This window comes from Pan paniscus, chromosome 1 (genome assembly GCF_029289425.2).
Source record: "Pan paniscus chromosome 1, NHGRI_mPanPan1-v2.0_pri, whole genome shotgun sequence".
In the NCBI taxonomy this organism is placed as follows: Eukaryota; Metazoa; Chordata; class Mammalia; order Primates; family Hominidae; genus Pan; species Pan paniscus.
This window is the reverse complement of record NC_073249.2, coordinates 215,399,505-215,542,047: the sequence shown is the minus strand read 5'-3', so window position 1 is coordinate 215,542,047 and position 142,543 is coordinate 215,399,505. Positions and strand designations below refer to the sequence as shown.

At 44.1% G+C, this 142,543-nt stretch overlaps 5 protein-coding genes and 1 non-coding gene across 8 annotated transcripts; 5 read left to right on the top strand and 1 right to left on the bottom strand.

The window, feature by feature from the left end:
* Positions 1-24,115: 24,115 nt before the first annotated feature.
* On the top strand, positions 24,116-36,747 carry AADACL3 (arylacetamide deacetylase like 3). Its single transcript, XM_003822054.5, has 4 exons — positions 24,116-24,350; positions 27,472-27,688; positions 28,880-28,943; positions 33,209-36,747. Exons 1-4 carry the CDS (start codon positions 24,183-24,185, stop codon positions 33,981-33,983), a joined length of 1,224 nt encoding a protein of 407 aa, XP_003822102.1. The 5' UTR covers positions 24,116-24,182; the 3' UTR covers positions 33,984-36,747.
* A 10,967-nt stretch (positions 36,748-47,714) lies between these two features.
* Positions 47,715-47,818, top strand: LOC112438663 (small nucleolar RNA U13). Its single transcript, XR_003027047.1, has one exon. It is a non-coding gene; the product is annotated as a small nucleolar RNA U13 (small nucleolar RNA).
* A 6,260-nt stretch (positions 47,819-54,078) lies between these two features.
* Positions 54,079-70,207, top strand: CFAP107 (cilia and flagella associated protein 107). Of its 2 annotated transcripts, XM_003822053.4 has the most exons (4): positions 54,079-54,507; positions 63,662-63,775; positions 67,274-67,451; positions 68,734-70,207. In XM_003822053.4, exons 1-4 carry the CDS (start codon positions 54,397-54,399, stop codon positions 68,913-68,915), a joined length of 585 nt encoding a protein of 194 aa, XP_003822101.2. In that variant the 5' UTR covers positions 54,079-54,396; the 3' UTR covers positions 68,916-70,207. The 2 variants fall into 2 exon arrangements, with proteins under 2 accessions (XP_003822101.2, XP_008973818.2); XM_008975570.4 differs by lacking the exon at positions 63,662-63,775.
* An 11,276-nt stretch (positions 70,208-81,483) lies between these two features.
* PRAMEF12 (PRAME family member 12) lies at positions 81,484-85,654 on the top strand. The gene is made up of 3 exons (XM_034940738.4): positions 81,484-82,900; positions 83,289-83,864; positions 84,757-85,654. The coding sequence occupies exons 1-3, from the start codon at positions 82,584-82,586 to the stop codon at positions 85,316-85,318; spliced, it is 1,455 nt and encodes a 484-aa protein (XP_034796629.4). The 5' UTR covers positions 81,484-82,583; the 3' UTR covers positions 85,319-85,654.
* Positions 85,655-102,952: 17,298 nt separating this feature from the next.
* Positions 102,953-105,708, top strand: PRAMEF1 (PRAME family member 1). 2 transcript variants are annotated; one of them, XM_008975567.2, is made up of 3 exons: positions 102,953-103,239; positions 103,636-104,214; positions 105,150-105,708. In XM_008975567.2, the coding sequence occupies exons 1-3, from the start codon at positions 102,953-102,955 to the stop codon at positions 105,706-105,708; spliced, it is 1,425 nt and encodes a 474-aa protein (XP_008973815.1). The 2 variants fall into 2 exon arrangements, with proteins under 2 accessions (XP_008973815.1, XP_008973816.1); XM_008975568.2 differs by lacking the exons at positions 102,953-103,239; positions 103,636-104,214 and adding an exon at positions 104,548-104,676 and having other exon boundaries at positions 105,148-105,708.
* A 21,422-nt stretch (positions 105,709-127,130) lies between these two features.
* Positions 127,131-132,725, bottom strand: LOC117976322 (PRAME family member 5-like). Its single transcript, XM_063596320.1, has 2 exons — positions 130,167-132,725; positions 127,131-128,408 (listed from the first exon to the last, which is right to left on the bottom strand). The coding sequence occupies exons 1-2, from the start codon at positions 130,691-130,693 to the stop codon at positions 127,847-127,849; spliced, it is 1,089 nt and encodes a 362-aa protein (XP_063452390.1). The 5' UTR covers positions 130,694-132,725; the 3' UTR covers positions 127,131-127,846.
* Between the last annotated feature and the right edge of the window lie 9,818 nt (positions 132,726-142,543).

Genomic DNA, 142,543 nt, shown 5'->3' with positions numbered 1-142,543 from the left:
ACACAAGACATAATTTTGGCAAATGAGGCAGGGCATAGAGAAAGATTCATCACCAGAGGAAGGAGCAGACTTCGATGGAGAGAATCCAGGTAACTATGGGGGTGGCATACAAGTGTAACAAGGGAGGCAGATGGTCATAGGCCAGTTTCTAGTTCAGTTTTGCTTAAGATCAGCCATGTGTGCTGTGGGAAATTGCCCTGATGCAGTAGTACCCCCAAGTACAATCAGGCAAGCAATTCTAGAGGTCACTGAAGAGAAGTGTTCACGGACAAAATTAAGATGATCTAGTCCCAGGGTTTAAATCCATTTAGAACATACCAAGGAGAAAGAGATGAGGACGTTAATTCATGGAGGAGAAGGTACCAGGGGGTGGAAGGTTCACACATGTTCCATCTGTGGTGACCCAATGTTCATGGGCCCTCTCTCTCTACTGCATCTGCCTTCCTCTCTGTTGGTGTGGTTAAGAGGACAAGAGTAGAACTTGAATAACGTGGGGTGGGGGCAACAGAATGGAGGGTACCTGGAGCCAATACACACACTTACTCTCTTGGAGAGGCACAGAGAGACACAGGGGTGAGTCCACACCATGGCGGCTGCTCACTCACTAGCTTGTTGAGGAGCTGTGAATTTTATCTGCATTCGTTGGGAGAGGATGTGTAGGGCCAGAATAGGCCCATATTGGGTGCTTAGGATCCCCATAGCAGTCAACCCAGGCCTGGCATACTTCTGACTCATGACTTAATCTTTCTGTTCCTTTCCTTCTGTGAGTGGTACCCTTGTTTATTCCATCAAATATTCCATGTATCTACTGAATTATTTTTTTAGACAAGGTCTCACTCTGTCATCCAAGCTGGAATGCAGTGGCATGATCACAGCTCATTGCAGCCTCCACATCCTGGGCTCGAGTGATCCTCCTGCCTCAGCCTTGCTATCATCAAGTTCCCGCTGACCACCAAGTCTGCCATGAAGAAGACAGAAGACAACAACACACTTGTGTTCTCTGTGGATGTTAAAGCCAACAAGTATCAGATTGCAGGCATGAGCCACTGTGCCTGGCTGAATATTCTTAAATAATAAGACAAATATTCATTATACCAGGCTTTTCCTTTTCTACCTTTACAATGAGTAAGAACTTTTTGCCCAGTTGTTGCCCAGTCTGTGTCCCAGAGATGCCCTTTCCAGTCTTTTCAAGAATGGTAGGATAGGGCGTCATTAAAATGTGAGTGAGTCAAAGGAAGCGAAAGGAGAGGTGTTCGGGGGCTGCTGTAAGCTTTGTGATATGTGGACTGTGGTGGTTGAAAAGACATGGCCTTGGCCTTAGAGTCAGATTTGAATTGAATTGCATTTAAATCATGTTGGATTTGAATTGAATTGGGTTTGAATCTCAGCTCTGTTGGCTTCTTACCAGCTGGCTGAATGTGGACAGATTGCTTCATTATATGCTTCTGTTGCCTCATCCATGAAAACGGATCTAATAGTGGTCTGAGAACTCTCCCTTCCCAGCAGTCATGGGCTGATATGGTTTGGTTCTGTGTCCCCGCCAAACCTCATTTGAAATGGAATCTCTGATGCTGGACGTAGAACCTGATGGGAGGAGATTGTATCAAGGGGGTGGTTTCGAGTGTGTGGCACCTCCCTGCCTCTTTCTTCCTCCTGCTCCGGCCGTGTGAAGTGCTGGCTCCCCCTTTGCCTTTTCCATGACTGGCAGCTTTGTGAGGCCTCTCAGAGGCAGAAGCTGCTATGCTTCCTGTACAGCCTGCAGAACTGTGAGCCAATGAAACCTCTTTTCTTTATAAATTACCTGGTCTCAGGTATTTCTTTCTTCTTTTTTTTTTTTTTTTTTTTTTTTTTGAGACAGAGTCTTACTCTGTCGCTGAGGCTGGAGGGCAGTGGCGTGATCTTGGCTCACTGCAACCTCCACCTCCCGGGTTCAAGCGATTCTCCTGCCTCAGCCTCCCAAGTAGCTGGGTCCACAAGTGCGTGCCACCATGCCCGGCTAATTTTTTTGTATTTTTAGTAGAGACAGGGTTTCACCATGTTAGGCAGGATGATCTTGATCTCTTGACCTTGTGATCCACCTGCCTCGGCCTCCCAAAGTGCTGGGATTACAAGCGTGAGCCACTGCGCCTGGCTTCAGGTATTTCTTTATAGCAGTGCAAGAACGGACTAATACACGGGCCCTTTGGGTTCTGGGGTAACATAGAGGAGCCAGAGGCTGCAAAATCTGAGGAGACATGAGTTTAAACTGGTTTCAAAGAAATAAACTTCACACAAACTATGCGTGCTGTCTCCAGAGTTTTTGAGCTTCTACCTCTTCTCATTCTACCACCACTGCCTGTATCCTTCAATAAACATAATCAGAAGAGCAAGAGAATGAGGTTTCATGCTGCCCTTGCCCCCAGTCCATGTGGCATCATTTATCATCTGTTCAGAAGTGACTGATTGGGCACTTAGAGTATGTGCTAGACACTGGAATACCACAGTGAGTGAAATAGCTATTCTTGCCCTTGCTGGAATTGTAATTTCACTGGGGAAACAGAAAATCAGCGGAATCACAAATACATATTATCCAAATTCTACATTGAGCAGAAGATGAAGAGGAGAGAGCCATCATCAAGAATAATGAACAGCTGGCTGGGCGCAGTGGCTCACACCTGTAATCCTAGCACTTTGGGAAGCCTAGGTGGGCAGATCACCTGAGGTCAGGAGTTCGAGACCAGCCTGGCCAACATGGCGCAACCCCATCTCTACTAAAAATACAAAAATTAGCTGGGCATGGTGGCAAGCACCTGTAATCCCAGCTACTCGGGAGGCTGAGGCAGAAGAATCGCTTGAACCTGGGAGGCGGAGATTGAAGTGAGCCGAGATTGTACCATTGCACTCCAGCCTGGGTGACAAGAGCAAAACTCCATATAAAAAAAAAAGAAAAAGAAAAAGAATAATGAACAGGGATCAATATAGATGTGTTTGGAATACAGGATCTAAGGACCCAGGGATGGCTTGGGTGCAAGGTTGTGGGAACAGGAAGAGTAATGGATAACTCCAGCAGTTCTGGCAGAAGAGATGGAAGTGTGATTTGCTTAGGTGTGGAAGCCTGAGAGAGAAATAGGCAGAAAAGGTCATATCAAGAGGGCAGTTGCATTTTAAAAAGTTTAAAATTTTTGTGGGTACATAGTAGGTATATATATATTTATGGGACATGAGTTGTTTTGATACTGGCATGCAATGCGTAATAATTATATCATGGAGAATGGGGTAGTATCCAATCCCTCAAGTATTTATCCTTTGTGTTATAAACAATCCAATTATACTCATTTAGTTATTTTTAAATGTACAATTAAATTATTATTGACTATAGTCACTCCGTTGTGCTTTCAAATAGTAGACCTTATTCATTCTTTCTAACTATTTTTTTGTACTCACTAACCATCTCCACTTCCCCCTCACCCTTACCACTGCCCTTCCCAGCCTCTGATAACTATCTCTTTATCTTGATGAGTTCAATTGTTTTGATTTTTAGATCCCACAAATAGGTGAAAACATGCAATGCTTGTCTTTCTGTGCCTGGCTTATTTCACTTAGCACAGTGATCTCCAGTTCCATCCATGTTATTGCAAAGACAGGATCTCATTCTGTTTTATGGCTGAAGAGTTCTTGGCAGGTGCATTTTTGCATCTGAAACTCCGGAGAGAGCACAGAGCTGAAGATAGAAGGCTTTGTGGGCAGCACTTACAGCTATGGGGGTAAAGAGTGTTGAGGAAGAGAAGGAAGGGAGTTCTGATCCCAAAGCCCAACATTTGGAAGGAAGATGGAGGAGGAGGAGGTGGAGGAAAAATAGTCTGTCTTTGGACAGACTGTGGTTTACAAGACCAACACATAGGTCTTGGCTAGAATCTTCTTGCCCCAGGCCATATAGAAAAATTAATGTGTAGATTTTATACATCGTGTGAAAATAACTTGAGTTTCTCTCAAGAAACCCATAAAATGCAAGATACACACAAAGGTTAATTACAAACAAATCGTTTAGAACAAAGAGAAAGCTCAGATTTCTTTCATTTTGGCTGGAGAAAGGTAGCCCTGAGTTCTAACACAGGTGAGTGGGAGAAGAAAATGGATTCAGAAACGCCCCCAATCTCCCACGCTAGTGACCAGCCTGACGCATTTCAGTTTTAGGTGGTCGATAAGTCCTCTTTATGCTTTTTGTTTGATTTTGTTTTTAGATGGGGTCTCTGTTATCTAGGCTGGAGTGCAGAGGAGCAATCTCGGCTCACTGTAACCTCTGCCTCCCAGCTCAAGCCACCTTCCCATGTCAGCCTCTGGAGTAGCTGGGACCACAGGCATGCACCACCACGCCCGGCTAATTTTTTGTATTTTTGGTAGAGATGGGATTTCACCTTGTTGCCCAGGCTAATCTTGAACTCCTGAGTGCAAGCCATCCGACCGCCTTGGCCTCCCAAAATGCCGGGATTACAGGCGTGAGCCACCGCACCTGGCCTTCTCTATGTTTCTTAGCAAGAAGTGTCCACAATAGATGATGCTGTGATGATGGAAACAGATCACTTAAGTGCCTGCTTCTTTATTTGGCCCATAAATAGAGATGAGTAGGTGTGTTTTTCCTCTTTCAGTGCCAGATAAAAATGTTTCCAGGGGGTTGAGAGTTATCACATCGAGTCTCACAGTATTGCATTGACTGTCACAGTATCACAGCACTTGTGTTTAAGGAACCCTTATTTTACTTCATGATGGTCCCAAAGTGCTGGCAATTCAGACATGGCAAAGAGAAGCCATAAAGTGCTTCCTTTAAGCGAAAAGGTGAAACTTCTTGACTTAATAAGGAGAGAAAGAAATCATATGCTGAGGTTGCTAAAATCTACAGTAAGAATGAATCTTCTGAAATTGCGAAGTCATCTGTGGCGGAAAGTGGAAGGGCAAGACAGTAGGAGAGAGAGAGAGAGACAAAAGGGGGCTGAACTCAGCCTTTTAAAGGAACTCACTTCCGTGATAGCAAACCTACTCCCACAATAGTGGCTTTAATCCATTTATGATGGCAGAGCCCTCATGGCCTAACCACCTCTTAAAGGTGCCACTATATTGTTATTAATATAATGGCAATTAAATTTGAAAATGAGTTTGGGAAGGGACAGATATTCACACCATAGCCATATCCTAGAAACCTCCCTCATTCCTTCTTCTGGTCATTATGCCATAGATTTGATCTGTTTTGCCTGAATTTGAACTTAATACAATGGAATGTGCTGTTTCACATCTGGTCCCTTTTGCTGAAGGTTATATTGGTGAGATTCATCTATGTTTGGACTTCGCTGTAGTTTGTTTGTTCTCGTGGCTGTTTAGTATTCCACTGTGTGAATCAATGAGCATTTATTCATCCATTCTCCTCTTGATGGGCATCTGGATTCTGTTCAGTTGTGGGCTATCATGAAGAGAGCTGCTGTAAATATTTGGCTCTGTCTCCTTTAGTGCACACATTCATGAATTTCTGTTGGATACATCCTTGCTGGATCCTAGGGTTTGCATGCGTTCAGATTTAGTAGATACTTCCAAACAGTTTTCAAAGCGGTTGTGCTAATTCCCAGCAGTGTGTGAGAGTTTGGCATGCTCCACGTCATTTCCAATGCTTAGTTTTATAATATTTTTTCCTTTGCATCACACTGGTTTTACTTTGCATTCCCCAGATGACTAATGAAATTGAAATTGTCCTGTGTGTATTGGCCACATTTGACATATGTGTGTTGCATATTCTCTTTTGTAAAGGGCCTCTTCAAATATTTGCTCATTTTTCTATTACATTTTCAGTCTTTTTGCTTTGTAGGAGTTCTTTATATGTTTTGAATGTGTTTCACTTGTTGGAAATAGGTATTGTATTGCAAATATCTTCCCACTCTACAGGTTGTCTTTTTCCTCTCTTCATGGTATCTTCTTTTTTTAATTAACTTTTTTGTTGTTGTTTTTGTTCTTGAGACAGGGTCTCGTGCTGTTGCCCAGGCTGAAATGCAGTGATCATGACTCACTGCAGCCTTAACCGCCCAGGCTCAAGTGATCTTACTGCCTCAGCCTCCCATGTAGCTGGGACACAGGCCCGTGCCACCATGCCCAGCTAATTTTTAATTTTTTAAAAAATTATTTGTAGAGATGGCATCTCACTTTGTTGCCCAGGCTGGTCTCGAACTCCTGGGCCCCAGTGATCTTCTTGCCTCAACCTCCCAAAGCACTGAGATTATAAATGTGAGCCACGGTTCCCGGCCCTTCATGGTATCTTTTGATGAACAGAGAAGTTCTCAATCTTAATATGGTCCAGTTTATCCTTCTCTCCCCTGCTCTCTGGCATTTACGGTTAGTGCTTTTAGTTTTCCTTAAGAAATCTTTATCATTGTTTCATATGCTACATTTTCATCTGCAACCCATCTGAAATTTATTCTTTTGCATAGTGTAGTATTGAAAATGTCATGCTTCCTTGACAGCCCTGCACTGCGTACAATCTTTGTCATAAATCAGGTGGCCATGTATGTGTGAATTAGTTTCTGGATTCCTCTTCTGCTACACTGGTTTGCTACACTTGCACTGATAGCGTACTGTTTAATTATAGTAGCCTTCCAATAATTTTAATGTCTGATAGTGTAAATCTTGGTTCTTTGCATTTCCACATATATTTTAAGTAAACTTGTCAATTTCTGCAAAAAAAAAAAAAAGCAGCTAAAATTTTGATTGGGAATGAATTAAGTTAAAAGATCAAATTGGGGAGAATTTATATTTTTCATTATCAAGTCTTCCAGTCTATGAGAATAGTATTCTGCATGTCTTTTAGTGTTCTTTAATTTCCCTCAATAATGTTTCATAGTTTTCAATATAGAGATCTCAAACATTTTTCAATAGATTAATTCCTAGCTATTTGAGGTTTTGAAATGATATTATAAATATCTTTTTAATTATTTTAATTCACTTTTTACATTTACACACAGTAAAGTTTAAAATTTTGGTGTGCAACTGTATAAGTTTTGATAAAGTGCATATAGTTGTATAACCACCACTACGATCAAGGTATAGAATAACTCAATCATCTAAAAAAATTCCCTCATGTTGCCCTTCTGAGGTCAGCCACTTCCTCCATTCCCAGCACTTGTAAGTCACAGATCTCTGGTGTCTTTTGAAATTTTTCATTATCTATTTGTTCGAAATTGGAATATAAAAATACAATTGAATTTTGCATATTGATCTTATATTCAATAGCCTTCCTGTATTCATTTACTAACTCTACTAGTTTTTCTGTAGGTTCTTTTGGGTGTTCTATATATGCAATCATGTCCACACTGGATAATGACAGTTTTATTCCTTCATTTCCAGTTCTTAAGCTTTTTATTCCTTTTTCTTGTCTTATTGTACTGGCTAGGACTTCTAGTATAATGTTAAATAGATGTGGTGATAGTGGGCATCCCTGTCTTATTCCAGATTTCAGGAAAAAGCTTCCAATATTTTAACACTAACTATGATGCTTCCTGTAGGCACTATGTATCAGATTAAGGAAGATTCCTTCTATTCTCAGTTAAAATTTTTTTATCATAAAGGAATGTTGAATTTCAGATTATTTTTGAGGATAAAGTGAAATAATCTATGCAAAAAGCCTTATATATTGCAGATTCACATTAAATATTAGCTTATTTTTCCTTCTTCCCTATACACTCTGATTATCTTGTGCAGTTGACTCTGAATTTATAGTTCTTCTTGATCCAGTTCTATTTCAGAATATTGGGAGGAAGCCATTAAAGATATTTAATCTGTCCTGGATTTATATAGCTACTCTACAATGTGAAATAGCTAAAGAGAGCCCAGTAATTGTGTTTTCCAAGATGGTTTTATTTTATTGATTTTCGAATTCTGAATTGGTTACTAGAGCCTGAATGTGTCAAGCTACTAAACAGCTTGTGGATACAGGAGGAAGTGGACTTGTATTTCGTTTGGGGAGCTGAGGGTAGGTGTCATTTCTGTAGTGTCTAGTGGGAAAACTTGCATTTGCCAAGTACATGAAACTAATGTGATCTCTCATCTTTGAAAAACATGAAGAATTTATTTTGTAGTTCAGAGAATTTCAACAACACTATTATGTCTTCAAACCTGGGTTCAATGGATAACAGTTAAGGAGCACGTAAACTTGGGTGGGAAAAGAAATCACATTGTTATTTTCATCAACCTCTAATAGAAATTTAGTTTCTTTCTGGTATAAATGTAGGCCATGAGCCACAGTAATATTGCCTGTATGTGGACTTTATCACCAGTGGAAATCAAAGATATTTTCATATCACATTTCAGTTATGGCAGATATCACAAAGCACCTTTTATGCTCATCATTACTTCAAGATATGGCAGTTACTGAGCCACCACTAGTAACCACTTATTACTGAACACTTTTTTGAAAAAAGCACTTATATTACTGTTTCAGAAATGGAAAAAAATATTTCAACAACTCTATTTCTTTTCTTTTCTTTGACAGGTCTCGCTCTGTCACTCAGGCTGGAGTGCAGTGGCACCACCTTGGCTCACTGCAGCCTGGATTTCCTGGGCTCAGGTGATCCTCCTACCTCAGCCTCCCAAGTAGCTGGAACTACAGGTGTGCTCTACCACGCCCAGCTAATTTTTGTATTTTTTGTAGAGACGGGGATTTGCTACATTGCCCAGGCTGGTCTCAAACTCCTGAGCTGAAGATAACCTCCGCCTGGGGCAAAGATGTGGAACCAACATAGACGCCCTCTAGCAGTGAACTGGGTAAAGAAAATGTGGTACAAATACAGCATGGAATACTATGCAGCCATAAAAAGAATGAAATCATGTGTTTGTAGCAACATGAATGCAGCTGGAGGCCTTATACTAAGGAAATTAACACAGGAACAGAAAACCAAATACCACATATTTTCACTTATAAATGGGAGCTAAACACTGAGTACACATGGCCATGAAGAAGGGAACAATAGACTCTGGGGCCTACTTGAGGGTGAAGGGTGGGAAGAGAGGGTAAGGATTGAAAAACTACCTATAGGATATTATGTTGATTACCTTGGGTGACAAAACTATCTATACACCAAACCCCATGACACATAACTTACCTGCACATATACCTGTCGAACCTAAAAGTTGGAAAGCAAAAAAAGCATGTGCAATAAAATTGCACCCAAGTGGGCACATGATTGAAAGTTGGAAAACAGAATGAAAGAAGAGGAGAATATATGCCTCCTGGAAGGGTCAACTAAGCTGCCACACCAGAGGCAGGGAATTCTCATTAGAGAGGAGAGAGTGCTACTGAGTCTTCAGGTGGTGCCCTGAAAACTAAAGAGTTTCAGGTGAGAGTTACGTTGGTGACAGCAGCTGATGTAGTAAAAACTTATTGCAGACATCTTGATTGCAACTGCAAAAACAAATCTCACATGCATATTTCTCAAATCCAAAGGGGCTTGAAAGGGCTAGGCACGCCCCACCTCTGTAGGCTGAATAATGCTCCCCGCAAGGATGTTCCTGTCCAACTCCCCCCAACCTGTTAATATGTGACCTTACATGGCCAAAGGGACTTTGCAAACATGATTAAATGAAAGATTTTGGGAGGGGGAGATGACCCTGATGATGTGCGTGGGCTTGGTGTAGCCATAAAGGTCCTTCTAAGAGGGAGGCAGGAGAGCCGAGTGATTTGGGGAATGGATCACGAGTCAGGAAATGCTGGTGCCTTCTAGAGGCAAGAAAAGGGAAGGAAGCCAGGATGAGCCTCCAGAAAAGCCAGCCCTGCTGACACCATTTTTTCTTTTCTTTTTTTTTTGACAGAGTCTCACTCCATGGCCCAGGCTGGAGTGCAATGGTGCTATCTTGGCTCAAGGCAACCTCTGCTTCCTGGGCTCAAGCAATTCTCGTGCCTCAGCCTCCCGAGTAGCTGGGACCACAGGTGTGTGCCATGACGTCCAGCTAACTTTTGTATTTTTAGTAGAGACTGGGTCTTACCATGTTGGCCAGGCTGGTCTCAAACTCTGGACCTCAAGTGATCCACCCGCCTCAGCCTCCCAAAGCACTGGGATTACAGGCATAAGCCACCACACCCAGCCTCTGGCTGACATCTTAACTGTAGACTTCTGACCTCCAGAATGGGAGGAACATATATTTTAAGCCATTAAGATTGTGGTAATGTGTTACAGCAGCAAGAGGAAACTAATACAGACTGGGTGTGGTTGCTCATGCCTGTAATCCCAGCACATTGGGAGCTTGAGGCAGGAGGATAACTTAGACCAGGAGTTCGAGACAAGCCTGGCCAATGTGGCAAAACCCCATCTCTACTAAAAAAAAAAAAAAAAAAAAAAAAAATTAGCCAAGCATGGTAGCCTGTAGTCCCAGCTACATGGGAGGCTGAGGCACGAGGATCACTTGAATCTGGGAGGTGGAGGTTGCGGTGAGCAGATATCACACCACTGCACTCCAGCCTGGGTGATAGAGTGAGACTCTGTCTCAAAAAAGAAAAAAAAAAAAAAAAAAAAGGAAACGAATACAGCCTCCCACCTCCCTTCCTCTATGTACTTCTCAACATTAATCCAGAAATGGAATAGGAGACAAGGAGCTAGAGACCAATCTATCCCAGTGCTGGAGTGCTGGACATTGTCCGTCTGCCCCCTGGGGTCCCTTTGTCCCTCTGTCCTCCCTCTACCTGCTGTTTGCCCTGGGAAGCCGACCTGGATGGACCCCATTGGCAGCCTCCTTTATCCTTGCCTTTCCAAAGGGTTTGGGCAGTGGGTATGTCTGAATGAGAGCTTAGGTGTGAGCCACCGTGCCCGGCCTGAATGTATACTTAGAACATGAAAAGAAATCATAGCCAATTACACATTTTTAAAGGCTGAGCATACTATGAACATCATGAAAATTCCAAAAGTAGGATTTAAATGCCTGACACAGCTTTATACTACAGGTCAGGGACCCCAAAACTTCAGTTTTATTCACACAGAAAAAAAAAAAAAGGACAGTGATACATGAAACTGAACACGTAGTACTTGGGCAAGTAAAGAAAAAAGATTTTTAAAAATCAGGAAGTGTGAAGAGCTGATAGATGACTCTTTTCTTTGGTCATCAAGCAAAATCTTAGCCCTAACCCAGATTTGTGACCCAGGTGTCCACTGTGCAATGAGCTGGAGCTCCTGCTCAGGTTTGCCCCTGCTAAGTCAAGCTTTCCATAGGGGCTGGACGGCAAGTAGGTCAATAGTGTGCCCTTTGAGCGCTGAGAGTTTTCTTTGCCAATTGAAATGGTGGCACTGTGCAAAATAAGAGGCCCCAAGAAGTCCCTTCTTGGAGAAGAGGTCCCCTATGACTTCCACTTATGAGTTTTCTGACCTTGGGAAAACTACTTAACATCTGTGAGCTCAGTCTCCTTATCCATAAAATGGGCACAAGAATAGGATCTCCCTAAGGGTTGATGTGGAACGAAGTGTGTTAACACATGTGAAGAGATTGGCACAGCACTGCACGCGAAGCAGGGATCTCAGCTTCCTTGTACAGATGGAGAAACTGAAATCATTGAGAGAGAGGGTGAGTGAATTGCCAGCATCATAGTGCTTCTTTGGGGGCAGAAGTTGGAAAGGCGGCACAGGCATCTGTGTTCTTTTCACTGTATTGTCTCTCCTCTCAGTGGTGGGAACACACAGCTCAAGGATCTGAATGAGCAGCTTTACTGGGAGATGGTCTTCTGCCATGCACTCAGAAGATAAAAGCAAAAAGGAATAAGCCATCATTATGCAGAATTAAACTAAATTTAGACTCGTGTGTTGCAGAAGTCCCTCAAAGCCTTCCTGCTGTCATTGTAGTAATATTAATCAGGAGAGGCCCTCTGCCTAACCCACAGTTCTGCACCTCAGTAGCTTCACACAACAAACTTGCAGAGCTCGATCCTGCCACAGCTCACACAGATGATTCTGGCTGGGTCCTCTCCTGGACAGCTCACCTCCAAGAATTGTGCAGATGTTATATGTAAAGTTTTGGCACTGCAAAAGAAATGGCACTTGAATAGAAATTTTTCTTCTCAGCAAGGCAATTTGCTTCTATAGAAGGGTGCACCCTTACAGATGGAGCAATGGTGAGCACACACTTGGACAAGGGAGGGGAAGGGGTACTTATCCCTGATGCATGTGGCCCCTGCTGCTGTGTCATCCCCTTATTGGCTAGGGTTAGACCACACAGGCTAAACTAATTCTGATTGGCTAATTTAAAGAGAGTGATGGGGTGAGTGGTTTGGTGGTAAAAATGAATGAGTCAGGGTGGAGCAGGTAATCAGAATGAATGAGGTAACTGGAATCAGTCAGGGCAGAGCAGGTAATCGGAATGAGTCAGGGTGGAGCAGGTGATCTAAAAAGATTGCTTTATGAGGAAGTTAAGTTTAAAAATAGAAGGTAAAAAATTGAACATACTGACATATTGATTCATTGAAGAGAAATTTAGAACTCATATCTAATAATTCCCTCCTTTTGCATTTTCCTTACAGTTCTTTCTCTTCAAACTTTTTTAACATGTCTTGGCTTAGTTGTTCTGCTTGATTTTCCAAAAGAAGAAGCTTCTGAGGATAAGGTGGAGAATAGTTAAGGGAGGTTTTAGTAAGTGCCATATCTATGAGCCTCTGCACCAATCCACAGATGCATGGTATGACACAGCACTCAACAAGAATTAATACAACCATTATGGCTGTGAGGGAAGTAAGAATTGAGGCTATTATTCCTTTCCATTTACTGAGCCACTTTTCTAGCCATCATGTAAAGGGGTCTTTTACCCCTGAGTTGTTGGCTAACTCATTGGATAGAGCAGTCAGACCTTGGAATGCCTTTGTTATACTTCCATCAGGGGCCGTGTTGTTTGGGATGAAGGTACAACATTGAGTTTTAATCATGATGCAAACTCCTCCTCTTTCTGCTAATATCATGTCTAGGGCTATCCTATTTTCCCAAGCCATCTGGCTAGTGGCCCCTAATTGCTCAGCTATTCCTTTAACAGCATCTCTAGTGTAGTTAATAAATCACTGTTGGTTGTAGTAGGTGTAGTTTATCCAATCTACATTGTTATTAATTGCCACCCATCAAAATATTGACTCAAATCCTGCAGCTATTTGATTTTGGGCTTTAAATTGATCTGGTATTCCCCATGGGACTCCAATTGCATCTAAATAGATGTGAGAGTCAAAAGACTCATAAGCGGTTTCTCTTGCTTTACAGTGTCTTATTTTTCCTTCCTCTGGCTGGTGAAATGCCAGGGTGAAAGGGATAGCTGTAGGGAGACCCCCTGAAACTATTGCTATGGAATAAAAGATGAAATGCTCCTGATTATTTTAAATACAAAATTGCATTCAGGATTGTGTAAAGACAATGCCAGGTTGGACTGCCAGAATGAGCCAACAGCACGTGATGTGCTTCCCCCCTGAAGCGAGCCTATGAATGGACGTGCAGTCAGGGAGGTTTCACATTACCAAGATTCCTATCCCAGAAAAGCAGATGTTCATAGCTCTGGGAATGGAATGTGACCCTTGTGGAGAGCCTATAAATGGAGGCATGAGGGGTGCCTGTCCATATGGATAAGATAGGGCTATAAATGCCCTCATCTTGCCATGGCTCTTCTAGGCCTCTTTAGGGTTAAGGCATACTCCCTTCTGAGAATTTCTGGTCTAACCAGTAGTCTAGCTTCACGTCCTGTTTCTATGAATTGTTTGTAACCAGCTTTTGCTGCTACTGTTACTGCTGATTAATATCTTGCTAATCATAGGTTATGGAAAGACTGTTTCTGTTTTAAGGCTATGTTAGAAATTACTGATGCACACACTATATTGTAAATTCTTACCTTGTATACTGTACTTCTGCATACAGATGTTATGTTAAAGAATTACTTCATCCCCATGTGACTATCTCACCTCATAATCAAATGACCCTAAATGCCTCACTAACCTACCCGCACCCTCACTAAACTTGATAATAAATGCTGGTATATCCAGTGCATTGTTGGCACCGCAGGACCAGAAGGTGGTGACCCCTTGGACCCAGCTTTCGCTATGTTGTGTGTCTATTATTTCTTGAACTGCTGACCTGCCTGGGAACAAAGAAAGAGCCCCATTGCATTGCGGGCTGCTGGCCAGATCCCGCAATAGATAGCCAATTGGACTAAAGCACAAGTGCCACTCCAGTTACTCAGCACAGTGTCCAGTAAAGGTCCACCACAATACCACCACACATCCACTTGGGGATGAACAAGGGCTGACTGATTGCTAAGCTCTTGAAAATTCTTAAGCTCACTGCAACCCTTCAGGTCTCCAAGGAACGCTAAGTTTCCTCCCTGTCATGAGATACACGAAGTGAATTTAGTGTTGGGAGATGGAAGCTAGATTGCCCTTGGGGGCTGACCCACAGGGTGCTGAACTTCAGGATATAGCAGAGAGAGAGAGCTTGGCACAACTTGTTACCCCAGGTTGTAGTATCCTGGAAAAGAGCTACCATTCAGCCCAAGCCCAGTCGACTGGAGGACCATCCTAGTGGACAGGGGACAATCTGGGCCTCTGGCCTGCCATGCACACAAGGATAACAGTTGCTTTTGTTTAACGTGCAGATGGAATATTTGATCCCTTCCAACCAGGCATTTGCATCTTGGTCCTGTCTCAATTGCCAAAGTTTGTTTTAAGCCTTTAATTTCTATGATAGCTACCTTGGTTTTGTCGTGAGATGGAGGAGGAGCAGTTGTTCCATTGTGAGAGGTTTTGGAAGAAGGTTTAGAGGAAGGTGCAGGCAGCGGGGGATCAAAAAAATGCATTTCAAAGAATCCAGTAGCTCTGTCCCTGAAACCTCTGCCCCCATACCATAAAACCAGCTTAAAGAAGGGAACTGGCTTAGAAAAGGGGAAAAGCTTTGAGGGTTTGACATAACCTGTATGGGATTGCACTGGTTTAGCTGACAGTTAGGGGGGCCATCCCTTTAGTAAAATGAATGTATGGTTTTAGGAAATTACAAAAACCCATAGGGGCAGTCCATTCTTGCTCTTTAGTGGTCCACAGAACGTTGGACCAACTACAGCATAAAAGCTCCACATTGGGGGCAAGATTCCTTGTTGACATCGGGGTCTTTATCAAATTCTCCCAGGATTAAATGGTCCCAATTCACTAATGCCCAGTCTGAGGAGAGCCAGGAGGGACAGAGGTACTTTTCTGAAGTGGAAAGCTGTCTTTGACTTGGCAAGTCCCCACAGGGTATAACAAGGCAAGCATTGAATGCAATAGTTTGAGGCAAAGTTGACTTGGTTATGTTAATAACTAGATGGTCAGCAATAGAGAGAAGGAAGAAGAAAGAGTAATAGAATAGATGAAAGAGAGTTAAATTCTTCTAGCTTTAGTTTGGTAGGGTTTTCCCCTGGGACTATGGCCCACCACTCTGGAGGGGGTGGCACTTTCTTGACTTGGGTGTGATAAGTCCATCCTCTCTCTGCCGTGTGGACTGTGGTTTCAGTAGTTAGGAGCACTAAGTAGGGACCTTCCCAGGCTGGCTCGAGCTTCTCCTCTTTCCAGCTTTTGATGAAGATGTGATCCCCAGGCTGATGTTGATGCACTGGGAACTCCAAGGGTGGTGCCTGTGCTAATAGACCTTTAGTTTTAAGAGAAGAGAAAATAGAAGATAGACCAAGTATATAATTTTTGAGAAATTGATCTTTTGTTTCAAAGGTAGGAATATCAGCAGTAGAGTTCAAATAAGGCAATCCAGTAGAGCATCTCATAAGGAGAAAGACCAATATCTTTCAGTGGTGCAGTTTGAATTCTCAGCAGGGTGATAGGAAGACACTTGGTCCATGGCAATTGAGTCTCTAAGACTAATGTGGTTAAGTGGTCCTTTAAAGTCTGATTCATTCTTGGCCTGGTGCTGTGGCTTATGCCTGTAATCCCAGCACTTTGGGAGGCTGAGGTGGGTGGATCACGAGGTCAAGAGATCGAGACCACCCTGGCTAACACAGTGAAACCCGTCTCTACTAAAAATACAACAAATTAGCCAGGCATGGTGGTGGGCGCCTGTAGTCCCAGCTACTTGGGAGGCTGAGGCAGGAGAATGGCATGAACCCAGGAGGCAGAGCTTGGAGTGACCTGAGAATGTGCCACTACACTCCAGCCTGGGCTACAGAGCAACACTCCATCTCAAAAAAAAAAAAAAGTCTGATTCATTCTTTATACTCTCCCTGATGAGGGTGGGTGCCAGGGAGTATGGTATTCCCATCTAATGTCTAATGTTTGGGATAGCCTTTTAATAATGTGTGTGGTGAAATGAGTTCCAGTGTCGGAGTCAATATTTTATATTAGTGCAAACCTGGATACTATATTTTCAATTAGGGCCTTAACTACATTATTGGCTGTCACATTTGAAAAGGGGATAGCTTCGACTCAATGAGTGAGGTGGTCTATTATTGCTAGTAAATATTTTAGATGACCTATTGGAGGCATTTCTGTGTAATCAACTTGGATACTTTGGAATGGCCTTAGGCCTGGATTCCTTCCCTTGAGAGGTAATCTTTTTATAGTTTGTTTATTAGTTTTCTTACATACTAAGCAACTATCTGTAACCTGTTTGGCCAGGGTGTGAATTCCTATATAACCATAAACTCTGAGAACTTCATCACACATGGCCTGGGGCCCCCAGTGGGTCCCTTGATGTAGTTGGGATAAGATTTCCCTCATAAGGGATTTAGACAACGTTTCTCTCTGGTCTGGCAATACCCATTTTCCTACTGAATTCTCTTTAGTGCCTATTTTTATTAGTTTTTCTTTTTCAGTGGAAGAGAAAATGGGGATTATGGTAGGAGGAGGGAGGTAGGGAGTTAAGTGAAAAATACATGTTTCAGAAGACACAGTAGCATGTTTGGCTACCTCATCTGCTAGGTTATTTCCTTGACTTTCAAAAGAAAGGCTTTTCTGGTGTCTGGGAACATGGACAATAGCTATTTCTTCCAGCAACTGAAGATTGTTGAATACTTGGGTGTTAGCTCCTTGTGAACAAGGTCTTGACCTTTACTATTAATGAGACCTCATTCAGTCCAAATTTTCCCAAACATATGGGCCACTCCGAAGGCATACCTGGAATCTGTATAGATGGTTCCTTCCTGGTTCTGCAAGTACTCTAAGGCTCGGCTGAGTGCAAACAGCTCACATGTTTGAGCAGACCAACTGTTGGGCAATTTTCCTGACTATTTCTGCAAGAATTTCTCCATCAATCACTGAATACCCATTGTGTCTTTTTCTCTCAATCACCCAGGAGGAACCATTTATCAATAAGTGCTGTCCAGTCTGGAAGGGAGTTTCTCCTAAGTCTGGTTGAACCTTTGTGTGGTAATCAATTAAATCTAGACATGTGTATTCCCTCCTTAAATTTGGATTCTCTGTTAGGAAACCTGCTGGGATGAGTCAATTATCAGTGGTTAACATGAAATCATTCTTTTCTAACAGAATGGCCTCATACTGATTCTCGAGTCAGTAAGCCATCTCCCTGCTCTCTTGTTTAAGACAGTTCTAAGTTGGTGAGGCATGCTTACTGTCAGTTTTCCTCCAAAGGTTAACTTTCTACATTCCTCAACTAATATTGCTGTAGCCGTGATGGACTGGATGCACTGAGGCCATCCACAAGTGACTGGGTCTACAACCTTTGATAGGAAGGCCACGGGCTGCCGGTGGCCTCCATGTTCTTGAGTCAGCACTCCTAAAGCTACCCCACTGTCTACATTAACAAAAAGGTGGAATGGCTTTTCTAGGGAGGGTAAGGCTAAAACGGGCAGTTATGAGCTTTTCTTTCAGCTCCTCAACTTGATCAACTTCCTCAGAATTCCACAGGAGATGGTTAGCCTTCTCCTGGGCAAGTTTTTGATATAACAATTTACTGTGCAGTGCATATGAGTCAATCCATAAGTGGCAGTATCTGACTAATCCTAAAAATTTCCTGAGTTCTTGTTTAGTTTGAGGAAAGGGTAAGGACACGATTCCCTTGATTCATTCAGGCCCTATTCTTTGCTTGCCTGCACTTATTAAGTGGCCTAAATATTTAACTTCAGGCTCTACATACTGAAGCTTTCTTTTTGAGACTCATAGCCCCTCAAACTGCAGATGGTTGAGAATATGTGTAGAGAAGTCAGTCTTATATTTTCACCAGATATAAGAAGATCGTCCACGTACTGGAGAAGGCATATTTGTTCTGGGATGACAATTTTTTCTAATACTTGTTCTAAAATTTGGCTGAAAAGATTAGGGGAGTCTGTGAACCCTCTGGGTAAGACTGTCCATCAATATTCTTGTTTCCACCCTGAGTGGGGATCCTCCCACTCAAAAGCAAATATATCTTGGTTGTCTTCAGCCAGGGGACATGCCTAAAAAGCATCCTTCAAATCTATTACAGTAAACCATTGATGATTATATGGAATCTTGCTGAGAATAGTGTAAGGATTGGGGACAACGGGGTAGGTAGTCTGGACTATTTTGTTAATAGCTCTAAGGTCCTTTACTAGTTGGTATGACCTGTCTGATTTCTTGACTGGCAGTATTGGGGTGTTATAAGGGGACATACAGGGCTCAAGAAGCCCATCTTTAATAAGACCTTCAATTATAGGCTTCAACCCTATCCTACCTTCTAAGGGCATAGTGTATTGCTTCCTTCTTACTACTTCTCCAGGGCTTTAACTTGATGTGGATTGGAGGGACTCAGAGTTTCCCTTGGTTCCCGTCTTTGGACCACACATTAGGATTAATATATTTTTCATTTGCAGTGGTGAGTAGGTTTAATGAGGTGAGGAATCCTCTTGGACTGACTTGTAGACCTATGCTCAACTTTAACATTAAATCCCTTCCCAGTAAATTAGTTCCTGCTTCAGGGATTAACAAGAACTGAATATGAGCTGAGTGATCCTGGTATCTAACTTCTAAAATTTTTGCTCTAAATCCTTCCCTGTTTACCCCAGAGACTTAAAGTTCCTCTGAGGAGGAGACATTAGATGGGGGGAAACAAACAGAGGAGCGAATGGCCCCTGAATTGACTAAAAAGGTGATAAGCTCATGTTTGGGTCCCACCTCTAAATTTATCAAGGGCTCCTGGTGGGACTCAAGAAAAAAGAGACAGAGCCCCTAACTCCCCTATTCTTCCTCAAAAGTCATGAGTGGAAGGGCTTCTTTTTCCTTGCTTAATTCAGGACATCCTCTCTTGAAGGCCTGTTCTTCCACATCTATAGCACCTATCTTTCCCTTCCTCCCTCTTAGTTCTGGGATTCTTTAACCCTGCTCCCACAGACTCTTTAGGGGGCCTGGTAGATGAGGGCTTTGGTCCTCCAGATGGAGACTGGGGTCTTTTAAAGGAGGGTTTGGACCCTTTATAGTTTTTGGCTCCCTGGAAACTCTGTCTAGAAGTACCCGGATTTGGAGCCATCTGTTGGAAGGTGGATAACATAAGTTTTGTCTTTTGTTTCTGTTTTTCTTTGACCCTTCTCACATATAATTTCTGAGCTTCCCTAAGCTCACTTAGGGGACAGTCTTCCCAATTGTCTATCTTTTGTAGCTTTTTTTGAAATGTCTGGCCAACTTTTAGTGACAAATTTGAGTTTCAACATTCCTTGCCTAAGGGGATCATCCAAATTGAGGCATGCATATTGCCTCATTTGCTCTCTTAATCTGTCCAGGAATCTCAGAGGCCCTTCATCCTTTTCCTGTTGTATATCAAGTGTTTTAGAAAGATTTTGGCTTTGGGGTACTGATTCCTGAATTCCTTTTATTATTATCTCCCTTAGGTCCTGCATATTTTCCTGGTGATCTGCGTTGTTATTGTCCCACTGGGGGTCTCGGGTGGGGAATTTCTGGCCTGCAGTAGGAATGTTTTCACCAGGAGGGTGCTCACATTCCCAAACTACCATAGCAACCCTACGAATCATACTCCTTTCTTCCCCTGAAAAGAGGGTGCCCAAGATGAACATTAACTTGGCCCAAGTGTATAACTGAGGTCCTAAGAATTGGTCAATTTGGTCTGTCACTCTGTAAGGGTCATCTAGTAGTGGTTTAAGCTCCTTTTTAAAATTCTGGACTTCTGAACTGGTTAAGGGAACATTTTCAAAGCCAATGGCCCCCTACTCCTTGTGGTACCTCTTTCAAAGGGAAGAGAATTGGGACTGACCCCTTAGGTATGGAGGGAATTGGGAAATTCTGAATATCCTTTTTTTACATTGTTCTACCTCATGCTGGATTCCTTTTAGAGAGGGGTAAAAGTATTTAGGTTGGGAGGGAACAGGCTGGTGGGATAGTAATTCCCAAGAGTCAGTAAGGAGGAGGGGTAACGTGAGTAGAGGAAGGATTTGGAATGGGATATGAGGCAGCGGTAGCTGCCTGAGGGGAAGGATTGGGGATACTGAGCAGGGGAAATAGTCTAGGGGATTCCATGCACTGGAATTTTTAGGCATGAGAGCTGGCTCCTCTGACTTTTCATTTTGAGTGCCAGATTGGGTTTTTAAGGGAAAAAGGAGGGCAGGCCCTTCCCTCCAGCAAAGAGCATAGCCTAGTTCTTCTTGAGACACTGAATTTTATAATTAACATATTGGATTAGAAGCTGACACATTACATCCTCATTTGACCCAAACTTTGGCCAGAAGATTGAGAGTTTGAGGATGGGTCCCTGAGTCCAAATAAAACATCAATATTTTATCGTTTTTTTGCTTTTTCTTATGTTTAGTCCTTTCATTATCTTTCCAGTATTTTAGCATGAGACCTAGGGGGCTCTCTGGGGGGATATCTTTGCTACTATCTTTATCCTTCTTGCTCCCTATCTTGCTTGGGGTATTTCCCATATTGATGGTTTTGGGGTAAGGTTCAACTTCCCTTACTGGAAATTTCTTGTCTTTTGGGGTGAGGCTCAATTTCCCTTATTGGAAATTTCTTGCCTTTTCTACTACTGGAGGTTTTTGTGAAGTTCAATCCCCCCTAATGGAGATGTCTCATCTCTTTTTAACCTCTAAGCCACCCCAACAAAGGAGTACTTCACCGTCCCCCCCGCGACATTCTTACCTTGGTCCCAACCAACAAGGAAATACTTTACCAGCTCCTCCAGTGTCTTTTCCTCGGTCCATGTGCAGACTTTAGTGGCCATTATGGAGGATCCTTTACCCCAGGTTGCTGGCCAGTTTCTTTCCACATTGCTGAGAGCTCGGGTTATTTCTCCCACGGGGTGGGTCCTGATTTTTCACCCCTGAGGCCGTCACAAGGGGGCAGGGTGCGCCTCCTCCTGAGAGAGAAGCAGAGACCGCTCCTGGAGGGAAATGTAATCCTGGACGTATAAATTGAGAAGCTTAACAGAAGATACAAGGTCCGAATAAAAGAAGGAGAAAAATAAGTATTAAAGGACTAAGAATTGGGAGGACCCAGGACATCCAATTAGAGAGTGCCCAAGGGGGTTGAGCATAATTACTTGCTTGGTTGGTGAGTTTTTGGGAAAATACCATTAGTCCGTTTTACCTTTCCTGACCATATCCAGGCCATCACCAATCATTCTATATGACAAACGCTCCCTTTAACAACCCCACAATATTGCCCTTTACCACAAAATCTTCTGTCAGCTTAATCTCTCCCACTCTAAGTTCCCATGCTGCTCCTAATCCCCCTCGAAGCAGCCCTGAGAAACATCACCCATTATCTCTCCATAGTACCCCGAAAAATTTTCACCGCCCCAACACTTCAACACTATTTTGTTTTATTTTTCTTATTAATATAAGAAGACAGGAATGTCAGGCCTCTAAGCCCAAACCTGCACGTATACATCCAGATGGCCTGAAGCAAGTGAAGAATCACAAAAGAAGTGAAAATGGCTGCTTCCTGCCTTAACTGATGACATTCCACCACTGTGATTTGTTCCTGCCCCACCTTAACTGAGCCATTAACCTTATGAAACCTTCTCCTGGCTCAGAAGCTCCCCCACTGAGCACCTTGTGACCCCCGCCCCTGCCCGTAAGAGAAAAACCCCCTTTGACTGTAATTTTCCACTACCCACCCAAATCCTATAAAACAACTCCACCCCATCTCGCTTCGCTGACTCTCTTTTTGGACTCAGACTGCCTGCACCCAGGTGAAATAAACAGCCTTGTTGTTCACACAAAGTCTGTTTGGTGGTCTCTTCACACAGACACGCGTGACACCCAGCGCTTTGGGAGGCCAAAGCGGGTGGATCACCTGAGGTCAGGAGTTCGTGACCAGCTTGGCCAACATGGTGAAAACCCGTCTCTACTAAAATAACAAAATAAAAAATAACTAAAAATACAAAACAAATTAGCTGGCATGGTGTCACACACCTGTAGTCCTAGCTATTTGGGAGGCTGAGGCAGGAGAATTGCTTGAACCCGGGAGGCGGAGGTCGCAATGAGCTGAGATTGTGCCATTGCACTCCAGGTTGGGTGACAGAGAGAGACTCAGTCTCTCTCTCTCACACACACACACACAAATAAATCAATAAAAATAAAAATTAGATGGGCATGCATGGTGGTGCACACCTCTAGTCCCAGCTACTCCAGAGGCCGAGGTGGGAAGATTACTTGAGCCTGGGAGATGGAGGCTGCAGTGAGCCAAGATTGCACCACTGCACTCCAGCCTGGGTGACAGCATGAGACCCCATCTCAGAAAAGAAAGAAAGAAAGAAAGAAAGAATGCTTCAGGCTGGCTTCCTGACATCTAATTAAGTCTTCCCACGTGCCAGACTCATACTAGTGCTTGACACAGGCTGGTGTTCTTGAGGCAGCCAACAGTCCTATGGAGTGGGGAGTACTATTATTATCCCCATTTGACAAACTTGGAAACTGAGGCTGATTGCACATAACGTGCTCATGATCAGCATGCTGGCATTTGGCAGAGCCAGGATTCAAATTCAAGTGTTGCAAATGCAGGGTTTCTCAACCACCGTACTATCGGCTTGCTGGACTGCATAAGTCTTTGTGCATTGCAGGATGTTTGGCAATATCCCTGGCCTCTTGTCTATGACATTCTAGAACCAGCCCTCTGGCCCTTCCTGAGTGGGGACAACAAAAATGTTTCTGATATCCCCATATCTTCTGGGAGGTAAAATCTCACCTGTCTGAGAACCACTGCTCTCTCACTCAAGCTGGGAGGCGGGAGACACAGCAGATATTGCTATTATTACTGCAGATGTGGGACTTGGTTGTTAGGGAAGATTTCCAATGGTGACATCAACCTCTGACCTGACCTGGAAAGGCAAGCAAGCACAGTTTCCCAGATTTGCAAGAAAGAGGACAAAGCCTGTCTATTCATTCTCTCACTCCATAGGCATTTGCTGAGCACCTACAAAGTACCAAGCCCCAATCCGGCCTCTGGTGATAAAATGGCACAAAAAGAAAATTCCTGTCCTCCCAGACAATAAACAGACAAGTGAGGCAGGTGATGATAAAGGTCACAGGGAAAAACCAAGCAGTGGGGGGTGAGGAAGGTGGGGGATGGGGAAGATGGGGGATGGGGAAGGTGAAGGATGAGGAAGGTGGGGGATGTGGAAGGTGGGGGGTGGAAAGGGTGGGGGATGGGGAAGGTGGGGCTGGGGAAGGTGGGCGTAGGCATGCTGGCGGGAGTTAAATTTTAAATAAGATTGCCAGAGATGGCCTCATTGAGAAGGCGACATTTGAGCAGAGACCAGCAAGAGGGGAGGCATGGAGTCTAGCCGAGGTCTAGGGGAAGAATGGTGTACAGAGAATGGCTTGCCGTACAACAGCTCTGGGAGGTCCTCCACAGGCTGATGGATGGATGATAGGCTGGAGTTGAATCACAGAGTGGGGGGATGAGGTCCGAGGGCCGGTGGGAGGATTCGTGTTTATGATGTCCATTGTGACTTGGTGGCTTATCCAAGACTATTTCTAGTTAGCAGTGCCAGATTGTAAGCTGGGACTCTAGAACTTTCTTTTGTGGCTGGATCCGGCTGGATGGGCCACTTTCTTCTCTGCATGGGCCCTGTCCTAGAACCACATCCTCACCTGAGCCTGTGACTCACCTGGGCTGGGCCAGTGTTTGTGGGACCCAGGGAGGTGGGGGAGGACAGGTGTGACTTATAAGTGGAGGAGATCTGCTGGCTCTGAACCGTGTCCTGAATGGTTTACACTGCGCACAGCTTCCTCTCAGCCCGCTCTGAGCTGGAAGCAGCATGTGGGACCTGGCCCTGATCTTCCTCGCAGCAGCCTGCGTGTTCTCACTAGGGGTCACTCTGTGGGTCATTTGCAGCCATTTTTTCACTGTGCACATCCCTGCAGCGGTTGGCCACCCTGTGAAACTGAGAGTCCTCCATTGCATCTTCCAGCTGCTGTTGACATGGGTGAGTTTTGTGCTTTATGTGTCCCCTCCAGCTGACCATTAAGGAAGGCGGCAGGAAAAATCACACACCGGAAGCTTCTAGCTGAATGAACACCGGTATCATGGGGCCTGCAGTGACAGCTGATCAGACCTTCTGAAATGTGCATAATCCCTACTAGGTGGTTCTCAGCCTCTTTGGGTGTTTCTGAAGCTGGCCCTGGCTAATAGCCACAAAATTCAAAGAATGATCTGCTTTCTCAGTTAACAGAAGGAAAAAACCAGTCTGGTTCTATTCACCTGAGTGTCTCCCGCTGACTTTCTTTTTGTTGTTGTTGGTTTGTTTTATTTTTAAAATTGAGGTAAAATATGCATATAAAATTTACCATCTTTCCCATTTTTAAGTGTACCGTTCACGTGTCCATAAGTGTGTCCATATTATTCATAGCACTCACCACTCTCAGAAGCTGTGAAGATACGAATGAATTTTCCTGAGTCTCTGGGCCCCCATTGCTATCTACCTGTTAGCTACAGCCAGCAAGCCACAAAGTAAAAGGGTAGTGGATGAGTAAATTAGTGCCGGTGAGCAAAATTACAGAATGTGACTTTAAAAATATGTTGTTGCTTTTGAGAGCTAGAAAGCTGCCTAGGGAATATAGTTTGGTTCTGCTTCTGGTGTAATTTGTTAAAATACCTGTAAATGGAACTATGTAGGTGTTGCCAATACGGATTTCTTGTACTTTTTCTTGTGCCTTGACAGAAACTGAATATATAAAATATTTTTTGTAAGTTTCTTACATAACGAAAAGCAATTGCCAGTGCCTCTTCTCAAGAGACACCCTAGGTGTGTCTTCTATGCTATTCAAAATAATTTCTATGCTATTCAAAAGAATGTAGCTATTACCTAAAAGAGAAGATCCCGGGAACTCTAGGCTTCTGATCTCCAGTCAGCTTTTATAAGATGCAGTGATTGGGTCCTAGGTTTTCCTACCCTTGACGCTCAGATTCTGTAGTCCAGGCTCCCAAATACAGTGACACGATTTCCTCTTTTGCAAAGTAGGGAAAATTGCTCCTACTTCACAGCATTTTGTGGAGACTCCATGAATAACCCTCTCCAGAAGGCTTATTATAATGCCTGACACAGAGGGAGCCCTCTGTAAATAGTAGCCATTGTTACTCTTTGTTGATTCTTTTATTTTTTATGCAAAGATGTGTTATGCAACTGCTGTGTGTCCTGCGCCAGTCCTGGGCTCTAGGGCCAATGACAGGTGAGAGAGGTAAAGTTTCACAGGTCTGCCTTTAGGGAGCTTGTAGGGTCCAGGCAGTGGGCAGCGGGGAAGTGGTCTATAAAGAAGCTAACCCACAATAGAACAAGCTACAGATAAACAGCTTCCCAAAACGGAGAATGCAAGGAGGACAGCAAAACCCGTCAGGGGAGCTGAGCAGGGCTTCTCTCCTGGGGCATCTTGAGCCCCCGGGGCCACAGAACACAAGGGGGTCATGGATTTGGATCACAGAACATAAGGGGGTCATGGATTTGGGTCACAGAACACAAGGGGGTCATGGATTTGGATGGGGTCAAAATTACCCCATGTTCACAACTAACTTCCAATTGAAATTCTTTTCATGAGGAATGAAGGCAACAAACCACAGTCCTGAAAGCCAGACCTCGACTTTGTCACCAAGAGGAATCAGACATATTTGCATTGCCTATTAGATATTGCGAAAACTCATGTATTCTCCTCATTTCTTTGAAACTAGGGTAGTATCAGGCAGCAGTTAGATCTTATTACTCTATGTGCTAGTAAGGAAGCACCTATATTATTATGACATACATTTTAATATTTTGATAAGTATATTTAAATAACACTGCTTTTCTTTATAATCCCATGTGTTTATTTTATGTATTTAAAAATGTTCTGGGCTGGGTGTAGTGGCTTACACCTGTAATCCCAGCACTTTGGGAGGCTGAGGTGGGAGGACTGTTTGAGTCCAGGAGTTTGAGACCAGCCTGGGTGACATAGTGAGGCCTCTTCTCTCCAAAAAAAAAAAGAAAAAAAAAGTTCTCAAATGAGGCCTGCAGCTTTTCCCATGGCCAAAATGGCTGTGGCACAGACAAGGATTAGGAAACACTGGAAAGGATACCCAGAGAGAGAGCCCTCTTTATTTACGTATTTTTAACTCTTTTTTTTTAGCTGGAGTTTTACTCTTGTTGCCCAGGCTGGAGTGCAATGGCATGATCTCGGCTTACTGCAACCTCTGCCTCTAGGGTTCAAGAGATTCTTCTGCCTCAGCCTCTCGAGTAGCCGGGAATACAGGAGCCCACCACCACACCCGGCTAATTTTTGTATTTTCAGTAGAGACTGGGTTTCACCATGTTGGCCAGGCTGGCCTTGAACTCCTGACCTCAAGTGACCCACCAGCCTTGGCCTCCCAAAGTGCTGGGATTACAGGTATCAGCCACTGTGCCTGGCTGTATTTTCAACTCTTTATGCAAACTTTGACATATACCAAAGGGGAACAGGGTGCCCACTCTCCAGTGTCACCATCACTGACTCCTGACCTGTCTCCCTTCCCTGTGTCCCTAAATGTCTCTAACTTTTCCCTCATTTTCATTTATTTAAGAAGCCAATGGACATCATATTATTTTATCCTAAAAATTTTCAGTAGGCATTTTCAAAAGATATGAACTCCCCCTTCCTGTTTTTAAAAAATGTACCCACACTATAGTTAGCTACACAGGCTTGGGGTGGCCAGATTGGCTGAGATGGCACAGGAAGGCCTCCCTGGAAACAGATGTTGCGCCCAGGCTGAGGTGGAGCAGGGCCTCGTGGTGGAGGTGGGTGTTGCAAGTAGAGGGACCATCAAGGGTGCCCAGAAGCCTGGCTTGTAGTGGCTGCAGTGGAAGGTGTCAGGAGAGTGGGTTGAGAGGGGCTGGCTGGTGCTGTGGCCACCTGGGCCTGCATGGGAGTGGATTTTCCTGCAGGTGTCCTGAGGGAACTGAGGGCTTGAGTAGGACTGTAATCCAATCTGACTGCAGTTTCCAAAAACTCCTTTTGCCACCTGTGGAGGGCAGGTTGTGAAGGCCAGACTCCAGATGGCCTGTGAAGAAACCCATCTCCACCCATTTCTTCTCTCTCCAACAGGGGATGATATTTGAGAAGCTCAGAATCTGTTCTGTGCCCCAATTTTTCTGTTTCATGCAAGATCTGCCTCCGCTAAAGTATGACCCCGATGTTGTGGTCACGGATTTCCGCTTTGGGACAATCCCTGTGAAGCTGTACCAACCCAAGGCATCCACCTGCACTCTGAAGCCTGGCATCGTGTACTACCACGGTGGCGGGGGCGTCATGGGGAGCTTGAGTAAGAACCCTTTTCTCAGACCTCCTAAAGGGTGGTGGCACCCCTTAACATAACTTGGAAGAATGGGCATCTTCCTGGGACTTAAAGTATGCTATTATTATCAGGGAACACCAGGGCAGCTCATGGTTTGCAGATCATTGAGGGGGCAAAAATATGGCATATATTGCCCTCTTATGTATCTCCTTATTTACATAAATGTAATCCTTAGTTAAATTAACAATACTGTAATATAAGGAAGGATACTGTAAGGTAAAGATCCTGAAATGTACCCTTACTTGCATTTATACGTGTACATATGTATGTACATATAAATGTATACATGTATATATCACTATTTTACTTATAATCACCACCTCTATTTAGTTGGAAATAAGGATATTTTAAATGAAAAGAATTAAAACACAGCATTTTGTTTCACATCAGGTTTTGCTAAGACAAATTCTGGTACAGACAGACAGGAAGATTTGAGAAAAATCAATGAGAGGAAAAAGTCACTATTGAGACAATTTTACTGTCTTAGTTATTACCCCCAGGGAATTGGGGGAGAGGAAACACCTTTATTTGCTTTCAGTAGTGCTTTCTAATATGTGGAATGCCAGGGTCCCAGTGTGGGAGCCTTTGAGAATAAGGGATTTAATGCAATGGTGGTGTGGTTTGGTCTGTATGAGAATGATAGTAACAGCCAATATTTATTAAGCAATATTCATTAATATTACTAATTACATGCAGGCACTGTGAGAACCCTATATGTGGATGATCTCATTCCAACTCCAACACTCTACGACTTAGATATTTTCATTACCCCAGTTCACAGATGAGGAAATCAAGCCTCAGGAGGTTAAGAGACTTGCTAGGCACTATGTTAACTCAAGCTAGAAAGAGGCAAAGTTGAGATTTGAACTCCAGTCTGAATCCAGAGCTCACACCCTAAACCTCTGCGTTCTACAGTCAAAGAGCTTCACAGATATTTTTAATGGCTTGTAGGATGGATCGGAGGGTGGGCGTCTTAGAGAAAGTTGTTCAGGCAGTACCACGAAGGAGAATCAGTGAGAAGATTGACCGGAAGTTTGCTGGAGTAGAGGAAAACCTAGTCGGCATCGGCCCAAGTGCTGTGTCTGTAGGAAGAAGACGGCGACAATGGCTGGCAAAGGAAGCCTTCCTAGTGAATCTTAAAAACCATTTATTTTCTAGAAACCCACCATGGCATATGCTCTCGTTTGTGCAAGGAGAGTGACTCTGTGGTTCTGGCAGTTGGGTGAGTAAAGGGGAGATCCCAGGGAGCCAGCAAGGAGCAAGGTTCTGATGTGGAGAGATGGGGTGAGAAGTAGAAATGGGGGTGGGGGGTGGGGGATGGGAGCAGATGGGAGCTGGAGGAAGCCCAGAGGTGGGGATGGGCTGGGAGAAGCCAGTGAAGAGAGAAAAAGAAGGCGGCTGGGTGTGGTGGCTCACGCCTGTAATCCCAACACTTTGGGAGGCCACGGTGGGCAGAATGCTTGAGCCCAGGAGTTCAGACCAGCCTGGGCAACATAGTGAGACCCCATTTTCACAAAAAATACAAAAATTAGCCAGGTGTGGTGGCATATGTCTGTAGTCCCAGCTACTTGGGGGGCCGAGGAGGAAGAAGCACCTGAGCCTGGGAGGTTGCAGTGAGCCGTGATTGCGCCACTACACTCAGCCTGGGTGACAGAACAAGACCCTGTCTTAAAACAAACAAAACAAAACAAGAAAAAGAGAGTGAAAGAAAAATAAGGGGAGGTGAAGAGAGATGGAGAGACAGAGAATGGGGAACCCCTTCCTCTGTGCATGTGGGCCTTGGGTTTGTTTAAACAGAGGCGTTTTGTGCATTTGGAAGCTGGGTAGGAGGTGGTCTTTTTTAAGCAGTTCAGGTGCAGAGTTTCACTGCAGGAACACTTGGACAACATAGCTCTTCTTTGAGTAAAACAACCCTGCACCTCCTTCTGCTAAATGCCTGTGGTACCCCGCATCATCACTCAAACAACCCGAAATGCTGCCACGTTCACTTCCAAGTGCTCCCAAAAGGGAGGTCCCCCTGGCTGAGACCCACTGAAGAAAGTGAGAAAAACAAAAACAAAAACAAACCCATTGTCTCTCCTAACAGATCTCTGACAGTCACCGCCCAGCCTGGAGCCTCAAAGACGGCGTGGTGGGCATGGGGTCCCCTGTCCTGCTGCCTGATGCAGCATCACACACGTGGTTCCTCCTGGTTAAGTTTCCCTGTAGTTTCATTTAAAGGTACACACTTTAAAGAAATATCAGTTCTCTGCATCTCAGTGGGGGTACATCTGCCAGCTTTCTTGTGGCACAGCTACCTGAGGTGAGTAGAAAACGAAGAGATGAAGCCGGGTGCAGTGGCTCACGCCTGTAATCCCAGCACGAGGCCAAGGTGGGTGGATCACTTGAGGCCAGGAGTTCAAGACCAGCCTGGCCAACACGGTGAAACCTTGTCTCTACTAAAAATACAAAAATTAGCCAGGTGTAGTGGCATGTGCCTGTAGCCCCAGCTACTCAGGAGGCTGAGGCAGGAGAATCACTTGAACCCAGAAGGCAGAGGTTACAGTGAGCTGAGATGGCGCCACTGCACTCCAGCCTGGGTGACAGAGTGAGATTCCGTCTGGAAAAAAAAAAAAAAAAGGAAAAGAAAATGAAGAGATGAGATGAGAGAGAGACCTGGATAAACCCCTGACTTTACAGTTCTCAGCTCCAGAAGGGTTTCTACCATGGGATCATGGGATGTTGCCGGACACCTTGTCATTCTGATTGTACCAAACCAAGAGATCGTCAGTAGAACATGCTAGCAAGTCTCTGCCAGAAAGTTATTTTCTAAATCCAAGGTAGACAGGATTTTGGAGTTAAGGGCATTGCTTTCCAGGATGTCCTATTCCCGGGTGGCCTGAAATGGGGGTATGGAATGGAAACAGCTGATGGAAGTTTTATTTGTTGCTCCCATAGAGTGTTTCTTTGTCTTTTTTTTTTTTTTAATTTGTGACCAGTATTTAAAAATAGTGAACTTTCTCACAAAACCTGGATTTCTGGAATCTCTTAGCAATACCAGGTAGGCAGGGCAGCAATGGTGTTGAGTGTGCATAGCTTGTTTGGAAGAGTGCTGTGTATCTCTGGCCTCTGGTGGTACAGTCAGTCCTCAGCAATGTCGACAGCTTCTTGGAACTGTAACTTGGAGTGAAACCAATTTTACCTATTACAAAACCTAGGCTAATTGATATAAACAGAATCAAGCTCTGATGGTATAATTCTGGTCACAAAAACACCAGCTAATTTATTAAAAAATTTTTTAAAAATTTATTTTACTACTTTTGTGTTTTATAATTTTCTTTAGTAGAGATGAGGTCTTGCCATGTTGCCCAGGCTGGTCTCAAACTTCTGAGCTCAGGCAATCCTTCTTCCTCAGCTTCTCAAAGTGCTGAGGTTATAAGTGTGCGCCACTATGCCTGCCCTAAGCTTCTAAATAAAGAAAAACACCTGCTAATATTAAAAATTGAAATAAATGTGAGCTATACATATATTTTTAAAAGATTAAAAAAAGATAATTATTTACCCAATTTTTGGTGAATCAGTGAGTGATGGTGGTCATTCTTGTGGTGGGTTAAATCTAGGAATAAATGTTTACAAGGTAAAAATTGTCAGGAGTACCTCTGACTGTCTCCCAGTTCAAAACCACCCACAAATGTGGCAGCCTCATTGAGAGCTTCTGTACTGCATCATTTATTTTTGTGTAGATGTATGATTATTGTAAACTTTATGCACTTTTTTGTTTTTGAGATGGGATCTCACCCTGTCACCTAGGCTGGAGTACAGTGGTGCGATCTCAGCTCACTGCAACCTCTGCCTCCTGGGCTCAAGTGATTCTTGTGCCTCAGTCTCCTGAGTAGCTGGGACCACAGACACACACCACCACGCCTGGCTAATTTTTTGTATTTTTGGTAGAGGCAGGGTTTCACCTTGTTGCCCAGGCTGGTTTTGAACTCCTGAGCTCAGGCAATTCATCTGCCTTGGCCTCCCAAAGTGCTGGGATTACAGGCTTGAGCCACTGTGCTTGGCTGACTTTATAATGTTTTTTTTTGAGACAGAGTTTCACTCTTGTTGCCCAGGTTGGAGTGCAAGAGCGCGATCTCGGCTCACCACAACTTCTGCCTCCTGGGTTCAAGGGATTCTTCTGCCTCAGCCTTCCTGAGTAGCTGGGATTACAGGCATGCACCACCACGCCCGGTTAATTTTGTATTTTTAGTAGAGACGGGGTTTCTCCATGTTGGTCAGGCTGGTCTTGAACTCCTGACCTCAGGTGATCCACCTGCCTCGGCCTCCCAAAGTGCTGGGATTACAGGCATGAGCCACTGCACCCGGTTGGCTTTATGCATTTTTATTTTGCAATAATTTATATCCCTTCATGTATTCCTTTTCCAACTCACTTATTCTAGTTCAGGGTCGTGGGTGGCTGGATCCTATCCCTGCAGCTCAGGGAACAAGGCAGGAACCAACCCTGGACAGGACACCCACCTATTGCAGGGCACACTCACACCTACACCCACATTCACTTGGACCGGGACAATTTAGACATGCTCATGAATGTAACATACACATCTTTGGGATGTGGGAGGAAACTGGAGGACTGGGAGAAAACCCACACAGACATGAGGAGAATGTGCAAACTCCACAGAAACAGTAGTAGCCCAGGCTGGCATCGTTTTTCTTTCTTTCATCAATATAATGAAACAATGTTGAATGAAATGACATTATTTGAGACCCTGCTTTTTTTTTCTTCTTTGAGACAGGGTCTCACTCTGTCACCCAGGCTGGAGTGCAGTGGCATGATCACAGCTCACTGCAGCCTCAACCTCCCAGGCCCAAGTGATCCACCTGCCTCACCCTCCTGAGTAGCTGGGACTACATGTATCCACCACCATGCCCAGCTAATTTTTTATACTCTTTGTAGAGGTGGGGTCTCGCCATGTTGCCCAGGCTGGGTTTGAACTCTTGGACTCAAGGGATCGGCCCATCTCAGCCTCCCAAAGTGCTGAAATTAAAGGCATGAGCCACCGGCCTGGCCAACCTGCTGTATTTAAGTCTACAAGATCTCCCTTAACAAAATTTGTAGGTATGGCATGATTAATTAAAAACCCAAGCAGGCCTTGAAGTTGCTCATACAAGAATCATAAAACAGGAAGCAGGAGCAGGTGAGTCAGGGAAGCAACATGAGGCAGGTTCAGGAAGATGGGGCTAGTGTGGGTGATATTTACATTGTTGGCCAATTGGTGGATGTCTCGTGACACAGGTCCCCTATTAGGGCATTGAGACAGTAGGAATGGCACCTGCCTAGGTATGTGGGCTTTATGTGTCTCATCTCATTTAAGCCTCACACCTAACTTTAACTGCTCAAGTTTCACAAAGGGAAGTGAATGGACTAATTTGGGCTAAAAGATGCTAGACGCTGATATTTTGGATCTGCCGGGGCGTTATCAACTGTGTTTCTTGATTCCTTTTTAGTTACCGCAAGTTACCTAAGCATAAGTTTCCAGTGCCAGTAAGAGACTGCTTGGTGGCCACCATCCACTTCCTGAAGTCCCTGGATGCATATGGAGTGGATCCAGCCCGGGTTGTGGTCTGCGGTGACAGTTTCGGAGGGGCAATAGCCGCAGTGGTTTGTCAACAACTTGTGGACAGGCCAGATCTGCCCCGGATCCGGGCTCAGATCCTGATCTACGCCGTTCTCCAAGTCCTGGATTTACAAACTCCTTCGTTTCAACAGAGGAAAAACATCCCACTGCTCACCTGGAGTTTCATCTGCTACTGTTTTTTTCAAAACCTGGATTTCAGCTCCTCCTGGCAAGAGGTCATCATGAAAGGTGCCCATTTGCCTGCTGAAGTCTGGGAAAAGTACAGAAAGTGGTTGGGCCCAGAAAACATCCCTGAGAGGTTTAAGAAGAGGGGTTACCGACTGAAGCCCCATGAGCCCATGAATGAAGCTGCTTACTTGGAAGTAAGTGTTGTCCTGGATGTGATGTGCTCGCCCCTGATTGCAGAAGATGATATAGTGTCTCAGCTCCCGGAAACCTGCATCGTGAGCTGTGAGTATGATGCTCTCCTGGACAATTCACTGTTGTACAAGAAAAGGCTGGAAGACCTGGGAGTGCCCGTGACCTGGCACCATATGGAGGATGGTTTCCATGGAGTGCTCAGCACCATTGACATGAGCTTCTTGCACTTTCCCTGCTCCATGAGAATTCTGAGTGCATTAGTTCAATTTGTAAAGGGACTGTGACCATCTTTCTTCTCTGCTGGTACTGCGGTGTGGATTCCACTGGCATCCAGCCTCCCACAGGGCTCTCTGTTGCTGATTTAGGTGGTGCATAGTGGGGCTAGGGAGGGGGTAGAGGTTGCTGTCACCTTTCTGGTCCAGGTTCTAGAACCACACAATGCATGCTCCTGATGTCCAGAGGACGTGGTAGAAAAGACAGGTTTGGAGGTGGGAGTGTGGCTGTCTCTATTCTCTGTTGAGAAAACCTGGGCTGACAATATTCAGTGGCCATTTGTGGGAGTGAATCAGCCGGTAAGAGCTGTTCTCAGCCTCCCTAAGGGGCAGTTCAGGCTCCCAGATTGATCCAGACTGTGTGTGACTTTCGTCCATTTGACTGGACTTTGGAATAGCACAAGGGCATCACGTACCTCACGAGGCTTTCCCAATGTGGCTCAGAGGCAGGAGCTCTGATGCTTTAGGCTGCTGTGAGGTGGTGGTGGTGGTGGAGAAACTGGCTTCACCCACCTACTCTTCTGTGAACAGTAGTGACTTTTCCCGCTGTTTCTCAGCCTCTGGGATCAGAGTCTTCACTGTCTGGGCTGGAAACTTTAAGATAGAATGGATAGAGCTTCCACAGTGGTTGGCATCTAGTGGTGGATGAAGACAGCCTGCAGCTGCCCGACTTGGGGAGCTCTGGAGCTCCTGGAATCAAAGCTTGTCTTCCAACCAGAAGCCCCAAGGCAATGTTCTAAGAATTTGAGAAGAGAAGTTGGGAGGGAAGTGGGGTCCTGAGTTAGAGACCCATGAAGGCTGAGTCTAACCAGATAACCCTGTCCACAGTGCAAAGTCAAGACAGCCAAAGGAACAGAAGATGTATTTGTGAAAACTATTTCTTTTTTAAGACATGGAACCAACTCAAATTGGCCTCTATTAGAAAGACAATAGATTGGCTTAGGTAGGGATGCATGCTAGGCATACATCAGGCAAGGTTTGATCCAGGAACTCACACAGTGCCATCAGCTGTCCTGTCTTCTCTGCTCTGCTCTTCTCTCTTCTGTGTTAATGCCAACTTCTCCTCTTCATACGGTGGCACTGAGCAGCTTCATGCCTACCTTCCTCCAGGGTCAAGTTCATTATCATGGACTTGCCTCATTCTCAGCAGTCCCAGAAAAAAGCCTAATTGCAACTTGATGGCTTTGTTGGCTTTCTGAGCAATGTGTCCAGTTGCCACAGTGAAGGGAATGGAATAATCTAACTCACCATTCCCAAGTCCTATGCCTTCCTGAGAGTGGGGGGTGGAGTCAATTCACCTTGGTGCTTGGACTAAGCATGAGGTGGTGAGTGACAACGTTCCTAATTGAAGGGTAGGGTAAATGGTTGTTGGGTGGACACCAACACTTATTCTACTACAGAAGCTAAATTGAACCCTCAGGCAGGGTACGTGAAAGTGGCAAGAGATGTCAAGACCACTGGGCAAGTTGGCCAGTTGTTCCTTAGGAATGAAAATTCTTTTGAAAGGAATGGCCAGGGTCCTCTGCTGGCCCCACTTGGTCTTCTGGAGGCTCTGATCTTGGTTGGTTAGTGGTCTTTACAGGCCAAGGTCAAGGCCATTGCACAAAAAACCCTGTGCATGCCCTTAACGTGCTTTCAGTTGAATATTTGGGCTGAACTATGAGGCGGAGAGGAATCCCATTGGGTGGCTCCTTGCTGCATTCGCAGTTGACCAGCATGGGGTTTGTTGGAGAAATAGGAACCATCCCCTGAAAACACACACTATGGTAGCCACTCAACTGTTGAAAGGCACTGGAGTCCAATGGGTGAGGCCGCCTCTGAGACAAGCCTCTGAGTTGCGGCTGGGAGAGGCTCCCTCCTTGGAGTGTTGCTTTTTTTGTTTCACCCCTGCCTCTGGAGATGGGCAGAGGAACATGAGCTGACCTTCTGGGAAGTTAGGTTGGTGAGGAGTTGCTGAGGCACTGCAGGGCCATGCCCAGTAGAGAGGAATGTATAACATTTTAAGAGGCTGAGAGCACCCCTTGTTGGGCGCATGCCCGTGGCAGCTTCCTTCTGCAGGTCATGGGAGAAATCAAGCACTTTCACCTAATGGCTAGATGATTGATTTTGGGACGAAATTCTCCACTCCTCTCCTTTACCACATCACCACTATCCTTCCTGCAATACATCCATGAGACTCACTGAGTGGAAAAGGAATAGGAATGAATGTTCACCCAGGGCCAGCTACATGCTAGGCACTGTACTGGACCATTTAAATTTGCCACCTCTTATGTTCCTCACATTAATCTTACAGAGTAGGTACAGACATACCTATGGATATTGCAGATTCAGTTCCAGACCACAGCAATAAAGCAAGTCACATGAATTTTTTGCTTTCCTTAGTGCATGTAAAAGTTACATTTCCACTATATTATAGTTTATTAAGTGTGCAATAGCATTATGTCTTTAAAAAGCATGTACATACCTTAATTTAAAAATACCTTGTTGCTGAAAAATGCTAACAATCATCTGAGCCTTCAGTGATTGCAGTAGCCTGGGCTACTATTTTCTATGTGGGGTTTGTACATTCTGCCCATGTCTGCGTGGGTTTTCTCTGAGTTCTCCAGCTTCCTCCCACATTCCAAAGATGTGTATGTTACATTCATGGGAATGTCTAAATTGTCGTAATCTTTTTGCTGGTTGATGGTCTTGCCTTGATGTTGATGCTGCAGGTGGTGGTTGCTGAAGGTGGGGGAGGCTGTGGCAATTTCTTAAAATAAAATAAGACGACAGTGGATTTGCCACATCAATGGACTCTTCCTTTCATCAAAGATTTCTCTGTAGCAGATGATGCTGTTCTATAGCATTTTACCCACAGTAGAATTTCTTTCAAAACTGGAGGTGGTCCTCTCAAACCCTATGCTACTTTATCGACGAAGTTTATGTAGTATTCTAGATCTTTTGTTGTCATTTCAACAGTGTTCATGGCATTTTCACTCAGAGTAGATTCCATCTCAAGAAACCACGATTTTTGCTTATTTGTAGGAAGCAAATCCTCATCTGGCCAACTTATTCATGAGATTGAAGCAATTCAGTCATATTTTCAGGCTCCACTCCCAATTCTAGTTCTCTTGTTATTTCCACCACATCTGCAGTTACATCTTCCACTGAAGTCATGAACCCCTCAAAGTCATCCATAAGGGTTGGAATTAACTTCTTCCAAACTGTTAATGATGTTATTTTGACCACCTCCCATAAATCATGACTGTTCCTCATGGCATCTGGAATGGTGAATTCTTTTTAGAAGTTTTCCAGTTTACTTTGCTGAGGTCCATAAGAGGACTCACTGTCTATGACAACTATAGCCTTACAAATTGTATTTCTTAAATAATTGGACTTGAAAGTCAAAATACTCCTTGATCCACAGGCTGCAGAAGGGATGTTGTGTCAGCAGGCATGAACACTACATTAACCTTGTACATCTTCATCAGAGTTCTTGGGTTATCAAGTGTCTTGTAAATAAGCAGTAATATTTTCAAAGAAATCTTTTATTCTGAGCAGTAGGTCTCAACAGTGGGCTTAAAATATCTAGTAAACCATGCTGTAAATAGATGTGCTGGCACCCAGGCTTCTTTGTTCCGTTTATAGAGCACAGGGAGGCTAGATTTAGCATAATTTTTCAGGGCCCATTCTTGGAATGGAAATGAGCATTGGCTTCAACTTAAAGTCACCAGCTGCATTAGCTCCTAACAAGAGAGTCAGCCTGTTCTTTGAAGCTTTGAAGGCAGGCATTGACTTCTTCTCTCTAGCTATGCAATCCCTAGATGGCATCTTCTTCCCATAGAAGGCTGTTTCATCTACAATGAAAATCTTTTGTTTCATGTAATCACCTTCATCAATCATCTTAGCTGAGTCTCCTGGATACCTTGCTGCAGCTTCCCCATCAGCTCTGCTTCACCTTGCACTTTTATGATTATGTTATGGAGACAACTTCTTTCTTTCAACCTCTTGAACCAAACCCTGGCTAGCTTCCTCACTTCCCCCTCAGCCTTCATGGAATGAAAGAGTTAGGCTCTTCTTCTGGATTAGGCTTTGGTTTACAGGAATGCTGTGGCTGGTTTGATCTCCTATTCAGATCATTACATTTTCCTGCATGTCAGCAATAAGGCTGTTTTTCTTTCTTATTTATCATGTTTCTCTGGAGTAGCACTTTTAATTTCCTTCAAGAACATTTCCGTTGCATTCACAAGTTGGGTAACTGGTGTAAGTGATAGAGCTTTTGGCCTGTCTCAGCTTTTGACATACCTTCCTCACTAAGTTTAATCATTTCTAGCTTTTGATTTCAAGTGAGAAATGTGTGACTCTTCCTTTCACCTGAACATTTAGAGTTCCTTGTAGGGTTATTAATTAGCCAAATTTCAATATTGTTGAAATCTCAGGGAATAGGGAGGCCCTAAGGGAGGGAGAGAGATGGGAGGGTGTCAGTCAGTGGAGCAGTCAGAACACACAATATTTATTAAGTTCACTGTCTTATATGGGTGTGGTTCGTGGCACCAAAACAATTACAGTAGTAACACCAAGATTACTGACCACAAGCCAGGCATGGTGGTGCATGCTGTGGCCCCAGCCACTCAGGAGACTGAGTTGGGAGGATTGCTTGAACCCAGGAATTTGAATACAGCCTCTGCAACATAGTGAGACGCCTGTCTCTAAAATTTTCTTTTTTAAATTTAAGAAAGGAAACAAGGCCAGGGGCAGTGGCTCACTCCTGTAATCCCTCCTAGCGCTATCCCTCCCCTTGTCCCCCACTCCCCAACAGGCCCTGGTGTGTGATGTTCCCCTCTCTGTGTCCATGTATTCTCATTGTTCAACTCCCACTTATGAGTGAGAAATGCGGTGTTTGGTTTTCTGTTCCTGTGTTAGTTTGCTCAGAATGATGGTTTCTAGCTTCATCCATGTCCCTGCAAAGGACATGAACTTATCTTTTTTATGGCTGCATAGTATTCTATGGTGTATATGTGCCACATTTTCTTTATCCAGTCTATCACTGATGGGCATCTGGGTTGGTTCCAAGTCTTTGCTATTGTAAATAGTGCTGCAATAAACATATGTGTCCATGTGTCTTTATAGTAGAATGATTTATAATCCTTTAGGTATATGCCCAGTAATGGGATTGCTGGATCACATGGTATTTCTGGTTCTAGATCCTTGAGGAATCGCCACACTGTCTTCCACAATGGTTGAACTAATTTACACTCCCACCAACAGTGTAAAAGTGTTCCTATTTCTCCATATCCTCTCCAGCATCTGTTGTTACTTGACTTTTTAATAATTGCCATTCTAACCGGCATGAGATGGTATCTCATTGTGGTTTTGATTTGCATTTCTCTAATGACCAGTGATGGTGAGCTTTTTTTCATGTTTGTTGGCCACATAATGTTTTCTTTTGAGAAGTGTCTGTTCATATCCTTCACCCACTTTTTGATGGGGTTGTTTGTTTTTTTCTTGTAAATCTGTTTAAGTTCCTTGTGGAGTGTGGATATTAGACCTTTGTCAGATGGAGAGATTGCAAATTTTTCTCGCATTCTGTAGGTTGCCTGTTCACTCTGATGATAGTTTCTTTTGCTGAGCAGAAGCTCTTTAGTTTAATTAGATCCCATTTGTCAATTTTGGCTTTTGTTGCAATTGCTTTTGGTATTTTAGTCATGAAGTCTTTGCCCATGCCTGTGTCCTGAATGGTATTGCCTAGGTTTTCTTCTAGGGTTTTTATGGTTTTAGGTCTTATGTTTAAGTCTTTAATTCATCTTGAGTTAATTTTTGTATAAGGTGTAAGGAAGGGGTCCCGTTTCAGTTTTCTGCATATGGCTAGCCAGCTTCCCCAACACCATTGATTAAATAGGGAATCCTTTCCCCGTTGCTTGTGTTTGTCAGGTTTGTCAAAGATCAGATGGTTGTAGACATGTGGTGTTATTGCTGAGGCCTCTGTTCTGTTCCATTGGTCTTCATATCTGTTTTGGTACCAGTATCATGCTGTTTTGGTTGTTGTAGCCTTGTAGTATAGTTTGAAGTCAGATAGCATCATGCCTCCAGCTTTGTTCTTTTTGCTTAGGATTGTCTTGGATATACGGGCTCCTTTTTGGTTCCATATGAAATTTAAAGTAGTTTTTTTCTAATGCTGTGAAGGAAGTCAATGGTAGCTTGATGGGAATAGCATTGAATCTATACATTACTTGGGGCAGTATGGCCATTTTCACAATATTGATTCTTCCTATCCATGAGCATGGAATGTTTTCCATTTGTTTGTGCCCTCTCTTATTTCCTTGAGCAGTCCTTTGTAGTTCTCCTTGAAAAAATCCTCAGGTCCCTTGTAAGTTGTGTTCCTAGGTATTTTATTCTCTTTGTAGCAATTGTGAATGGGAGTTCACTCATGATTTGAGTCTCTGTTTGTCTATTGTTGGTGTATAGGAATGACTGTGCTTTTGCACATTGATTTTGTATCCGGAGACTTTGCTGAAGTTGCTTATCAGCTTAAGGAGATTTTGGTCTGAGATGATGGGGTTTTCTAATTATACAATTATGTCATCTGCAAACAGAGACAATTTGACTTCCTCTCTTCCTGTTTGAATGCCATTTATTTCTTTCTCTTGCCTGATTGCCCTGGCCAGAACTTCCAATACTATGTTGAATAGGAGTGGAGAGAGGGGGCATCCTTGTCCTGTGTTGGTTTTTAAAAGGAATACTTCTAGCTTTTGCCCATTCAGTATGATATTGGCTATGGGTTTGTCATAAGTAGCTCATCATTTTGAGATATGTTCCATCAATATCTAGTTTATTGAGTGTTTTTAGCATGAAGAGGTGTTTAATTTTATTGAAGGCCTTTTCTGCATCTAGTGAGATAATTATGTGGTTTTTGTCTTTGGTTCTGTTTATGTGATGGATTATGTTTATTGATTTGCATATGTTGAACCAGTCTTGCATGCCAGGGATGAAGCTGACTTGATCATGGTGGATAAGCTTTTTGATGTGCTGCTGGATTCAGTTTGCCAGTATTTTATTGAGGATTTTCACATCGATGTTCATCAGGGATATTAGTCTGAACTTTTCTTTTTTTGTTGTGTCTCTGCCAGGTTTTGGTATCAGGATGATGCTGGCCTCATAAAATGAGTTAGGGAGGAGTCCCTCTTTTTGTACTGTTTGGAATAGTTTCAGAAGGAATGGTACCAGCTGCTCTTTGTACCTCTTTTAGAATTTGGCTGTGAATCTGTCTGGTCCTGGGCTTTTTTTTTTTTTTGGTTGGTAGGCTATTAATTACTGCCTCAATTTCAGAACTTTTTATTGTTCTATTCAGGGATTTGACTTCTTCCTGGTTTAGTCTTGGGAGGGTGTATGTGTCCAGAATTTATCCTTTTCTTCTAGATTTTCTAGTTTATTTAAGTAGAGGTGTTTATAGTGTTCTCAGATGGTAGTTTGTATTTATGTGGAATCAGTGGTAATATCTACTTTATCATTTTTTATTGTGTCTATTTGATTCTTCTCTCTTTTCTTCTTGATTAGTCTGGCTAGCAGTCTATTTTTTTCATCTTTTCAAAAAATCAGCTCCTGGATTCATTGATTTTTTGAAGGGTTTTTTTATGTCTCTATGTCCTTCAGGTCTACTCTGATCTTAGTTATTTCTTGTCTTCTGCTAGCTTTTGAATTTGTTTGCTCTTGCTTCTCTAGTTCTTTTAATTGTGATGTTACAGTGTTGATTTTAGATCTTTCCCCCTTTCTCCTGTGGGCATTTAGTGCTATAAATTTCCCTCTAAACACTGCTTTCAGGTGTGTCCCAGAGATTCTTGTACATTGAGTCTTTGTTTTCATTGGTTTCAATGAACTTATTTATTTCTGCCTTAATTTCATTATTTACCCAGTAGTCATTCAGGAGCAGATTGTTTAGTTTCCATGTAGTTGTGTGGTTTTGAGTGAATTTCTTAATCTTGAGTTCTAATTTGATTGCACTGTGGTCTGAGAGACTGTTTGTTATGATTTCTGTTCTTTTGCATTTGCTGAGGAGTGTTTTACTTCCAATTATATGGTCAATTTTAGAATAAGTGCTATGTGGTGCTGAGAAGAGTGTATATTCTGCTGATTTGGGGTGGAGAGTTCTGTAGATGTCTATTAGGTCTGCCAGAGCTGAGTTCAAGTCCTGAATATCCTTGTTAATTTTCTGTCTCATTGATCTGTCTAATATTGACAGTGGGGTGTTAAAGTCTCCCACTATTATTGTGTGGGAGTGAGTTTTCACTCAATAGTATATCTAAGAAATTCAGCCGGATAAAAATAGATTTACCTCACTCTTTTTAGCTATTGAATAGTATTCTGTAGTTTGGCAATATTATACTTTTTAGCCATTCCCTACTGTTGGACACATTTGGTCTGTTTTTCAGTTTCTCAATGTGACAAACAAATTTGTAGTGAGCATTTCTGCACACATCTCCTTCTGCACATGTGATTCTCTGTGATAGATCCAAGAACTGTTAGCAGGGCACAACTTAAATGTTGATAAATACTAACAAGATGCTTGTTTCATTTTCTTTTATCATCAGATCTCAGTTGGGAGGGAAGTAGTCACATTGTAACAACCAATCCCTAAAGCAAAAAGAAAACTGATGGGTTTGATAATTGTAGGATGGGAAGTAGTTGGTACGGTATATCTGTATTTTAAAAGGAAAGTTCCTTGACTCAAACCATTAGTGGGTTTTTGCCTCAAATATCCTTGCCTCCATTTAACAAAGCAAAAGTTGTCAGAGTCAGCAAACTGGTTCCTAGTTATGCAGACTGCCAAAGCTTGTTTGGTTCCCTGACAAGAGCACCGCTGCTCCAACATGGCAGCTGGCTGTCTTGCAAATTGCTGTACAAGGTTAAATCAGATAAGGCAGTGCCTGGGGTTCGGTTTTAAAGCATTTCTAGTCATAGTAAAAACACTCAATGCTCTATCTCCATTACTATGAAATAATTCCCTGGCTGTCATCACTAAAGAACCGAGGAGTTTTAATTTTATGTGGAAGAGATAAATTTTGGACTTGTTGCTGCTGCATTCCCAAGGCCCCTCCAGGAGGTAGAATGATGCAGAACACGTGATCTGGAGCCAATCAGAGACCCAACATTTAACCTCCCAGCCCCTCAGTTTTCTTGCCTTGAAATGGGGATCATCATATCTAATGGGTTGTTCATGCTGACTTAATGAAAGTTGTGATTAGGTATATGCTGCTTGTTAGACTCAATTGTAGGGGGTAGGGAGTGCTGTTGACTGGACTCACAGCAAAGCCCTTGGTGGGGTTAAGAAGTTAGTCTCATATGCAGGAATTCTCTATTCAAAGAGAATCTAGAATGACTGCCCTTGGGATTCTTCTGCCCCAAATTTTCAAATACACTCTGCTAATGAAGGAAAAGGAATAAATTTTGTTACTAGAGTAAACTTGGTTTAGGCACAAAGAGAAGAAAGAATTGACAATTTTTTTGACCTTTTCTATGTGACAAATATTTTACCGGGTGCTTTTAGGTGACATCTCATTGAATCCTCATCATGTTATGAAGCATATAATATGTCTTCCTAATTCATAGGTCAGGAAACCAAGGTTGACATGGCCAGGAAACTTGCTCAAAGTTTCTTGGTAAGTGGTATAACTGGAATTGGAAGCCAAGTTGGTCTGAGTTCCAAATCCACCACCCTACAACCATTCGGTTCCCATTGCAATAACCTGAAACTGATTTGCCATCTTTAAGAAGTATTTCTAGGTCATAGTGGACGAGGAGTGAAGAAGTCAATTCATTATTCACTCCTTGGGTCCCACTTTAGACTTTGCATTTCCGGTAAGCCTTCCTACTCCAGTCAGGTTTATAGTCTTCTCCTTCTGGCTTGCATAGCATACTGTAGTTCCTTTATCATAGTTCTGAGCACATTGCATTGTGATTATACAGTGACTGAAAATGTGAATGAGATTGGATTAAAGTGTTCCATAATCCAATCCATACATTGGATTAAAGTGGTGCCCAATTTCTAATGTTCACAGGTGCTTGGAAAAGCAAATGGCAATCATCTCTGGAGGAAGGAAACATTCTAGGCTTTACATTGTTTTTGCAAAGAATTTTTAAGATACCAGCTACATGAGAAGAAAAGAGCTAGAAGTAAGAACCCACAGAAACAAGAGTAAAAATAAGAAAGGAAAAGAAAAATCCAAATTCTGTAAAAGAGGTCTGCTTACTATGCTGAAGGAGATAAAAATCTAAATTTGAAATTTGAGGAAGTTGAAACTGGTAATTTAAAAGTTCAGGAGGCAAAACGAAATTTAAAAAATTAAAATGGAAAAAGTAACATAGCATTAATACACACACACACACACACACACACACACACACACACACACACGTATATATAGGAAACAAATAGAAATTCCAGAACTGAAGAATACAGTAAACAAAATAAAAATTCAACAGATAGACTTGTCAAAAGAAAAACTTCAGCCAAGTTAAACTTAAAGGAGTTTAATTGAGCAGTGAATGATTCACAAATTGGGCAGCCCTCATAATCATAGCAGATTCAGAGGTGCCTTGTGGTGAGAACAAATTTATAGACAAAAAAACAAAAAACAAAAAACGGGGGGGATGTTTCATACAGAAATTGGAGGTGAGGTACAGAAACAGCTGGATTGGTTACAGGTTGGCTTTTGCCTTATTTGAACACAGTTTGAACACTCAGCAGCCTGTGGATGGCTGAAATATGGCTTCTGGGAATGGCCAAGACCCAGCTGTTGTTACAGGTGCATACTCCTACGTTAGGTTTTCAGTCTTGTCTGCCTATTAAGCTAGGTTACGATTTGTCCGCAAGGACTCAAATAGAGAAGTACAGAGTCCTCCTCAGGCCATATTTAGTTTGCTTTAACAGGCTTGATTTCACCTTAGACACACCTGAAGAAAAGTTATGTAAACTGGAATCTAGGTCGGAAGAAACTATAAGAAATCAAGCATGAAGAGACAAAAGGATAGAAAATACAGAAGAGGGGACCAGAAGCATTGAGGATTCAGTGATAAGAAAGAACAAATATGTAATTGTTGTCCTAAAAGGAGAGTGGAAAGAAAGGAGGCAGCAGCCATATTTGAACAGATAATAGCTGAGAATTTCCTAAAATGATTGAAAGACATTTACCCATAAATCCAAGAAGCATATTGCAAGCAGTGTAAAGCAATCCACTCCTACCTAGATACATCAGAATAATGCTGCAGGAAACCAAAGATAGAGAGAAAATCTTAAAAACAAAACAAAACAAAATAATCGCTCAGATACCTTAAAAGAATTAATAAACTGACACTTGTTTTCTCAGAAGCAACAATGACAGTCAGGAAACAGTGGAAAAATATATTCCACGTGTGAAGAAAAGTAACTGCCAAACTGGAATTCTACCATCACCGAAAATATCCTTCAGAATCAAAGTGAAATAAAGATGTTTTCAGATAAATAGAAACTGAGGAAGTTTGCCACTGGCAGAACTCCTTTAAAGGAAATTCTAAAGGGTTCTTCAGGAAAAAGGGAAATGATCACAGATGGGAGGTCAGAGATGCAGAATGGAATAAAAAATAACGCAAATGGCAAATATGTGGGCAAATCTAAGTAAATGCTAACTATAAAATGATAATAATAATAACTCATGTAATATAAAATATGTAGGAGAGAGAATTAAAGTACATAATAGCATATAGATCTGGAAGGGACCAAATAGAGTTAAATTGTTCTAAGGTCCTTGAGTTTTCTGGGAGGAGGGTAAAAGTATCAACCAAGATTAGACTTTGCTAAGTCATGAGTGCATGGTAATTTCTTTGGTAAACACTAAAGTAATAGAAAATAGTTTAGTCCACTATGGGAGGCAGAAAAATAATAGTTAAGGGAATTTATATCCTTAAAACAACAATTAAGGGAATTTATAGTCTTAAAAGCATATAGAAGAAAGGAATAAAGGCTGAAAATTAATGAATTAAACATCCATCTCAAAAAACTAGAAAACTGATAGTAAAACAAATCCAAAGAAAATATAAGGAAGATAATGAAAAAAATAAAGTTTTTAAAAGTATTTTTAGACTTACTTTTATTTTTTAAATTATTTTTTATATCTTTAAAGGAAAATTTCTAAAATAAAACAATCACACAATAGAGATGATCAACCATGCCATGTTTTGGCTCTTGGAAAAGACGGATAAAATTGGTAATATCTGGTGAGACCAATAAAGTAAAAGAGAAAAGGCATAAATAGTAAATATTAGGCATAAAGGGAACTTTAATACAGGCCCTAGAGATATAAAAAGATAATAAGAAGACATTATGAGCAACATATGTCAAAAATTTTGAAAATTTAGGTGCAACATGTAAATTCCTAGAAAAATACAACTTACCAAAACTGGGAAAGGAAACAGAAAACCTACGTAGTTTTGTACCTAATAAATATAGTGAATCTAAAATAGAAAAGCCTTCCAACAAAAACAAGACCAAACAGAAACCTCTTGGCCCAGATGGCTTTATTTATGTAATATTCAAGGAAGAAGTAACACTCAGCCACACACACACACAAAACCTGATTTAAAAACGAGCAAAGGCAAAGAACTAAAAATAGAATTACAGTTAGACCTAACAATCGCATTACTAAGTATTTACCCAAAGGAAAATAAACCCTTCTACCAAAAAGACACCTATACCTGTATGTTTATTGCGGCACTATCTACAACAGCAAAGACATGGAATCAACCCAGGTGCCCCTCAATGGTGTGGCTTGGATAAAGGAAATGTGGTACAGGCTGGGTGCAGGGGCACACGCCTGTAATCCCAGCACTTTGGGAGGCCAAGGCGGGCAGATCACTTGAGCCTAGGAGCTCGAGACCAACCTGGACAACATGGTGAAACCTCGTCTCTACCAAAAATACAAAAATTAGCCAGGTGTGGTGCTATGCACCTGCAGTCCCAGCTACTCAGGAGGCTGAGATAGGGGGATTGCTTGAGCCTGGGAAGTTGAGGCTGCAACGAGCTGTGATCATGTCACTGCACTTCAGCCTAAGTGACAGAGTGAGACCCTGTCTCTGAAAAGACAAGAAAAGAAAATTGGTACATATACATTATGGAATACTACACAGCCAGAAAAAGGAATGAAATCATGTACTATGTGGCAACATAGATGCAGTTGGGGGCCATTATCCTAAGTGAATTAATGCAGAAACAGAAAACCAAAAACCACATGTTCTCACTCATAAGTGGGAGCTCAACAATGGGGACACATGGACACAAACATGGGAACAGTGGACACCAGGGATTCCAAAAGTGGGGAGGGAGAAGGAGGGCAAGCATTGAAAACTCCCTACGGGGTACTATGTTCACTACTTGGGTGGCAGGATCATTAGAAGCCCAAGCTCTAGGATCTTGCAATATATGCGTGTAAAAACCTGCACATTCACCCCTTGAACCTAAAATAAAAAATGAAGCAAACCAAAACAATGGGCAAAGGACTTGAATAGACATTTCTCTAAAGTAGATATATAAATGGCCAATGAGCACATGACAAGATGCTCAATACTGTTAGTCATTAGGGGAAATTAAATTCACAATGACATACCACTTCACACCCACGAGGCTGGTTATTGTTTAAAAACTGGAAAATAACAAGTGTTGGTGAGGAGGCAGAGAAATGGGAACCCTCGTGCTCTGCTGGTGGGAATGAGAAATGATGCAGATGCTGTGGAAAACAGATGCTTTTGTGGTTCGTGAGCCTGACGATTGGGTGTTCATGTACGTGTGTGAGATGTGCCACCCTCGAACCTTGTTATGACATCAGCACATTACCCATCTGACCTGGAAAAAAAAAGAGAGAAGAAAGCAGTTTTGTGGTGCCAATTTCATCCTAGGTATAAACCCAAAGAACTGAAGGCAGGGATTCAAACAGCTACTTGTACACCAGTGTTCATACCAGGATTATATTTACAAAAGCCAGAAGGTGAAAACACATCAAATGTCCATCACCAGATGAATGGATAAACAATGTGTTAAATACATACAACGGAAATACCATTCAGCCTAAAGAGGAATGCAGTTCTGATACATGCTACAACATAGATGAATCTTGACAACATTATCTCAATGCAAGAAAACTGACACAGGAGGACAAGTATTATATGATTCCACTTATATGAGATACCTAGACCAGGCAAATTCACAGAGACAAAGGAGAAGAGAGAATACCAGGGGTTTAGGAGAAGGGGAAAATGGGGAGTTACAGCTTAATTGGTACAGAGTTTCTGTTTGGGATGCTGAAAAAGTTCCGGAAGGTGTGGAGCAATGGAAACACCCATACACTCATGGTGGGAATGTAAATTGATACTACTCTCTGGAAAATAATTGGCATTATCTAGTACAGCTGGAGACACATATGCACTCTCTGAGGTAGCAATTCCACTCCTACGTATTTATTCTAGAGCAGTGGGTTTCAAAGTGAGACCCACAGATGCTTGGAGGTCCCAAGTCCCTTTCAAGGGGCCTGGAGGGTCAAAACAATTTTCTTTTTTTTCTTTTACTTTTTTTTTTGAGATGGAGTCTCGCTCTTGTTGCCCAGGCTGGAGGCAATGGTGCGATCTCGGCTCACTGCAACCTCCACCTCCCGGGTTCAAGCAATTCTCTTTCCTCAGCCTCCCAAGTAGCTGGGATTACAGGTGCCCGCCACAATGCCTGGCTAATTTTTTGTATTTTTAGTAGAGATGGGCTTTCACTATGTTGGCCAGGCTGGTCTTGAACTCCTGACCTCGTGATCCGCTCACCTCAGCCTCCCAAAGTGTTGGGATTACAGGTGTGAGCCACCGTGCCCAGCCGACAATTTTCATAATAATACTAACTTGTTATTTGCCCTTTTCTACAGTGCTTTTTTTTTTTTTTTTTGAGACAGAATTTCGCTCTTGTCACCCAGGCTGGAGTACAATGGCACGATCTTGGCTCACTGCAACCTTTACCTCCTGGTTCAAGTGATTCTCCTGCCTCAGCCTCCCAAGTAGCTGAGGAGGCGTGCACCACCACCCTCTGGCTAATTTTTGTATTATGAGTAGATACAGGGTTTCACCATGTTGGCCAGGCTGTTCTCGAACTCCTGACCTCAGGTGATCCACCTGCCTCGGCCTCCCAAAGTGCTGGAATTACAGGTGCGAGCCACTGCGCCTGGTCCACAGTGCTTACTTTGATGGTGCAAAAGCATTTGTGGGTAAAATTGCTGGCACCTGTGAACGAATCAAGGCCGTGCCATTAATTATATTAGTATCCTTTATTCTTCACTGCCACACACTCACAGTTTAAACAAAAAAATTAAGTTCACTTAAGAATGTCCTTTGATGAAGAAGTAACAGTTATTTGATCACATCTTGACCCTGAGCAAATAAATGCCTTTTTAGCACTCTGTGTGATGAAATGGGAAAGAGATACAAATAAGGCACTGACGTTGCACATCCAAGGGTGAGGGCTGTCTTGAGAAAGAGCATTTGTGTGGATTATTGAGTTGTGACCTGAATTAATTAGCCAGGCTTTTTTTTTTAAATGAAACACCATTTTTACTTGACAGACCATGATTATTCACAGACAAACCATGACTATTTAAATTTGAATTTTTTTTTTTTTTTGAGACGGAGTCTCACTCTGTTGCCTAGGCTGGGCTGTGGTGCGATCTCGGCTCATAGCAAACTTCGCCTCCCAGGTTCAAGCAATTCTCCTGTCTCAGCCTCCCGATGAAATGTTTTCTTGATGTTTCCTTGAAAATGAATGAGGTAAGTCTGTCGCTTCAAGGAAAACAACTGAGATTAATTGTTGCCAATAACAAAATTTTGAGCTTTCAAACTAGAACTAGAATTTTGGAAAGCTTGTGTCCACTGCTGTGAGCTTAACAACTTCCTAATAGTTCAATGCTTTTCTGACGATATCAGTAATGATGTTAGCAAATGTGATTTTTTCTTTTTTGAGACAGGGTCTCACTTTGTTGCCCAGGCTAGAGTGCAGTGGTGCAATCACTGCTTACTGTAGCCTTGACCTCCTGGGCTCAGGCCATCCTCCTACCTCACTCTCCCAGTAGCTGGGACTACAACTGTGCATCACCACGCCTGGCTAATTTTTGTATTTGTTTGTAAAGATGGAGTTTTGTCATGTTGCCCAGGCTGATCTTGAACTCCTGGGCTCAAGTGATCTGCTCGCCTCAGCCTCCCAAAGTGCTGGTATTACAAGGTGTGAGCCACTGTAACCAGCAGCAAGTGTGCTTTTTAAAAATATTGTATAGTTTGGAAGAGCTACACAGCTTAGTAAAGCAATATTTTCCAGATGACCACCAAAATCACCAATGGGCAAAAAATTTATTCAAATTTTTTGTTTTGGAAAATGGATTTAATCTTTATTAAAAAATTAATTATGTTAACATGAAATGAGTTTTTTTTTTGTTATTTGGAAATTAATAAATATATTTTAAATTTCTGTTTTAATTTCTTTCTTTCTTTTTTTGAGACAGGGTCTTTCTCTGTCACCCAGGCTGGAGTGCAGTGGCATGATCATAGCTCCCTGTAGCCTCAAACTCCTGGGCTCAAGGGATCCTCCCATCTCAGCCTCCTTAGTAGCTGGGACTACAGGCGTGCATTACCACGCCTGGCTATTTTTTGTGTATATATTTTTTTAAGAAATGGAGCTTCACCACGTTGCCCAGGCTGGTCTTGAGCTCCTGGGGCTCAAGTAATTCTCCTGCCTTGGCCTCCCGAAATGCTGGGTTTACACACATGAGCCACTGTGCCCAGACTGTTTTAATTTCTAATATGGTAAATATTGATGAATATAACCAGTAACATGTTGACAAACTCATTTTCTGGGGAAAAAAACCAACAGCCTGATATGTAGCCTTTGCCAATTCTGTGGTGTAAATATTCCCACTGCAACTGATGTCAAGCTACCAATGTGACTTCATAGAGCATGGGATTGGGAAGAGATCGCAACTGGCTCTCATGAGCAGGTGCAACCTGGCTCCAGCACCACTAATATAATCCACATTTAAAAAGCCCTCTGAGTCCTCAATAATTTTTATGAGACTAAAGAGGTCCCAAGACCAAAATGCTTAAGACCCACTGCCCTAGAGAAATGGCTATATTTGAGTACCAGGATATACGTATCATGTGATCTGAGAGACCAAAATAGACGCCCCTGTGTCAACTAAGACCCTAAGGCTAAGGAAACAAAAGCTACCTACAGGTTGAGGGTTCAGAGCTTGGCTGGCCTGATAATTTTTTTTTTTTTGAGACAAAGTCTTGTTCTGTCACCCAGGCTGGAGTGCAGTGGCAAGATGATGGCTCACTGCAACCTCTACCTCCTGGGCTTAAGGAATCCTCCCACATCAGCCTCCCGTGTAGCTGGTACCACAGTCATACACCACCACACCTGGCTAATTTTTGTGTATTTTGTAGAGACAGGGTTTCATCATGTGGTCCAGGCTTGTCTCGAACTCCTGGGCTCAAGCAATCTACCTGCCTTGGCCTCCCAAAGTGCTGGGATTATAGGCATGAGCCACCGCGCTCGGTCTCAGCATGGCAAATTTCTAATCTCCTGTGGCTATAGGAAAAAAGACCCTTGCTAAACTCCCTAATAATAGGGCCCCTCAGGCTGATTTACAACCTAGGCCACTACAACTCTTATTGGACAGAGGACTGGCCTTACAAACATTCTTTTTTGGCAAGTTATTGCAGATCTAAAGCCAGTTTCAGCCAGCTTATAGAGGCTGTGCACAAACTCTCTTTGTGTCCTATATTTCACCTTTTGACATAAAGAGCCAAATTCCACCTCATTTAATATTAAAACCTGGCCCACACTTTGCAAACCGGTATCACCAATAAAGCTGTCCTGCTATTCAGCCACCCTGGTGGTCTTTCGGATGACGATCATGTACAAAACAGTCATAGCAGCCATGTCTATATGCAACATGGGTGAATCTTAAACACATTAACAATATTGGGGAAAACAAGCCAGACTTGAGTAAATACATACGATAGGATTCCATTTATATGTAGTCCACAAACACGCAAAGCTAAACATTATTGTTTAGGAAAGATGTATGTTACATACATGTTTTTCCATTGTGTATGTGCTCAGTTCCACTCATAAGTATGTATAGCTTCCCCCCAAACCTGCTGAATATATACAAACACAGGCCTTGTGAAGCATGAAACCCAACCTGTCCTTCCTCTCTTGGAAGAGAGAGTACCTCTGATCCATGCTGGAGACTGTCTCTCTGTGCAAACTGCTATCGCCATTAAAGCTCTTCTTTTTACTATTTAGCCATGCTGGTGGTTTTTCCAATGACCGTCATGTATAAAACAGTCACAGCAACCATGGCTACATGCAAAATGCGTGAATCTTAAAAATATTAACCCCACTGGGGAAATCAGACTCATTGCATACTATAGGATTGAAACTATATGAAAGTCCCCAAACAGGCAAAACTGAACATTATTGTTTAAGAGCATACTTTGGCATTAAGCATATAAAGAAAAGCAAGGAAATGATTGCTATAGAAGTCAAGAGAGTGGTTTCCTTTAGGGGAGGAATGGGTTGTGAGTGGGAGGGGCATGTGGAGTACTTTGGGCGTGCTGGTGATATTTTATTTCTTGACCAGCTCAGTGTTTTTTGTGGGGTTTTGCTATTCCATAATTCATTTATCTGTACATTTATTTTTAACGTACTTTTTGATATTTGTGTTTTATGTGACAATAAAAGGTTTTAAAAATTGAATTATACCGCGCTGGGTGTGGTGGCTCATGCCTGTGATCCCAGCACTTTGGGAGGCCGAGGCGGATGGATCACGAGGTCAGGAGATTGAGACCATCCTGGCTAACACGGTGAAACCTCGTCTCTACTAAAAATACAAAAAATTAGCTGGGCGTGGTGGCAGGCGCCTGTAGTCCCAGCTACTTGGGAGGATGAGGCAGGAGAATGGCGTGAACCTGGGAGGCAGAGCTTGCAGTGAGCCGAGATCATGCCACTGCACTCCAGCCTGGGCGACGCAGCGAGACTCTGTCTCAAAAAAAAAAAAAAAAAAAAAATTAAATTATACCGAACGCATGCCTCCTCTGCATGTTAATTGGAAGGACACCTCCTCTTCTTAGCTCTAGCCCTGCCCCAGCTGTGGTCTCTGCTAAATAAAGGTTTATTCTAACCTGCAGAACATCTTTCATGGTCATTTCCTGCCTCAGGCTTAGTTTCAAGATGGAACACATAGTTTCCTGGAGTTCCTCTATTTTTGTTTAAAGGCCATTGGAAACTTTCTCTGAATTGCCTAGCGAAATCCAGCCTCTTCATTTTTAGCAAGCAATACTATAGCACACAGAGTTCTGTTTAGTTAACTTAACCACATGTTATAGGCATCTTTTAAAGTCAGCCTTTAAAACTCTTGCAGAGGATTTCATCATATGGATGTATTACAGTTTATTGAACAAGCCCTCTGCTGATGGATATCTTGGCGCTTTTTGACTTTTTTTTTTTCCTAATGAATGAGCAAGACAAAGGCCCTTATCTCATTGGACTGAGCTCTGTGGGGATGGTGCCCAGGTCTAATTGCTAATGCATTGCAGCTGTAGCTAAGCACCTGGCATAGAATGGGAAATGATTTTGGAATGAGTGAATGAAGACTGAGCAAATGAAGCATATTATACCAGTGTGAGCACAAAGACAGAACTCTTTGTGCAAGCCCCTACAAAGTAGCAGATAGGAAATGAATGGAGCCCACTGGTTTAGGTCTGAACCAGCGTGGATTTAAATCCCATCACAACTGCATGATGTTAGGCAGCTACTTAATCTCTTTGCTTCAGTGTCCTCATCTGTAAAATGGGTATAATAATGGCATCTGCGTCAGAGGGCTGCTGTGAGGATTAAACAGGTGAATAAATGTGCATAAATGTCTTTGCTTGGAGCAAGCACATCAACATTCATTAAATAGTAGCAGACTTTAACTCACCCCAAATGTAAAAGTGTAGCAAGGATGATACTAGTATTGTGGTGAGAACACAGAAACCAGGTTCTTCTGGCGACTGCTTTTGTGGTGGTGGTTGGTTTGATTTGTTTCTGTGAGGTCAATTTTGCTTCTGCAGAATCAGCTGTTCTCTTGCAGAGAGTATTTATACTCAGAGTATGTCACCATGGAGACAGTCAACAGTAGAGAATCCAAGATAGATCACCTCTCCCTAAAGGCTGAAAGTGAACTCTTGGGGCCGCTTTATTCTCTGAGGTTAGCAAGGAGTCATCTACTACCCATTCAGGAGGCCAGCTGGGAAGACAAAATAGGCACCCCAAACTCAGCAACTTCATAACACCTTCCTCTCCCCACTGAAGCCTTAAACTGCATCAAGTCAAAGAAACCTGGGGCAAATCCTTAACATGTTTTTGACTGCAGTAAATCCACAGCCACTCTCTACTCCGAGCTGGCAGATTGAGACCAAGTATTCAACGAAAGTGCTCACTGGAAATTGGATGGAAGAGAGGAGAAAGGTAAGGAAATGAGAGAGGTTGGAGAGAGGGCTCAGAGGGACTGATGGGGAGAGGCAGGAGTGAAGTTCATCACTATTTTCAAATGGAGGGCAGCAGATGATTGCATCTTAAAAATGTGGCATTGGGGTCTCTGTGCTCTACAAAGGCTAGTTACATTCAAGCAATCATCAATATTCACGCATTTTGCATGGTTTCTATGACTGTTTCATACATGATGGTTATCGAAAAGACCACTGACACTCTCTTACAGATATAACAGGGGCATCGAAAATACTGTAACAGGGTGTCAATATAGTCGTGCCTCTCAGCACTCTTCTCAATGAAGTGTTTCTAGGCATCTGGATGTTTTCTGTCCTTAATTCCTTTGTACCTTGATTTGAAGAACATTTGCTCTCCTCATTCTGGCCCTTCCCAGAATAGTATCTCCTGAGGCCAGCTTGCCACTCTCTGTGCTGATGTCCAGGGATTTGCTGCTGCTCTCTGGCACCTTTCCACAATCCTGCCCCACTAATGCATTTCAATTTTTACTTTTTTTTTTTTTTGAGACAGAGTCTCGCTCTGTTGCCCAGGCTAGAGTGCAGTGGCATGATCTCGGTTCACTGCAACCTTCACCTCCCAGGCTCAAGCGATTCTCCTGCCTCAGCCTCCCAAGTAGCTGGGACTACAAGTGCATGCCACCATGCCCAGCTAATTTTTTGTACTTTTAGTAGAGATGGGGTTTCACCATGTTGGCCAGGCTGGTCTTGAACTCCTGAGCTCAAGTGATGTGCTGACCTTGGCTTCCCAAAGTGCTGGGATTACAGGCATGAGCCACTGTGCCTGGCCTCAATTTTTGCTTTCAAACAGAACAATTTGGCTCTTGGTTTTCCACTGTGTTTTAAAGGTCTTTGGAAAATACTTTGCCTGAGTTGGCAAAGTTTGAAGTTGGCATACTTGAAATTGAATATCTTCATTTGTGTTTGGCAAGACTGAGCCACTTAAAGTTTTTCAGAGACATCTAGACTTCCCCATGTCTTCTTGGGAAGTGGGCAAGGAAAAGAAGGTGAAATAGAATACTCAGCTTTGGTATGGGGAAAAGAAGGGAAGGTTAAGGGCTGTTTTCCTGGAGAACGTTAGTAATCACCACCTCTCTGGCCAGATACAACCTTCAGTCATCATCAGCTACAAATGTACTTGGCCTTGTTTGGTGAGCAGGTGTGTGCAAGAGAAGTTCCAAAAGCAAGAAGGACTGGTTGAAAATACCTTCAGGTGCCCATGGGTGATGGAGTACTCAGGGATATTATGGGCTGGTCTCACACCTAGAGAAGATTGCATAAAAATAGTGGAGTTGGAGTGATGTCAACAAGGTAGCAGACTAAGAAGCTCCAGGTTCTCATTCCCCATGGAAACATTAGAGAAAAAAACACAAAAACGTTATAGGAGCTCTGGAAAACTGTCAAAGATATATAGCGACAAATCAAATGCCCAATCAAGAAAAAGACACATTCAAAATGAATAGGAAATTCCATGATGTTTTTACTTGTCCTTTCCTACTACCACCCCAGCACAGCACAGCATAGTCTGCATTTTAGGGTAAGTGGCAGCTCGGCTCCAAGTTCCCTCTTTCAAATCCAGAGTGAGTGGAGCAACATTTGAACCTGTCTGGGGCTGCCTGAGGGATTGCTCTCTATTTCATCTAACTTGGAGCTCAGATGGGAAAAGGTGGCATGGTTCAGATTTCAGCTGGGAAAAGCCATGGAAAGCAATGATAGGCACAGCTAGTGAAAGCTGCCAGGGGATTACAGATCTATAAATATCTGGGGCAAGAGATTATGGATAGAGGAATACAATAGAACATCTGAAGTTGAAGAAGAAGCAGGGGTGAGACTTTTTTTTTGGAAAAGAAAACATTTAAAAGCAGCTGTGTATGTAGGGGAATTAAAAAAAAAAACCACACACAGGTCCAGGCAAGATGTACACCAGAAAAGAGTTGAGAATATTTTTAAGCCTTCATGTTGGGCTGACCCCAAGACTCAGAACATTACCTGCTAGTTAGAAAAGGTCTTCCCTGCACAGAGTCAGTCTACAAATACTGGAAGATTTGGCTGCTTTTCAAATGCCCAATTTTCAATGAAAAAATCACCAGATGTACGAAGATACAGAAAAAAAAAGTGGCCCATCCAAAGGAAGAAAATAAAGTGAGAGAATAAACACAAGCATCAAGGTACTAGTCAAATACTTTAAAACAACCATCTTAAATATGGACAAATAGGTAAAGGACACAAAGAACTAAAGTAAATCAGGAAAACAATACATGAGCAAAATGAGAATATTAAAAAGGAGATTGAAATTATAAAAAGGAGTCAAACCAGTTTTAGAGCTGAAAAATGCAATAACTGAATTGAAAAATTCAATAGAGGGATTCAGCAGCAGATTTGAATAGGCAGGAGAAAGAATCAGCAAATTTAAAGGCAGTGAACAGAGCCTAAGGGACTTATGGGACACTATGAAGCAGATTAATATATGCATTAAGGGAATTCCATAAGGAGAAGAGAGAGAGAAAGGGGCCAAAAGAATATTTGAAAAAGTAATGATTAAAATCTTCCCAAATTTGAGTAAATACATAAATCTACAAATCCAAGAAGTTCAATGAACTCCAAGTATAAAAAATCTAAAGAGACCCTCATTGAAGCACTTTATAATTAAGATATTGAAACCCAAAAACAAAGAGAGAATCTTGAGAGCACCAGGAGAAAAGTAACTCATCAAGAACAATGGCTCCTCAGTGAGATTATTATGGGATTGACAGATGTGGTGGCTCATGCCTGAATCTCAGCACTTTGGGAGGATAAGGCAGGTAGATTGCTTGAGCCCAGGAGTTCGAGATCAGCTGGGCAACATGGTAAAACCCTATGTCTACAAAAGATATACAAATTAGCTGGGCACAGTGGTATATGCCAATAGTCCTAGCTACTCAGGAGGCTGAGGTGGGAGGATCACCTGAGCCTGGGAGGTGGAGGTTCTAGTGAGCCGAAATCATGCCACTGCACTCCAGCTTGGGCAACAGAGTGAGAGTGAGGCCCTGTCTTAAAAAAACACAAAAAAACAAAAATAGATTATTAGGGAATTTTCTCAGCAGAAACCTTGGAGCCTGGAAGGCAGTGGGATAATACATTTAAAGTGCTGGTAAAAAAAATACTGTTATCTGATAATTCTGTATTCCACAAAATTGTCTCTTGAAAAAGAGGGAGATGTTAAGACATTCCCAGATAAACAAAAGCTGAGGGTGTTTATTGACAGTAGACCTACCTTGCAAGGAAGACTAAAGAGAATCCTTCAAGTTGAAACAAAAGGACATTAGACAGTAACTTGAAGCTGTGCAAAAATATAAAGTTCTCCAGTAAAGGTAAATATGTAGACAAGCTTAAAAGCCAGGATTATTATAATTTTGGGATGTAACTCTACTCTTTATTTTTGACAGAATTTAGAAGACAAATGCATAAAATTATAAATCTATGTAAATGAGTCTGCATTATATAAAGATGTAATTTGTGCCTTCAATAACATAAAGCAGAGGGAGGCAGAGCTATAAAAGAGTAGAGTTTTGGTATACAATTTCAGTTGGTCGCAATTTAAAATATGTTGTTATAACTGTAGGATATTGTGTATAATCCCCATGGGACCCACAAAGAAAATGCCTATAGAATATTCACAAAAGAAAATAATAAGGGAATCAAAATGTGGCCCTCAAAAATTAAACACAAAAGAAGACAGTAAGAGAACAAATAAGGGGCAAAAATCTACAAGACATACAGAAAACAAATACTAAAATGGCAAATATAAGTCCTTCCCTATCAGTAATCACTTTTAAATGTAAATGGATTAAACTTCCAAATGAAAGGCATACATTAGCAGAGAGATTTATAAAACAGGATCCAACTATATGCTGCCTACAAGAGACTGACTATAGATTGAAGTACACATGTAAGTTGAAAGTGAAAGGAAGCAAAAAGATATTTTGTGCAAATAGTGCCAGAAGGGAGCAGGTATGGCTAGTATCAGACAAAGTAGGCTTTAGGTTAAAAACTATTATGAGACAAAGAGGGACACTATATATTGATAAAAGGGCCAATTCACCAAGAAGAAGGTACAATAATTACACACATGTATACACCAAATATTAGAGCTCTGAAATAAATGAAGCAAAAATGGACAGAATTGAAGGGAGAAATAGATGGCTCTACAGTAATAGTAGAACAACCCTATAGATCAATTGGACCTGACAGGCACTCCACCCAACAAAGGCAGAATACACGTTTTTTTTTTTTTCTCAAGTACATACAGAATATTCTCCAGGATATACCATATGTTAGCCTACAAAACAAGTTTTAATAAATTATAAAGATTAAAATCATACAAAGTATCTTTCCTGATCACAAATGAAATGAACTTAACGATTAATAGCAGAAGAAATACTGAAAAATCCACCAATATGTGGAAATTAAACAACACTGTTTTAAAAAAGATCAGTAAAGAGAAAAATCACAGAAAAATTAAAAAATAATAATGAAAATACAACATACCAAAACTTATGGGATGTAGTGAAAGTACTATTAAGAGGGAAATTTACAGCTGTAAACACATTAAAAAAGAAGAAATGTCTCAAATTAACAACCTAGCTTTACACTTTAAGAAAACAGAAAAAAAAAAGAACAAACTAAATGCAAAGCTAGCAGAAGGAAGGAAATTAAATATTTAGAGAAGAGATAATTAAAATAGGAAATAGAAAAACAACAGAAAAAATCAATAAAACCGAGTTGAGACTGGGCGCGGTGGCTCATGCCTGTAATCCCAGCACTTTGGGAGGCCGAGGTGGGCGGATCATCTGAGGTCAGGAGTTTGAGACCAGCCTGGCCAACATGGCGAAATCCTGTCTCTACCAAAAATAAAAAATTAGCTGGGTGTCGTGGTGCATGCCTGTAATTCCAACTACTAGGGAGACTGAGGCAGGAGAATTGCTTGAACCTGGGAGGCAGAGGTTTCAGTGAGCCGAGATTATACCATTGCACTCCAACCTGGGTGACAGACCGAGACTCCATCTCTAAACAAACAAGCAAGCAAACAAAGAGAAAACCAAGTTGGTTTTTTGAAAAAATCAATAAAATTTACAAATGATTATCTATATTGACTAATGGAAAAAAAGAGAAGAGATGCAAGTAACTAAAATTAGAAATGAAAGTGTAAAATAATTACCAACTTTTTTCTGACATAAAAAGATAATAAGAGAATACTATGAACAATTTATGCTAACAATTGGAATATTTATATAATTCTCCATGAAATGGAGAAATTCCAAGAAATATACAATCTATCAAGACTGAATTATAAAGAAATAGAAAATCTGAATACATCTATAACTAGTGAAGAGATTGAATTAGTAACCAAAAATCTCCCAACAAAGGAAAGCCTAAGACCAAATGACTTCAGTGGTGAATTCTAACAAATATTTTGAAAAGAATTAACATCAGTCCTTCTCAAATGCTTCCAGAATATTGAAGAGGAGGAAATAAATTCTAACTAATTTTATGAGCTCAGCATTACCCTGATACTAAAGGCGAAGACATCACAAGAAAAGAAAACTACAAACCAATATTCCTTATGAATATTGATGCAAAAATCCTCAAGCAAATAGTAGAAACCCCAATTCAATATTATATTAAAAGGGTTATATACACCATGACCAAGTGAGATTCCTTCCTGGAATGCAAGAATGGTTCAGGGCTGGGCATAGTGGCTCATGCCTGTAGTCCCAGCACTTTGGGAAGCCAAGGCAGGCAGATCAGTTGAGGTCATGAGTTTGAGACCAGCCTGGCCAACATGATGAAACCTCGTCCCTACAAAAAATACAAAAATTAGCTGGGCATAGTGGCATGTGCCTGTAGTCCCAGCTTGAAAATGGCTTGAACCTGAGAGGTGGAGGTTGCAGTGAGCCAAGATCTCACCACTGCACTTCAGCCTGGCTGACTCTGTCTAAAAAAAAAAAAAAAAAAAAAAAAAAATTAATATATAAAAATTAACCAATATACTAGAATGAAGGAAAAAAAGACGTGATCATCACAATGTAGAAAAAGCATTGGGCAAAATTAAACTTCTTTTTATAAAGAAAAGCATTTGACAAACTAGGCATAGAAGGAAACTGCCTCAACATAGTAACAAAAACCCACAGCTAACATAATACTCAATGGTGAAAGATTGAAAGCTTTTCCTTTAAGATTAGGAATAAGACAAAAATGCCAGCCTTTTCCACTTTTGTTCAACATAGTGCTGTAAGTTCTAGCCAGAAAAATTAGGAAAGAAAAGGAAAAGCTTCCAAATTGGAAAGGAAATGTAAAATTTTCTCTCTTTTCGCAGATGGCATGATTTAATATACAGGAAACCTCTAATGATTTTATATATAGGAAACACACACACATGCACCCATACACAAACTGTTAGAACTAATAAATGAGTTAAGCAAAGTATGCAAAAGTTGATTGTGTTTGTAAACACTAACAGTGAACTCTGAAAAGGAAATTAAGAAAATTCCATTTACAGTAACATCAAAAAATAAAGTATTTAAGAGTAGACTTAACCAAGGAGATGAAAGACTTATATACATTGAACACTACAAAACACTGCTGAAAAAAATAAAGAGGACATAAATAAATGGAATGACACCCTGTGTTCATGGATGGAAGACTTAATATTGTTAAGATATCAATACTACACAAAGCTATCTACAGATTCAATGCAATCATTATCAAAACCCCAGTAAAGGTTTTTTTTTTTGCAGACATAAAATCCATCCTAAAATTCATATAAAATCTCAAGAGACTCCAAATAGCCAAAACAATCTTGAAAAAAAGAACAAAATTGGAAGACTCACATGTCTCAGTTTCAAAACTTACTAAAAGCTACAGTAATCAAGACAGTGTGATACTGGCATACAGATAGATACATAGACCTATAGAACAAAAGAGAGAGCCCAGAAATAAACATTTGTATATATGGTCAAATGACTCTTGACGAGGATGCTAAAACTGTTCAATGGGGGAAAGGACAATTTCTTCAATAAATGGTGTTCAGTAAAGTGGATATCTAGGTGTGAAAAAATAAAGTTAGACCCTTCCCTAATTCCATGTACAAAACTGAACTCAAAGTGGATCAGAGACCTGGATGAGACCTAAAACTACAAAACTCTTAGAAGAAAACATAGGGGGCTGGGTGTGGTGACTCATGCCAGTAATCCCAGCACTTTGAGAGTCTGAGGCGGGAGGACTGCTTGAGGAAAGGAGTTCAAGACCAGCCTAGGCAACACAGCAAGAACTTATCTCTCTCTTTTTTTTAATTAAATAAAAAAAGAAGAAAACATAGGGGAAAATTCTCATGACTTTGGCTTTAGCAAGAATTTCTTGATGTGACACCAAAAGCACAGGCAACACAAGAAAAAAATAATAAACTGGACGTCATCAAAACAAAAAACTTTGTGCCTCAAAGGACACTAACAACAGAGTAAATGACAACCAATGGAGTGGGAGAGAATATTTGCAAATCATATATCTGATAAGGGACTAATATGCAGAATATGTAAACGACTTCTATAACTCAACAATAACCAAAGACAAGCAACCTGATTAAAAAATGACAAAGGAGCTGAATAGGTATTTCTCCAAAGAAGGTGTACAAATGGCCAATAAACACATAAACATAGTCAGCCTCACTGATTATTAAGGAAATCCAAATCAAAATTACAATGAGATACCACTTCACCCTTTAGTATGGCTAGTATCAAAAAACAGAAAATATCAAGTGTTGGTGAGGATATGAAGAAATGGGCACCCTTGTGCCCTAAATGGTACTGCCACTGTGGAAAACAATATGGCAGTTCCCCCAAAAAAATAGACATAGAATTACCATATGATCCAGCAATTATACTTCTGGTTGTATGCCTAAAAGAATCGAAAGCAGGGACTCAAAAAGATATTTGTACATTGACATTAATAGTAACTATTCACAGTAACCAAAAGTTGGATGCAACCCAAGTACCCACTGATGGATGAATGGATAAACAAAACATGGTGTAAGTGTATCATGGAATATAATCAAACCTTAAAAAGGAAGAAGATTCTGACACATGCTATCAAATGGATGAATTTTGAAGACATTATACTAAGTGAGCTAAGACAGACACAGAAGGACAAACATTGTGTGATTCTACTTACATAGGTGCCTGTAACAGGCAAGTTCATACAGAGAAAGTAGAATGATGGTTGCCAGGGGCTGCAGGGAGAGGAGAATGGAGAGTTGGTGCTTAATGGTCACAGAGTTTCAGTTTTGCAAGGTAAGTAAAGTTCTAGAGATGGATGGTGGTGATGGTTGCACAACAGCGTGAATGTCACTGAACCGTAGAGTTGAAAATGGCTAAAATGGTAAATACATTTTATGTTGAATATATTTTACCATATTAAACTTTAAGAAAACTAATTAGAGAACAAAATGTAATTTGAAAGGTGAGAGAGTTGGAAAGAATGAGGAACAAAGAAGAGGAAGAAAGGGAGGGCCGGGCACAGTGGCTCATGCCTGTAATCCCAGCACTTTGGGAGGCCGAGGCACGTGGATCACAAGGTTGAGAGATCGAGACCATCCTAGCCAACATGGCAAAACGCCCTCTCTTCTGAAAATACAAAAATTAGCTGGGCATGGCGGCCCATGCCTGTAATCCCAGCTACTCAGGAGGCTGAGACAGGGGAATTGCTTGAACCCGAGAGGCAGAGGTTGCAGTGAGCCGAGATTGCGCCACTGCACTCCAGCCTGGTGACAGAGTGAGACTCCATGTCCAAAAAAAAAAAGGAGGAGGCAAAGAGGAGAGAAGAGCAGAGAGAGAGAAGATGAGAAAGGACACAGGTGCGGATGATGAGAAGGTGACCAGGGGAGCCAATGACAGCTCTTCCCGGGGGTGCCGGATGGCAGGCTCCCCGTCCCCGAGCAAGCTCTTTCCTGTGTTGGGCAGGGTGTCCAGGGGTTTATATTTACCTTTTCCCTACCCATCTTCTGATGGCCCAGGAGGTAAGGGGACCCAGCAGAAGTTTGAGAAGTGGCATCTCAGAGGTTTTCCTGAATATTTGGTCTTTTCCAGTTCACCAGAGACACTGACAAGACACCCCAATCCATTTACAGAAAAGAATACATCCCCTTCCCAGACCACAGACCAGACCAGATCTCCAGGTGGTATGGGAAGAGGAAAGTTGAGGTAAGAGGGAGTGGCAACTGGGACACTCAGGCCTGGACCCCACCCAAAGCTCAGGGGACACCAGCCAGCTTCTTATAGGCTTAGTACCGTCTTGGGGGAAATCAGGAGTAGTCTCATTAATACCCTCCCAGCCCGGGGGCTGCAGATAGCACTAACCAATAATTACCTGTGTGGGCTGATGATCTGTTTAATTTCAAACTGGTAGCATTCCCTCCAACCTATATCCCAGCACCTGGATCACACTCTTCCAACAGAATATAGGCAAAGAATGCAAGAAATAGCAACCAAAAGGTAAATGATGCATATAGTCAGGAATCACATAAGGCACTGCAAAAGCAGCTGGCAGTGATGTATTTGGACAAACAGTGTTGTGTATTATCTGTGCTCCAGCCTCCTGTTCTTTCGCATGAAAAGTCAAGCACCATCCACACACCGTATTGACTGGGCACTTGTCTAGGAATCATGGTGTTCCAGGTGTTGGAAGCAGAGAGCAGGGCATTGCAACCTCAGAACATGCCCTCCACACCCAAGGAGGGGCATTTGAGACTATTATTATCTTTAGCAATCCCACTAGTGAGTATGTAGGAGACAATTATTAACTTGGTGTGCCAGAGGCTGAGATCCTGGCCCTTCCAGGAACAGCAGGGAAAGCCATCTCCTGCAATAACCCCTGTAGGTAGCTCCCAGCAGGCACAGCCTGGGGAGAGCAAGCTTGTAGGTGCTCACCCACTGGGTGTGCAGCTGTGCTCTGTCCCCACCACACTCTGGGAGTTCCCTTGAGTTGTTTCTTTTGCCAGCCTGCTGCTCTTATAAGCGATTTCTGTCTCCCCACTCCCACCCCACCTGACCCTACTATACCTGCTTCAATTCAGGGTGGCAGCAGACAGACATGGATTAAGGTAGTGGACATCTTTTGGAATTGGGGCATTTTAGTGCTTGGAGGGACCCAAGAGATTCATTCAGCTCAGCGGCCCGAGGTGTAAAGTGCCTTTTTCAAAGCTGTGTGGCTTGTTGGTAGGGATGAAGCAAGTTGCTGCTCTGCAAATCAGGCAAAGAGTGTCCTCAGATTCCATTCCTCATCTGCCAGAGTCACCTATTTGCATTCTGCATTTAGGGATCCATGTCAGGATAAGCAGCAACAGGTTTTCAGCTCTGTGCTGGCAACCCCAGATGACTCCCTCATCCTCAGACCACACTGACATCTCCAAGCAAGCTGATGCTCTGGGGCTGCTGAGCTTCACCAGCAGTGCGCATTAAAGACACAAATGAATTTTAACATAAACAAGTCAAAGTTAGAACCCAGGATCTGGGGCTCTCAGCCTCTAACCATCCATGTATGTGAGGTATTGACCCTAGTTTTCAGTGCATTGCAGAATATTTAGATAGCCTTTGGACCCATTACAAGCTCTGACTAAGAGTTTAACATACAGTCTGGTTAAAATTAAGAACTCCACCCACCGCCCCCCCGCATTGTCATCTCCAACAGAACAGACGATTGAATATTCATTTCTTTTTTTCTTTTCTTTTCTTTTCTCTTTTCTTTTCTTTCTTTTTCTTTTTTTTCCTTTTTTTCTTTTCTTTTTTTTGAGATAGAGTCTCTCTCTGCCCCCCAGGCTAGAGTGCAGTGGTGTGATGTTGGCTCACTGAAACCTCAGCCTCCTGGGTTGGAACAATTCTCCTTGCCTCAGCCTTCCAAGTAGCTGGGATTACAGGTGTGTGCCAACACAGCTGGCTAATTTTTTTTTTGTATTTTTAGTAGAGATAGGGTTTTGCCATGTTGGTCAGGCTAGTCCTGAACTCCTGGTCTCAAGTAATCTGCCCACCTTGGCCTCTCAAACTGCTGGGATTACAGGCGTGAGCCACGGCACCTGGCCCTGAATATTTATTTTTAAGGTTTCTGTTCAAATTGCCTGCTTGTGGGATGGGGCCCTGAACATAACCCTGCTTCCACACAGCTGCTTCAACTCTGTCAGCTCTTCTGTTTGCTTCATGTTGCCCTCCTTCTCCTAGGACAGCTTCCTCCTCCATCTCCCACTCCCACTTTGCTCTTCCTTGTTAGGCAAAAATGACTCCAAAGCCCGTATCCCCAACCGCCTCCTTTATCTAATTCTCACATACCAAGCCAATATTTCCTCTGCCTTAAATCACCCCAGGGCCAAGTAGTGGACACTATAGACCTCCCCTAGGGCCCAGAGCCCACAAAAACTATTCACACTATCCAGTCCTAAACTTGTCCACCGTGCCTCGCCCAATGGTTCCCATGGAAACCACAGTAAAGGCTCTGGGCCCTGCCCCCCCACCTTGTTCCTTCTGCCTCCCGACCAGAGACCAATGCTGGTTCTTCCTGATGTGGCCCTGCAGGGCATGGCGTGCCCTTCCTCTTGAGAACTGTAAGTAACAAGCTCTCCTTTCAAAGGTAGCTGTCTCTGTGGCTGTCACTTTCCCAAACCCGAATAAGGAAAAATCCCAGGCATACAGTAAAGACACACCCCAAATCAAGAGAAACTGCAAGAAAATTCCTCCTGGCCTCTCTACCTCCCATGCCACGAGGCTGCTTCTGCAATTCCCTTTGTTGATGGGAAACCCTCCAAGTCACTTTGGCATTAGAAATACACTATGGGGTACCTGGTGATGTGGATCTTGGGAATCCTGCTTAATGTCTGTGCCCACCCCCCTTGTCTTCCTCTGGCATTGTGATCTGACTTATTTATGGGGCCACCACTTGAAATATTGGGTGCAGCCGGCATTTCCAGACCATAGCAGACACAGGCCTCCCTGTCTGCTCCAGACAAGAGGGCAAGCATGGAAATCAACATTATGCCCCCTTGTAAATCAGTGCAGTTCCCCAGGATTCCCTTCTGGGCCCAAGAGGATTTTCTTAGGAAAAGCACTGATTCAGGCAAACATCCCAGAGTAAGGAGAACATGGCTTTCTTCTCACTGTAAATTACTCCTCACCAAAGAAATCACTCCCCTAGTTTCCAGCTGAGCAAGCTGTAAATCCTGTGCAAGAGAAGGCAATTTATGGGGTGTTCTCTGATTCTTCCCACAGTAACAGACTGAAATATAAGGCACACATGTCAGGCTGGCTTTCACCATCTTGTCCTTGCCCTTAGGAACAGGCTTGGATTCATGAGACTTGAGACAAATCAGGCTGCAATTTCAGATCACAAGTGAGGTGGTGCTGACTCTTCCCATTCAGCAGGATGTCCTGGCTTTAACTTTAATGTGCCACCATAGCTCATTCTAGGAATGAATTGACTTGGCATGGGACCGGCCATACAGAGAACTAACTGCAGCCAGCTGGGATGTGTTTGAAAGTGGGATGCCTCAGAGTGGGATAAACAAGTGTGTTTCTGAAGACCCTTTGCCAGCCCACGGATGCCCGCTCTCTCCATCAGCACCACAGACCCCTACATGTGGCAGCTCCTGTCTCCACCATGGCCAGGTGGATGCTTTGCTCCTATCAGTAACGAGCCCACTGTGTCTATCCTTCCAGGGGCTACCTTACAGACACCTGATCACCCACCACCAGGAGCCCCCACATCGCTACCTGATCAGCACCTATGACGACCATTACAACCGGCATGGTTACAACCCGGGGCTGCCTCCACTCCGCACTTGGAATGGACAGAAGTTGCTGTGGCTGCCAGAGAAGTCTGACTTTCCCCTTCTTGGTACTTTTATAATTCAGGGTATTCCTCTGCGTTGGTCTGTAAAGTTGCACAGACCAACGGAGCTGTACCTGCCTCATGCAGAAGGAGCCACACAGGTGACCCTGGCTCCAGGAGAGCAGCGGATGACATAGTAGGGGCTGAGTTCTATTGTACCCTCAGGGCTGCCTCCTGTCCTTTCCCTTTGACCTGGGGTAATCTTGGCTGTGTGATGAAGCCATCACCTGTGCCCCATGGTGGCGGGCTTAGAGCACAGGTGGCAGGGAGCAACATCCACGCATCCTTCCTCCTAGTCCTATTTACGACATGAATAATGACAATATTTCCCAGATAGTGCTCCCTGCTGCAATGATAACAAACACTGAGGAATTTCTGGACTCGGGGAGTTGACATTCCAGGGGGGAAACAGATAAGACACCATTAAAAAGTAAGAACACTTAAGATCACATAGATAATTTTAGACGGGAATGTGCGCTATAAAGAAAACAGGTAATGGAGAGAAAGTGAGGTGGTGAATTTGCGAACTTCCTTTGGTTCACAAATTCCTCCTTGGAAAAGTGAGGGATGGTCTTTGTTGAGGAGATAGAGTTGAATTGGGAAGAAGGGAGCCATACAGGGATTGAGGGGGAGGGCATTCTAGAGGAAGGAACAGTAAATGAAAAAGTTCTAAGGCAGGAATGGAGGAGGATCATGTAGGGGTTCATAGGGCACAGTGAAGGGATTGAAATTTGTTCTATCCACAATCCCAAGACTTGGAATGCATTTTTGTAGGAGAGTGCCTTGATGTGATTTACATTTCAAGCCACGTCCACCCTAATGAGGACACAGAGCAGTGCCAGCTCTTTGTGGTCCTACCTTTTGATGCAAAGGGACACAGGTCAGAGGATGAGCTGCTGGTCACTCTGCATTACTTTTGCATGGGATTCTTCTCAACATCACTCTCAATGCACACAGCTTCTTTCCCGACAGGGGTGGGACAATTACTCAGGACCAGTGAGGCCACGCACAACCACACCATGGGGCTGACCTTTCCAAGGCCCCCGTGGCAGAGCCTGATCTCCCCTGAGCACTTGGGATGCAGGTGCACCTTGAGACCGCCAGGGGCTGGCTGAACCAATGCTCTCTGCAAGGCTCTTCCCTGTGGGCCTCTGCCAGCCTTGGTCCCTGACAGAGCAGCCTGGGAAAATCTCCAGGGCCCCTGCTGCCCAGTCTCGTGGCCATTGGCCATTTAGAGCAAGACTCCTTCTGTAAGCCCCATTCAACCGGACCCTGGTTTCTCTTGCAGCTCCCCCTACAAACTATGGACTCTATGAGCAGCTCAAGCAGAGACAGCTCACACCCAAGGCTGGCCTGAAGCAGAGCACTTATACTTCATCCTACCCCAGACCACCATTGTGCGCTATGTCCTGGAGGGAGCATGCGGTCCCGGTCCCTCCCCGTCACCTGCATCCTCTCCCACACTTCTGAGAGCTGCCACCCCAGGAGCAGCTCAGATAGAATCAGCTGGAGACCACAGCATCACTGGACTTGCCAGACAACAAGCGGCGCAGATAAACTCAGAGTACGAGATCTGGCCCGTCAAAGGTGCTCTCAGAATCATCATCTGCATTTGGTGGTACCTGTCCCCCCTCAAAACCCACAGGTTCCTTTCTTTTCCATCCCACAATTAAAGATCTTTGACACTATTGCAGGGCTATGTACATGCACAAGACAGATTCAGACTGTCAGAGAAAACAGGAAGGGCCCTTAAGTTCTACCCTGTTGTTTCACAAGAGGGGAAACTGAGGCCCGGAGAGGTAATGTGACTTGCTGAAGAGTCTACTCCCATGGAGGAAATGGATCTGATGATGAAACCCATCATGAAAACTCCACAGAATGACCGAATGTGGTTCCCAGGAGGGCAGTGCTGCAGAGCTCGCGATGGGGAAGGACCCCAGCTTGTCTGTCATTGCCAAGGTAGAGGAAGGCGTGCTCTGGCCCCGTGGGGCTCGGAAGAAGGGGAAAACACACGGCATTTCCTTTGTCTCTGAGCTCGCAAATCTTTGTGTTTTTTTTTGGTTTTTTGTTTTTTGTTTTTTTGAGACGGAGTGTCGCTCTCTTGCCGAGGCTGGAGTGCCATGGCACGATCTCAGCTCACTGCAACCTCTGCCTCCAGGGTTCAAGTGATTCTTTTGCCTCAGCCTCCTGAGTAGCTGGGACTACAGGTGCGCACCACTACGCCTGGCTAATTTTTGTATTTTTAGTAGAGACAGGGTTTCACCATGTTGGCCAGGCTGGTCTTGAACTCCTGACCTCGTGATCCGCCTGCCTCGGCCTCCCAAAGTGCTGGGATTAGCAGGCATGAGCCACCGCACCTGGCTGAGCTCTCAAATCTTTATGAGCCTGGGCAGAGGGGAGAACCTCTGGTGAGTGATTTGGGAGAGAGGGTGGATCTCCTAGCAGAAGAACTCAGGCATGGTCCTCGCCCAGGACAGGGGTCCACAAGTGTGCATGCTCAGTGCTCGCACAGAGCTGCCTCTTTGAAGAAATGCCAGCAGACACCTTTGGCCCTTTGCATGCTTGGCTCATGGGCACAGGTGTGTTTTGTCAGTGATTTTGTACTGCACACCAATAATATGACTCCCAGTTTGGGAGCCTGAGTCTCTGCCATTGTTTTCACAGGATACCTGCTGGCCTCAGGCCACCTACCTTAGGGTCACTTTGGCACCTACTAAGTTCCTTCCTTAGTCATCCAAGTGTCCATGTAAGGACACTGTCTTCCATCCCAACTGAAAGTCAGAGCCTGACACAGGCTAAGTCCTCTATGTTTGTTGGATGAGTGAATGACAGGAGTTGAACAAATGAGTTGAATGAATGAATGACAGGAGGAGGAGCCGGGGGTGCAGAAAGGTTGCTTCAGGAGACAGCTGTGGGATGGAGTGGAGCTGGCTGTCCTCATACCTCCAACATCCAGCCTTTCTATTGAGCATCCATTGAGCCATGTCTGGGCCAGGCCCTGACCTCACAGAGCCTCAGTCCAGCAGTCAGGGAGGAGCATGAGGTAAATGGCTGCAGGACAGAGAGGTGCTGCAGCTGGAGGCCCTGGGGGACAGCGATGGATTGGCCCTGGGGGACAGCGAGGGATTGCGAGGAGTGAGGGAGACCCAGGATATGCTAAGCAGGGGCGTCCAATCTTTTGGCTTCCCTGGGCTACATTGGAAGAAGAATTGTCTTGGGCCACACATAAAAAAAATGAACACTGGCTGGGCGCAGTGGCTCATGCCTGTAATTCCAGCACTTTGGGAGGCCTATACGGGCGGATCACCTGAGGTCAGGAGTTTGTGACTAGCCTGTCTAGCACAGTGAAACACTGTCTCTATTAAAAATACAAAAATGAGCTGGCACAGTGGTTCATGCCTGGAATCCCAGCTACTCCGGAGGCTGAGGCAGCAGAATCGCTTGAACCCAGGAGGCGGAGGTTTCAGTGAGACCAGATGGTACCACTGCACTCCAGCCTTGGTGACAGAGTGAGACTCCATCCCAAAAACAACAACAACAACAACAAACTTACACTAACGGTAGCTGATGAGCTAAAAAAAAAATCGCATAAAAAAAACCCCATAATGTTTTCAGTAAAGTTTACAAATTTATGTTGGGCCACATTCAGCCTGCAGGCGGAGGGTTGGACAAGCTTGTGTGAAAGTAAAGGATGTCATGAGAGCAACGGGCAGGGGTTGACGGGTGATGAATGAAGACCTGGCCTGCCTAGGTAGGGCCAGGGAGAATCAGGTAGGTCAAGGCCAGAAAGCTGAGGGAGATTACCCAGCTGAAGGGACAGGTTGGGAGGGAAGAGAGGGTGGCTTGGGCCATGAGGGCAGCACGTTTGAAGTCTCTGACTTGGGAAGAAGCTGAGCAGATTCCTTAAAAGTCCAGAAAGACCATGCATTGGTCTCCTATTGCTGCTGGAACAAAATACCACAAACTCAGTGCCCTAAAGCAACACATGTTTATTTGACAGTTCTTATTATAAATGTGAATAAATGCACATTTATTCAGAATATCACAAGCTCAGTGCTTTAAAACAACACACATTTATCCTCTTGCAGTTCTCTTATGGGTAAGAGTCTACAGTGGTCCCCAGGGCTGCGTTGCTTCTAGAGGGTCTGGGGCGAATTGTTCCCTTGTCTTTTCCAGCTTCTAGGGCACATCACCGCTCCCATCTTATGGCGCCATCAGCTTGTCGAGAGCCAGCAGTGTAGCCTTCCTTCCTCTCTGTCTCCCCTTGCAAGGATCCTTGTGACCACACTGCGCTCCCTGGATAACCCAAGATAACCCCTTTCTCAAGATCCTTAATTTAATCACACCTATAAAATTCCTTCTGAATCTAAACTAACATAGTCACAGGTTCCAGAATGAGGATATGGACATTCTAGGAGGGACGAGGAGAGAAGAGTTCTGTGCACTTGACACCTGCTCAGTCACTGACCCCTCCCCCCACCCCCAATGAATCTGGTCCTTTCCAGGCAGCTGGGATGGTCAAGGGGCAGGGGCAGGGGGAATCCGATGAGGGCCACAGACTGTGACTGCCCTCACCTGGTCAGCACTGCTTCACCTTCCATCCACACGTATTAAAAAGTCACTGTGAATGTGAGAGTGACTACAAACTCTTGAGCCGGAGTATTGTTTTCAAGGTCAACGATGCAACCAGTTACACAAGATGGGGTGCACAACCAATAGCAGAGGCTCCAGTTGACCAGGGCGGAGGCTCTCCCCAGCTGTTCCCAAAGGAAAATCAAGCAGGTGAGAGTCTATTTCCTACAGTCCTGCTTCAACCCAACCAGTGGTTCTCAAATCCAACCAGTGAGCCACATTAGCTTCACCTGGGGGGCTTGTTGAAACACAGATGCTAGGCCCATCCCCTGAGCTTCGGAATTAGAAGGTCTCAGGTGGGGCTGAGAAGCTGGAATTCTAATGAGTTCCCATGGGAAGCTGGTGCTGCTGGCCTGGGGACTGAACTTTGGCAACCACACCACTAGACTGAGCTAGTCTAATTCTTTTTTGTTTTTTAATTAATTTATTTTTGTTGATACGTAATAGTTGTACATACTTTTGATATACATGTGACCATATGATACATTTATATAATCAAATCAGAATAATTGGGATATCCACCACCTTAAATATTTCTTTTCTTCACACTAGGAACATTCCAATTATTCTCTTCTAGCTATTTTGAAACGTACACCAGGTCAGGCGTGGTGGCTCACGCCTGTAATCCCAGCACTTTAGGAGGCCGAGACGGGTGGATCATGAGGTCGAGATCGAGACCATTCTGGCTAACATGGTGAAACCCCGTCTCTACTAAAAATACACACACACACACAAAATTAGCTGAGCATGGTGGCGGGCGCCTGTAGTCCCAGCTACTCAGGAGGCTGAGGCAGGAGAATGGCTTGAACCCAGGAGGTGGTGCTTGCAGTGAGCCGAGATCGCGCCACTGCACTCCAGCCTGGGTGACACAGTGAGACTCTGTCTCAAAAAAAAAAAAAAAAAAAAAAGAAATGTACACCTAATGTTAACTATAGTATCCACACTGATCTATCAAACTCCAGTTATTTCTTTTAAGTGTATATTTGTATCCATCAGCCAACCTCTATTCACCCATCCCCCTCACCCAACTCTTTCCCCTCTCTGGTAACCACCACTTTATTCTCTATCATCATGATATCCACTTTTTAAGCTCCCATGTATAACGCATGAGAACATGCGTTATTTGTCTTTCTGTGCTTGGATTATTTTACATAATGACATTATTTTACGTATGATTATTTGAACATAATGACCTCCAGTTCCATCCATATTGCTGAAAATGACAACATTTCATTTTTAATGGCTGAATATTTCATTGTATAGCTATATGTACCACATTTTCTTTATCCATTAATCCATTCATGGACACTTAAGTTGATTTCATGTTTTGGATATTGTAAATAGTACTGCAATAAACATGGTCATGCAGGCATCTCTTGGATATACTGATTTTCTTTCTTTAGGATATGTGCCCAGTAGTGGGATTGCTGGATCATATGGTAGTTTTAGATTTTGGAGAACCTCAATGCAGTTTCTACAGGGGCTATACTAATTAATTTACATTTCCATCAACAAAGTACAAGAGTTCTCCTTTCTCCATATACTCATGGGCATCTGTTATTTCTTGTCATTTTGATAAAAGTCATTCTAACTGGGATAAGATGACATGTCATTGTGGTTCTGATTTGCATTTCTCTGATGATTAGTGATACTGAGCATTTTTTCACATATCTGTTGGCCATTTGTATGCCATCTTTTGAGAACTTTTGCTCATTTAAAAATTGGATTGGATCATTTGATTTTTTCCCATTGACTTGTTTGAGCTCCTTGCATATTCTAGTTATTAATGCCTTGTCAGATGGATAGCTTCTAAAAGTGTTCTCCCATTCTGTGGGTTATCTCTTCACTTTGTTTCTGTTGCTGTGCAGAAGAAGCTTTTTAGCTTGATGTAATCCCATTTGTCTATTTTTCCTTTGGTTGCCTACGCTTTTGAGGCCTTACAGAAAATATCTCTGCCACAACCAATGTTCTGGAGCATTTTTTCAAGTTTTTCTCCTGGTTTCATAATTTCAGGTCTTAGTCTTACACAAAATATCTTTGCCCCAGTCAATGTTTTGGAGTATTTTTTCAAGTTTTTCTTCTGGCTTCATAATTTCAGGTCTTAGATTTAAGACTTTAAACCACTTTGCTTTTTTTTTTTTCTTTTTTGAGATGGAGTCTCGCTCTGTTGCCAGGCTGGAGAGTGCAGTGGTGTGATCTTGGCTCACTGCAACCTCCACCTCCGGGGTTCAAGCAGTTCTCCTGCCTCAGCCTCTTGAGTAGCTGGGACTACAGGCACATGCTGCCACGCCCAGCTAATTTTTGTATTTTCGGTAGAGACTGGGTTTCACCATGTTGGCCAGGATTATCTCAATCTTCTGACCGCATGATCTGCCCACCTCAGCCTCACAAAGTGATGGGATTATAGGCATAAGCCACTGCACCGGCCCAAGACTTTAAACCACTTTGACTTGATTTTTGTATATAGTGAAAGATAGGGATCGACTTCCATTCTGCACATGGGTATCCAGATTTTCCAGCACCATTGATAGATGAGACTGTCATTTCCCAGTTGTATACGGGCTTACTGCCTTTGTCAAAAATGAGTTGGCTGCAAATGTGTGAATTTATATCTGAATCTGCTATTCTGTTCCATTGGTTTATATGTCTATTTTAATGCCAGTACCATGCTGATTGGGTTACTATAGGTTTGTAGTATATTTGGAAGTCGGGTAGTGTGATGCCTTTAGCTTTGTTCTTTTTGGTCAGGGTGGCTTTGGCTATTCAGGGTCTGCTGAGGTTCCATCTAAAAATTTGGGAATTATTTTTGCTATTTCTGTGAAGAATGTCATTGGTATTTTGATAGGAATTGCACTGAATTTGTAAATTGCTTTGGGTAGCATTTTCATTTTAACGATATTAATTCTTCCTATCTATGAGCATAAAATACCCTTCCATTTTTTCTGGTATCCTCTTCAATTTCTTTCACCAATGTTTTATAGTTTTCCTTGTATTAATCTTTCACATCTGTGGTTAAATAAATTCCTAGGTGTTTTATATTCTTTGTAGCTGTTGATAATGGAAGGGATTTCTTGATTTCTTTAACAATCTTTAAGATTGTTTGCTGTTGGCATATATGAGTGCTATTGCCTTTTGTACGTTGACTTTGTATCCTACAATTTTACTGAAACAGACTTTTTGTTAAAGTCTTTAGGTTTTTATAAATATTAGATCATGTCATCTGTGTACAAGGTTAATTTGACTTCTTCCTTTCCAACTAGGATGCCCTTTATTTCTTTCTCTTGCCTTATTGCTCTGCCCAGGACTTCCAGTATTATGTTGAAAAAAAGTGGTGAAAGTGAACATCCCAGTCTTGTTCCAGATTTCAGCAGAAAGGCTTTCAATTTTTCCTCATTCGGTATGATGTTGGCTGTAGGTCTGTCAAAAATGCCCTTCATTATTTTGAATTGTGTTCCTCTATACCCACTTTGTGGAAAGCTTTTATCATAAAGAGTTGTTGGATTTTATTGAATGATTTTTCAGCATCTATTGAAATGATCATATAATTTCGGTTCTTGGTTCTGCTAACATGATAAATCACATTTATTTATTGTCATATGTTGAACCATCCTTGCACCACTGAGATGAGTCTTACTTGATGAGTGTAAATGATCTTTTTAATGTGTTACTGATTTTGGATAGCCAGTATTTTTAGAGGATGTTTGCGTGTGTGTTGATCAGGGATACTGGCCTGTAGTTTTCTTTTTTGGTTGTATCCTTGTCGGTTTTGGTATCAGAGTAGTGCTGGCAGATCGCGTATTTCTATTTTATTTGTAAAATTTCTCTGGAATAACAGATTGTGCAGTGAAAATAAACATAGTAAACATTAGACCTGATGCTCTGGACCCCAGCTCTCACACAAGCCTCTGACTGTGGAATTTTATTACAAAGCATTAAAATAAACAGCACTTTGGCAGGGACTAGGACAAATGTTGGGTGAAATGAGACAGAAGGAGGCCGATGACCCCAGGTCCCAAATGAGTGGAAAGGAGACTTTTATCAGCTGGGAGCTATGGGAGAACCCCAGGCCCAGTGGGCGTTGCTGCAATGACCTCATGGTATGTATGTGTGTATGTGTGTGACCACCTAGAAAGTCACAGCTCTCCAGGCTGAGCTGGCCCCATAGCAGAGAAAAGTAAAACTCCCATATCCCTGATAGGACAAATCTCCCATGAGTTCAGCAAGAAGAGTTGGGATCTGTGGACAGGAGGGCACTTGGTAAAATCCTTCATTTGAGGTTGATGTGAAAAGTTGAACTCAAGATCCTGAGGCCTTATGTCCTTCCCACTCCCTACAGGGCTCCTGCTGAGCCAGCCCTGACTCCCAGATGCAAGAGCCCAGGGAGGAGTTGGGAGAGAGGAAAACCTGCTGGGACCTCAGGGCATGGAAGGAGCCCTGGACTTTTCTCCCAGTGGTGCCTCCCCTACTGTCAAGTTCCTCTGGCCCTGGAGCTTCCAGGGACCCCTGCATCCTTTCCTTCCTGCAGCCCTGCCTTTGCCAAAGCTCCATGCATTTGCCTCCAAGTGGGTCCCCAACCCCAGGCTCTGGGAGCTGTGAAGAGGCTCAGGGTTCCTGCAGTCTGCAGGAGGAAACCTTGCTCTAAATGGGCCTGTGTGGGTTCTGGGATCCCTTCCTGCACAGGGCCACCTGCAGGTCCCACAGATGTATCTTCCCTAGAAGAGCCAGTGGGGATGGGCGAGGACCCCTAACCTGCTCCCAAACCCCACATCCAAAGGAGAGAGAGGGATCACCTGAAGCACAGACCAGGGGTTGGGTCCTGGCCCCACCGTCTCCTCCTGATCCCGAGGCCAGGGGTGTGGCCACAGGCACTCCACCAACTCCTCCTGCACCCCCAACCCAAGCTGAACAAACTCCTCCAGACTCCCTGGCCCACCCCAACTTAAAGAAATTAGGAGAATTCTCCAAGGGGGAGAAGACACCAGCTGCCTCTGCAGTGCTGTGCCCAGGAGGAAGATGATCACTGTTCAAACTGCCTTGGCAAGCTGTTGAAATAAAGCCCTTGGATTCTCAGTGTTTTGAGTCACATTGCACTTAATAAACATTAGTTTTACTAATGTTTTCCACTTACCTGTCTGTTTATATTCAGCAGTGAGAGTTCTTCATCTTCAACAAAAAGTGATTAAAGGACATAGGACACCTGTCATTTTCCCCATGGATTATTAAGATCACTCTGCACATTTCATCTTGCACAGTCATTTTTTTCTGACCTGGGCTGCAGTGCTGAGCCACGTGTACTGTGTTGGGTTCATTTTCCAGATTCTTTGCTTTTTGTTTGTCTTTGTCAGTAGCACCCAGAATAGTAGATGGCACATCCCAGGCACTCAGTAAAGGTTTTTGAATGAATCAAGGGGAAAGGAGGCAGAGGAAGGCACTGCGTGTTGGGGGGTCACATGTGCCAGAATATTCCTTGAAAACTTGACCCAGAGTCTCCCCTCCAGGGCCTCGTGATGCTCCTCAGCACTGGACGTGGCAGGATTTTTCTGACCAAGAATCAATGTGCACCTTCTCCTTCCACAGGGAGGTGCTGGGCAGGCTGATGGGCCCTGGTTTGACTTCCATGCCCCAAGACATTCTTCTGGCTTGCAGGAGGAGATTTGGGGTCTCTTGGATGACAGGGACTCTGGGCCCGACACCGTTCTGCCTCATTCCCTCCTGAAAAGCCTAATCCTCCCTGTTCCACGAGGCTGTGATGAGTGAGGAGACGGAAATGCACAATTTTCAGAGAGCATCCCTTCTCCTGGCCACACGCCAAGCCTGCTTCCCTCTGACCTGTCCCTTGTCTTTGCATTCAGGATGGACACTCACCACCTACTCTCCCTCCCCAGGACTCCTCACTGGCCTGACTCTGTGCTCCTGGGGCACGGTGGGGCAGCCCCTGGAACCTCATGCAGACCAGGGCACGCAAACGGCCTTGGGAACTCACAGTGTCATATCCAGGCCCCAGTCCCCCCAGGGTCTCAGACACAAGTCTGCAGCCGTTCAGGGACACGGCTCTGTGAGAGCCAGAGAACCTGGCCCCTGCCCTGCTGCCACTTCCCTCCTCCTCCCTTATTCCAGCCTCAGAAGCTCCTCTGGCCACTCACTCCCTGACTTGGCTTTGCTCTTTCCCTTAGTTCCTCTGGCTCTGTCCAGCCTGCAACAAGTCCCAAGAATGTCCCCTACTCCCAGGGTGCTACGAGCACCTCCCTAGCATCAACTCTCTGCTCTGAGGGTGACCCTCTCCTCAGATCCTTATTAGAGGAAAAAAGGAGCAGCCCCTGGTAGGGCAAGAAGTGATCTGACTCAGACAGAAAACAGACTTATCGCATCCCAGGTGCAGCTTGTCAGCTTTCAGGCTGGGCCAGGGGAGCTTGGAAAGGGAAGGCCCCTGCCCAGGAACCTCTCCCAGGGATTCCCATCAGCCTGGAATCCCTAGGAGAACCAGAGGAGTCAGGTCTTCCTCTGCAAGCCAGGCAAGGTCACCCTGCAACAGTCCCAGGTGCCTCTTTAGGTCCAGAGCAGCAGCTGAGGAGCTCCCTGCTTTGTGCCTTGCTATGTTCACCAGAATACCTCAGTAGAACTTGGGGAGAATTCCTTCATTACTGCTGATGACAGGGAAAGGGTCTTCAAGCATCATGGCCATGTTCCAAGCTCCAGGAGAGATGGGCTGATATTCCTGAGATGCAGAGAGTGTGGGCTGCCCGGACCCTTTCCAGGCGCCCCTGGCCCAGCCTTAGAGCTGAAAAGGCTGCACCTGGAGAGGAAAACAGAAGCTCAGAAATATTCTAGAGACCCTGAGCAAGGGCCTGGGGGAAACTTTGAGATCCCAGTGGGGATTCCATGAGTGGAGGAGGGGTCAGGTGGTTCCTTGAGATGAACTGCGAAGGCTGCTCTGACCTGGGCAGCAGACAAGCACCTTGAGAAGAACAGGCGACAGGATATGGTAGAAAAGCCCCCAAGTGCAGGATTCTCACCAGGGTCCTGGGGGTGGTGAAAGACTCCATGAATTGGGTAGGAAGGAAAAGGCTGTCAATCAGTTCTTTCTAACATTTAGGTTATTGAACCCCTTGGGGGATCCTCTGAGCCCTCACCTGAGGGATCTGCCAATCATTTGCTGCCTGAACATGGGCAGGTTCCTCTCCCTGGCCAAGTCTCAGGGTCACCAGGTTAAAAATGCGGGAAAGAGCAACATACCTGAGGTTCACTGGGAGGGAGAGGTGAGGTCTCTGTGAGGGAGAGCTGGGTGAAAAGTACTCAGCCCCTGCTGTGCCTCGTGGATGCTCAGTCAACAGAGATGCTCACGACCATCCTTGGTGCTGAGCTCACCCTCAGCCTCAGGTTCACAAAGCAAGGGGCTGGGAAGTAGAAGCCTCACTGAGTACATTTCAGTTTAACTTGATTGCACACGTAAGGCATTGATAGTGAGGTCAGAAATGTGGAGAGAAAACATTTCCAGAAAGATTCCGAGATGGAGAACATCCTTCGAAGAACTCCAGCTCTGGTGGCCAGTGGCATCTCAGAGCTGTTTGGGTGTCATAAAAAATGGGAGAGAAAGGCCTGGAGGATTCTCTGGGGTGGGGGAGGTTCTTGCTACTTTGTATCTCAAAGCATCAGAAAAATCACGGTGTGATTCTGCCCAGGATGGGAGCCACCCCTAAGCTTACAAAGCTTGCAGCATGATACGGAGCTCTGGGTTTTGTGGGGAAATGTACTAGGATGTGTGCACTGTGCTTAAAGAGAGAAAAACTGAGTTCTCTTATTTTCTTTGTTTCTCTCTCTTTTTTTTTTTTTTTGGGACAAGATCTCACTCTGTTGGGTTTCCCTCTGTTGAGACAAGGTCTCAAGGCTGGAGTGCAGCAGCACGATCATGGCTCACTGCAGTACTGACCTCCTGGGCTCAGGGAATCCTCCCATCTCTGCTTATGGGGTCACTGGGAATACAGGTGCACATGACCATGTCTAGGTAGATTTTTTTTTTTTTTTTTTTTTTTTTTACAGAGACAGTGTTTCACCATGTTACCCAGGCAGGTCTCAAACTCCTGGACTCCAGTGACCACCGTGCCTGGCCTGAGTTTTCTTCATATGCTTAATGTTGTTGTTCTGATGAGAATCTCTATGTTCAATATTAGGGACAAGAGAAGACTTTAAGGATGAGAAAACATTAATGATCAAAATATACTTGGAAAGGGGCCGATGGGATTGATGAGGATGAAGGGCCCTGGGAAATGCCTGGACCTGAGGGTTGCTGGGAAATGTTCCACTGTGGGAGGATCCCTGAGTCTAAAGGAAAGGTTTCCAGACCATAGCACCATGACAGGGAGACACGGACCCTTGTGCATTTCTCCCCCATGTCCTGCAGAGCCCACAGCTTCCACCCTCTGTGGCTTCCAGTTTGGGGGAGTCTCCCTTCTTAGGCCTGGCCACTGTGCTTCTGTCTGGCCTCTGTCCCAGTTCACATTCTCAGATTCAATCTCCCCAAGCTGGTTTTCTGAGGGGTGCCCATCATTTTTGTGAGTAAACACGCTTTACCTTCTAGAGGGGACCAAGACCGTATCTCATCCCATGCCCTCAAAGGCAATATTGTGTTTTGAGTCTACAGTGTCTCTTTTGTAATTATTTCCTTTTTAGTTTTTGAATTCAATCTAAATGGAGTCTTTCAATCCTTCCGTCTCCTCTCCCACAAAATACCCACCATGTTTTATGCTATCTTGGTTCCTTCCCACGGTCCCATTAGAACACCCAGTCCCATCCTGCCCAGCCCCCACCTCACTTTGTAATTTTGGTTTAATTTCCTCCGGAGAAGCCTGGACCTTCGTCTTGAGATCAATCACACCCTCAGTGGTTCCCCTCTGCCACCTGAATGGGCATATGATCTACCATGTTAGAAAGCGTAAATCCCAGCTGACCACTGGATACGCAGAGATATTTATTCTGCTTTCTTAGGGATGAAATTACTGTCTTCTTAGAGCTGTTTTAGCTCTGAGACATTTTGATAATGTTTATGTGGCCAAAGATCCCCCAACAAAGATACCTTCAGGTTTTGTTTTTTCTGTCAAATGCCAGAAACAGATTCAACCCTTTCCTGCATCACTATGAAGCTCTCATGTCAGTCAAACTCCATCAGTGTTTGTGGAATAAAGGAACGAATGAGTTGTGGACTTTCACCCTATTATTTATACTTTCACTTTCATAAACGTATATCTGATCCAATCAATTAATCAGAAGAAAGTCGCAAACTCAATCAGGATTAACTGGGTGGAACTTCAGAATCTAATCAGACATCATTTTCTGATTGGAAGTTGGTTGTTGAGATGGGGAGGGTGTGGTTAGAAAGGTCCATAAAAGCTCCTGAAGGTGCACAGGAGAGAACCCAAGGCCCTGACACCTGGAGCTACTGCTTGGTTCTCTGAGAGGTGGCAGCACCCTGCAAACTGAGTCCAGATCTGGTAAGTCACCACCTCCTTAGGGTCATGCCCATCTGATCTGCAGCCAGCCAGCCAGTCAGGGATGGTGACATGCAGCCCAAGGTGGCAGAGAGAATTTTCTTGTCTGTTTTCAGAAGAACAAATTTTGGCTTTGATTTTTCCTCTAAATGTAGTTTTGTCTTCATCCCCCAAAATTGGATTTGTGCTTGGTTTTTGTCATTTCAAAATTCTTATTGAAGCAGTTTTTTTTAAACAAGAGATATTAAAAACTTACAACTGGTTGAATTTTTATTTCATGACATTTGAAATAATTGGTTTTTGTGCCCTTAAATTATAGTTCATAGACTTGGTGGCATCGTGATTTTACATGTTAGGCCTTAGTTTTTATTAATACCTTAAAGATATTCCATAGGCCATTCTCAAGAGTGGAGTCTTTGTTCTGAACATGGGACCCATTTTTTCCCCCTAGATTCCATCCCAAAGTGGGTCATTGTGAGTCTGTGTAAGAGATCAACATTGGAACCTTCATCTGAGAGTTAGTGTTTTTATCCCTAACTTTCACAGGCTCTAGAACACTGTCATGCTGTTTTTACAATTTCTTGTTACAATTTTTCAAAATAAAAAATAATGGCGCTGATTCTAAGGAGTCCCTTTAGTCTTCTGCAAGCATGTCAATTGTGGGAACTGAGAATGTAGGCTGTGTGGGGCCACAGGACATTCTCGTTCCCATTGTTTTAGGGTGGTAAGTGACAAGAAATATTTTCTCAAAAAGGTGGAGCTTAGCTTTCAGGATCCTCAGCAACGCTTCCCAGTGTTACTGAGATTTAGTGCAGCAATGGTTGAAAATGAATGGGCCAGTGGTTACCTTGCCCTCTCCTCATTGTTTGGAAGACATTCTTTATGGTACCAGCAAGGGCAGAATTACAGATTTGTGTCCAGAAAGTGCAGAGTGGAATTGGGGTGAACTAATTACCTTTCCACGTCTACCACAGCAATGACATTGGCACTAGGAGATGATGAAGTGATGTGATTTGCCGTAAGAATGATGTTTTTTTTCTCTAGATTCATCAGGATGAGCCTCCAGGCCCCACCTAGACTCCTGGAGCTGGCTGAGCAGAGTCTGCTGAGAGACCGGGCCTTGGCCATCCCCACCCTGGAGGAGCTGCCCAGGGAGCTCTTTCCCCCACTGTTCATGGAGGCCTTTACCAGGAGATGCTGCGAGACCCTGACAACTATGGTGCAGGCCTGGCCCTTCACCTGCCTTCCTCTAGGGTCCCTGATGAAGTCATGTAATCTAGAGACCTTTCGAGCTGTGCTGGAGGGGCTTGACGCACTGCTTGCCCAGAAGGTTCGCCCCAGGTGAGGTGACCCAGCTAACCAGGTGGGGAGGGCTCAGGCATCCAGGGTAGGGTTAGCTGGGTCAGAAGGAGTGGGAGGCCCAAGGGTGGCCCAGAGACTTCTGATGGGGCTGGGGAGGAAGCTCAGAGAGGCCTTGGCCATTGTCCAGCTCCTCTGGGAAAGGACTGCTCACCATGCAGGGCCCACTGAAGGATCAGGAACCTGCCTCCTGCCAGTGGCAATTGAAGACACTAGCAGTGGGGACCAGGCAGGTTTCAAGGAGAAAGAGGGATGCAGAAAAGACAGAGAGTGGGAGAAGCAGCAGGGAGGAGAGTCGCTGATGTCCAGGATGTGGATAAAAGCTCAAATCCTTCCTAAATTTGGAGCCTCTCTTCTCTTTTACCCACAGGCGGTGGAAACTTCAAGTGCTGGACTTGCGGAATGTGGATGAGAACTTCTGGGGCATATGGTCTGGAGCTTCTGCACTCTCCCCAGAGGCCCTGAGTAAGAGACGAACAGCCGGGAACTGTCCAAGGCCGGGTGGGCAGCAGCCCTTGACGGTGATCCTAGACCTTTGCTTCAAGAATGGGACGCTGGATGAATGCCTCACCCACTTCTTAGAGTGGGGCAAGCAGAGAAAAGGCTTACTGCACGTGTGTTGCAAGGAGCTGCAGATTTTTGGAATAGCCATCCACAGGATCATAGAGGTCCTGAACACGGTGGAGCTAGACTGTATCCAGGAGGTGGAAGTGTGCTGCCCCTGGGAGCTGTCCATTCTTATAAGGTTCGCCCCTTACCTGGGCCAGATGAGGAATCTCCGCAAACTTGTTCTCTTCAACATCCATGTCTCTGCCTGCATTCCCCTAGACAGGAAGGAGCAGTTTGTCACCCAGTTCACCTCTCAGTTCCTCAAGCTGGACTACTTCCAGAAGCTTTACATGCACTCTGTCTCTTTCCTCGAAGGCCACCTGGACCAGCTGCTCAGGTGAGGAAGGATGGTGAGCTTTCTCTGCAGACTGCAGCAAAGACTTTCTTTATTACTGTAAACACTAGGGGGTATCTACTGTGAGCCAGCTTGTGAGGAGGTAACAGCGAAGGGGACACTAGAATGTCCATGCATTGTCCTGTTGGCAGCTCTGTCCTGAAATAGGTGTCACACATCCATCCCAATAAGCCAGCGGGATCTCCTGGGCTAGATGCTATAGAGAGGCTGCCGTGCTAGGAAGGTACTGCAGGGTTTAGATCTAGTGAGGGTGCATTCGTGAATTCCTCCCGAGGATGTGTGTCTAAGTTAAGACGATGGGAAATGGGGAGTTGAAGAGGGCACTAAAGAAGAGAATGTCCATCACACCCCTCCATTTTAAAATATAAGGTCTGTCCTCACCTGCCTAGTGAACAGGTAAAATCCTGTCTCTCCCTCTGTCAGTAAAATGTTTTGAGCTCCAAAACATGATGGAATAGAGGGTGAGGGAGCAGGAGTGAAGAATGGTGAAAGTGATAGATGGTTTGCTGATGATACGGGCATGTCAGGGTCTCCTGCAGCCTGGCCACCCCAGCTGAGGTTGCGGGATCTTGCCTGGGTTTGTCATTTATGCCTGTGTCTCCACTGGGCTCCTATGGCCCAGAGATGTGGTTTTCTACCTGACACATGAGGAAAGGGAGCATTAGAGTTCATGCACTTGACCCAGTCACCCGAGTGATGGTGAAGGACTGAGCCTCGATTGGGTCTGCCCTGAATGAACAGAGTCTCCATTCCCACATCCCAGGTGCTGATTATCCTCAGATAAGCAGAGCAGCCTTGGGTTGTGAAAAGTGTCATCTCTCACCTTGAGGTCTTCCCCACCACTCTCCTCTAACTCCTTCTTGTTCTCTCCCAGGTGTCTCCAGGCCCCCTTGGAGACAGTCGTAATGACCGAATGCCTGCTGTCAGAGTCGGACCTGAAGCATCTCTCTTGCTGCCCGAGCATCCGTCAGCTAAAAGAGCTAGACCTGAGGGGCATCACACTGACCCATTTCAGCCCTGAGCCCCTCGCAGTTCTGCTGGAGCAAGCTGAGGCCACCCTGCAGACCCTGGACTTAGAGGACTGTGGGATCGTGGATTCCCAACTCAGCGCCATCCTGCCTGCCCTGAGCCGCTGCTCCCAGCTCAGCACCTTCAGCTTCTGTGGGAACCTCATCTCCATGGCCGCCCTGGAGAACCTGCTGCGCCACACCGTTGGGCTGAGCAAGCTAAGCCTGGAGCTGTATCCTGCCCCTCTGGAGAGTTATGATGCCCAGGGTGCTCTCTGCTGGGGAAGATTTTCTCAACTTGGGGCTGAGCTGATGAAGACACTGAGGGACTTAAGGCAGCCCAAGATTATTGTGTTCAGCACTGTCCCCTGCCCTCGCTGTGGCATCAGGGCCTCCTATGACCTGGAGCCCAGTCACTGCCTCTGTTGAATGCCTGCTGTCAGGGTGGATTTATTTAAAGCTTTCTTCTGGTCATTTGGCAACTGAATCCTAGGCCATGAGTGTATGTCAAAGGGAGCAGAGACCCATCGTTTCATATGCCTGCTCAATGTGAACGGGAAAGGAAAGGGGATGCAGGAAGGGAGGGACTGGGGGAAAAGTTGAGTTGGAGTCAATAGGAGCTTTAGAGCCCTGTGTCCCAGAGAATCAGAAATGGGAATCTGAATTGCTAGAATGAGAATCAGGTAGGAGAGACACATGAGAGAGTTACCTCTGCACGGATGGTTGTAAAGAAACAGTCAGAAATAAGGGGAAGCTGAGTGGAAACTGTCTGGTGTCCTCCATGATTGCTTCACCTGGCTTAACAATTTCAACCTAAGGAATCTCAAGTTACTCATGGGGGACAAAAGGCACTAAGTTCTCTAAAATTAATGAGGTTCAGCCCAAGGAAATAAAGGCATCAAAGTGGAATGTGATCGTTTTGCTCAATTCCTTTTTTTTAAAATTTCTCTCTGGGCATGTGTCTATTTAGTGGGTTAATACACGTGAGATGCACTTACGGGGCCTGGACCATTCTAGGTGGGCAGTGAGGGTCAGTCACTGAAGTTCAGCCCCTTCTTCGCAGGGCCCTCACTTCTGTCCAGATGCTTAGGCCCTGTTTACTCCTGATGGGTGGATTCAGAACGCTCAGTTGCTGACCATTACCTGTGCTGGGAAAGGATTTCACTGCACAAGGTGTGGCCTCTGCCCTGGAAGGGGAGCTCCACACTGTGTATGAGCAGGAGCCTCAGGGCACCACCAACCCATGCTTGTTCTCATGGAGGGTAGTGACCCTTGCAATATTAAAATAGTTGTGGCCAGTAAAGACATCCAAATTCCCTTTTTGGGAAAATGCTTAAATTATGCAGGCATATAGTACATTTTAAACATTTCTAGCCCACATTTAACAAACATTTTATCCTTTTGGGGAGCTAGGTCATATTGATGAGATTTTCCCATAACACTTGCCTTCTCTCCCTCTCAAGGAAGACTAGTGCAGTGTGTTTGGGTATCACACGTCATCAGAGGGTGGATAATGATCAAGTGCCTGTGGGTGATGAGTGACCTTCGCTGTGCTGAGGGACCCTACACAAAAGGCTCCCGAGTGTGGGACCCTGCTGAGGACTCAGGGGCTGGTGCTGTTGGGCAGGAAGCTGAGGAAAGAGCCTCAATTTTCCTGTAGAATGAGAATGATTATGCCCACCAGCCTGTGGGACCCTCTTAGGACACAGTGAGATGGTACATGGTTATGACTTGGAATGGGGCCTTTCATACAGTAAAAGCTTAATACATGCATCCTGTCTTTCTTTTTTCCTCCTAATAAAAGTCTCAGCATTCTTCATCCTTCAATCTCACCTCCTATTCCTCATAACAGGGAGGCAGTAGGGACCCAGGGCAGGCAATGGGACTCAGCTTCTACACGCTGCCACCACTTAATCATGATTCCTGTAAACAGCAGGACCTCAACAACCAGCAAGGAACGGGGTGGGCAGTGCAGGCCTGAATTCATCTCTAGTGATGATGAGATAAAAATTTCCAAACCACGGGACTCATGTGCCATCTGCTGTAATTTAGTTAGACCGTCTGGTGTAATTTAGTGATGAAAGCAGGAGTATATTAAGTGGTACTTCCAAAAATCTGCTATTATGTAAATGTTTATGGAGTGCCACTATTCATTTGTCGGCTATTCTAAATAATTGGCCATGTTGTCCCAATACCCCTTAAAGTCAGAGGTAATCCAAAGACTTTCCCCAATTGGAGAAGATTTAATAGAACAAGGACTTACAATTCCTTGTCCCAATCCATGTAACACTTCCATCCTGCCAGATATAAAACCTAACTGACAAGGTTAATGATTTGTGCAAGTCTTACATGCAATAAAGAAAACTGTAATAGTGAGATATACTGTGGCTTCACATGAAATATCTTGTTATGTAAGGTGACTACAGACTCTAAATGGTACCCAGTGAGAGATTTCTCCTCTGCCTTCCTTAGGATTCCAGTTGATGAGGAGAGCCAATACTTGTTGGCCTTTACTTGAAAAACTCAGCAACACGCCTGGGTTGTAACGCCACAGGGGTTCACTGGAGTCCCATCATAGTTCTCGCAGGGATAACACCAGGACCTGTTAACCTTACCATTCCCTAGAAATTCCACTCTCATTCAATATGCAGTAGGTGTGCAGTTATGTTCTCTTACCAAGGGACACTCTAATAGATTCCATTTATCTTTTAGAGCAGTAAGCTTACAAGGGCCCTAAGACCTCCATGAAAACTTTTCCATCCTCTAGAGAAAAAGGTCCTTACTTAGGACATAATCCAAGTGCAGGGAAAGCTTCCAACTCATCTGAAATAATAAAGACAATCCACGGTTTCCCTAGTCCCGTAACAATGAGGAGGTGCCCTCTTACATGTGAGACATTGTAGCTGTTGGTTCCCAAATTTCTCTCTGCTGGCATCATTCTTATAATGAACTCACAGAAAAACTTTGTCCCAGTGCGCCTGCCATGGGAAGATAATTATGAAAAATCTGGCTCTACAACAACCTCTAGCTTAGGACTCCCAAATTATATAATATATTTGGGTATTTGTCACCTGAAATCTAATGTTGAAATGTAAATGTTGGAGGGGGGTCCTGGTGGGAGGTGCCTGGATCATGGCATGGATTTCTCATGAATGGTTTAGCACCAGCCCCTTGGTGCTGTCCTTGAGATAGTGAGTGAGTTCTCATGAGATCTGGTTGCTTAAAGTGTGTGGTACTTCCCCCGGCCCTTGCTCCTGGTTTTGCCATGTGAGATGCTGACTCCCACTTTGCCTTCTGCCATGATTGACAGCTTCCTGAGGCCTCCCCAGAAGCCTGTGGGGATGCTTATTACACAGCCTGCAGAACCCTCAGTCAGTGAAATTTCTTTCTCTTTCTCTTTGCTTCCTTCCTTCTTTCTTTCTTTCTTTCTCTTTCTTTCTTTCCTCCTTCCTTCCTTTCTTCTTTCTTTCTCTCTCTTTCCTCCTTCTTTCTTTCCTCCTTCTTTCTTTCTTTCCTCCTTCCTTCCTTCTTTCTTTCCTCCTGCCTTCTTTCTTTCTTTTCTCCTTTCTTTCTTCTTTTTCTTTCTTTTTCCTTCCTTTCTTTCCTTCCTTCTTTCTTTATTTCTCTCTACCTTTCTTTCTTTCTGTGTCCATCTTTCTCTCTTTCTCTCTCTCTCCCCTCCCTCCCTCCCTCCCTTCCTTCCTTTTTTTGAGACAAGGTTTCACTCTGTTGACCAGGCTGGAGTGCAGTGGCACAATGATGGCTCACTGGAGCCTCAACCTCCTGGGCTCAATTGATCCTCGCACCTACACTTCTTGGGCAGCTGGGACTGCAGGTGCACACCACCATGCCTGGCTAATTTTTTGTATGTATCTTTTTTAGAGAGAGTTTTTCATGTTGCCTAGGCAGGTCTCAAACTTCTGTACTCTAGTAATCTGCCTGCCTTGGCCTCCCAAAGTGCTGAGATTACAGACAGGAGCCACCACGCATGGCCTGAGTTTTCTTTGTATGCTTAATGGTATCACTTTAATCAGAATCTCTCTGTCCAATATTAGGGACAGGAGAGGACTTTAAGGATGAGAGAACATTAATTATCAAAATATACTGGCGAAGGGGCTGATAGGATTGATGAAGATGAAGGGTCCTGGGAAATACCTGGGGCCGAGGGTTGCCTGGGAAATGTCCCAAAGTGGGAAGATCCCTGAGTCTAAAGGAAAGGTTTCCAGACCATAGCGCCATGGCAGGGAGACATGGACCCTTGTTCACTTTCTCCCACATCCGGCAGCGCCCACAGCTTCCACCCTTCGTGGCTTCCAGCTTGGGAAAGTCTCCCTTCCCAGGTCTGGCCACATTGCTTCTCTCTGGCCTCTGCCCCAGTTCACATTCCCAGATTCCATCTTCCCAAGCTGATTTTCTGAGGCAAGCCCATCATTTTTGGGAGTAAACACGCTTTCCCTTCTAGTAGGGGCCAAGACTGTTTCTGCCTTCTCTGCCCTCAAAGACAATATTGTGTTTGAAGAGTCTGCACTGTCTCTTTTGTAATTATTCCCTTTTTAATTTTTAAACTCAATCTAGACAGAGTCTTTCAATCCTTCTGTCTAGGTGCCCACAAAATACCTACCATGTTTCATGATGTCTTGGTTCCTTCCCAGGGTTCTATTAGAACACCAGGTCCCATCCTGCCCAGCCCCCACCTCACTTTGTCATTCTGTCCTGATTTCCCTCAGCGAAGCCTTGACCTTAGTCTTGTGATCAATCACACCCTTAGTGGTTCCCCTCTTCAACCTGAACCCACATATGACCTGCCCTGTTAGGAAGCATAAAACCCAGGTGACTGATAACGGAGCTTTTTATTCTGTTTTCTTAGGGTTGACACCACCGTCTTTTTAAAGCTGTCGTAACTGTTTGTCTTAACGAAACATTTTGATAATTTTGATGTGGCCACAGATTCTCCCATAAAGATATCATTAGGTTTTCTTTTTTCTTTCTAATTTCAGGAACAGATTAAACCCTTCCGTGTCACTATTAAGGTCACATATATCAAACTTCATCAGTGTTTGGGGAATAAATGAATTAATGAGTTTTGGACTTTCACCCTGTTATTTATTCTTTCACTTTCATGAATGCATAACTAATTTAATCAATGAATCAGAAGAAAGTGGAAAACTCAATCAGGAATAACTGGGTGGAACTCAGTGAGTACTGAGCCTCGATTGGGACCGCACTGAAGGAGCAGAGTCTCCATTCCCACACCCTGCATGCTGACTATCCTCAGATGAGCAGAGCAGCCCTGGGTTGTGGAGAGCATCAACTGTCACCCTGAAGTCATCCAACCACTCTCCTCTAACTCCTTCTTGTTCTCTCCCAGGTGTCTCCAGGCCCCCTTGGAGATGGTTGTCATGACCGACTGCCTGCCGTCACAGTTGGACTTGAAGCATCTCTCTTGGTGCCCAAGCATCCGTCACTTAAAGGAGCTGGACCTGAGGGGCATCACACTGACCCGTGTCAGCCCTGAGCCCCTCACAGTTCTTCTAGAGCAAGCTGATGCCACCCTGCAGACCCTGGACTTAGAAGACTGTGGGATCAAGGACTCCCAACTCAGCGCCATCCTGCCTGCCCTGAGCTGCTGCTCCCAGCTCAGCACCTTCAGCTTCTGTGGGAACCTCATCTCCATGGCCGCCCTGGGGAAGCTGCTGCGTCACACCGTCGGGCTGAGCAAGCTAAGCCTGGAGCTGTATCCTGCCCCTCTGGAGAGTTATGACACCCAGGGTGCTCTCTTCTGGGGAAGATTTTCTCAACTTGGGGCTGAGCTGATGAAGACACTGAGGGACTTGAGGCAGCCCAAGATCATTGTGTTCAGCACTGTTCCCTGCCCTCGCTGTGTCATCAGGGCCTCCTATGATCTGGAGCCCAGTCACTGCCTCTGTTGAATGCCTACTGTCAGGGTGGATTTATTTAAAGCTTTCTTCTGGTCATTTGGGAACTGAATCCTAGGCCATGAGTGTATGTTAAAGGGAGCACAGACCCATCGTTTCAGATGCCTGCTCAGTGTGAATGGGAAAGGAACGAGGATGCAGGAGGGGCAGGACTGGGGGAAAAGTTGACTTGGAGTCAATGGGATCCTTAGAGCCCTGGGTCCCAGAGAATCAGAAATGGGAATCTGAATGGCTAGAGTGAGAATCAGGTAGGAGAGACACATGAGAGGGTTACCCCTGCATGGATGGTTGTAAAAAAAAAAGTCAGAAATAAAAGGAATCTGAGTGGAAACAGTGTGGTGTACTCCATGATTGCTTAACCTGGCTTAACAATGTAAACCTAAGGAGTCTTAAGTTATTGATGGGGGAAAGAAGGCATTGATTTTTCTGTGACAAAGGAGGTTCAGCTCCCAGAAATCAAGCCATCAAAATGGAATTTGATCATTTGGATCAATTCCCTCCTTTTCTTACTTCTCTCTGAGCATCTGTTACCTTCTTGCTATTCTCTGTGAGTACTTAGTGGGTTAATACACATGAGACACACACAGGGCCTGGACCATTCTAAGTGGAAAGTGAGTGTCAGCCACTGAAGATCAGCCCCTTCTCAGTGGCCCTCACTTCTGTCCAGATGCCAAGACCCTACTGACTCCTAACGGGCGGATCCAGATCCCTCAGTTCCTGACCACTACCTGTGCTGGGAAAGGAATTCACTGCCCAAGGTGTGGCCCCTGCCCTGGAAGGGGAGCTCCACACTGTATGAGCAGTAGCCTCAGGGCATCACCAAACCCATGCCTGTCCTCATGGTGGGTAGCGGCCCTTGCTGAATTAAAGCAGTTGTGGCCAATAAAGACATCCAAATTCCCTTTTAGCAAAATGTTTACATTATGTAGGCTTATAATACCCGTAATATGGATGAAGGACCTTTTCTTAACTCCTCCCCTTTCTCCCTGTCAAGGAAGACTAGTGCATCATATTTGGAATCACACATCCTCAGAGGGTGGAAAACGATCAAGTGCCTATGGGTAATTAGTGACCTTTCCTGTGCTGAGGGACCCTACACAAAGGCACCTAGGTGTAGAACCCTGCTGAGGACTCAGGGGCTGGTGCTGTTGGGCACGAAACAGCCAAGAGGCTCAGTTTCCCTGTAAAATGAAGATGATGATGCCACCACCCTATGAGACTGTTGTAGGACCCAATGAGATGGTGTATGGTCAGGACTTGGAATGGGGGGCCTGGCATACAGTAATAGCTCAATACATGCATCTTGTTATTTTTTTTCCCCTCCTAATAGAAGTCCCAGCGTTCTTCATCTTTCAACCACACCTTCCATTCCTGGTAACAGGGAGGCAGCAGGAACCCAGGGTAGGCAACGGGACTCAGCTTCTACACGCCACCACTACTTAATCGTGATTCCCCCAAACAGCAGAGCCTCAGCAGCCAGCAGAGGTTGGGATGGGCGGGGCAGGACTGAGTTCATCTCTAGTGATCATGAGATAAAGATTTCTGACCTATGAGACTCATGTGCCGTCTGCTGGTTGGTTAGACCATCTGGTGTAATTTATTGATGCAAACAGGATGATATTGAGTGGTATCTCCAAAAATCTGCTGTTATGTAAATGTTTATAGAGAATAAATATTTATTTGTGATTTATGTATAACACATTTTAAGATTCAAATTGAAATTTTAACATATAACAGGAATTTCGTGTTTTAAAGTATGTAGTGCAATATTTTAAAAATGCTTAATGTGGTTTTGAGTCTCAAATGAAATGACACCTTCAAAATAATTTTAAAGATCAATGAATAAAAATTGCTCTTACTTAAAAATATTTAAATTTTTACAATTTTGGAGCTGGAAGGAAGTAGTGCAATATTTTTAGGGAAATATGATTTATTTTCTTAGAGCAGTTATAAGGTCACAGTGAAGTTGAGCAGAAAGTAGATCGTTCCCACATACTCCATGACCCCACACTAGCGCAGAATCCTGAAGGATCAACGTCCTGCCCCAGCGTGGTCCATTTGCTCCAATGCATGAACGACATGAACCATCCTTATCACCCAAAGTTCATAAGTAACATTAAGGGTTCACAGTTGGTGTTGCATATTCTATGAGCTCTGATGAATTGATAATGACATGTATTCACCCTTATAGCATCATGCAGAGTAGCTTCAGTGCCCTAAAAATCATCTGTTCTCTTTCTATCCATCCCACTGTACCCTGACTCCTGTCAACCCCTGGGCTTTCTACTGTGTCCATAGATTTGCCTTTTCCAGAATGTCATGTGGCCTTTTCATGTTGGTTTCTTTCACTTAGTTATGTGCATTTAAGTTTCCTCTATGTCTTTTAAGGCTTAATAATTTACATTGTCAGGATGTGCCACAGTTTATTCATCCATTTGTCTGCTGAAGAATATGTTGGTCCCTATTAAGTTTTGTCTATTGTGAATGTAGTGGTTAAAAACATCTAGGTATTAGGTTTTCTCATTTGTGTAAATGCCAAGGAGCGTGGCTGCTGGGCCATGTGCCTAGGTTGTGTTTGATAATGATTTTTTTCCTTGACAACCTCATCTGGTAGACAGAGATTGCTTCTTCAAGGGTAGGGACTGTGTCTCTGTCATCCTGTGGTCCCACATTAGAGCATGGAGCCTGGCAGGTGGCTGTGAATGCTTATTGACCACATAGTTCTTAGAAATCTGTATCATCAGTTTACAGCCACTACAATGCAAATGTCGGGAAGTCCACATGAGCTGCCACCAATAACATAAACATGAATATGGAGGAAATCGCCCTCCTGATGCCGTGGTCACTTCCTGTGTGTCATGGTAGTGCCGTCATCACATGGATGAACTTCATCTGTTTTTTCTACAGATTTCCCCCCATATAATAGAGGACACAGTCTTTAAACATAGAGTCACCAGAGTTCCTGACTGTCACTGGCCTGAGTCTGTCCCCTTGGAACTAAGGTTCCTCATAACTGCACTTACCTACCACAGGTGTCCCTGTAAGCACCACTAGAGGGCGAGCATCTTCACCAAATCTGATGGACCCATGGAGTCCGACCTGAATGTCTCCCTGCTAGGCAGGGGTCCTCAGAGAAATCTTCTATCGGGTCTGGATGGAGGGAACTGAAAGACTCTTCTCAAACCCAGGACCAACAAAGAGATTCCCTGCAAGGTCCTAATTGGAGAGCCAGGACAGGGACTGGGAGGGAACTGGGAAGGGAAGGCCCCTTATGTCCCTAAACCTGGAACTGATGGAGAAGGTCCCCTCCAGAAATGGTTTGGAGAGAACCAGCTGGGAAGAATTAAGGTCTCTGAGATCTTCCACCTAAGAGCTGGAATCTGATTTCAGGAAGACTTACCCGAGGCCTTCCCCTGGCGCCTGCGAGAAGAGCTCCTGGGACTCTTGCCAGTGCAGGATGCGTTGGTTCCGGAGGCGTCAGGAAGAGATCGGAGGTCCCATTTGAATCCCACTTATAACAGCGATGATGTCCACTAAAAATCATGGGTCTATAGATTTAGAAAAAGGGAGCATAATTTCTTGTAAAGGTTTACAACCTGCAGGCTGGGAAATGGGCCCCCAGGCAGGACCTGAGGCAAGCGCTTGGAGCGGGAGAAGGTGACCCAGGAATCTATGCTGAACCTGTTGGCCAAGTGGGCATATTCACCAGGTTATTGGAGCAGCTATGAAAATTCACAGGGTGGGGGATGCACGCATGTATAGTAAGCAAACATGCCTGTCAAATACATCCCAGGTTCAGTCTGTGGTTGAGACTTTACATTTAAATGTATTATAATTAGGTTCTCTACATCGAAAGGTGAAGTTGGGACAGGAAGGTCCCCAATTCCTATCTAAAGGGCCTGGGGAGTCACCTCCTACAAACCACAAAGTCCCCTCAGAGGGAGTTTATTTGACCCTATATAAAGTGGCTTGAGGCCAGGAGCAGTGGCTCACACCTATAATCCCAGCACTTTGGGAGGCCGAGGTGGGCGGATCACCTGAGGTCAGGAGTTCAAGACCAGCCTGACCAACATGGAGAAACACCATCTCTACTAAAAATACAAAATTACCCGGGCATGGTGGCGCATGCCTGTAATCCCAGCTACTCAGGAGGCTGAGGCAGGAGAATCACTTGAACCCGGGAGGCAGAGGTTGTGGTGAGTCGAGATCACACCATTGCACTGCAACCTGGGCAACAATAGCAAAACTCATCTCAAAATAAATAAATAAATAAATAAATAAATAAATAAATAAATAAATAAAATAAAGGGGCTTGTTTTCCAGCCTGACTCTGGCATAGCATCACATGACAGATAAGAAAGGAAATCAAAAGATTTTAACCCCAAATACATTTCTTGGCCATGTCTTGAATTAGAACTGCACAGTTGTCTCTTGTGGGGAAAAAGCTACATTCGGTCGTGAATTCCCTTTCCCTTTTCCACTCAGTGGGCAGCCTCTGTCAATTGGCAAGAACTAGTCCATGGTTTGGGGTGTCTCATCAGGAGAAAGTTACTGAAATGAATCCCTGTCCAATCACAGCTGCAGTCCTGGCTTGTGGAGCAGGGGTCAGCTGGTCTGCATCTGGTGGCTGGTAAGCTGCAGTTATTTTCATCTGGCTTATCTAGAGGCTGGTGCTGGTTGAGCTGCTGGAGAAAAGGAAAATGCTGTTGTCGTCAGAACATAGTTGAATCTTTCCATGAAGGGGTGCAGGACTTTACTCTTGCTTGGCATGGCCTAAGGTCCTATTTGTAGGTTGCTATCTTTTTGCCACACAGTCTGTTCAGTGAGGCTTATGACCTCTGTTTTAGAATTAATGCTGCTTAGTTGTTGTGGCTAGGCGAGAAAAGGGAGGGGAGTCTGGCTGTAGCGTCAGGTGGTTGGTTGAAATCAGCAATGGAGCAAGTCTTTTTTACCTCCTGTGCCCTCATGACCAGCACCTCATATTTAAGGTTTCTCTGGGGTTCCCTTGGCCAAGAGGGAGTCCTTTCAGTTAGCTAGGGGGCTTAGGGTTTTATTTTTATTTCTCAAACTTCATTTGCTGTTTACACTTCTTTTCCTGAAGTAATATAGTACAGCATTCTCAATGTAAACCTTCTAACAGCAAGCATCTCCCCTGACTTTTCTTTTTTATTCCAGGCTCCTATCTGGAGGGCTCAGTTTAGAGCACCTTCCAGATTTTTTTGGAAGATTTCCTACATAATTCTATGGTCACATAGAGACATCTGATTCCGTCTTCCCTTATGGATATGGTGTCTTCCTGTGGTATTGATCATTTTGCTTTTATTCACTTACATGTAGATCTTAAAGGTTCGTCCTTATTCTTATTGACTTCCATACAATATTCCATACAATCGATGGTCCACAGCTTAACCCTTTGCCAGTTTTTCCATGTCTATGTTCTTCCAATTTGTTGCAATTACCAACCATAAGGTCATAAACATCCTTGCGCACACCAAAGCTGCTCTTTAGCTTCTCAATGTGGTCTCTCCACATCAATCCTATCTCTTTGGAGTCAAAAATTTCATTCTCTTAGATAGATCGTTTTCATCAACTTATAAACGGGCTCTCCACAATCTTCTTGTTAGAGAAAGAAACAAAAGGAAAGGAAAGAGAATGTTTGCCTCCAGCTATCAGTCAATAAGAATAAGGACGAATCTTTAAGATCTACATGTAAGTGAATAAAAGCAAAATGATCAATACCACAGGAAGACACCATATCCATAAGGGAAGATGGAATCAGATGTCTCTATGTGACCATAGAATTATGTAGGAAATCTTCCAAAAAAATCTGGAAGGTGCTCTAAACTGAGCCCTCCAGATAGGAGCCTGGAATAAAAAAGAAAAGTCAGGGGAGATGCTTGCTGTTAGAAGGTTTACATTGAGAATGCTGTACGATATTACTCTAGCTATCATTTCTTATCTTTGTCTTCACAGCAAACTTCTCTAAAGAGTTCTCCACATTCCCTATCACTCTGTCCTAATCTCTCACATATTGTCACTTTAATTTTTGTTTACACTGTAAATAGAACACAAAAACACTGAGGTCAGGTGTTGTGGCTCACTCCTGTAATCTCAGCCCTTTTAGAGGTTGAGGTGGGAACACTGCTTGAGCCCAGGATTTCAAGACCGGCCTGGCAACAAGGCAAGAAATTAAAAAAAAAAAAAAAATCCCGGGCTTGGCATGGCACACCTGTAGTCCCAGCTACATGGGAGGCTGAGAAGGGAGGATGCCTTGAGTCCAGGAGGTTGAGCCTGCAGTGAACCATGATCGTACCCCTGCACTCCAGCCTGGGTAATAGAGTGGAATGAGAGCTTGTCTTCAAAACAAAAACAGAAACACAAAGCCACATTAAAGTATACTGACTAATACCAAAAATATAGAGACACTCACACTCATTATTATATTTAAAATATTAATACTTTCCTTTTTTTTAGAGAGATTTTTAAATCTATTGTAACTTTATAGATAGAGACAACTCTTCATGGGTAACCCTCCCCTATTGCTGAAGCCCTGTCTCTTCCTTCCTGCACAGAGATAACCACTTTCTTCAGTTTATTATGTTATTGCCATTCATGTTTTAAAGATATTCTTCATATATTTGTCTTTAAATAAAAGATATTACATTGGATGCTGATAAAATTTACATAATTGCCATCCTTCATATATCTTTCTTCAATGTTTATTCAGGAACAAGATGTTGGTTTTGAGATGGATGCATATTGATTAATTTAGGTCTTAAAAATAAGTCATATTGTGCTATAATATATTGGCAGTAAAAAATACACATTTCAAGAGTACAGTTTTATAAGTTTTAACATGTGTTTTCACTTGTGGAAGAATCACCACCCTCCAGACACAGCATGTTTTCATCACTCCCAGCAGGGCCAGAACAGAGACCTTGACTATTAGAAACGTGCAGAGGGAGACACCTCAGCTAAGAAGAGACCTGACTCAGACAGAAACAGATTCACTGCATTCCATGTGCAGCCTTGTCAGTTCTAAGGCTGGGCCAGGGGAGCCTGGGAAGGGATGGCTTCTGCACCAGGACATGTCCCAGGCTCTGCCATCAGCCTGGCACCCTTGAGAGAAGCAGAGGAGTCAGGTCTCCCTCTGCAAGCCAGGCAGCCTCACCAACCAGAAGTCCCGGGTGCCTCTTTAGGTCCAGAGCAGCAGCTGTGGAGCTCCTTGCTTTGTGCCTTGCTATGTTCACCAAAATAGCTCAGTATACAGTGGGGAAAATTGCCTAATTACTGCTTATTCCAGAGTAAGGGCCTGTCTGCATTGTGGCCGTGTTCCAAAGTCCAGGAGAGATGGGCCGATGTCCTTGAGATGCATAAAGTGACGCCAGCCCCATCAGATCAGGCTGGGGGAGAAAACAGAGGCTCAGGAATATTCTAGAGAACTTGAGGAAGGGCCTCATAGGAGCTTTGGAATCCCAGTGTGGATTGTGGGACTGGAGAATAGGTCAGGTCATTTCCTGAGATGGGCTTTGAAGGCTGCTTTGAGCTGGGCAGCAGATGAACACCTTGAGAAGAACAGGTGACAGGACATGGTAGAAAAGCTCCCAAGTGAAGGATTCTCACAGGGGTCCTGGGGGTGTTTCTGGGCCCCCTGAAATGGGCAGGAAGGGAAAGTCTGTCAGTCAGTTCTTTTCAACATTTAGGTCGCTGAACTCCTTGGGGGTTCCTCTGAGCCCCTCACCTGAGGGGTCTGCTAGTCATTTGCTGCCAGAACATGGACAAGTTTCTCTGTCTGGCCAAGTCTCAGGTTTACCAGGTTAAAAATGGGGAAACTAGCAACATGCCTTAGATTCTCTGTGAAGGAGAACTCCTGGATGAAAAGTACTAGTCATCTGTTGTGCCTCGTGGGTGCCCAGTCAACAGAGATTCTCACAACCATTCTTGGTGCTGAGCTCACCCTCAGTCTCAGGTTTACAAAGCAGCAGCCTGGGAAGTAGAAGCCCCATGCTCAGGTGATCCTCCCACCTCAACTTCTGGAGGAGATTGGCCTACAGGTGCACACTGCCACCCCTGGCTAATATTTTGTGTTTTTATTAGAGACAGAGTTTCACCACATTGCCCACGTTCATCTCAAACTCCTGAGCTCTAGCACTCTGCCTGTCTTGGCTTTCCAAAGTGCTGAGACTGAGTTTTATTCCTTCCTTCCTTCCTCCCTCCCTCCCTCTCTTCCTTCCTTCCTTCCTTCCTTCCTTCCTTCCTTCCTTCCTTCCTTCCCTCCCTCCCTCCCTCCCTCCCTCCCTCCCTCCCTCCCTCCCTTCCTTCCTTCCTTCCTTCCTTCCCTCCCTCCCTCCCTTCCTTCCTTCCTTCCTTCTGAGTCTTGCTCTGTCCCCAAGGCTGGAGTGTAGTGGTGCCATCTCGGCTCACTGCAACCTCTGCCTCCCAGGTTCAAGTGATTCTCCTGCCTCAGCCTCCCGAATAGCTGGGATTGCAGGCACCTGCCACCATTCTCAGCTAATTTTTTGTATTTTTAGTAGAGATGGAGTTTCACCGTATTAGCCCAGGATGGTCTTGATCTCCTGACCTCATGATCCACCCACCTTGGCCTGCTAAAGTGCTGAGATTACAGGTGTGAGCCACTACTCCCGGCCCCGAGTTTTCTTTGTAGGCCTAATGGTGACACTCTGATAAGAATCTCTGTTCAATATTAGTGACAGGAAAGGACTCTAAGAAGGAGGAAACATAAATTATCAAACTAGAGTGGGAAGGGAGTTGGTGAGATTACGATTTGGATGAAGGGTCCTGGAAAATGACTGGGGCTGACGGTTGCTGGGAAATGTTCCACTGTGGGAAGATCCCTGAGTCTAAAGGAAAAGTTTCCAGATGATAGCACCATGACAGGGATATATGGACCCTGGTTCATTTCTCTCTCACATCCTGTGGAGCCTACAGTTTCTATCTGGGTGGCTTCCAGCTTGGGAAAGTCTCCCTTCCCAGGTCTGGCCACACTGCTTCTCTCTGGCCTCTGCCCCAGCTCACATTCTCAGAATCCATCTTCCCAAGCTGGTTTTCTGAGAGGAGCCCATCATTTTTGTGGGTAAACACACTTTACCTTCTAGTAGGGCCGAGACTATACCTGCCCTGTGTTCTCTTAAAGCCAATGTTATGGTTTAAGAGTCTGCACTATCTCTTTTGATGATTCCCCTTTTAATTTCTGAACTCAATCTAGCCTGGGTGAGGTGGCTCAAGCCTGTAATCCTAGCACTTTGGGAGGCCAAGGTGGGCAGATCACTTGAGGTCAAGAGTTCGAGACCAGCCGGGTCAACATGGTGAAATCCCATCTCGACTAAAAATACAAAAATTAGTGGGGCGGGGTAGAGCACACCTGTAATCCCAGGTACTCGGGAGGCAGAGGTGGGAGAATCGCTGGAACCTGGAAGCTCGAGGCTTCAGTGAGCCAAAATCATGCCACTGCACTCCAGTCTGGATGACAGATCGAGGCCCTGTCTCAAAATCAATCAATCAATCAATAAACTCAATCTAGACAAAAGATTTTCAGTCCTGCCATCTAGATGCCCACAAGATAACCGCCATGTTTTATATTGTCTTGGTTCCTTTCCAGGGTCCCATTAGAACACCTAGTCCCATTCTTCTCAGTCCCCACTTAGTCACTTTGTCCTGATTTTCTTCAGTGAAGCCTTGACTTTAGTCTTGAGATAGATCACATCCTCAGTGGTTCCTTTCTTCTACCTGAATGTGCATATGATCTGCTACGTTAGATAGCATAAAACACAGGTGACCATTCAATACACACAGCTTTTTATTCTGTTTTCTTAGGAATGACATCACTATCTTCTACAAGCTGTTTAACTCTGAAATGTTTTGATAATTTTGATGTGGCCAAACATCCTCCAATAAGGACACCTTCAGGTTTTGTTTCTTTCTGTCTAATATCAGGAACAGATTAACCCCTTCCCTGTATCACTATGAAAGTTATACATTAGCCAAACTTCATCAGTGTTTGGGGAATAAATGAACAAATGAGTTTTGGACTTTTACCCTATGATTGATTCTTTCACTTTCATAAATGTATCTGTACACTTTTCATGATTCTTTCACTTTCATAAATGTGTCTAATTCAATCAATTAGAAGAAAGCTGAAAACTCAATCAGGATTAACTGGGTGGAACTACAAGATCTAATCAGGTATCACTTTCTGACTGGAAGCTGGTGATTGAGATGGGAAGGGTATGCTTAGAAAGGTCAGTAAAAGCTCCTGAGGGTACACAGAAGAGACGCACAGCCCGGGTGCCTGGAGGTACTGCTTGGTTCTCTGAGAGGTCCCAGAACTCTGCAAAGTGAGTCCAGCTCTGGTAAGTCACCACCTTTGTAGGGTCATGCCCATCTGATCAGCAGCCAGCCAGTCAGGGATGGTGACACGCAGCCCAAGATGGCACAGAATATTTTCCTGTCTGTTTTGTCAGGTGAACAGATTTATGCTTTCGTTTTTCCTCTAAATGTAGTTTTGTCTCCATCCCTCAAATTGTGATTTGTGCTTGGTTTCTGTCATTTTAAAATTCTTATCGAAACAGTTTTTTTAAAAAAGATACTAAAAATGATGAGTTAGATGAATTTTTATTTCTTGACATTTGCAGTTATTTGTTTTTTTGACCTTCAATTACAGTTACAGACTTAGTGTTATTGTTAATTACAGACTTAGTGTTATTGTGATTCTCCAAGTGTGCTTTCATTTTCATAAAATCCTTAAAGATATCCCACACACCAATCTCAAGAGTACAGTTTTGCTCTGATCATGGGATTTATCTTTACCCCTAGTATCCGTCCAAAAGTGGGTAATTGTGAATATGTGGAAGCAATGTGTATTGGAACCTTCATCTTAGACTTAGAATGCTCTAGAATAGCATCATACCACTTTTACAGTTTCTGGTTATTTATTTATTTATTTTTGATGGAGTTTCTCTTTTGTCACCCAGGCTGGAGTGTCCTGGATTAATCTCCATTCACTGCAACCCCCGCCTCCTGGGTTCAAGCGATTTTCCTGCCTCAGCCTCCTGACTAGCAGGGGTTACAGACACTCGCCATCATGCCCAGCTAATTTTTGTATTTTCAGTAGACACGGGGTTTCACCATGTTGGCCATGCTGGTCTCAAACTCCTGACTTCAGCTTTTACAGTTTCTGGTTAATTTTTTTCTTTTGTTCTGAGTTGGAGTCTCACTCTGTCACCCAGGCTGGAGTGCAGGGCCCTGAGCTCGGCTCATGGAAAAATCTGCCTGCGGAGTTCAAGTGATAGTTCTTCTTCTGCCTCCAGAGTAGTTAGGATTACAGGACTATACCACCACACCTGGCTAACATTTTAATTAATTAATTAAATTTTTTTGTTTTTGAGACAGAGTCTAACTCTGTTGCCCAGACTGGAGAGCAGTGGTGTGATCTTGGCTCACTGCAACCTCTGCCTTCTGGAGTCAAATGATTCTTATTTTTTTAATATTTAGTAGAGAAAGGGTTTCATTATGTAGGCCAGGCTGTTCTCGAACTCCTAACTTTAAGTGATCTGCCTGCCTTGGGGTGCTGGGATTACAGACATCAGCCACAGCACCCGGTCCTTCCTGGGTTGAAATTTTTCAAAATAAAAAATAATGGCATCGATTTTAGGGAGTCCTTTTGGTGTTCCCCCAGCATGTGAATTGTGTGAACTGAAAATGGAGGCTGTCTGGGGCCACAGGACACTCTCATTCTCATTGCTTTAGGGTGGTAAGTGACAAATTTTTCCTCAAAGAGGTAGAGCTTGGCTTTCAGGATCCTCAGTGACACTGTCCGGTGGTTCTGGGATTCAGTGGAGCAATGGATGAAAATTTATGGGCCAGTGGTCTCCTTGATCCCTCCCTCCTTGGTGTTTGGAAGATATTCTTCCTGGTACCAGCAGAAGCAGAAATATCGATTTGTGGCCACCAAGTGCAGAGTGGAATTGGGGTAAAGTGGTAATTTTTCTACCTCTACCAGAGCAATGATATTGGCCCTAGGAGAAGACGAGGTGATCGTGTTTGGCCTGAGAGTGACGCGTTTTCCCTGGATTTGTCTTCTAGAGATTTTTCTTGCAGATCCATCAGGATGAGCATCCAGGTCCCACCCAGACTCCTGGAGCTGGCAGTGCAGAGTCTGCTGAGAGACCAGGCCTTGGCCATCTCTGCCCTGGAGGAGCTGCCCAGGGAGCTCTATCTCCCACTCTTCATGGAGGCCTTCAGCAGGAGACACTTCCAGACTCTGACGGTGATGGTGCAGGCCTGGCCCTTCACCTGCCTCCCTCTGGGATTGCTGATGAAGATGCTTCATCTGGAGACCTTAAAAGCATTGCTGGAAGGGCTTCATATGCTGCTTACACAGAAGGTTCACCCCAGGTGAGGTGACCCAGGAGTGCTGGTAGATAGGGCTCAGGTGTCCAGGGAAAGAACAGCAGGGTCTGGCGGAGAAGTAGCCCAAGGGTGGCCCAGAGTCTTCTGATGGTGCTGCCGAGGAAGCTCAGGGAGGCTTTGGCCATTGTCCAGATCCTCAGAGAAAGGACTGCTCACCATACAGGGTCCACTGTGGGAACAGAAACCTGCCTTTTCTCAGTGGAAGGTAAAGGGAATAGAAGTGGGGACCAGTCAGAATTGGAAGGGAAAAGGGACCAAGAAAAGACAGAGAGAACAGGGAGCACCGAGGACAGGAGCAGCTGATTTATGGGATGAGAATGAAAGCAAAGGTCAGGGATGGGTCCTTCTAAATTCTGAGCCTCTCCCTTCCTTTACCCACAGGAGGTGGAAACTTCAAGTGCTGGATTTGCAGGATGTTGATGAGAATTTCTGGGCCACATGGTGTGGATCCAGGGCCCTGTCCTGCTCCCCAGAGGCCATGAGTAAGAGGCAGACAGCAGAGGACTGTCCAAGGATGGGAGAGCACCAGCCCTTAAAGGTGTTCATAGACATCTGCCTCAAGGAAATACCCCAGGATGAATGCCTGAGATACCTCTTCCAGTGGGTTTACCAAAGGAGAGGTTTAGTACACCTGTGCTGCGGTAGTTTGGTGAGTTATCTAACGCCAATTACATATCTCAGAAAGTCATTGAAAATAATACACCTGAATAGTATTCAGGAGCTGGAAATTTTCAACATGTCCTGGCCACATCTGATAAGAAAGCTTCATTGTTACCTGAAGGAGATGAAGAATCTTCGCAAACTCGTTTTCTCCAGGTGCCATCGTTACACGTCAGACAATGACCTCGAAGAATGCTTAGTCGCCAAAATCAGCTCTGTGTTCCTCAGGCTGGAACACCTCCAGTTGCTTAAAATGAATATGATCACCTTCTTCAGCGGGTACCTGGAACAGCTGATCAGGTGAGAAAGGATTGTGCACTTTCTCTGCAGACCACAGCACAGCCTTTTTTTTTGTTACAGCAAACACTAGAAGGCTTGTACTGTGTGCCAGCCAGTGGCGACGTCACAATGAAGGGGACACCAGAATGTCAACACATTGTCCCATTCAGTGCTCCATGTCCTGGAGTGGCTCCAATAAAGGCAGCAGGGTCACCTGGGGTAGAGGCTAGAGAGGGTCATCATGTACAAGCTAGTTAGTGGGGATTTCAGCTCTACTGAGGGTGCACATGTGAATTTCTTGTTACAAAGTATGTTTCAAGTTGATATGATGTCAAAGAGATAATAGAGGAGGGTATGAAAGGAGGGAAAGCACATCAAACCTGTGCATTTCACAGCAGAAGCTCTGTCCTCACCAGCTTAGTGAACATGAATGATCCTGTCTCTAATTCCTTGTCTGTAAAAGGTTGTTTTGAACCCCAGGAAAGTCAATTGACATGGGAAGTGCATGCTTCTGGGATGGAGGGTGAAGGAGTAGGCGTGAGAGTGGTAAAAAGTGACAGCTGGTTTGCAGATGCAGGCATGCCAGGGAGCCCCTGCCAGCAGGTAGCCCTAGCTGATGTCCCCAGACCTTGCTCAGTTGAGTTTTTTGTGCACATCTCCCACTGGGTACCTGTGGCCCAGAGATGAAGTTTTCCACTAGAAGATGAAGAAAAAATGCTTTAGAGATTTTGTGGCCTTGAACCAATCACACAAGCAATGGTGAAAGGGCTGAGACTAAAATGGGACAGCCCCTGAATGATCGGAGTCCTCAACATGCAGCAACTTGCATGAGGACCATCATCAGATGGTGGGAACAAACTTGTGTTGTTTGACGCAGGCATTTTCCTTGAGGTTATTCCCCACTACCTTCATCTAACTGGTACCATTGCCCAGAACTAACTTCTTGATCTCCACAGGTGCCTCCAGATGCCCTTGGAGAACTTGGAATTAACTTGTGGCTACCTATTGGAAGAGGACTTGAAATGTCTCTACCAGTACCCAAGCCTCGGTTACCTAAAGCATCTGAATCTCAGCTTTGTGCTGCTGTTCCGCATCAGTCTTGCACCCCTCGGAGCTCTGCTGGAGAAAGTTGCTGCCTCTCTCGAAACCCTCATCTTTGAGGGCTGTCAGATCCACTACTCCCAACTCAGTGCCATCCTGCCTGGCCTGAGTCGCTGCTCCCAGCTCACCACCTTCTACTTTGGCCGAAATTGCATGTCTATGGACGCCCTGAAGGACCTGCTGCGCCACACCAGTGGGCTGAGCAAGTTAAGCCTGGAGACGTATCCTGCCCTTGAGGAGAGTTTGAATTCCTTGGTTCATGTCGATTGGGAGATCTTCACCCCACTTCGGGCTGAGCTGATGTGTACACTGAGGGAAGTCAGGCAGCCCAAGAGGATCTTCATTGGCCCCACCCCCTGCCCTTCCTGTGACTCATCACCATCTGAGGAACTGGAGCTCCATCTTTGCTGCTAGGGAAGGCATGCCTAGTCCAGTAGATACACCTAAAGTTATCTTCCAGGCATTTGGACACTAAAATCTAGTATGTAGGTGCAAGTTATTTTTCTATTTTCTTATTTCCATTTTTAATAATTCCAAAATTTTTATCAAAAAAATTTGAGACAGTGTTTCACTATGTTGTCCCAGCTGGTCTCAAACTGCTGGGTGCATGGGATTCTCCTGCCTCGGCCTCCTAATGTGCTGGGATTACAGGCATGAGCGACTGTGCCCAGGCCACATGTGCAACTTGAAGGAAGCACAGAGCTCTGTTTCAGACAGGTGCTCAGTGCGAGGGAAAGAAACATAACAGCAGGGGGCAAGACTGGAGGAAAATGTTGAGGTGGAGTCAATGAGACCTTCAGGGACTCGTGTCCTACAGAGTCAGAAAGAGAAGCTAAAGTTCTACAGTGATGAGAATGTTATCCCTGCAAGGATGGTCACCAAGAGATATCAGAAATAGAGAACCTCAGTGAAAACTTTCTGGTGTTCTCTGTGATTGATTTACTTGTTTTAGGGATTTATACATCAGAAATCTCTAGTTATTGAGTTGCTGATGGAAAAATAACGAGGCATTAATTTGTCTGTGAATGAGGTTCAGCTGCGGAACATCATAGCAAACAAAAAAATTAGACCATTTTGAGTAATTCCCACCCGTTTTTGTTCTTTTCTTTTTCATTTTTTTTTTTTTTTACTTTTAGAGACAAAAATCTCGCTTTGTCATTCATGCTGGAGTACAGTGGTGCAATCTGGGATCACTGCAATCCTTTCCTTCAGGGCTCAAGTGATTCTCATGCCTCAACCACTCAAGTAGCTGGGAGTACAGGCACGTGCCACCAAGCCTGCTAATTTTTGTATTTTTAGTAGAGACGGGGTTTTGCCATGTTGACCAGGCTGGCCTTGAGTTCCTGGCTTTGAGTGATCCGCCAACCTTGGCCTCCCAAAGTGCTGGGATTACAGATGTGTGAATGGTCTGCACCCATCCTTTACTTCTCTTTATTCATCTGTTTTTTCATACTTTTTTGCCTGTGGTGAGCAGCTCGGTTGGGTACAAAGGCACGGGCAGAAAGGGGCCCTGAGGAGAAGATGGGCTTGGGGTGGTGCCGTGCTTGCACATGAAGTGTGGTTGTCAGGTTCCGAAGGCAGAGCTGGGGCCATGCTCCAGGGCCCCGAGTTGGGAAGCAGAAATGGCACCAAGTTCAATGACCTGGCCAGCTATGCATCAACTGTGTGCCCACCCTGCTAACAGTATCAAGTTCCTAGGTCTAAAAAGAAGTTCTGTGTGAATCCTCCCGAGGCTGTGTTTCCAAGATCTGCCCCCAATAGGTGTGAGCACAGACCTGACGCTTCCGATTGCTGGGCCTGTGGACCATGATCCACTCCTAAAGGCACCACCTCTTGGCTGGGTTGTGAGGCCAGGCCTGTGCCCCATGTCCCTGAGGCAGCCAACTGTGCCACCCATACCCTCTCATGGCTAAACAGGATCTGCTCCCAGGTCTGCAGTCTCCACCACAGCCTCGACCTCACTCCCCACTCTGTGCTGTTAGCATGCAAGCTCCTGGACCAGAGTGCAGTTGGGGCTCATTAAACCAGGAGCTTCAGGTTTGTTTGTGCAGGGTTGGCCAGAGCTGCTGTGAACCTGCATCTCACCTGTCACCTCTGCGAGGAAACACAGAGAGAGGGCACAGCTGAGGCTGCACACACTTTGGAGCTGATGGGAGCCTGGGACAAGAGGGAGTCCTGGTCCTCCCAAGTTGGCAGGGCAGTAGCTCCAAAGGCACCACTGAAGTTGCCCAGGTTGCAGTTGCCAAACAAGGTCCCCCAGTGCTCTTGAGGGCCCAGGAGCTCCCCCGTCCCCCCTGTTCTATTGCTCAATAAAGGTCCTCTTTATCTTGCTCACTCTCCACTTGTCTGCATATTTCATTCTTCCTGGTCACAAGACAAGAACTCCGGACCCGCCTAATAGTGAGGATAAAAGAGCAGTAACACAAACAAAGCTGAAACATGCCCCTTGCTCACCAAATTGTAGGTGAAGAGAAAAAGAGAAGAGCTACTACTCTTTCAGGAGCCCAGATGTGGGAGCTTCCTGAGCCAGGGCTGTGACTCCCTTTTGGTGGTTCTGCAGTTCCTGGCATTTCCAAGATTTCGGACAACACCGTGTACTCCAGTGACAACCATGGAACCTGCTTGTGCTGTGCCTCGTTCATTTGCAGCCTTGCAGAAATCTGGCACCCGTGCTGGCACCTGGATTTGTCCACCCCACTGCTGCAGCAGCCAGGGACTGTGCAAAGTGGCCAGACCCCCTGCACACTCATACCTCCCTCACCACTCCACCCTGACCTGCACTTAATAGGCATGTGACCCAGGCCTGAAGCATGAGCCAAGCATAATCTACCAGGCTGAGTGGGCAGAACAAACCCAGCGAACCCAATCGAAACTCCAGCAAAGGTGCCCCCAGCCACAGAGGTTTCTGGACAGAAAAGTCACATCCCAAGTATACCATAAGAGAAAATTACTTAAACACAAATAAAGACAATAAGAAAAGAAGAATGGAAGAGAGAAGTCTCTAAACAACCAGAAAACAATACATGAGATGAGAATACTAAGCCTTTATCAACAATAACAATGACTATAATTGGTCTCAATTCTGCAAGTGAAAGGCATAGAGTCCTTGAATGAGTAAAAAATAAGACCCTACTATAAGCTGTTTTTCAGAAACTCACTTCACCTAGAAGGATACATGTAGACTGAAAGTGAAGGGGTAAAAAAAGATATTCCATGTAACTGGAAACCAAAAAAGAGCAAGAGTAGCTGTACTTATATCAGGTAAAATAGATGCCAAATCTCAGAATATACTCAGGTAAAATAGAATACAAATCTAAGCTTGTAAAATAATAGACTACACTAGGCCAGGTATGGTGGCTCACGCCTGTAATCCCAGCACTTTTGGGAGGCCGAGGCGGGTGGATCACGAGGTCAGGAGATCGAGACCATCCTGGCTAACACGGTGAAATCCCGTCTCTACTAAAAATACAAAAAAATTAGCCAGGTGTTGTGGCGGGCACCTGTAGTCCCAGCTACTTGGGAGGCTGAGGCAGGAGAATGGCATGAACCCAGGAGGCGGAGCTTGCAGTGAGCCAAGATCACACCACTGCACTCCAGCCTGGGCAACTGAGCAAGACTCTGTCTCAAAAAAAAACAAAACAAACGAACAAAAAGTAATAGACTACACTTACACAAACTATGATAGAAAGCACATTAGTCAAAATAATGAAAGCCAAAAATGACAAATCCACATGCAACATCATATTGAATGAAGAAATGTTGAAAGTATTCCCACTAAGAACAACAAGAAGACAAAAATTCTCACTTTATGCACTTGTAATCAACATAGGACTGAAAGTTCCTGTCAGAGCAATCTGGCAAGTGAAAGAAATAAAGGACATCTAAACTGGAAAGAAGGAAGTGCAACTACCTCTGTTGGCCAATGATATGATCATATGTGCTTAGAAAACCCTAAAGATTCCACCAAAATACTGGCAGATGTGATAAATGAATTCACTTAAGTCTCAGGTACAAAATCAATATATACAAATCAGTACCACTGTTTTATACCAACAACAACCAAGGTGAGAATCAAATCAATAACTTAATCCCTTTACAATAGTTGCAAAACAACAACAACAAAAACAGTGACAACAACAAAAACAACCTAGGAATACACTTAACCATTAGGTAACTACAAGGAGAACTACAAGACACTGCTGAAAAAAACCATAGATGACAAAAAAGAAGAAAAACATCCCATGCTCATGGATTGGCAGACACAGTATCGTGAAAATGTCCACACTGCCCAAAGCAATCTAAAAATTGCAAACATCAAACATCAATTTAAAAATGTCAATCTAAAAATTGCATACACCAAAACATCATTTTTCACAGGATTACAAAAAGAATCCAAAAATTCTTATAGAGCCTAAAAAGGGGCTGAAGAGCCAAAGCAATCCTAAGCAAAATGAACAAATATGAAGGCATCACATTACCTGACTTCAAATTATATGGTAAGGCAATAGTAAGCAAAACTGCATGGTGCCAGTATAGAGGTTGAGACATAGACCAATGGAACAGAATAGAGAACCCAGAAATAAAGCCACATACTTACAACTCAGCGGTAGGACTGCTGCTTCTCAGTTCGTGCTGAGTGATGCCCTTTGGGGATATGGGGCCAAACTTACTGGATTTTTTTCCCCCAAGAAAAACCAGAGAATGAATTGTGATATCCTGTTTGATTTTTAGAGTCTGCCTATTGCCATAGTGCTTAGGCCATCTCCAAGTGCCCAAGACACTCAATCACCAGCCAGTGTCCACATTCGTGACACCACTGCAAGAAAGAGTTTAGGAAGCAGGGAGAATGAAGCAAAAGGCAAGAAGTGTCTATTGCAGAGCAAAGGAACACACTCAAGAGAGAGCGTCATATTCAGAAGAGTGAGTCGTGTACAAGGGAGTTTGGGTTTCTAATTTTATAGGATCTTTAAGGAGAGGTTGGAATAATCATTAGGATTTCAAGAAAAAATGGTGAAGTTTTCATAGAACTGAGGTGTCACCTGTTATTTATTTCTTTATTTATTGAGATGGAGTTTCGCTCTTGTTGCCCTGGCTGGAGTGCAATGGCGCGATCTCGGCTCATCGCAACCTCGGCCTCCCAGGTTCAAGCAATTCTCCTACCTCAGCCTCCGGAGTAGCTGGGGTTACAGACATGCGCCACCACACTCGGCTAATTTTGTATTTTTAGTAGAGATGAGATTTCTCCATGTTGGTCAGGGAGGTCTCTAACTCCCGACCTCAGGTGATCCACCTGCCTTGGGCTCCCAAAGTGTTGGGATTACAGGCATGAGCCACTGTGCCTGGCTAGGTGTCACCTATTTTTATTCTAAATATAGGCATGCTCAGAACCATCCTGGCACTGATGTGTGACTTAGTGTCATCATGAGTGTATAATTAGGGCTGGGGTGGGGCATGGGTCAAACCCAGTGCCATGTGAGACCGAGTCAGTGTCAGCCAGCTTAGCCCCGTCCTGCTTGTTTGGGTCTTATTGGTCAAGGCTTATCCTTATTCTTGTAGCTAATTTTACAAGCTCTTTTCCTGCTGCTATATGAAATCACTGCTTGATATTTTCAAGCTTCTCCTGTGTCCAGCCAGCATTCCTATTTTATGGGTCTTCCTTCCTTCCTTCCTTCCTTCCCTCCTTCCTTCCTTCCTTTCTTCCTCCCTCCCTCCCTCCCTCCCTCCTTCCTTCCTTCCTTCCTTCCTTCCTTCCTTCCTTCCTTCCTTCCTTTCTTTCTTTCTTTCTTTTTCTTTCTTTCCTTCTTTCCTTCTTTCTTTCTTTTTCTTTCTTTCTTTTCTTTTCTTTCTTTCTGTTCTTTCTTTCTACTTTAATTTCTGGGATATACGTGCAGAAGGTGCAGTTTTGTTACATATGTATACACATGCCATGGTGATTTGCTGCACCCATCAATCCGTCATCTACATTAGATATTTCTCCAAATGCTACCCCTCCCCTAGCCCTCCACACCCTGAGAGGCCCCAGTGTGTGATGTTCCCCTACCTGTATCCATGAGTTCTCATTGTTCAACTCCCACTTATGAGTGAGAACATGCAGTGTTTTGGTTCACGGTTCCTGTGTTAGTTTGCTGAGAATAATGGTTTCTAGCCTTATCCATGTCCCTGCAAATGACATGAACTCATTTTTTATGGCTGCATAGTATTCCATGGTGTATATGTGCCACATTTTCTTTATCCAATCTATCACTGATGGGCATTTGGGTTGGTTCCAAGTCCTTGCTGTTGTGAATAGTGCCGCGATAAACATATGTGTGCATGTGTCTTTATAGTAGAGTGATTTATAATCCTTTGGGTATATACCCAGTAATGGGATTGCTGGAACAAATGGTATTTCTGGTTCTAGATCCCTGAGGAATCACCACACTGTCTTCCACAATGGTTGAACTAATTTACACTCCAACCAACAGTGTCAAAGCATTCCTATTTCTCCACATCCTTTCCAGCATCTGTTGTTTCCTGACTTTTAATGATCACCATTCTAACTGGCATGAGATGGTATCTCATTGTGGTTTTGATTTGCATTTCTCTAATGCAAATCAAATGACCAGTGATGGTGAGTGTTTTTTCATATGTTTGTTGGCTGGATAAATGTCTTCTTTTGAGAATTGTCTGTTCATATCCTTCACCCACTTCTTGATGGGGTTGTTTGTTTTTTTCTTGTGAATTTGTTTAAGGTCCTTGTAGATCCTGGATATTAGCCATTTGTCTGATGGATATATTGCAAAATTTTTCTCCCATTCTGTAGGTTGCCTGTTGACTCTGATGATAGTTTCTTTTGCTGTGTAAAAGCTCTTTATTTTAATTAGATCTCATTTGTCAATTTTGGCTTTTGTTGCCATTGGTTTTGGTGTTTTAGCCATGAAGTCTTTGCTCATGCCTATGTCCTGAATGGTATTGCCTACGTTTTCTTCTAGGGTTTTTATGGTTTTATGTCTTACATTTAAGTCTTTAGTCCATCTTGAGTTGATTTTTGTGTAAGGTGTAAGGAAGGGGTCCAGTTTCAGTTTTCTGTACGTGGCTAGCCAGTTTTCCCAACACCATTTATTAAATAGGGAATCCTTTCCCCATTGGTTGTTTTTGTCAGGTTTGTCAAGGATCAGATGGTTGTAGATGTGTGGCATTATTACTGAGGCCTCTGTTCTGTTCCATTGGTCTACATATCTGTTTCAATAACTGTACCATGTTGTTTTGGTTACTGCAGCCTTGTAGTATATTTTGAAGTCAGGTAGCATGATGCCTCCAGCTTTGTTCTTTTTGCTTAGGATTGTCTTGTGTATACAGGTTCTTTTTTGTTTCCATAAGAACTTTAAAGTAGTTTTCATTGGTAGCTTGATGGGGATGGCATTGAATCTATAAATTACCTTGGGCAGTATGGCCATTTTCACGATATTGATTCTTCCTACCCATGAGCATGGAATGTTCTTCCATTTGTTTGTATCCTCTTTTATTTCATTGATCAGTGGTTTGTAGTTCTTGAAGAGGTCCTTCACATCCCTTGTAAGTTGTATTCCTAGGTATTTTATTTTCTTTTAGCAATTGTGAATGGGAGTTCACTCATGATTTGGCTCTCTGTCTATTGTTGGTGTATAGGAATGCTTGTGATTTTTGCACACTGATTTTATATCCTGAGACTTTGTTGAAGTTGCTTATCAGCTTAAGGAGATTTTGGGCTGGGATGATGGGGTTTTCTAAATATACAATCATGTCATCTGCAAACAGAGACAATTTGACTTCCTCTCTTCCTATTTGAATACTCTTTATTTCTTTCTCTTGCCTGATTGTCCTGGCCAGAACTTCCAATAGTATGTTGAATAGGAGTGGTGAGAGAGGGCATCCTTGCATTGTGCCAGTTTCCAAAGGGAATGCATCTAGCTGTTGCCCATTCAGTATGATATTGGCTGTGGCTTTGTCATAAATGGCTCTTATTATTTTTACATATGTTCCATCAATACCTAGTTTATCTAGAGTTTTTAGCATGAAGGGGTGTTGAAGTTTATCAAAGGCCTTTTCTGCACGTATTGAAATAATCATGTGGTTTTTTTCATTGGTTCTGTTTATGTGATGGATTACGTTTATTGATTTGCATATGTGGAACCTGCCTTGCATGCCAGGGATGAAGCTGACTTGATCATGGTGGATAAGCTTTTTCATTTGCTGCTGGATTTGGTTTGCCAGTATTTTATTGAGGATTTTCTCATTGATGTTCATCAGGCATATTGGCCTGAAATTTTCTTTGTTTGTTGTGTCTTTGCCAGGTTTTGGTATCAGGATGATGCTGGCCTCATAAAATGAGTTAGAAAGGAGTCCCTCGTTTTCTATTGTTTGGAATAGTTTCAGAGGAATGGTTCCAGCTCCTCTATATACCTCTGGTAGAATTCGGCTGTGAATTCGTCTGGTCCTGGACTTTGGTTGGTAGGCTATTAATTATTGCCTCAATTTCAGAACTTGTTATTGGTGTATTCAGGGATTCAACTTCTTCCTGGTTTAGTCTTGGGAGGGTTTATGTGTCCAGGAATCTATCCATTTCTCCTAGATTTTCTAACTTATTTGCATAGAGGTATTTATAGATTCTCAGATGGTAGTTGGTATTTCTGTGGGATCAGTGGTGATATCCCCTTTATCATTTTTTATTGTGTCTATTTGATTCTTCTCTCTTTTCTTCTTAATTATTCTGGCTATTGGTTTATCTATTTTGTTAATCTTTTCAAAAAAAACCAGCTCCTGGATTCAGTGATTTTTTGAAGGGTTTTTTGTATCTCTATCTCTTTCGGTTGTGCTCTGATCTTAGTTATTTCTTGTCTTCTGCTAGCTTTTGAATTTGTTTGCTCTTGCTTCTCTAGTTCTTTTAATTGTGATGTTAGGGTGTCGATTTTAGATCTTTCCTCCTTTCTTCTGTGGGCATTCAGTGCTATAAATTTCCCTTTAAACACTGCTTTAGCTGTGTCCCAGAGATTCTGGTACATTGTGTCTTTGTTCTCATTGTTTTCAAAGAACTTATTTATTTCTGCCTTAATTTTGTTATTTGCCCAGTAGTCCTTTAAGATCAGGTTGTTCAGTTTTCATGTAGTTGTGTGGTTTTGAGTAACTTTCTTTATCCTAAGTACTAATTTGATTGCACTTTGGTCTGAGATACTGTTTGTTATGATTTCCGTTCTTTCGCATTTGCTCAGGAGTGTTTTACTTCCAATTATGTGGTCAATTTTAGAATAAGTGTGACGTGATGCTGAGAAGAATGTATATTCTGTTGATTTGGGGTGGAGAGTTCTGTAGATGTCTCCTAGGTCTGTTTGATCCAGAGCTGAGTTCAAGTCCTGAATATCCTTGTTAATTTTCTGTCTTGTTGATCTGTCTAATATTGACAGGGGTGTTTCTTTAATTAGCCGGTAGAATAGTCTTTAGATATTCCAGGAAAGGAGAGGATTTCAGAGACTTGAAATTACCACCTCTTTCTTCCTTCTCTGGGTTTCTTTGGAAGAATCTTGGACAAGTCACTCTGACCGGGACTTTTGCCATTTTCTGGCTCTTATATTGAGTTTTGTGTTATCTTGTGTTTCTTTGCTTAATTCTTATATTATCTTTGCAGTTTTCCATCTTCCTGAGATCAATCACTGCTAATCCTATATCATGCCCATAAAGTTTTTTCTTCTATTTTATAAACATTTTATTAATAAAAATTTTATCTGTTCATGGATTACAGTATGATGTTTTGATATATTCATACTCTACAATGTGGAATGGTGAAATCAAGCTCGTTGGCATTCCTATCAGTTCACACTCTTACTTTTTTTGTGGGGGGACATTTCAAATTTACTATCTCAGTATTTTCAATTTTACAATATATTATTACTAACTATAGTCACCCTACTGTGCTATAGATATCCAACTCAGTCCTCCTTTCTAAATGAAACTCTGACTATTTTTTAAAACATTGTGCCAACACATGTCTGGACACATTTGGTTTTTGGGATCCCAGCCTCTCCTGAGATGGGACAGTGCAGCGTGCACTGTGGCCAGACCCAGAATGATCCTGATGGAATTAGAAAAGAAAGTGCACCTCTTTTCTCTTCCAGATATGAGGTTGACCTTTGTTAAAGATCTGGGCTTTGAGAACTGCTGGGACTGGAATCCTGGCTCTCACCTCACTTCCACCTGCGCCACCAAGATATATAGTCCATGGGAAGCATCTGAGAACAGCTATCGTGTGAGTCCTAAGAATGAATAAAATGTATACACATTTATGCTTTTGTTGAACAGGGTTATTTCGTGAATGTTATTCTGTTCTTGGGTTTTTTTCACTCAATAATGTAAATGCCTTGAATTTAAAATGTCCTACAAAGACTTTGAGTCGTTGTCTTCATGTTGGCTCTTCACTCATTCTTTCCAACTTCACTGAGTCAAGACCAGGCTCTAGGAGGTGTCGTCAACTCATCGCTTTTCCTCAGGCCTCACACCCACTCCAGAAACCATGAGAGCAAGTCACATTGACTCTACCTCCAGGATGTCCCCAGGCTGTCTGCAGCCACTCCAGGTGATGCCAAGACCTCCTGCCTGGGCATTGCAGTGGTCATCTTATGGTTGCCCCTGCCTCCTGGTTACCTCTCTCAGGGATCAGAGTCCTCCTGGCCATAATGGGGAACTGGAAAACAGGCCTCAGGTGGCCTCATCACCCTAGTCCAAAACTGCCAATGACCTCTGGGCCACCCTGCCTCTGACTGCACCTCTCCAGCCTCATCTGCCTGTGCCACTTCACGACATGCCACTTTCAACACTGGTCTTCTCATTCTGTGTTCCCTCTAAGCCCGTGATTTACAGGTTGTGTTTGTTTTTCTGGGTTCTGAGTCGGTTTCCACTCTAGCAAAAATGCTGGGTGAATGGGGCAGGGGGTGGCTGACGTCTGTATGTCCCAGGTGAGTAGAAGGGAGGCTTTTATCACCTGGGTTCTATGAGAAGACCCCAGGCCAAGGGGGCATCTCTCCAATGACCTCATGGTATGTACATATATGTGTGTGTGGTATGAGCACTTAGAAAGTCACAACCCTCCAGGACGGAGCTGGCCTTACATAGATTAAGATGGTTTTGCACTTGGCAGAGAAAAGTAAAACATCTCATGTCCCTGGCTGGGCAACTTCCCCAGGAGTCCAGCAAGAAGACATGAGATCTGTGGACAGGAGGTCACTGGGTGAAACCTCTCATTTGACGATCATGTTAAAAGTTGCATTTGAGACCCTGAGTACCCTATGTCCTTCCCACTCACCAAAGAACCCCAGCTGAGCCAGCCCTGACTCCAGACACAAGAGCCCAGGGAGGAGCTGGGAGAGAGGGAGACCCGCTGTGACCTCAGGGCATGGAAGGAGCCCTGACTTTTCTCTTGATGATGCCTTCCCCACTCCCAAGTGCCTCTGGCCCAGAAGCTTCCAGGAACCCCTGCATTCCATCCATGCCCTCCTCTGCTCCCTCCAACCCAGCCTCTTCTGAAGTCCCATACATTCGTCTCCATGTGAGCGCCCCAGTCTCAGGCTCTGGCAGTGGCTAAGAGGTTCGGGGTTCCTGTGCCTGTCTGGAGGCAACCTCACTCTATGTGGTCCCACATGGGTTCTTGGAATTCTTTCTCACAGGGTCACCTGCAAGTGTACAGTAGATGCATCATATCTAGAAGAGTCAATGGCGATGGGTGAAGACCCAGAACCCTCTCAGGCATGCACACAGAAAGAGAGAGAGCGGTCCCTGGAAGCACAGGCCTGGGGGTGGTTCCTGGGCCCTTCTGTCTCTTCTAATAAAAGAGGCCACTGAGTTTGGACACGGAATACACACCCACTTCCCATGGGTTCATATCCAAAGAACAAACTCCTTGAGACTCGCTGGTCCATGCACTCGAGATCCCCAGGGTACCTTGAGTTACTATATCAAAAGGAGAGAGAAACCAGCTAACACTAGTCCTAATACTTATACGAATACCAAGAGGGATGTTTTCTTCTTGCTTTTCCAGGGAATGTGCTGAGTTAGCACCTTTTTTCTTTTTATTGGAGCTGCTGTGGCAGGGAAGACAGTGGTGAGGGGCCTCCTTTGAGTAAAATCCAGGTAAATTCAGCCCCTGCTTGCTCCACTGTCTCCCCGTCCAGGGCTTCTGTGTCCTGATGCAGAGTCCAGCCTGTTCTCACCAGGCTCACATTCCTTATGCCCAGAGACCCACCAAAAAAGAAAGTCCCAAGAAACAGGAAGGAACGCCACCGGCAAGAGACCTCGCACTCACAGACCTCAGAAATATTCATGGCCTGTGGAGCACAAAGGAGAGTGTGTAGGGAGCGGATCCCCACTTAGAAAGAAGCAGGACAGTGCCCCAATGCCTGGAAGATGTCAGCTGCCTCTTCTGTGCTGTGCTGCGGGGAAGTCCGTCACTGTTTAAACCCCTTTTGGTGAGTTTTTCCAAGGAAATAAAGCACTTGAATTCTTCGTGTTTTGAATTACGGCGCACTTAAGAAATATTAACTTTTTTGGTTTGTTTTGAGATGGAGTCTTGCTCTGTCTTCCAGGCTGGAGTTTCACTATGTTGGCCAGGCTGGTATGAACTTCTGACCCCAGGTGATCTGCCCTCCTTGGCCTCCCAAAGTGCTGGGATTATGAGCATGAGCCACTGCGCCTGGACAATATTAACTTTTTTCTTTCATTCCCCTGGACATTTCTAATTGGCAGTGAGAGTAGTTAATGTTCTCACAAAGAGTGATGAAAGGATATGGGATAACCATCATTTTACACATGGATTATGTAGCTAGCTTTGCAGGACATGGGGCTCCCACCTGTAATCTCAGCACTTTGAGAGCCCAAATTGGGAGGATGACTTGAGTACAGGTGTTCAAGACCAGCCTGGGCAACAGTGAGACCTCGTCTCTACAAAAGATAAACAAAATGAGCCAGGCATGGTGGCACACACCTGTATTTCCAGCTAATTGGGAGGCTGACATGGGAGGATCACTTCAGCCTGAGAGGCCGAGGCTGCAGTGAGCTGAGGTTGCACCACTGCACGCCAGCCTTAGAAACAGAGCGAGGCCCTGTCTTTAAAAAGAAGAAGAAAGAAAAAAACAGAAAAGACGGCTCTGCACGTTTTATCTTGCACAGGCATTTTTTTTTTCTGGTCTGCACTGCAGAGCTGAGCCAGGTATATTCTGCTGAGCTCATTTTCCAGCTGCCTTGCTTCTTCTTGATCTTCTTCAGCAGCACCCAGAATAGCAGGCGGCATGTCCCAGGCACTCAGTGGAAGTTTGGTTGTTGTTGTTGTTGTTGTTGTTTGAGACAGAGTCTCACTCTTGTTGCCCACCCAGCCTGGAGTGCAATGGCACCAGCTCAGCTGACTGCAACCTCCACTTCCCGGGTTCAAGTGATTCTCCTGCCACCCTGCCCGACTAATAGGAAGGAGAGGCACTGGGCGTTAAGAGTGTCAAGTGTACCAAAATCTTCTCTGTGGTTTTTCCCCAGAGTCTTCCCTCCAGGGCCACCTGACAATCCTCAGCCCTGGACAATGCAGGATTTTTTTGACCGAGGATCACTGTGCTCCTTCCGGATCCACGAGAAAGTGCCAGGCAGCCTGGTAGGCCCGGGATTGACTTACATCTAGCAAGACCTTCATCTGGTTTGCAGGAGTAGATAGGGGGTCACTTGGATGACAGGGACTCCCGTCCAGACCCCATTCTCCCTCATTCCTTCCTGCAAAGTTCAATCCTCACTGTCCTGTGAGGCTGTGACAAGTGCAGAGAGAGAACTGCGCCATATCCAAAGTGCCTCCCTTCCCCTGGCCTCACGCCAAGGCTTCCTCCCTCTGACCTGTACCTTGTCTTTGCATCCAGGGTGGATGCTCGCCACCAACTCTCTCTCTCCCCAGGTCTCCCTGCTAGACTGACTCTCTGCCCCTGGGGTTGGGTGGGGCAGCCACTGGAACCTCATGCAGACCAGGGTGAAATCAAAGGGCCTTGGAAACTCACAGCCCCACATCTAGGCCCAAGTCCTTTCAGGGTCTCAGGCCCAAGTCCCCAGTGTGTCAGGGACATGGGTCTGTGAAAGTCAGAGAACCCGGTCCCCAAACCTGCTGCCATCTCTCTCCTTCTCAGTTATTCTGGCCCCCATCAGCTCCTCTGGGCCACTCCCTTTCTGAAACCTGTTCTTTTCCCTAGTCCCCCTGTCTCCATCCAGCCTGCAGTGAGTTCCCAGACCTCCCCCACCCCTAGCTGCTATAGGCACCTCCCTCGGCACCCACTGCCTGCTCTCAGAGTGACCTTCTCCTCAGATCAGAAGAAAGAGGGGCAGCCCTTGGTCTTGTGAAAGATAGTTATAAATACGATATGGAATGAGACACTCTTGAGGACTAGAGGAGGCCAGCAGGGCCTGATCAGAGATTTTTGACTGTTAGAAATGCACAGAGGGCAAACAACACAGGCAAGGAAATGCCCTGACTCAGAAACAGACTCACTGCATTCCAGGTGCAGCCTCCTCAGCTCTAAGGCTGAGCAAGGGGATCCTGGAAGGGATGGCCCCTGCACCGGGACCTGTCCCAGGCTCTGCCAACAGCCTGGCACTTATAGGAAAATGAGAGTAGTCAGCTCTTCCTGCGCAAGGTAGACAAGAATCCCATCCATCAGTCCCGGTTGCCTCTTTAGGTGCAGAAGAGCAGCTGAGGAGCTCCCTGCTTTGTGCCTTGCTGTGTGCACCCAAATAGCTCAGTAGAATTTGGGGAGAATGTATGAGTCACTGCTGATTCCAGGGAGAGTGTTTCTTAGCATTGTTTGTGGCCATACTCCTGGGCGCAGGAGAGATCGGCTGACATTTCCAGGAAGCAGAGGACTCAGCTTCTCTGACAGCTCAGGCTAGGGGAGGAAAACAGAAGTTCAGAAATATTTTAGAGACCCCCATCAAAAGCCTGGAGAAGCTTTGGAATCCCAGTAGAAATTCAGTGAGTAGAATTGAGGTCAGGCCATCCCTTCAGATGGGCTCTGAAGGCTGCCGTGACCTGGACAGCAGAGGAGCACCTTCAGAAGCACAGGCAACCAGGACATGGTAGAAAGACCCCCCAAACTGCAGGATTCTCGCTGGTGTCCTGGGGATGGTGCAGGATTTCCCCAAGGGGTTCATTTCTCTCACAAATTCTGCGGATACACAGCTTCCACCATTCATGCTTCCAGATTGAAAAGTCTGCCTCTTTATGTCTGACCACACTGCTCCTCTCTGGGCTCTGCCCCAGCTCACACACTCACATTCACTCTTCCCAAGCTGGTATTCTGAGGGAAGCCCAACACGTTTGTGAGTAATGATGCCTCACCTTCAAGTAGGAGCCAAGACTGTATCTGCCGTCTCTGCCCTCAAAGACACTGTGATGCTTTAAGAATCTGCATTATCTCTTTTGTAATTATGTTTTTTTAATTTTTAAACTCAATCTAGAAGGAAGTCTTTCAATCCTTTTGTCTAGATGCCCACAAAATACCTGCCATGTTTTATGTTGTCTTGGTTTCCTCCTAGGGTCCCATTAGAACACTCAGTCCCATCCGGCCCAGCCCCCACTTCACTTTGTAATTTAGGCCTGATTTCTTTCAGTGAAGCCTTGACTTTAACCTTGAGATAAATTACACCCTCAGTAGTTCCTGTCTTCCACCTGAATGGGCATATGATCTACCATGTTAGGTAGCACAAAACCCAGGTGACGAGTGGATACACTGAGATTTTTATTGAGTTTTTTTAGGGATGACATCACTGTCTTCTTAAAGCTGTTTTAACTCTGAAACGTTTTGATACTTTTGATGTGGCCAAAGATTCTCCAATAAAGATACCATATATATATATATATGTATTTCTAATGTCTGAAACAGATTAAACCCTTCCCTGTATCACTATGAAGGTCACATATTAGTCAAACTTTACCAGTGTTTGTGGAATAAGTGAATAAATGAGTTTTAGACCTTCATCCTGTTATTACTTCTTTCACTTTCATAAATCCATATCTAGTTTAATCACTTAATAAGAAGAAAGTTGAAAACTCAAATAGGGGTAACTGGGTGGAAGTTCAGGATCTAGTGGGATGTCATTTTCGGATTGGAAGTTGGTAATCAAGAAGGGGGGTTGTAGTGAGAAAGGTCAATAAAAGCTCCTGAAGATGCACAGAAGAGACCCAAAGCCCTGGCGCCTGGAGCTACTGCTTGATTCTTGGAGAGGTCCCAGCACCCTGCAAAGTGAGTCCAGATCTGGCAAGTCACCACTTTTTAGTGATATGCCCATTTGATCTGATCTTCTGTATAGCAAGTCACAGAAAATTCTGAAAGACACTAGCACATACGCTGTGAAGAGAAGTCTGGGATAAGGGGAAGATTAGAGGAGACATTTGCTCTGTGTTTTTGGAATGTTTTGCAGTGAGAATTCTGTCCAGAGAAGGGAAAAAGGATGAAAAACAAATGAAGCTCACCCACATGTACCTCTATGTACCTCTTACCATGCTGGACTTTCTTTTCTTTTGTTTTCTCCTTTTTTTTTTTTTTTGAGACGGGGTCTCGCTCTGTCACCCAGGCTAGGGTGCAGTGGTGCGATCTCAGCTCACTGCAAGCTCTGCCTCCTGGGTTCACGCCATTCTCCTGCCTCAGCCTCCCATGTAGCTGGGACTACAGGTGCCCGCCACCACGCCCGACTAAGTTTTGTATTTTTTAGTAAAGACAGGGTTTCACCATGTTAGCCAGGATGGTCGCAATCTCCTGACCTTGTGATCTGCCTGCCTCAGCCTCCCAAAGTGCTGGGATTACAGGCATGAGCCACTGCACTCGGCCCAATTTTTGTATTTTTAATAGAGAGAGGGTTTCACCATGTTGGCCAGACTGGTCTCGAACACCTGACCTGAAGTGATCCACCTGCCTCAGTCTCCCAAAGTGCTGGGATTACAGATGTGAGCCACTGCACCTGGCCAATTGCTGGACTTTCATAATACACCTGGAGTAGCCACAGTATCACAAGGGCTATGTTTTTCCAGACTCCAACTTATTTGTTTTATTGGTAGCACACTACTGTTGACGTCTCCAAGTTAGCAATCTAGTGGCTATACTGATAATAAACATTTCCATACATCACGTGGTCAACAGCATTTGCTACCAAGTGCCATGTTCCATGCTCAGCAGTGGGACCACAGAGACAAAATTCCTGACCTTTAGCAGCAATATCGAACAAGTGAGTTTGTCAAGAAAAAAATACTTGTAAAACATACCATACCCCTACAATTCAGTAATTATGCTCCTGGGTATTTAATGAAATGAGTAAACACACACCTGGATGTTTATAGCAGCTTTATTCATAATCACCAAAACTTGGAAGCAAGCAAGTTGCCCTTCAGTCAGTGACTGTTCAGTCAGTGAACTATTATGAAGCCATAAAAAGACATGAAAGATTCCTAAATGCATGCTATTGTACAAGTGAAAGAAGGCAATGTGAAAAGACTCATCCTGTTAGGCATTCTGGAAAAGGCTTTTGCCTTTTCCTATGGAGGTGGTAGAAAGCCCAGTGGTTGCCAGGGGTTGGGAGCACAATGGGATGAAAGGGAAGAGGACAGAGGACTTTTAGGGAAACAAAACTACTCTGCATGATACTCTAATGGTGGATACATGTCATTATCCCTTTGTTAAAATCCATAGAATGTACAAAACCAGCAATGATCCCTCATGTAAACTATGGACACGGGGTGATAATAATGTGTCCATGTGGCTCATTGATTGTGACGGATGCTCTGCACTGGTGTGGGTGTTGATACTGTGGGGGTGCTGTATATTGAAGGGGGAAAGCGGTAGATGAGAACTCTGGACTTTCTGCTTAGTTTTTCTGTGAACCTAAAACTGCTATTAAAAAAAAATAACAGGCTGGGTGTGGTGGCTCATGCCTGTAGTCCTAGCACTTTGGGAGGCTGAGGTGGGTGGATCACCTGAAGTCAGGGGTTGGAGACCAGCCTGGCCAACATGGCGAAACCCCATCTCTATTAAAAAAAAAAAAAAAAAAAGAATAATAATACAAAAAGTAGCCAAGCGTGGTGGCGCATGGCTGTATTCCCAGTTACTTGGGATGCTGAGGCAGGAGAACCTCTTGAACCCTGGAGATGGAGGTTGCAGTGAGCTGAGATCATGCCACTGTGCTCCAGCCTGGGTGACAGCGTGAGACTTAATCTCAAAAATAAATAAACAAATAAGTAAATAAATAAACTCAAGCCTGGGTGTGGTGGTTTACACCTGTAATCTCAGCACTTTGGGAGGCTGAGGAAGGTGGATCGCTTGAGCCCAGAAAGTTCAAGACCAACCTGGGCAACATGGTGAAACCTGGTTTTTACTAAAAATATGAATATAATTCAGGCATGATGGTGCATGCCTTTTGTTCCAGCTACTAGAGGGGCTGAGGCAGGAAGATCACTTGAGCCTTGGGAGGTTGAGGCAGCAGTGAGCCATGATCATGCCACTGCACTCCAGCCTGGATGACAGAGTGAGACCTGGCTTCAAAATAAAATAAACTCAATATTTTTTAAAACTGTAATGCTTCTTTGCAATGCTAAAATTGTATTATTCTAAATATATTTTAAAGAAGAAACAATTATTGATCAGTGTCTTTAAAATTAGTTTTTAAAATCTCATTCGTTTTGAGATTCTAAACCAAGTTAACTATTTTTTTTTTTTCCCAGAGACGAAGTCTTGATCTTTCACCCAGGCTGGAGTGCAGTGGCATGATCTTGGCTCAGTGCAACCTCTGCCTCCCGGGTTCAATTGATTCTCCTGCCTCAGCCTCCTGAGTATCTGGGACTACAAGCACCTGCTACCATGCCCAGATACTTTTTTGTATTTTTAGTAGAGATGGGATTTCACCATGTTGGCCAGGCTGGTCTTGAACTCCTGACCTTGTGATCATCCCGCCTTGGCCTCCCAAAGTGCTGGGAATACAGGCATGAGCCACCGTGCCCAGCCGTTAACCATTCTTAAAATATGACATTGCATTCTTTAAAAGTTGTATATCTTTAATATACGTAAATTACAACACAAATATTTATACTCAAATAGTATTTACATAATAGTAATTTTTTGTTTTTTGTTTTTTTGAGATGGAGTCTCGCTCTGTCACCCAGGCTGGAGTGCAGTGGTGCGATCTCGACTCACTGCAACCTTTGCCTCTCAGGTTCAAGTGATTCTCCTGCCTCAGCCACCTGAGTAGCTGGGATTATAGGCGTGCGCCCACTATGCCTGGCTAATTTTTGCATTTTTAGTAGAGACAGGCTTTGACCATGTTGATCAGGCTGGTCTCAAACTCCTGACTTCGTGATCCACCTGCCTTGGCCTCCCAAAGTGCTGGGATTATAGGCGTGAGCCACCGCGCCCGGCCGTAATAGTACTTTTTTTTTTTTAGAAGGAGTTTCGCTCCTGTTGCCCAGGCTGGAGTGCAATGGCACGATCTTGGCTCACCACAACCTCTACCTCCTGGGTTCAAGCGATTCTCCTACCTCAGCCACCTGAGTAGCTGGGATTACAGGCATATGCCATCACGCCCGGCTGATTTTTTTGTATCTTTAGTAGAGACAGGGTATCTCCATGTTGGCCAGGCTGGTCTCGAACTCCTGACCTCGGGTGATCCGCATGCCTCAGCCTCCCAAAGTGTTGGGATTACAGGCATGAGCCACCATGCCTGGCTCATAATAGTAAATTTTAAAAGATACAGTAAAATGTAATCCTTGCAACACTAAATTACACCATCTGGTCTGATCTACCAGCAGATGGCAGTTGAGACCTAAGGATTGGAAATTTTGATCTTATTAGGAATGAATCCAGTCCAGAAATGCCCACCCTGCCCCCTGCTGGCTCCTGCAGCTCTGTTGTTTGGGGGAATCACGATGAAATTTGTGGCGACTTGAGGAAGCTGAGTCCCATTGCCTGCCCTGGGTTCTTGTTGCCTCCCTGTTATCAGGAATAGGAGGTGAGATTGAAAGATGAAAAATGCTGGGACTTCTGCTGAGAAGAGAAAAAAGAACAAGATATATTAATCTTACTATATGCCAGGCCCCATGCCAAGCCCTAAACATGGACCGTCTTATTGGATCCTACCAGGGTTCCATAAGCTGGTGGACATCATCATCCTCATTTTGTAGGGAACCTGACTCTTGGCTAAGATCCCTGACAGCAACACCAGCCCCTGAATCCTCAGCAGAATCCTTCACTTGGGTGCCCTTTATGCAGGCTTCCTCAGCACAGAGAAGGTCACTCATCAACCACAGGCACTTGATCGTTCTTCACCCTTGGATGATGTGAGATTCCAAAACACGCTGCACTAGTCTCTTCCTTGACAAGGAGAGAGGGGAGGTGTTATGAGAAAATCTCTCATTGATCTGACCTAACTCCCCAAACAGATGTAATGTTTTAAATGTGAGATTGACTATTCACAATAGCAAAGACTTGGAACCAACCCAAATGTCCAACAATGATAGACTGGATTAAGAAAATGTGGCACATATACACCATGGAATACTATGCAGCCATAAAAAATGATGAGTTCATGTCCTTTGTAGGGACATGGATGAAATTGGAAATCATCATTCTCAGTAAACTATCGCAAGAACAAAAAGCCAAACACCACATATTCTCACTCATAGGTGGGAATTGAACAATGAGAACACATGGACACAGGAAGGGGAACATCACACTCTGGGGACTGTTGTGGGGTGGGGGGAGGGGGGAGGGATAGCTTTAGGAGATATACCTAATGCTAAATGACGAGTTAATGGGTGCAGCGCACCAGCATGGCACATGTATACATATGTAACTAACCTGCACATTGTGCACATGTACCCTAAAACTTAAAGTATAATAATAATAATAAAAAAAGAAACTATTCTAAGTCATTTACCGACATATACTTAATAGCTAAGAGTCTAAAATATATAATAAAAAAATGGATTGAAATATTTACGCAGTGTTACATGCCTGTATTGTTTTAGTATTTTACTTAAAGGAATGTGGCTGTCTTTACTGGCTACAACCAGTTTAATTCAAGAAGGGCTGCTGGTCATCATGGGAACAAGCAAGGGTTGGTGCCACCCAGAGGCTCCAGCTAATACACAATATGGACATCCCCTTCCAGGGCAGCGGGAAGAGAGTGGCTCCTTGTGCAGTGAAGCTGACGTCCACCAGCTAAGACTTCCGGAACTATGTGGAGACTCACAAGGAGTGGGCAGGGTCTCAGCATCTGGCTAGCGGTGAAACACCCTGAGAAGAAGGTGCTTTCTGTGTGGATTGGCTCACTGTTCTTGCCCACTAATGTTCCAGGCCCTGGGTGTCCACCTAATGTGTATTAACCCACTGAACAGCCACAGAAACTATCAAGGAGATAACAGATGTCTAAAGAGAAGTGAAGAACTGGAGGAGGCTGAGTGGTGGCCCATACCTATACTCCCTGCATTTTGGGAGGCCAAGGCAGGAGAATAACTTGAGCTCAGGAGTTCCAGAGCAGCCCAGGCAAGATAGCGAGACCTTGTCTCTACTTAAAAAAGTATCCAGGCGTAGTGGCTCAACACCTGTAGTCCTAGCTACTCAGGAGTCTGAGGTGGTAGGATCGCTTGAATCCCGGAAATTGAGGCTGCAGTGAGCTATGATTGTGACACTGCACTGTAGCCTGGGTTACAGAGTGAGATCTTTAAAAAACAAACAAAAAAGAGCTGGATGCAGTGGCTTACACCTGTAACCCCAGCCCTTTGGTAGGCCAAGGTGGGTGGATCACCTGAGGTCAGGAGTTTGAGACCAGCCTGACCAACATAGTGATGAAACCCTGTCTCTACCAAAAATACAAAAATTAGCTGGGCATGGTGGCACATGCCCATAATCCCAGCCACTTGGGAGGCTGAGGCAGGAGAATCACTTAAATCCTGGAGGTGGAGGTTACAGTGAGCTGAGATGGTGCCATTGCACTCCACACTCTGGCCTGGGCAACAAGAGTGAAACTCTGTCTCAAAAAAAAAAAAAGAATGAGAGGAAATTGTTAAAAATAACCAAATTTCATTTAAATGTCTTGGTTTTCTGGGGTTGCATCTTATTGATTGGACAACTCAGTGCCTTTTATTTTCCATCAATAACTGAAGATTCCTGAGGCTTAAACTGGAAAACAGGTTATTTGATAATAAAGGGAAACAGACAGTTTCCATTCAGTTTCCCTTTATTTCTGACTGTTTCTTTACAACCTTCCATACAAGGGGAACTCCCTCATGTGTTCTGAAGCCCGAATTCCACTCTAGACATTCAGATTCCCATTTTGGACTATATAGAACACAGGTCCCCAAAGTCCCATCGAATCCACGTCAACATTTCCCCCAAGTGCAGCCCCTCCTTGATTACCTTTCCTTTCCCACTTTCAGAACCAATGTCTGAAATGATGGTTTCTGTGCTCCCTTTAGGATGTAGCCAGGTTTTAGTTTCCAAGTGTCCAGAAGAAAGCACTTGATATATCCACCCAAATAGGCAGGTATTCAACAACAGCATTGATCTACCTCCAGGTCATAAAATGATCTGTTGCCACAGTGAGAGCAGTAGTCAGTACAGAACAAGATCCTCTTGGGATGCCTGAAGTCCCTCACTCTCCCCATCAGCTCAGCCCTAAGTTGGGCAAATCTGCTCCAGCAGAGAGTACCATCAGCATCATAACTCTCCCGTGGGGCAGGATGCAGCTCCAGGCATATGTTGTTGAGTCTGATTGTGTGGCACAGCAGGTTCTCCAGGGTGGCCATGGAGATGGGATTTCCACAGAAGCTGAAGGTGGTGAGCTCAAAGCAGCGGTTCAGGGCAGGCAGAATGGCGTTGACTTGGGAGTCTACGATGCCACAGTCATCTAAGTCCAGGTACTCAAGGGTGGCTGCAACTTTTTCTAGCAGAACTTGGAGAGGCACAAGACTGAAATTGGCCAGTCTGATGCCCCTCAGGTCCAGGGTCTTTAGTTGACTGACACTTGGGCACTGGGACAGATGCCTCAAGTCTGATTCCAAAAGCACACAGTTAGTTATTGCTAGGATCTTTAACGGGGTCTTCAGATAGCTGAGGAGATAGAGCAAGAAGCTAGTCCTGGGGAATCATAGGGGTGAGTGGAGGGTGGTGGGGAATGACTTCAAGGTGAAGGACAAAGACCATTTTGCCCAAGCCCAGGTTCATTCTGATTGTCTGATGGTCAACACTTAGGATGCTGCGTGATGAAGAGCTTTGCCACTGAGGTCAATTCCACTTTAGGCCTGGTGCAGTAACTCACACCTGTAATCCCAGAACTTTGGGAGGCTGAGACGGGCAGATTACTTGAGGTCAGGAGTTTGAGACCAGCCTGGTGATCCTGCCAAAACCCCGTCTCTACTAAAAATACAAAAATTAGCCAGTTGTGGTGGTGGGCACCTGCAATTCCAGCTACTTGGGAGGCTGAGGCAGGACAATCACTTGAACCCAGGAGGTGGAAGTTGCAGTGAGCAGAGATCACGCCACTGCACTCCAGCCTGGGTGACAGAGCAAGACTCTGTATCAAAAAAGAAAAAAAAAAGAGAAAAGAAAAAAAATTCCATTTGAGGCTGAGTCTTTTCACCGTCATTTACAGCAATGGATCAAGTTCACAGAATCCTTAAAGCTCCCTTTCCTCATCTGTCAGGCAGAAAACCACATCTCTGGATCACAGGAGCCCAATGGAGATGCAGGCATAAAGGACAAACCCAGACAGGATCCTGCAACATCAGCTGGGGTGGGTGGGCTGCAGGCGTCCCTGACACACCTGTATCATCAGCAAACCATCTAGCACTTTCACCATTCTTTGTGCCTGCTCCCTGACCCTGTTTCAGAATCATGCATTTCCTAGGTAATTAAATTTTGCTGGAGCTCAAAACAACCTATTAAGACAGAGAATTAGAGATGGGATCACTCGTGTTCACCAAGCTGTGGGGCTCAAAGCTTATATTCTGAAATGTGGAGGTTTGCTGAGCATTCCCCTCTTGAGTGCCCACTTCACTTTCCTACTTCCCATCATCTTCTTAAAAATTATCTTGCTGGCTGGGCACGATGGCTCATGCCTATAATCCCAGCACTTTGGGAGGCTGAGGCAGTGGATCACCTGAGGTCAAGAGTTCGAGAATAGCCTGGCGAACATGGTGAAACCCTGTCTCCACTTAAAATACAAAAATTAGCCAGGTGTGGTGGCCCACGCCTGTAATCCCAGGCACTCAGGAGGATGAGGCTGGAGAATCGCTTGAACCAGGGAGGCAGAGGTTGCAGTGAGCCAAGATAGTGCCACTGCACTCCAGCCTGGGTGATAAAAATGAAACTCTGTCTCAAAAAAAAAAAAAAATGATCTTGTTTGTTTTTATTTTTTATTTGTTCATTTTTGACAGGCGTCTTGGGATGTTACCCAGACTGGTCTTAAACTCCTAGGCTCAAGTTATCCTCTTGCCTCAGACTCTCAAAGTGCTAGGATTACAGGCATGAGCCACCGCCCCTGGTGTATTTTTCATCATCTTAACTTAGACACACGTCCTCAGGAAGAATTCAGAAAGGCACCCTCACTAGATCTGAACCCCCCAGTAGCTAGCTTCCTAGCATGGCAGCCTCTCTATAGCATCTCCCCTAGCTGATCCCTCTGCCTCTATTGCGATGGTTGCGTGATACCCATTTCAGGACAGGGCCACCAACAGGACAATGCATGGACATTCTAGTGTCCCCTTCACTGTTTCATCCTCATAGGCTGGCTCACAGTAGATGCCCACTAGCGTTTAGTGTAACAGGCTCTGCTGTGGTCTGCAGAGAAAGCTCACCACCCTCCCTCACCTGAGCAGCTGGTCCAGGTGGCCTTCGAGGAAAGAAACAGAGTTCATATAAAACTTTTGGAGGCAGCGCAGCTTGAGGAACTGAGTGGTGAACTGGATAACAATCTTCTTCTGCTCTGGGGAAACGTAGCGAGAGACATCCATGTGGGAGAGAACAAGCTTCTGAAGATTTCTCATGTGGCCCAGGTATGGGGTAAACTGTGTCAGGATGGGCAGTATCCACTTGCGATTCACTTCCACCTCCTGGATACAGTCTAGGTTCACCATTTTCAGGATGCTTCTGATGTTGTGGAAGGGCATTCCCAAAATTTTCAGCTTCTTACAGCACAGGTGTAGTAAATCTTTCCTCTGCTTGACCCACAGAAGGAGGCAGGTGAGGTATTCATCCAGAGTCCTGTTCTTGAGCCAAAGTTCTATGAACACAGTCAAGGGCTGCTGTCCTCTCATCCTTGGACAGTCCTGCACCAATTTTCTGTTCCTCATGGCATTGGGGAAGAACTCATGGGCCATAGCTTCAGACCAAACCATCCAGAAGTTTTCACAGACATCTTGTAAATCCAGCACTTGAAGTTTCCACCTCCTGTGGGAAAATAGAGGCAAGGCTGAGAATTTAAGGGCTCTCTTCTGAACTTAAACTCCACATCCTGGATAGTAGCTGCTCTCCTCCTTGTCTTTTTTCTGTCTCTCTGACTTTTCCCCACCCTGTTTTCCCCTTCGATCCTGCCCATTTCCACTTTTTTTTTTTTTTTTTTGAGATGAAATCTCCATCTGTCACCCAGGCTGGAGGGCAGTGGTATGATCTTGGCTCACTGCAACCTCCACCTCCCCGGTTCAAATGATTCTCCTGCCTCAATCTCGCAAGTAGCTGGGATTACAGGCACCTGCCACCATGCCCAGCTAATTTTTGTATTTTTAGTATAGTTGGGGTTTCACCATGTTGGACAGGCTGGTCTCGAACTCCTGACCTAAGGTGATCCACATGCCTCGGCCTCGTAAAGTGCTGGGATTACGTTGTGAGCCACCATGCCCAGCTCGGTTCTCACTTTTCGTGGTGCCCTTCAGTGCCACTAGAGGTGAGGTTCCTGTTACCTCCATGGACCCTGCGTGGTGAGCAGTCCTTTCCCTGAGTAGCTGGGGAATGGCCAAGGCCTCTCTGAGCTTCCTCACCACCACCATCCCCCCTTGGGCCTCCCCAGTCCTCATGACTGAGCTTTTCCTTCTCCGGACACCTGGGCCCTCCCCACTAGCCCACCTGGGCCACCTCACCTGAGACAAACACCCTGGGTAAGCAGTGCATCTCCTGCTGAAGGCCTCCATGAACAGGGGGGAGGGGAAAAGTTCCATGGGCAACTCCTCCTGGGTGGAGATAGCCAAGGCCTGGTGCCTCAGCAGGCTCTGCCCCACCAGCTCCAGTAGTCTGGGTGGAGTCCGGATGCTCATCTTCATGAATCTGCAAGGAAAAGTTCCACAGGACAAATCCAGAGAAAAGGCATCACTCTCAGGCCAAGCCCATACAATCTCATCTTCTCCCAGGGCCAAAGTCACTGCTCTGGCAATGGTGAAAGAGCCCTCAGTTTACTCCAATTCTACTCTGTACTCGGTGGCCATTAAGCCAGCCTTCTGCCTCTGCTGCATCAGCATGAGCGTCTCCCAAGCAGTGAGGAGGCAGGGCCACCACTAGCCCTTCCTTTCTATCCAGTGCTCATCCAGTGAGTAGTGAGTGTGGAGGAACCTGAAAGCTAACCCCTCCCACTGTTGGGGGAAATATCTAATTCTAAAACAATGGGAATGGGAGTGTTACAAGCCTACATGCCTACATTCTCAGTTCCTACAAATAAGCTGGTTGGGAACATTCACGGGGCATCCCTAGAACGGGTTCTATTTGTTTTCTTTTCATTATTTAAGCTTTCTTTCTCTTTCTCTCTCTTTCTTCTTTCCTTCTTTCTCTCTCTGCCTGCTCTCTCTTTCTTTCTTTCTTTCTTTCTTTCTTTCTTTCTTTCTTTCTTTCTTTCTTTCTTTCTTTCTTTCTTTCTCTTTCCTTTCCCTCTCTCTCCCTTCTATCTTTCCTTCTCTCCCTCCCTTCTTTCTCTCTCTCTCTCCCTGTCTCTCTCTCTCCCTCTCTCTCTTTCTGACAGAGTCTTGCTCTGTCACCCAGCCTGGAGTGCAGTGGTGGGATCTCGGCTCATTGCAGCCTTGTCCTCTCAGGCTCAAAGGATTCTTCCACCTCAGCCTCCCAAGTAGCTGGGACCACAGTTATGCATCACCACACCCAGCTAATCTTTTATTTTTTGACTTTTGTAACAGCAGTGGGTTGCACCATGTTGTCCAGGCTGGTCTTGAACTCCTAGACTCAAGCAATCCACCCACCTTGGCCTCCCAAAGTGCTGGGATTACAGGCGTGAGCCTCTGCCTGGCCTCATTATTGAAAATTTCAGTGAGAAGCTTTGAAAGCTACGTGACAGTGTTATACATCATTTGCACGACACAGATGTTTCCAATACACGCCTTTTACACATATTAAAAATGAACCACTTTGGCTGGGCGTGGTGACTCACACCTGTAATCCCAGCACTTTGGGAGGTGGAGGAAGGTGAATTATCTGAGGTCAGGGGTTCAAGACCAGCCTGGCCAACATGGTGAAACACTACCTCTACTAAAATTACAAAAATAAGCCCAGCCAGTGGTCTCCACCTGTAGTCCAAGCTACTAAGGAGGCTGAGCAGGAGGATCCCTTGAACCCAGGAGGCAGAAGTTGCACTGAGCCGACATTATACCACTGCACTCCAGCCTGGGAAATAGGCTAGATTCAAGAGAGAGAGAGAGAGAGAGAAAGAAAGAGAGAGAAAGAGAGAGAGAGAGAGAACTACATTGGATTACACTTCTTAAGCTCCACCCAGTTAATCCTGACTGGATTTTTGGCTTTCTTCCAGATTAACTGATCGAATTAGATATTCATCCATCAAAGTGAAAGAATTAGGGACAGGGTGAAAGTCCAGGACTCATTCACTGATTTACTCCACAAACTTGGAGTTTTACTAATATGTGTCCTTCATAATCCTGAGTGTGAGATAGGGAAGGGTTGAATCTCTTCCTGACATTAGACAGAAAGAAAAAACTTGAAAGTATCTTTGTTGAGGGATCCTTGGCCACATCTAATTTATCAAAATATTTCAGAGTTAAAACAGTTTCACAGGGACAGACATGACAGTCCCTAAGAAAACAGTAGAAATCTTCATGAATCAAATGATCAGCTGGGTGTTATAATTCAATTTTTTTTTTGGTGTCGGGGGAGCTGAGTCTCACTTCGTTGCCCAGGCTGGAGTGCAGTGGTGCCATCTCGGCTCCCTGTAACCTCTGCCTCCCAGGTTCAAGTGGTTCTCATGCTTCAGCCTTCCACATAGCTGGGATTACAAACATGCACCCCTACACCATGTCTCCATTCAGGTGGAAGAGTTACAATGAGGATGTGATTGGTTTAAAATTAAGGTCAAATATCTTCTTTGGTTAAGATTTTTTTTTTTTTAGCAGGGTCTCACTCTGTTGCCCAGGCTGGAGTACAGCAGTGGTGTGAGCATGGCTCACTGCAGCCTCAATCTTCTGGGCTCAAGTGATTCTCCCACCTCAGCCACCCAAATAACTGGGAATACAGATGCATGTCACCATGCCTGGCTAATTAAAAAAAAAAAGTTTGTAGAGGCTGACCACCATTGGCTCATGGCTATAATTCCAGCACTTTGGGAGACCGAGGCAGGTGGATCACTTGAGGTCAGGAGTTTGAGACCAATCTGGCCAGCATGGTGAAACCCCACCTCTACTAAAAATACAAAAATTGGTCAGGCATGGTGGCAGAGGGATGTAATACCAGCTACTCAGGAAGCTGAGGCATGAGAATTGCTTGAGCCTGGGAGGTGGAGTTTGCAGTGAGTTGAGATCATGCCACTGCACTCCAGCCTTGGCAATAGAGCGAGACACCATCCCCCCCTCAAGAAAATATTTTGTAGAGATGCGTTTTTGCCATGTTGCCCAGGTTGGTCTCAAACCCCTGGGCTCAAATCATCCTCCCACCTTGGCTCCCCAAAGTGTTGGGGTTATAGGCGTAAGTCACTGCTCCCATCAAGAATTATGAAATGACATAAAAGCAAAGCACAATCCAATTTGTTGAAATTAAGACAAAACTGATTTAGAGGAAAAAATTCAAAGCTGCAAATTGTTCATATAAGAAAACAAAACAAAACAGGATATAACTCTGTGCCATCTTAGTCTGCACTGTCACCATCCCAGACTGGCTGACTGTAGGTCAGTTGGGAGTGTCCTTCCAGAAATTAGGGACTTACCGGATATGGACTCAGTTTGCAGGGTGCTCAGACTTCAGGAAGAACCAAGCAGGAATTCCAGGCTTGAAGACTTTGGGTCTCTCCTGTGGGTCTTCAGAAGTTTTATTGACCTTTCTAATCACAACTCCCACCCATGCCCGTCCATGTATCCACTGCTAGCTTCCAGTCAAAAAGTGATATCTGGTTGCATTTCTGAAGCTCACCCAGTTAATCCTGATTGGGCTTTTGGCTCTCCACGGATTAATGGAAGGAATTAGATATCCATTCATATCAGATATCCACACAAAATTCATGAATCAAAAAATTGACACTGTTAGGGATAGGGTGGAAGTCAAGAATTCATTCATTCAAGGCTGGGCGAGGCGGCTCTTGCCTGTAATCCCAGGATGTTGGGAGGCCAAGGCGGGTAGATCACCTGAGGTCAGGAGTTAAAGACCAGCCAGGCCAACAAGGTGAAACCTTATCTTTACAACAAATACAAAAATTAGCTGGGCTTGATGGCGGGTGCCTATAAATCAGCTACTCGGGAGGCTGAGGCAGGAGAATAGCTTGAACCCAGGAGGCAATGGTTGCTGTGAGCCAAAATTGCGCCATTGCACTCCACTCTGGGTGACAGAGGGAGACTCTGTCAAAAAAAAAAAAACAAAAAAAAAGAATTCATTCATTCATGAACTCCACAAACACTGATGGAATTTTACTACTATGTGACCTTCATAGTCCTGAGTGTGAGGCACGGAAGGGTTTGATCTGTGATGGATATTAGACAGAAAATTAAAATCTGAAAGTAGTGTTGTTGGGAGATCTTTGGCCACATCAACATTATAAAAATGCTTTATAGTTTAAAAAAGCTTTATAAAAACAGAGGTGTCATCCCTACAAAATCAGAATAAAATCTTCATGTGTCAAATGGTCTATCTAGGTTTTATATCACCTAAGGTAGTAGATTATATGCTTGTGCTTGTGGAAGAGAGGTGCTACTCAGGGCGTGAATGGTCTCAGGGCTTAGGTTAAGGGTTTTCTGCAGGAAATTGAAACCATACCTATAAACATTATAAATTTAATCAGTGAAGAAGGGAGGGGGAGAAACCAAAATAAACCAAGCTTGCAGCGCATTCAGCATTCATCAGGAGGTCAGCTTGCTTTCTGACCTGCTTCCTCATGGTTGCTGGCTGCCTACTGTCCCAAAATCATGTAGACCTTAGATTACAGTTCTCTTTAACTGCCCTGCAGACAACAATTTAAGCATTGTGAAACATTAACTTTTTTCATTTGACATATTCTTTCAGGTTAAGAGATTAAAGTAAAGACAGGCATAGGAAATTATAAGGGTATTGATTGGAGAAGTGATAAATGTCCATGAAATCTTCACAATTTATGTTCAGAGATTGCAGTAAAGATAAACATAAGAAATTATAAAAGTATTAATTTGGGGAAGTAATAAATGTCCATGAAATCTTCACAGTTTATGTTCTTCTGCCATGGCTTCAGCCAGTTCCTCCGTTCGGGGTCCCTGACTTCCTGAAACACCACACAAGATGAGTAACCTGGTTTGATGGAGAGAAAGTGTCAAAAGGATCCCATTTCTCAACAGCTGGGGGTGATATGAAGGTCATGGTTACTCTTTGACGTATCTGCACCTGCATATTGCCAGTAAAAACCTGCAGGTCACATTGGACAGACTTCCAAATTAACCACCTGTGGAAGGTCTTATGATTGGGTTACACCCTATCCCTGGGTAACGAATCTGATCATAAGTTCATGAGTGCTTGAGACTCTTCAAGTACTGATGAAGGCTTCACCCAGTGACAGTGAGAAGGACACTGATTTGATTCTGATCATGAAGTTTTGCTGGTTGTCTTGCAAGTAAAATGTTTTAGCCTGTTATGTTGTCATCTAAAGTCAATGATTGTAACCTCTGTATTGTACCTTCCATTGGAAAAAACAAAAACAAAAGCAAAAACTCAACTCTATTTGAGCCTTGCCAGGTCAATAAAACAAAGAAAATTAAAAAAAAAAAACTGATAGGAGGAGTCCCATTCCCTTCTTTTAACGTTTCTTATAAAAGCATTCCAACTTGTAACAGACTTTGGAACACACCCATTTTGTGTGTGTCTTCCAGGTCGATCCTCACATTCAGCTTCCAATGAAGTTTTACTTTATTATTTCTGCCTCAACAGCCTTAACTTCTATTGACACCAGGTTGCATGGTAATCGTTTGAATTGGGGTGGGAAGAAAAAATTTTTCTATGAGTTTTATAAAGTAATCCCTGCTTGCCATCTCCATTGAAGAATGAATAGGTTCCTCTCCAAATATGTCCTGAGTATTGATGCATCCAATAAATGAAACTATTATTTATTTCATATAGTAGAGCTATAGACACATTCTATTTGCCTCTAGAGCTTCCAATGAACCAATGTCTAGTTTCAGTAAGTTTCTCTGATTATATGGCAGAGGGTAAAATGGTCATGTTCTGATTCTATTTCTAGGTCGATACCTATAGTATTCCAGTCTTCACAATGCATGTCAAACCAAAGAGTTTAATTCTAGGGGGAGTCTGGGACACTACCTAGATTAGAGTGAGTTCCACTAATGTTTTCTCTTTTTTTTTCTGATTTGCAAATTTTTTAAATTATACTTTAAGTTTTAGGGTACATGTGCACAACGTGCAGGTTAGTTACATATGTATACATGTGCCATGTTGGTGTGCTGCACCCATTAACTCATCATTTAGCATTAGGTATATCCCCAAATGCTATCCCTCCCCCCTCCCCCCACCCTGCAACAGGCCCCTGTGTGTGATGTTCCCCTTCCTGTGTCCATGTGTTCTCGTTGCTCAATTCCCACCTATGAGTGAGAACATGCAGTGTTTGGTTTTTTGTTCTTGCGATAGTTTGCTGAGAATGATGGTTTCCAGCTTCATCTATGCCCCTACAAAAGACATGAACTCATCTTTTTTTATGGCTGCATAGTATTCCACGGTGTATATGTGCCACATTTTCTTAATCCAGTCTATCATTGTTGGATATTTGGGTTGGTTCCAAGTCTTTGCTATTGTGAATAGTGTCGCAATAAACCTAAGTGTGCATGTGTCTTTATAGCAGCAAGATTTATAATCCTTTGGGTATATACCCAGTAATGGGATTGCTGGGTCAAATGGTATTTCTAGTTCTAGATCCCTGGGGAATTGCCACACTGACTTCCACAATGGTTGAACTAGTTTACAGTCCCACCAACAGTGTAAAAGTGTTTCTATTTCTCCACATCCTCTCCAGCACCCGTTGTTTCCTGACTTTTTAATGATTGCCATTCTAACTGGTGTGAGATGGTATCTCATTGTGGTTTTGATTTGGATTTCTCTGATGGCCAGTGATGATGAGGATTTTTTCTGTGTCTTTTGGCTGCATAAATGTCTTCTTTTGAGAAGTGTCTGTTCATATCCTTCACCCACTTTTTGATGGGGTTGTTTGCTTTTTTCTTGTAAATTTGTTTGTGTTCATTGTAGATTCTGGATATTAGCCCTTTGTCAGATGAGTAGATTGCAAAAATTTTCTCCCATTCTGTAGGTTGCCTGTTCACTCTGATGGTAGTTTCTTTTGCTGTGCAGAAGCTCTTTAGTTTAATTAGATCCCATTTGTCAATTTTGGCTTTTGTTGCCTTTGCTTTTGGTGTTTTAGACATGAAGTCCTTGCCCATGCCTATGTCCTGAATGGTATTGCCTAGGTTTTCTTCTAGGGTTTTTATGGTTTTAGGTCTAACATATAAGTCTTTAATCCATCTTGAATTAATTTTTGTATAAGGTGTAAGGAAGGGATCCAGTTTCAGCTTTCTACATATGGCTAGCCAGTTTTCCCAGCATCATTTATTAAATAGGGAATCATTTCCCCCTTTCTTGTTTTTGTCAGATTTGTCAAAGATCAGATGGTTGTAGATATGCAGCATTATTTCTGAGGCCTCTGTTCTGTTCCATTAGTCTATATCTCTGTTTTGGTACTAGTACCATGCTGTTTTGATTACTGTAGCCTTGTAATATAGTTTGAAGTCAGGTAGTGTGATGCCTCCAGCTTTGTTCTTTTGGCTTAGGATTGACTTGGCAATGTGGGCTCTTTTTTGGTTCCATATGAACTTTAAAGTAGTTTTTTCCAATTCTGTGAAGAAAATCGTTGGTAGCTTGATGGGGATGGCATTGAATCTATAAATTACCTTGGGCAGTATGGCCATTTTCATGATATTGATTCTTCCTACCCATGAGCATGGAGTGTTCTTCCATTTGTTTGTATCCTCTTTTATTTCATTGAGCAGTGGTTTGTAGTTCTCCTTGAAGAGTTCCTTCACGTCCCTTGTAAGTTGGATTCCTAGGTATTTTATTCTCTTTGAAGCAATTGTGAATGGGAGTTCACTCATGATTTCGCTCTCTGTTTGTCTGTTAGTGGCATATAAGAATGCTTGTGATTTTTGCACGTTGATTTTGTATCCTGAGACTTCGCTGAAGTTGCTTATCAGCTTAAGGAGATTTTGGGCTGAGATGATGGGGTTTTCTAAATATACAATCATGTCATCTGCAAACAGGGACAATTTGACTTCCTCTTTTCCTAATTGAATACCCTTTATTTCCTTCTCCTGCCTGATTGCTCCGGCCAGAACTTCCAACACTATGTTGAATAGGAGTGGTGAGAGAGGGCATCCCTATCTTGTGCCAGTTTTCAAAGGGAATGCTTCCAGTTTTTGTCCATTCAGTATGATATTGGCTGTGGGTTTTTCATAGATAGCTCTTATTATTTTGAGATACGTCCCATCAATACCTAATTTATTGAGAGTTTTTAGCATGAAGGTTGTTGAATTTTGTCAAAGGCCTTTTCTGCATCTATTGAGATAATCATATGGTTTCGGTCATTGGTTCTGTTTATATGCTGGATTATGTTTATTGATTTGCGTATGTTGAACCAGCCTTGCATTCCAGGGATGAAGCTCACTTGATCATGGTGGATAAGCTTTTTGATGTGCTGCTGGATTCGGTCTGGCAGTATTTTATTGAGTCTTTTGGCATCGATGTTAATCAGGGATATTGGTCTAAAATTCTCTTTTTTTGTTGTGTCTCTGCCAGGCTTTGGTATCAGGATGATGCTGGCCTCATAAAATGAGTTAGGGAGGATTCCCTCTTTTTCTATTGATTGGAATAGTTTCAGAAGGAATGGTACCAGCTCCTCCTTGTACCTCTGGTAGAATTTGGCTGTGAATCCATCTGGTCCTGGACTTTTTTTTGGTTGGTAAGCTATTAATGATTGCCTCAATTTCAGAGCCTGTTATTGGTCTATTCAGAGATTCAACTTCTTCCTGGTTTAGTCTTGGGAGGGTGTATCTGTTGAGGAATTTATCCATTTCTTCTAGATTTTGTAGTTTATTTGTGTAGAGGTGTTTATAGTATTCTCTGATGGTTGTTTGTATTTCTGTGGGATCAGTGGTGATATCCCCTTTATAATTTTTTATTGCATCTGTTTGATTCTTCTCTGTTTTCTTCTTTATTAGTCTTGCTAGCAGTCTATCAAAACCACTCAACTACATGGAAGCTGAACAAGCTGCTCCTGAATGACTACTGGGTACATAATGAAATGAAGGCAGAAATAAAGATATTCTTTGAAACCAACTAGAACAAAGACACAACATAACAGAATCTCTAGGACACACTCCAAGCAGTGTGTAGAGGGAAATTTATAGCACTAAATGCCCACAAGAGAAAGCAGGAAAGATCTAAAATTGACACCCTAACATCACAATTAAAAGAACTAGAGAAGCAAGAGCAAACACATTCAAAAGTTAGCAGAAGGCAAGAAATAACTAAGATCAGAGCAGAACTGAGGGAAATAGAGACACAAAAAACCCTTCAAAATATTAATGAATCCCGGAGCTGGTTTTTTGAAAAGAGTTCCACTAATGTTTTCTATGCATAGAGATAAATTACCAGTAATGAAATCAATAATAGTCATAGGCCACCCATGTGCACCTATAGCTTCTTCTCAGTGCCAAGTCACTTAATTATGAATATTAACCAACCTACCAAAGGAAGGATAACAAACCTTATCATGAAGTTAGCATCCTCAATTGCTACCCAACTGTGTATGAGAGCAGGTTCTACTATTATTTGTGATCCTTCCCTTTCATCTAAATGACTCCATAGCCAGCAATTGCTTTGGTTAATGAGAGTGGCTACATTTTGAACAGGAGACCTTAGAAAGTGTTTGCTTTGAGTGGTGAAAGTACTTAATAAAATAAAATATAGATTTGAGCATTTTGTGTTAATACAAAACAAAGCCAAGTCTCAGTCAATGGAAGAAGATCAAATGGAGTCTTGTTCCATTGTCTTGGAAAAGCTGTCTACCATGTGGTGACATCTGCTTCTAAGGAAGGCTTTTCCTTGGGTACTCTTAATTTTAAGTCACCTGGTATGGTCCCATCCAATGCTGCTCAGGGGCAGATTTCCCTTGGTGTCATTTCTAAAGGATGCATTCTCCAAATGCTAGGGCATGAAGGTCTAAGCATCACTGAAAGCCTCCTTCACCTACTGGAAATAATCTTTGAAATACTGCATCAAGTTCTTGCTGTACTGAGTCATATTGTTACTGAACGATGGGCTCACTCTCCTAAGTGCATAGAACCCATACTATGACACCATCTTTTGAGAAAAGAAAAGAAAAATTAGGCTGGGTGTGGTGGCTCACACCAGTAGTCCCAGCACTTTAGGAGGCTGAGGGGGGCAGATCACGAGGTCAGGGGTTCAAGACCAACCTGGCCAACATGGTGAAATCCAATTTCTGCTAAAAATACAAAAATTAGCTGGGTGTGGTGGCATGCGCCTGTAATCCCAGGTACTCAGGAGGCTGAGGCAGGAGAATTGCTTGAACCTGGGAGGTGGATATTGCTGTGAGCTGAGATAGCACCACTGTACTCCAGCCTGAGCAACAGAGACTCTGTCTCAAAAAAAATTAATAATAATAATCGAGTTTTCTTTGTTAGTTTAGCTAATTTTAGTTTCAAGATACCATTTGTTCACTCAAGCTTTGTAGAATACCAAGGATAATGAAGTTAATGGTAGTGCCATTGAATCTGTAAAATTTTACCTGTGTGATCACTTGCCTAGTAAATTGAGTTCTTGTACCATGGGAGATTTATCCAGAGATGCCCCAGAAAGGAAACACTTGTTATAATAATTTATTTGCTATGACTGTGGCATCAGCCTTTCTAAAAGGGTAAGCTACAATGCATCCTGAAAACGGACACACAATCACAAGAATTGTAGACCTTTTACATGGCTCACTGTCACCGTTGGTCCATGACATTCCTCTTACAGCTAGATGTGTGTGTGTCTGTCTATTCATATCTATATCTATATCTATTTCCTTTTATTACCATGATTCACTTCCACTCACTTTTCCATAAACAGCCTCTACTCCATAACATTCCATAAACAATCTACTCTTTGACCTAGCCTTGAATACGCATGTGACCTTATAGAATATAAGTATATGGAAAGTATATAGAATATATGCTTGCATTTTGATTGTGTATTTATTTTAGTCCACATATATGCTATACTGTATGGTGCTACAGAAGAGGGCCTCACAATTAATTGTCCAGTCCTGGACACTTTGGAGAGTGAATGGACATGCTGTTATAATTAATTATTTTTTTTTTTTGGAGATGGACTCTCGCTCTGTCACCGGGCTGGAGTGCAATGACGTGATCTTGATTCACTGTAACCTCCACCTCCTGGGTTCGAGTGATTCTCTTGCCTCAGCCTCCTGAGTACCTGGGATTACAGGTGCCTGCCACCATGCCTGGCCATTTTTTAAGGCTTATCTACTATTTGTAAAAGTATTAACTACTTTGTCTTTGACTATATGACAAGCTCTAGTAGGGGTGTATATTACTGTAATTTGTTCTGATATAAACTCTAAAATAAACACAAAGGAATTAATCAGCTTTTAAAACAGGAAAAATAGGTTGGGTGCTGTGGCTCACGCCTGTAATCCAGCACTCTGGGATGCCAAG

What these genes read in the sequence shown, in the direction of transcription:
- AADACL3 (XM_003822054.5), top strand. Translation starts at nt 24,183, where the DNA reads ATGTGGGACCTGGCCCTGATCTTCCTCGCAGCAGCCTGCGTGTTCTCA. An exon ending in TCCAGCTGCTGTTGACATGG is followed by an intron (nt 24,351 to 27,471) that starts GTGAGTTTTGTG and finishes TCTCTCCAACAG; the next exon opens with GGGATGATATTTGAGAAGCT. An exon ending in GGGCGTCATGGGGAGCTTGA is followed by an intron (nt 27,689 to 28,879) that starts GTAAGAACCCTT and finishes TTTATTTTCTAG; the next exon opens with AAACCCACCATGGCATATGC.
- CFAP107 (XM_003822053.4), top strand. Translation starts at nt 54,397, where the DNA reads ATGTTTTTGACTGCAGTAAATCCACAGCCACTCTCTACTCCGAGCTGG. An exon ending in GGATGGAAGAGAGGAGAAAG is followed by an intron (nt 54,508 to 63,661) that starts GTAAGGAAATGA and finishes GGTCTTTTCCAG; the next exon opens with TTCACCAGAGACACTGACAA. An exon ending in GTCTGACTTTCCCCTTCTTG is followed by an intron (nt 67,452 to 68,733) that starts GTACTTTTATAA and finishes TTTCTCTTGCAG; the next exon opens with CTCCCCCTACAAACTATGGA.
- PRAMEF12 (XM_034940738.4), top strand. Translation starts at nt 82,584, where the DNA reads ATGATGTTTTTTTTCTCTAGATTCATCAGGATGAGCCTCCAGGCCCCA. An exon ending in GCCCAGAAGGTTCGCCCCAG is followed by an intron (nt 82,901 to 83,288) that starts GTGAGGTGACCC and finishes TTTTACCCACAG; the next exon opens with GCGGTGGAAACTTCAAGTGC. An exon ending in CACCTGGACCAGCTGCTCAG is followed by an intron (nt 83,865 to 84,756) that starts GTGAGGAAGGAT and finishes GTTCTCTCCCAG; the next exon opens with GTGTCTCCAGGCCCCCTTGG.
- PRAMEF1 (XM_008975567.2), top strand. Translation starts at nt 102,953, where the DNA reads ATGAGCATCCAGGTCCCACCCAGACTCCTGGAGCTGGCAGTGCAGAGT. An exon ending in ACACAGAAGGTTCACCCCAG is followed by an intron (nt 103,240 to 103,635) that starts GTGAGGTGACCC and finishes CTTTACCCACAG; the next exon opens with GAGGTGGAAACTTCAAGTGC. An exon ending in TACCTGGAACAGCTGATCAG is followed by an intron (nt 104,215 to 105,149) that starts GTGAGAAAGGAT and finishes TGATCTCCACAG; the next exon opens with GTGCCTCCAGATGCCCTTGG.
- LOC117976322 (XM_063596320.1), bottom strand. Translation starts at nt 130,693, where the DNA reads ATGGTTTGGTCTGAAGCTATGGCCCATGAGTTCTTCCCCAATGCCATG. An exon ending in CACCTGGACCAGCTGCTCAG is followed by an intron (nt 128,409 to 130,166) that starts GTGAGGGAGGGT and finishes CTATCTCCTCAG; the next exon opens with CTATCTGAAGACCCCGTTAA.